Source organism: Cupressus sempervirens, chromosome 7 (assembly GCF_028749045.1).
Source record: "Cupressus sempervirens isolate cs-2001-9-10 chromosome 7, ASM2874904v1, whole genome shotgun sequence".
NCBI classification, from domain to species: Eukaryota; Viridiplantae; Streptophyta; class Pinopsida; order Cupressales; family Cupressaceae; genus Cupressus; species Cupressus sempervirens.
The window spans coordinates 17352501-17487500 of NC_143124.1; the positions used below are offsets into that span (position 1 = coordinate 17352501).

Sequence of the window (135000 nt, forward strand, 5' to 3'; positions counted from 1 at the left end):
TTGGGTGTGTATGAACAGAACTTTTGGATGCATTTCCAAGCAAGAGAATGCGTGAAGACGAGGTAGAATCTAACAATAGCGGTGAATCAATTGATGATGAACATGAACTTGAGGTAACTCGGTTCATATATTATACCTAAAAGTTTATGAAGTTATTTTTATATATTTGATGTTATTCCAATGTGGATAGACATGCAATGCATTTCCCATATAATAATTAATAACTAAGGATGTAAAATCAACTTAGTTGCATTGTTTTATGTGAAAGAATGTGTTTCTTAGTTAAGAATTGGTACTTGAGTGTTTCTTTTATTGATGATTGGAAGCACAAGCTTATATTTCTACATGGTTGAAGGATGTTGTAGTTAAACATAATAATATTTTATTGTAACTATAGTAACATTCCATTTTCATGGTAGTGAAACAGTGTAGGAAAAGTGCAAGTGGAATTCAAATATTCACATCCAATTAAAACACAAGGCAAAAACTTGGGGGTTAACTAAACAAAACACTAGCTCTTATAAAAAAGCTACACTATTTTTTGAGAGCTTGAGAGCGCTGATTTGACTGCAGTGTTTGTATCCCTTGCCTAGTTTCCTTGTTTAAATTACAATCTAGATTACTATGAGATTTTCATATGTTTCCTTTATTGTGAAGACCTTGCTCTTGGATGGTTTAGCCTTTTCGAAGATGACACCAAAATAGTTTGGTTCAATAGTTGATGCTGAAACAATTAAACTTAGAGCTCTATACAATGACATTGCCACAAAAATCCAAGGAAGTTTGTTTCAAATGTCCTTTGTAAGCTAAAAGTTCTAAGCTTCCCTTGGATGTTAACCTTACTCTTGATTTTGATTATGTGAATTCAAGAAAAAGAGATGGCTGAATTGTCGAGAATAGGATTGGCTAGATTGGTTGTGATGGGGTAGAATCTAGCTCTCAACATTGCAGAAAAAGGCTTCCCCATCTCAGTCTACAATTGGAGCCTAGAAAAGGTAGATGAGATGGTATATAGAGCCAAGATGGAAGGTAATATTCCAGTAAAAGGCTTCCATGATGCCAAGGAATTTTTTCTCTCAATCCAGAAGCCTAGAGTCATAATCCTTCTAATCAAAGCAGGCCCCCCCATGGACAAATCAATTGAGACTCTAGCTGCCCACATGGAAGAGGGGGACTATATTGTGGACAATGGGAATGAATGGTATGACAACATAGAGAGAAGGTAGGAGGAGGCAAAGAAGAGGGGGCTTCTGTATTTGGGCATGGGGGTTTCAAGGGGTGAAGAGGGTGTCAGGAATAGCCCTTCTCTTATGCCTAGAGGGTCATATGAGGCTTATAAGTATATTGCGGATAAAATTGTTAAGATCACTATGCAGGTGGACAGTGGCCCTTTTGTTACCTATATTGGAAAGGGTGGATCTGGCAATTTCATCAAGATGGTGCACAATGGGATTGAGTATGGTGAGATGCAGCTTATTGCAGAGGCTTACAATGTGCTAAAGTCTATAGGTAAGGAAATTCAAGATTCAATTATTTCTCACTTTCTATGAGTGCTTTTTTTTGGTGGGTGATATGATCTGCTGAAGTCTGTAGGTAAAGAAAATTAAGAGTCAATTTGGTTTCAATTTCACAATCCTCTCATTTGTGGTCATTATTTCTAACAATTTGGAGTTGCAACTTTCCAACCCATCATCCTGGGTAGAAGATAATTAGGATCATCCTTCATATTTAGATAAATTTATAAAATGTAAATCCTAATTATCAAGGAAATCCTATGTAAACTTTTGTCGAAATGAATTGATGCATGCAATTCCTCACAAATAATAAAAAATAGTTACAAAAGCACCCAAGAATATGAGTAGATGTGGATCAAACTCTGATATAGTTAAATTCAATATTCTGCCTTAACATTCGCCACTTTCTTTCGTTATTATAAGATCCAAAAAGGCATCCTTTGTGTGGTTGCAGATTTTTTGCATACAAGACAAGTGGAACCTACTTTATGATAGTAGCTATACAATTTCCATGAAATAAAAACTATATTGCAATCTTATCAAAATAAAAACGTTATTCCAATCTCAATTATCTAGAAGCAGTTTTTAGAACTTGAACCCAATTTCTAACTAAATCCATCTTTAGAAACACCATATTATGATCTTCAAAACTTTGCATTGGATAATTGTTGCCAACCTTAATTGTGATTGAAAGGAGATCGATGCTTCTATATCGAATCCTCAAAATCTTGAAGTATTGAACTACTTGGTTTAAGATAAAATTATTTTTTGTTTAAGATGTGCCAACTTGATTGCTTACTGTTTCTTGAATCCATGCCAATATAGCCAAACTTAAACTCTTTTATATTCGAGTATTTGTTCACTTTCTTTATTTTGAAATCTTTTGGACATTTGGGTGGTCCAACTCGAAGGTGGATTAGCTGCCTTGCTGCATGATTGTATCATGCTTTTTTCCTCTTTCTATTCATACATATCAATAGTTTCAAGATGTAGAAGATCTTTTGGCAAATCTAGAGGAAATAAGCATCACTGATTGATTTTCATGGAATATTGTATTGACAAGCATTCTTCATTGTAATTTGTTACATTGGCCTTTTTCAAACCAATCCTTTTGCACATACACTATAGTAAATCACCAACTAAGTTTTGCCTTTTTTAGCATCCTCCTATGAGCCTTCTCTTCACAGGTTTCAGTAATTTGTCACTTCTAAATATCCTTTTTCATGGTTTCAAAGAAATTCTTCATCCCTTAAAAAATAGTTTTGTTGTGTGAACTCTTTACAAGAGTGGGTGTACACCATTTTCAAAGGGACATACTTAGTGAAGTAATTAATTGAATTGTTAAAGCAAATTATGCATACAACCATTGCCACCATCTTCATTTGTATCTGAGGAAACAATGCAACAACTTTCCTAGCATTCAATGAATTAGTTTTCATTGCTCTTAAGCTTGCAAATAACATCCACAATTGCACTGTGGTCATGCTCATGGCTTCTTCCATAAATTATACCAAGCATGACTCACTATTTCATTTCTCCTTATAAGATGCATCTTTGTCGTATTCACAAGCTATAGTGTGAGAAATCTTGGAAAATTGATCTGTGGCAATGACGAAAATATACCATCAAAACCTCTCTATATGACTCAATATAAAATCCATGCTAATACATTGCTTATGTTTTTAATTTTTCCAAGATACTAAGTATCAATATTTTGCCTAGTTTTAGTTGCCTAAGCTTGGCAAGTTTTCAAATGTAACATCTATTCACTTAGATTGCAATATCTCAAGTCTTAGAAGACAAATATTTACACTCTTCTAGTTGTTGCAGGATTTTATTTCTCCCACATTATTCCGATAGCTAACTAGCTTGTGCTTCACATAAAATGGTCTTCCTCATGGTAGCTTGAGGATACTACAATTTCTTTTCTTTGGAATAAAATTGATCATGCATCATGAAGTCTAAATGGGAACTCATAATGCCTATATTTGATTCTTTACAAGGATTATTACTGGCTCGAAGGGCTGGATTTTAGTGTAATACATCCTTGAGATGCTTCAAACTTGCCACCTCATTAGTCATAGTTGTACATGAAATCCTTTGAGAACCAGAGCACTGGTAACCACATTTATCTTCCCTACCTTGTACTTGATTATAAATGTGAAAGTCCACAAATAACTAGACCATTTAATATGGGGAACATGTAGTTGTTCTTGAGTTTGCAAGCATTGTAAAGCTTGATTATCTATATTTAATGTGAGTATAAATGTATATTGATGCATGAAAGTTAGATTTGTTAGCCTCGCCTACAAATGATTGATATAGCTTATGTTTAATGGGTTCTTTGTTAGGAGGACATCACTTGGAAATGTTCAATATTTGGATCTATATTGTATGGTCCTCTCATGGGATTTAAGTTGAAATGTGTTTTTTAGAACTTAATAAAAGCTTTAGCTTAATCACTTTATAATAGTCAATCATAGATGTTCTTAGTTATGGCCCTTATTATGTCCACAATTTTTTTATTGATTGGACAAGGGATTTTTTGGTCTCTGATTTGTAGGCATGAAATTCTAATTTTGACTTGAATTTTTACACTAGCCACTAGTATATAGGCCATTCCTATCTACAATGCCACCTCTTTTGGTTATGTGGTGTAGGTTGAAGTGGATAACTTTTAATTAACTTGTTCTTATTGCCAAGTTTGCACGGAGCTTTATATTTCATAGGATCTCAAAGACTTTAGTAATATGTAAATTGATGGTAGATACCATAGTAGAGGGCTTTGGATATCCATATTATGTGGCAATGAACTCAAAGCTTAATTGTATATTTGCTCAACTTAAAGCAGTCTCCTTCCACAAGGTTTCACAACTCTCAATGCAAGTTGTTGATCCTTATGTTGCTAAAGGGCTCAAGTTAAAGCCAAACATAATCGGTTGAAGATGGTGTATAACCTCTGATGAAGTTTTTGAAGCCATTCAAACTTGATGTTTTGTGCAACATCAAGGCAATTTAGGAGTCAAATTTTGACCATATAGAACTTCTTAGTGTTATGCGTGCTTTTGTGCAACAACATGAAAAAAATGTTTTCAAAATTTAGGGAACCCTCTTAGGCTTAGATGTTTCAACGTAAACTAGTATAAGTAATGCATGTCTTAAATTTTCTAAATTTCCAATTCTTAGGTTCCAACATCTCCACGTATTTCTGTTCATCTTATTTCACTCATTATTAAATAGATAAAACATGAATTTTTTAGCATCTATACATGAAAGATTTTGTCATTTGTTGAAAGTCCAATAGTTTGATGGTCCAATGTGCTAGAAAAACAAAATATTATGAATTTCTATTTTAGGATTCATTGGTTTGTAAATGATAAATTCATAGATTAGCAAAGATTGCTTTGGGGCAAGTGTAAATATAGCCTCAAAATGTTTTCGCCAATTTTAGTCAACCAACGCAATTTTACATGCACCTAGTGATTGTAACTGAAGTCTTTTGAACATTGCAATATCAAAATTTTATTGCATATAGAAATAAAATATTGAGGCTATAATATATGTTTGAAAAAATGCTTGTTAGTTGGATAGATAGTGGCCCTGTAACCCTTTGTGAAGGCTGTAAATAGAAGGAACCTCTGTGGATTGTTTTTGAAGTGTCAGGAATGACTAATCTTTTGTCTTATTTGAGAGTTTCCTCATAGAAGACAATTGATGGATGTCAACATCGAATAAAGCTAGTAGGCAAGGGCTTATAGTTAAAAGAGTGTGAACATATCATTATAAACAATTTAGAATTTGAAGGTGGCTGATGGCCTAATGTTGATGGAATTCAAATAAAGCCAAATTCATGGCATATATGGATAGATCGCTGCAGCCTTAGTGATTATGATGATGGACTTATAGATATCACACGCCAAAGTATAGATATAACTATCTCAAGGTAAAGTAACATTTTTTTAGTTTAGTCTAATTCAAGTAGTGATTTAAAGAGCTATCAACTACCATAGGACCTTGAAAATAACATATATATTAATAGTCTTAATTATGTAACAAGCATATATAACTACATTTCTACTATGCCTCTAGTTAATTCATAGATGCTTGTCTTGGATTGGACAAACCTATAACTAGATCTTTGTTTGAGAAAATATTTTCTCTTATCATGATCTAGCTTGCTTCCAAAATACCCTAGGATATAATTATTATTCAGTCTTCTTACAATCATAATTGATTCCTACTTTCAGTAGCCTATACGCTATATGTTGATATGATGAGTATAGAGAAAAAAAAAAGGCCTTATCCTCTAGCTTGGGTCTTGTTTGAATTTTTCTATTTAAAGCTGAGTTTCCACATTTTACATTTGTTAGTCAATACATATTAATGGTGTAATACATTGATTATTGTGTAAAAATAAACTATTTACAAGGAAAAAAGAAAAATCTCACTGGATTTTTTTTTTTCTTGATTGGCACACATCTTACTAGAATTTGGTTCTTTAACAACCATAAGAAATTTTATCTTGTTCTGTGCCTTCGCATATATTTCAAAAACTATGTTGAGAAATTTTGTTTGAAATAACAAACAGGGATTGGCCTGCAGTAACACCTTTCAAAATTAAACTAGAAGATGTGAAATTGGTGGCATGAAATTACTTGTGTTATTACTTAGAATGATTTGCATTTTTTTTCAAAGTACACCTTGACTTATAACATTAAATTAGAGCAGGTGATGGATTTTTTATTTTGATTGATAGTTGGGTTATCAAAGATTGATCTATTAACTTTTTTAGGGAAAAGTGGCAATTCTTGCTTTTTGAGATAACTAGTTTAGCTATTTGGGGTGGGAGCGAGTGGGGGGGGAGAGGGGGGGTGGGTTTAATAGACTTCAACAATGAATTGTTTGAAATCAAGAAGAAAACTTCACACTAATTTGTGCATTTGGCATATTGTTCTATTTTCTAAAAAACTATATACCTTTAGGACCACACCTATTCTTTGAGCTAGAACTATTTTGTAAATAGTCAGTTCATCCCCTACTATTAATTTATTTTGCATATGGTTCTTTCTCTTGTGGCAGCTAACTCATCATTCCCACATTTACTAAGTAAAAGATGTGATAGATTCCAAAATATGTTCTTATTATAGTTCTCATTAATATCTTAGATAACTGGTGAGTTTCAACTTTCACATGACTAATACGTAGCATTGGCAGTGTCTTCTCAAGAACATTTTCACAGACATGTCATTGAGTCTCAGTGACGATTTGTGGATTTGAGTCCGGGTTAGGCTCAATGAGTCAGCAGCCTTGACTTGCAGAGTTTGCAGATTTTGACTGTAGACATTAGTGAGTCTTGGTAGTCAGATGTAGTCAAAATTGTGAAAAATGAGAAATCCATCTTGAAGTAAGAACAAAAAAACAATATTTTTCAATTGCCCAGTTTGTGCCTAGTTTTGGTGTCGAAATTGAGTCTGAAGTAGCAATGGCTTGCCAAGTCTGTGTTGAGTCCAAGACCCGACACTATGATTCAAATAGTTTTATTTTTGTGATATTTCAATTGCATGTAATAGTTATTGTTTGTGTCATCTTTTAGTAACCTATTTCCCATGAGAATTGATTCGTTTAAATAAGGCATAATGTGTCAGGTTATTAGGTTTCTCAGCGAGAGTTAGTTCGTACAATATACCCAATACAAGCCGCACAATGTTACAACATTATGTACTACCAATGGCATATTCCCTAGAAGTGGAGAGCATGCTGGAGTAGTCTCCTATAGGTGTTAAACATGCTGGTTGGTTGCTATCTCGAGAGCTTGGTGGTATGAACCACGGTAGCTGCCTCCATAATTGCATAATAACAGTAAAATTAATAAGATTACTTTCCCACAATGAATGGGTTTATACCTGTGTGAATTTTTAAAAAGTGGTCTTTTCTTTTTTAGTAGATTGTCCTTTATCTTTAAGAAAATGATATACCTGGATAAGTAGGCATATTGATATATCTTCATGATATTCAGGCTTTTGAGTGTTATGTGTTTGTAGAATATTTTGTTGACATATTGAATGGTAAGTGCAGAAGATATTTTTTAGAGAAAGCTAGATGAAAAATGAAATCCTCAAGGTAGTTACATCATTAAAAGAACTTACTACATGAATGTTATAAACTACAATACAAATTGGCTGAACCTGTTTAGTTATCCTGTTCTGAATATGAGTTTTTTGGTTGCATTCTAATCCATTGAAGCTATGTAAAAGTAAACATTTTCTACTGATAAAATGTTCAACTGAGCATCTAATACCATCTTCATCTATTATAGCATAACATTTATAATTTTGGGGGTGTGCCAATCAAAGATAAATATCATATTGGATGATACAATTGGCTGGTAATATCTTTTAAAGGCTTTAGATATTTATCACTGTTCTAGAATTTATATTGTGAATATATTCCCCTTATTCGTCCAGGTTATCTCTAATGCTTCAGCTAGTTGTAATTTGCCACTATTTATCTATACTGATAAAATGTATTCATCTGTAGACAAATCAAGTGTGATAACAAATCAAAATCCTCCCATTGTATTTATTGAATGTTAGAGTTCATAAATAGATGAATGAAATGAATGAAGTATGTAATTATATGTTAATGGGGAATTTAGATTGATGTTAGGGGGAGGGGGGTGAGGCTAAATGAGTTTCCACCTTCATGTGGTTGGCCTTGTTAAGTAGAGAATATTATAGCATTCTCGAAACCAAGTGAAACTCAAACTAACATACCAAGGAATCGCAAATCCCAAATCCCAAATCCATCTACCTCTCATCTTCTCATCCCAATAAGTCATCTTTTCTGTCAATAGCTTTATTTTTTTGCAAAATATTTGAAGGTTTTGAGAATTTCGAACCTTAAAAATTTCTTCTAGATGTTAATTTTGTTGAGATGTGAAGAATCACTTTGTTCTATGTGGGGATGTTCTAGAATCTTGATATTGGTTTGAATATGAGTTGACTATAGGTTCTTTATTGAAGAAATTTCTACAAAGATCTTCCCATTCTAGACCATTTTGATGCAAAGTTGTAGATTTGATAGGATTCTGCTGGTTGGAGAGGGAGACTTCCACCATTAACCTCTATGGTTTGTTTGATGTCCATACTGTGTTCCCAAGATGCGATTTTACCACAACTTAGAAGCAGGCTAAAGAAGTATTGAAATGTTTCCTTATAGCTACCATTACCAATTCCATTTTTTTTACAAATTTGAACAACAGGTATTTAGTATATCCATTTACTGCATATCCCACATTCATGGATTTCCATGAGATGACATCACTTTAAAGCAAGAACAATGTGCCTTGTTTATTGTTCTATATTTTACATATGTATCTAACAACTACCATTACCAATTCTATTATTTTTCAAGTTTGAACAACGTATATTTAATCTATCCATTTACTGCATATCCCACAATCATGGATTTCCACAAGATAACATCACTTTGAAGATTAATATGCCTTGTCTATTCTTCTATATTTTGCGTATGTATCTATCATTACATTTCCAACAATAAAAATTATTTTATGATAATAGTATTTTCATCATACTTTGATGGATGTCCATGACCTACTCTAAAGCTCCCATTTTGGAATAGGTGTGGGGGGGGGGGGGGGGGGGGGGGGGGGTGGGGGGGGAAGATGCCAACAAAGGTTGCACTCGCCTTTATTTTTGCATGTGAGTTTTTGGTCTGTTCGTTCAACATAAGGATTCATTTTCTCTGCAATTCCTTTCAGCAAAAGCAAATTTACAGATTGAGTTTCTTTAGGAATTCTCTTTCAGTTGAGCTCGCAAGGGAGATCAGCTAGCGAAGATGCTCTGTTAGCTTTTAATACGCTTCATAGATGAGATTGCATTATATGGTTTGAACAAGATGTGGAAAAAAATCAAGTATGTGATATTTCAGAAGATTGAAGATGAGCCCATTCCCAAGTGTAATAATGAATCTCAAAGCTCCTTTAGCCTGAGCATATCATGTCCTTCGGACAATCTTTTTGAAGCTACATCAACATTGTATCTTTTAGGTGTTTGATTCTTCATCTTTCTTCTTGCCATTTCTTCTGTATGTGTGAGCTCCAGTCAACATGTTGCTTAAGGATGTGTAAATGGGGCTTTGAGTAAGGTGGTGAGTTGTGGTTGGTAATTTCATCTCTATTTATTAAGGTTGACTTATTTCTTAATTGTTGTAGGCCAATAAATTTTTATTGAAATTTAGACCATTAGAAGATCGGATGTGCATGTTGAGTCATCGGTTCTCAACATCCACTTTGGTATTTTAATTTCCTTGCAATCAAATTCTCTATAATTTTCATATTTTTGGAATGCAATGTATCTAATTGCAGTGTTGACTTTTCATGAATTAAAATGTCATTATTGTCTCTTGATATAGAGATAATTTTACCAAATAGTGTTATACTGCACCGATTAGATTTCTATTTTGCAATAACAATTGGTTTTTTGCTATGTTCATCCTTGACTCTATTCAAGTAGTAGCTTATTCTTCCATTTGATGTACCCCAAACTTTTTAATTGTCTACAATTTTCCAAAGGATCTATGGTCAAAAATTATGTGCAACAATATTTCATTATTGTGCTTTTTGCACCAACACTTTTAAACCAAATTTATGTTTTGAACATATGCTCTTTTAGGTTGTCTTGCAGAGACATAATTCTTGGAGCCTCAAGTTACCCCACAAAGTAAACATGCCACTGTGTGTAGTCCCTAATGTTCACAATATTGTCACTTGTCAATTAGGATAGCCAAAAGATAAAAAAGTACTTTCCATCAAAGCTTGTGCAATATTATTGACCAGGTAATCCATAATCATATGAGGTTTTGCTGCCATTTAATTACTTTGATACTTATTGTATTAATTTTATTTTTCCTGTGGCAAACTGAAAATAGCTTATGTAACAACAAAACAATTGAAATTTGAAACCGCTAACTAGCTTTTGAGATTGACTGTTTTTGAACATTGCTTTTGAGACTGATTATTTTTTGGCCTTTCTTTTGACCTTAATATTTTGGTGTGGAATAAGTGCATTGCTGGTGTAACTATGCCACATTACAAATTTTGTTGATAGTACTGCTGAGTACAGCAATACGATTGGTTTTTATGACTATCTTTGTTTCACTCTATTCAGTGCTTATTAATTCAGAAATATATGATTTAAAATGCTACAGAAAAGAGAAAAGTGTTTAGATAACACTTTATTTGTAGTTGTATTTAATAGCATAGTGTTTTTAGAAGGGTATACTATACATTTTTGTTACTATATTAAAAAACCCTACCAAAAGAAAAACATACTTGACAAGTTTCTTAGTGGTGCAGGGATTACAATTATATGTAGGAGAATGCACTTATACTCCAATGTGCTCCTACTGTTGGGCTCATGGTTTTTTTTGTATGGGGACTTGGGCCATTTCTACAGTTATTTCGTGTATGTTCTCGAAACCAAAACTTGAAATTAACACTGATGTTTTTTTAATGTAACTTCATTTTCCATATAATCTTCTTGTAAGATTCACAAAGTGATTTTATAGATAAATTTGATATTTGAGCTGAACAATAATGCTCTTTTCATTAACAATTTCTTTTATAGAACTAGTGCCTATGACTAAAATCATGATCTTTTGTAGCATAATTCTAGGAATTGGCAGAAGAGCAGTACTTATTATTTTATGAAGTCTTATTTGTGGCCGATCATCCTATGGATTGGTGCGATGTTGATTTGTAGGTAATACCATTATAGATCTTGCATTGTTACTATGCTTATTGGGGCTTACATTATATTATCAACTGTTTTATCTAATGCTTAGTGTATTTTGAATTTGATTGCTTGGATTTGGAATAAATTGGTAGTAGATATTATTTTTGTTAAGGGAAGTGTTAGGTATATTACAGTAATGGGTTTCTTTCCAGGGCATTTGATCCTTTTCTAACTGCCTTTGAAACAAGTCAAGCTATCAAGTAGTGCCTCTTAAACTTTGTGAGATCGATCTTGACTGCCATGGCATTTGCATATTTTGCATCCTGGTAAATAATAAATCATTGTCAACTGTCTCATCATTTGTATATTGTATGACTAGGTAAGATATTGAATCATACGATTGCATAATGCATGTAGATTGTATTAAATAATCAAATATTCCATCTAATTCTATGCAGCATGATTTGACAAGTATAGAAATCTGCCATTGAGCACCAGAACAGCCTAAAAATGAGAAATGTATGCTATCGTCATTTGTTTTATTATTCTACAGAACAATTCTTATGGTTTAAGTTTTTCAGCATCAATTTGTAATTTCAGTCAGAAATCTCTATATATATTTTCTTGCCAAACAGGGTTGCTTAGTTTTTATGTAAATGTCTTTTCTTTTGCAGCTTGGACTTGAATTCACCACCAATGCTCTTTATACTACAGTGGGGGTGGCCATATTGGCCTTGTTTGTTCAGCTTCTGGGCTGAAGGGGATCTTTGCTGGAGGTTTTGGAATAGTATTGTTGACTCTAGTTGGTCGTGAGGTAATTAATATTACTTTATTATGCCATCAGAAGGGGCTCCACCTCAGCTATGGTGTAAATTGTTAATATTTTGTTCAAGTGTTTGATGTTATAATGTGTGCTTTGAGTTTTAGACTATAGTTTATACCTACCAACAATAGCACTACTTCGCTTCATTAGAATAGTGAATAAGGAATGCAGAGATAAGATTTTCTTGGTTTTTGTTGAGAAAATGTTAATATTAAAGCAGTGGGGCTGCTTGGCATTTTATGCAAATTTTTTTGGTGTAATTTAAGATTTGAAGAAAACTATTGAAATTTTTCATGTCCTTCCTATCTATCTTTTCCACTTTCCCAGTGTTGATATTATTTTGCATCAAGCTGTCGTGGAAACTTTCATGTCCATGTTATCTTTTATATTTTGGACATATCACATGCACTTTCTTCATTAGATTTTTTATTGATTATATCTTAAGTTTTAATATTTACCAAGCTCTTTTGAGATACATATCATCATTCGAGCTCAAATGGTTGTGAGGGATTATATGCATAGTGTATAAAGGAGGGAATTGAACCCTCCCTAAGGCTCACACTTGTTGAGGTCCACTTTAGCAATGGCCCTTCCTATGAAATTTCTATCTAAAAACTTTCTAATGAGATAATGTGTTATGAGCTCTTCATCAGTGGGATGGAACGTGAATCTAGGAGGCAGTTGTGCATCACCCATATCATGACTCTAACTAAAGTTAAGAGCCTCTATTATTGAATTCTCTTCCCTATCACCCATATTCATTTCCTTTTCTATTCATGCTTCACATGGGAGTCTTTTTATATGATTATTTATTGTCAATCATGTCCATTTGCTACCAAACAATTCATATTTTACAAATTTGAGACGCTGGAACTTTTGTGCATGTGCAGGCCATCAGAACATACTGCAGGGAGGATGAAAAACTTATTCTCAACTGTCAAACTCAGGCAAGTGATATAGATTGTAGAATCTTAACATATGGTTGTTCAAATTCTATATCTCCTAAATGATTTCCTTTTAGGATATAACTTGTTGTGCATAGTTTCCAAGTTTTCTTATTGTATCGGGCATATTAATGAAGAAGCATATTAGTTACTATCAATGTTTTTAAAGCATTCTATAAAACAATTCACATGCCTTGTGTATGATATGAAATTTTGCATGCATCCCGCACTCTCTCATCCTGCTGATGATGGATTACGGAGAGTGATCTGAAATGATGATGCTAAAAAACACACACAATCAAATCCAAAATGAACTTGCATTACAAATGGATTGTGGAAATTTGATATTGTTAATTTTGCATGCATGTCTACTAGGACAATCACAACTTAAACATCAAAATGAACTTGCATTACAAATGGATTGTGAAAATATGATATTGTTAATTTTGCATGCATGTCTACCAAGACAATCACAACATAAACATATAAATGTTTATGTTGTGATTTTCCTGGTAGACATGCATGCAAAATTAACAATATCAGATTTCCACAATCCATTTGTAATGCAAGTTCGTTTTGGATTTGACTGTGTGTGTTTTTTAGCATCATCATTTCAGATCACTCTCCATAATCCATCATCAGTCGGATGAGAGAGTGCAAGATGCATGCAAAATGGCATATCATACACAAGGCATGGAAATTGTTTTATAGAATGCCTGAAAAAAAATTTACACCCAGGTGTTGGTAGAAATTTCTACCTTCATTGGTCAAAATTTCTACCAACGGCTAGATGTTTTCCACCTTTAGTGGTCAAAATTTCTACCTTCATTGGTTGAAATTTCTACCTTCATTGGTCAAAATTTCCACCTTCATTGGTCAAAATTTCCACCTTCATTGGTCAAAATTTGCTCCTTCGTTGGTAGAAATTTCTACCTTCATTGGTCAAAATTTTGACCAATTCCTTGTAGAACTTGCACCATGGCTCTAGAAATCAGAAAAATTTTGACCAATGGGTTGGTCGAATTTGGTCAAAATTTGGGTCTAAATTTTGACCAATAATGGTCAAAAAATGGCCTCAAATGTACTAGTGTGGGCTCTAAAAAATGGCACACTAATTCTTTATTTTGTAGGCTCCTAGTCTCTCAAATCTCATCTCACGATGAATTCTTAGTCAAAAGATATTGACCTCCAAAGTTGCTTACTTAAAATCACTTGCAAACAAACATGTCATAAATCTAGAAAATACGTTTGGTTTTGGCTTTGAAAACTAGGCAAACAGGCACTTGGAAAAATGAAAAATTGGGACATTGGTTCACTATCACAGGGAGAGTATAAATCTCAGATTTGGACTCATGACAAGTAAATAGACGCATTTGGAAAACGGTTAAAATGGGCTACTCAAATTTGCAAAGCTGGGAGCAATGGCAGAAAAGTATTTTTTACAAATGGAATTGACCTAGGAATGTGTGCAAATGGATTCGGCAAGAGTTGAAAGCTGGCATACTTGAAGTATTTTTAGAGTACAACATAGTACTAAAATCCGTTGGATCTCACTTACCACAAATTTTGAAATCTGACATCACGAACAGGGGTTCTGACAAATCTACACTTCTTAACACTAGTAAAAAGTTACAAGTTGCATTCAAAATTAAGATCGAAAACACATCAAACGAATTTTTCATAAGCTCAAAACTGAAACATAACATGTCTCTGACCTCTAGAATGCAACACAATAGGAATTTTAGCATTTTGGTCAATTGGGTCAAAATTATGACTTGTCAAACAAGGCCTTCCAAAAATTTGCACAATTTGCAAATACATGAAAACAATGAACTACCGAATTTGAGAGATTCAAAACCTAGTCAAACAGACTCGAAACAACTCAAAATTTAAAACATAGGTTCTCTGTTATGGACACTAGATATTTCCAAAGTGGTGAGTCATGAAACATTACTAGATGCAAAATATTCACATACAAACACAACCTCCTATCGCTATTTAACACTTTGGTGAAAATGCAGATTTGACAATTGCTCAAAATAGGACTTCACAAAATGACTTGAAATGGAAATTTAACTACATGGGACACTTAGACACACTAAATGAAAGGTGCTAGAAGCATTAAACACCTCTTATGTCTCAAACATATAGCCAAGTACACATGCATTTTAAGGGCTTAATCACTTAATGGTACTCAAAATCGAGGCTACAATTTTGAGCACCAACATGTATATTATTTTTTATCATGCATGGAAATTGGAAACTTATAATTTTTTATGGATTTATGATATTTTCAAGTGATGGATACTAACTCCTTATTATGCATGATGTTATATGAAATGATGATGACATGATTTCTATTTACAACTATATACATAATTTTTTTCCCTTATGATGTGATGCAATTGGATTTTCAAATGTGTATGGTGTTTTATTTTTATGAGATGAAAATGTGGGAAATGAAATATGCGTGATGCGATGCTTTAAAATGGTTAGTGATAGATACTATGTGATTTATGAATGCATTTTATATTATCATGTATGGATGTCTAAATTAAAATGGTAATGAAAATGAATAATAACAAATTATAATGATGACTTAACCTAGAATTGATAAATGAATCCACATTAAATGAATTTCCTAATGATGGAGTCTATATGAAATGTAAGTATTTTGATCAATGTACCAATAGATTCAATTCTGGATAATAACAAAGTATCACCCTAAAAGAACTAATAAAAGAATAGAAGACACCAGGATGAAAAAGACTTAGAAATCTATAAACGGAGCCTCATATACTCACAATGAAATGCATGTGGATGAATAGGGAAAATGAATATGGATATGAAAATGCAAGCCACAAATGCAATACTAAAGTACCAAAGCATTCCTTACATGGATTTTAATATTGCAAACTTGACAAACATCTAGGTATACTTGAACCAATATGACCTAAGTTTAGTTTGCATGATCAACATACAAGGAATACTTTCCCATTTCATCATATGAACAAGTATCTAAGATAAATATATATTTGACTCTTAATGATTGATACAATTGATCCATGAAGACCCTTAGGCATAGATACCCTAAAATAAATGTTCAATGAATAAATTAGGAAAACGCACCACAAATAATAAACAAAGAAAAAATAATGTTCCATCTAGACTATTCTAGTCATAGTAGTAAATAGGAGTGATTAACTCGTACTAGTGAGACATCCTAGAATATCATAAGAGCTAATCAATGAAATCGAATTGATGAATGCATTTATTCTCAAAATCAATCAAAATTGTCACTAGATGTACAAATATCTTGCTAAAGATCTTGTTATTATAATTCATTTTTATTTTAGATGAATCAAAGATTTTGATGTAATAAATAGTTTAATTGAGCATTACAAGTTTTTGGGTCAACAATTTGAATCCATTGACAGGAACCATGGGATTGTTGTTTGTTTGTCTAAAGATTGTTTAAATAGAATCCTTTTTTAATCCTCTTTACAAACATAGTTTTTCAAGGATCCACTTCCAAAACTAGGTCAAGGACATGGCCCTAGTTAGGTAGTTGAATGACTTATTGATGGAGAAAGACACAAAAGGTGGGATGGGTGAAGATGCAATCCAATCCAAGCTATGATGGGAATTAATTATGGATATGTACATGGTTGACAATTTATTATGGTTATGTACAAGACAAATGATGAGGGCTGACAAAAGGGATGAGGGACATAAACTAGGCAATGGAGAATTTAGAGGAATCCTAATAGATAGAGAACTTAGTTTTTGTCACAAATGATGCTTATTTTCAGGCTTTCACCTTTTTAAAAAACTTTTTTGCATCGATATTACTTTTTTTGAATTTTTTGTCCCTTGCACTAGGATTTAAGGCATATAATTTCTTAAGGTGTATGTTGTTGATAGGTTCATACAAAAACTCCCTGTCAAAAGTTGATAATTGATATGTGTATATGTGAAATTGGGGGCCTCTGATCCTCACATGTACTTCAACATGGTCATTACCTATGAGATCATCCCGAAATAAACATTGTATTGTTTATTTGAAAAGTCTAACAGAGCGACCTGTTGCCTTCTAACTAGAAGGATTATGCCTTTTCTCTCAGAACGAGAAGTAGGCAACTAGACCACTAGAATGAAGGATTTATGCAACTAAATGAAAGTGAAATTAATCTAGATGAGAGATGCAATTATTAATCTAAGAAATGAAGAAACATAGTATGCTAAATGGATGCATATTTAAAATCTAAATGATATTACAATGAAAGAAATAAAGCTATGCAAATATGAGAAAAGTGAGTAAGAATTTAAGCATAAATTACTCCAGAGAAAACTGTTAGTCGAACAAACATCTTGATAAACTGGAATTTTGAAAAACTGTATTTTGCATTTCTATTGCAAAATTCCCTACGAAATCATGCACAGACCCACACAAAAAAATGATGTGCAATGCATGAGAATCTAGGCAATTTTGGACTTTTTTGCTCAAGAAAGCGTATAAAAAGACGTGAAATCTTAAGGTCTTCACGCAAAAAAATAGATTTCTCACGCAAAAATCTGGAAACCTGTATGGACATAACAATAAAAATGTAGAAAATATAGAAAATGAGGCTAGAAAAATTGATTTTTCGAGCCCCATGGTGGGTGCCAAAAATGTATATGTGAAATTGGGGGCCTTTGATCCTCACATACACTTCAACATGGTCATTACCTGTGAGATCATCTCGAAATAAACATTGTATTCTTTATTCAAAAATTCTAACAGAGTGACCTGTTGCCTTCTAACTAGAAGGATTATGCCTTTGCTCTCAGAACGAGAAGTAGGCAACTAGATTTATGTAGCTAAATGAAAGTGCAATTAATCTAGATGAGAGATGCAATTATTAATCTAAGACATGAAGAAACATAGTATGCTAAATGGATGCATATTTAAAATCTAAATGATATTACAATGAAAGAAATAAAGCTATGCAAATATGAGCAAAGTGAGTAAGAATTTAAGCATAAATTTGATGCAAATTCCAAAATTCATCCTCTATAATGAGGAATGGAGAGCTTCTTTTATAGAATCCAAGAGGTGATCGACGGTCAAGATTAATCAAAATGGACAGTCAAGATTGAAGAGGAGAGCCAGTCATAAAGGTAACTTCCTCATGAAAAGGGAGTTAACTGGTTGCCTTTGAGTGATAAAAGGAGTTAACTGAGTCCTTTTTGAGTGATAAAAGGAGCTGACTAACTGCCTTTTGAGTGATAAAAGGAGTTGACTGGCTCTTTTTTTGAGTGAATATTTAATTTAATAAAATAGATTATGACCTTATAAATGGATAACTTTAACTAATTGAATAATTAAATTCACTAATTAAAAAGAGGAGATATCTTATTAAATTAAATGTATTTAATTCCTTTGTATATTAGCTAAAGAGGTAATTTTAATTTAATTAAAGTAGAACACATATAATTAAATTAATTTAAATCGATAGGTTTGTGTAGCTAATTTGAGTCAATATTTAGGAATTAAATAAATAATATGATTAATGCAAATTATGGTTTTCTTCATTTGACACCTAGGTCAAGTAGTGATTATTAGAATTAGAATTGCCTAGTAAAATAGGACTTAGGAATAGTTGAATAAACCAAAGTTGGTTAATATGGCAATATGCCAATTTTGTGATATTACAATATGCACCAGTTCCAAATACTTTTGTAATCACTAAAGGACCTAGCCAATTTTCTTCAAATTTGCCTTTCTTTTCTTTGTCAGCTTGATTCTTTGGATTTTCTCTTAGGACTAGGTCACCCACTTGAAATTCTCTAGGTTTCACCTTGTTATTATACTAATGGAACATCCTTTTTTGATACACTTTCAAATGGTCAAACACTATTTGTGTCTTTTCATCTAGCAATTCCAATTCTTGTTCTTAATCTTAGATTGGTTTTGACAAGGCAGTTGTTAGAGTAATAAGATATTGCTTTATTAATTAAATCATTTTGATTTAACTATTAAGTTACTTATTATCTCTAGTTTACTTAAGCTAATCTTTAAGCATATAATACTTAATTTTTTTATTAATTATTATCACGCAACCTAGTTTTTACCTATTAGGGTTTTGATCTCCTTTTATAAGGATTGATCTCTTTGTAATTTTATTCATTCACTTTTCATAATAGAAATTTCTCTTTTTGCTCATCAAGAATTTTTCATCTATGGATTTGGGAATTCTAGCCTCCATAGCTCTTTCCTTCTCTCTTTTATGATAGGTGTTTGAAGGTGATTCTTGGGAGCTGTGGGGTTGATCATTTATCAACTTCAACATGGTATCGAAGCTCTAGATCTTCATGCCCCTATTTTGTTTAGGAGAAGTTTGTCTTGGCTTTCATATCTATGCCTTTTGTTCAAAGGGTTTCATTTTTCAGAGTTTTTTTGGTGTTGAATTTGGGGGGTCACCATTTGTTGGTACACTTTGAGCCTAAATAGACATCACTGTTGAGCTCAAAGCACCCCAAAACCCTTCTTTTCATATAAAATTTGACCAATTTGGACATAGTTGGTATTTGAGGCTAAAAATATTGCTACTATATTGGGCACATTTTCTTAGGTGATGATTCTTTAATTTTTGGGGCACATTTCTCGAGGTGGAAAATTCCTAATTTTTTGTAAATAAATTAAGAATTGAGGTCAAAATTTGAGATTTTCGACATGTTTCCTAAGGCAACGATTTTCATAAAATTGTCATGAAAATCAAGAATTTTTGAAAATCAAGATTTTGCATGTTTTTTGAGGCAAAAATTTTGTGAGTTTCAACACAAAAATAAAAAAAATTGGGCACACAAATCAAGATTTTTGTCATGTAAATCAATATATGTTTGGTATGGAACTAACACGTGTCCTGATGCATTTTTTTGTATTGTTGGACATGATTTTTCAGATATTTTGACATGGATCTCAATGTGGTAATTTTAAAATCTTTTTCTAGTGATTTGTTGACTTGCATGTGGTTTTTTGGCCATAACTTGCTCATCTGAACTCTATTTTTCTATTTGAAAGAAGGACTAGAAAGTTGATTCTAAGCCCGTTGTGATGGTGTAGTTTTTTTTTTTTTTTTTTTGTGATGTTATTTGTTGGCCTATTATGGCTGTCAAAGTCAAAAAAATTATGAATTTTGAGACATTCTATTTTCTAGATTTTGCTCTAGGCACATCCCATTCAATTTTTTGTTTTTCTGCATTCTAATGGATACTTTGGTTATTTCAGGTCTAGTGATCAATTTTGTTGTTTCAGATAAGTTTTCATGTGCTATACTATTTATTGTATGAGCTTTATATCTTTTTTGATCTTTGTTGACATCCTTTTGTAGTATTTTTGCAAGCACACTGAGATAGAGTGTCAATCTATTGCATTTCGGGCTCTTGGACATCTTTGTGTTTCATTGAACTCACACTACATTATAGTGTGCCTTGGGGGGTTTTATGTTGGCTATATTTGCCATCTTCTTTTGTCAAGTGAGTGTTCCTTCCACAACATTAGCCTCATGATGTGTCAATGACACATGCTAGTTTAGGTGTTGGTACTTCTTTTGCACTCTCGATGTTCCTAGTTCTTCTTTCTACATGAGATATTGCATTCAATTTTAGTGTTCATGTCTTACCTCTTATTATTAGAGGGGTTTATGTTGGTTCTATTTCTTTCTTGGTTTGATGAAGTGAGCTGTGTATTTTGTATTTGATCCTATGTACTAGGCAATTGTAGTGGATAGATACCTATGCATTTCGGTGAGATGGATCATTTACCATATAGACATTCTTTCATTCCTATTTTTGGAGGACATAAAGATACCTTCCATCCTTGAATGATTAGATCTTCAGACTTAGTCTTCTCTACTTGGTCATGTTCTATATAGTGGAGGTTCTTTAGATTAGCAGTTTCATGGTTTAGTGGTCTTCATGATCATCCTTTTGTTCCTATCTTCTAGAATATTCTTTCCATATCTTTTTGGAGTATGGATTTTCCCATGTTATTTCTCTATTTCTCCTCTTTACAAGGATTTAGTTGTTCTTGGGTACCTCATCAAGCCTTCTTATCAGGACCCAAATTTTCTTTTAGCAGTAGTTTCTAGGTTTTAGCTACCCCCTAAGTTTATCTTTAGGGGGCTTTTAGAGTAATAAGATATTTCTAGTTTACTTAAGCTAAACATTAGGCATATAATAATTAATTATTTTATTAATTATTATCATACAACATAGGTTTTACCTATTAGGGTTTTGATCTCCTTTTATAAGGATTGATCTCTTTGTAATTTTATTTATTTATTTTTGATAATAGAATTTTCTCTTTTTGATCATCAAGAATGTCTTGCTATGGATATCAAAATTCTAGCCTCCATAGCTTTTTGCTTCTCTCTTTTGTGATAGGAGTTTGCATGGAGGTGATTCTTTGGAGCCATGGGATTGATTTTTCATCAACTTCAACAATAGTTACAAAATACTTAATCATAATCTAGTAGAATTAGAGTGCATCCTGAGTACATAGTGTATGTTGAGTGATCAGTGCAAACCAAGCAATCAATTTGAGCTAAGTAACCAAAGCATGTCGAGCATAAGCTGCCAGCCAATACATGCCAAACAATATGGATAGTTAGTGTTGAGTCACTCAAGTACCAAGTAGGCTATACACATCGAGTGATTCAAGCACTGAGTAAATAGAGAGTGTTGAGCTAATCAAAAGTTGAGTTACAACATTAAAAGCATAGTGAAGGACAAGCATCAGAGTCTTTAGATGCTGAGTGAATAGTTTTTGGCATAGTTGTTTATAATGGCACAAACTTCTATGTAAACTATTTTTGAATTGACATACTCATATTTTACAACTGTGAAAGATAAGTATGGAGGTATATTATGAATCCCTATGTAGTACATACAACCAATCAAAGAAAGGGAAGCTTAAGGTGGCAAAATGGATCAACCATAGCCATTGATTCTTACCTAATCCATCCCCACCAATGCTTATTTAACAAGGAAACCCCTAGAAAGTTTATGTGTGCGAGGAGATGATCACTAAGAGTTGAGAGAGAATTCATGGTGGCTAAGATGGCTATGATAGAGCTATGAATTGCAGAATCAGTTTGAGAAGAACATAGTAAAGAAGTGAAAGGAGAGAGGAGACATATATGATTAGGAGGATCAAGATTTAATCAGTAAGGAGAAAACCTAACATCAAGCAAAAAGGTGCTAAATGAAGGATCACAATGCTGAATCATTCTAATAGGTGATATAGAGAAAATCTATTAACCAAGTAGTCCTAATTGGGTATTGTAAATCTCTTAACCAAGTGCTTTCTTTATTGTAAGTTTAGATCCTCTAACAAGGTGATACCTAAAAGTCCTTGTAATCCCTTAACAAGGAAGACCTTTCATAGGGTAGATCATAGATTATGATCAAACTCATTGTAGCCATAATAAGCCACACTTTACAACTATAGTAGTGAAGATTTATGGGTGTCATCCCCACCCTAGTTTTACCTTCTCATTGGAGGGTTTCTAGGTAACCAATTTACTATTTTATGTGTTATTTACTTTATGCTATGGATGTGATGCATTTTATGTTATTTCAATTTACATGTTAAGTTGTGAGATGGATGTTGGTGATATATTTTAAGAGGCAAAATTTTGAATTGTTGATTCATCACCCCCCCACCCCAACTCTCATAACTCACTTTCCCATTTTTATTTCCAACAATTGGTATCAAAGCTTTATTCTCTAGAAAGGAAACTTTGACAACTTTGGAGGTAAGATCTTGAAAATGGAAGTTTGCAAGTAGGGAAAGACTATTGAGAGCTAGAAGATTAAAATACAACTTTCCCTACATCAACGATGCAACAGTTCTAGAGCTAATGGAAAAGAACAATGCTCTAACTGAAGAGGTCAGAAATGTCAAAATAGAACAAGAAGTCCAATTAGTATTGCTATGTGAGGTGACTGAAAAGAAAAAAGAAAACTAAGGAAGACAAAGTCATGATTGAAGAGGAAAAAATAATACTGACTAACAAGCTCAAAGATAAGACATCAGATGTGCAAAAGCTTGCTAACATGCAATTGGATACAATGAATTAATTGATGCTTGCAAACCATGAATTGAATGGAAAGGACATTGAGATCACAATCCTAAAGTCACAGAATGATCTACTACAGAATGAACAAAGAGAAGAAAATAAATTCATTGAAACATTCAACAAACCAAGTGAGGCCATCAAACTCTTTGATAAATTAATGAAATATCTAGGACCTAACAATGATACTACTAGATTGGGATACACTAATATTGAGGAAGGAGAATCATCTAAAAGTTGTGAGCAAAGGAATAACAAAGGTAAGAACTACAAACCCACTTGTCATAATTGTGAAAAACTAGGTCATACATCAAATGTTTGTAGGAGCAAAATTGTCAACCAGAACCCCAAGTAGAAATACAAAGTATACTACTAAAACTAGAAAAAACAAGGACATTAGGAAAATGAATACAAGATCAAGACCATGAGCACTTAGAGATTTGAAGGATATTGCTACAATTATCAGAAGTATGGACATAAAGCATATGAATGCAAATCTAAGACCAAGTGGACATCAAATAAGAAGACAAAGGTACACCAAAATATAAATTACTCTAGTTGGGATTAAAAAACAAGGTATAATTGTCACTATTGTCAAAGTTATGGACATGTTCCTATAATTTGCATAAGGACACATTTTAGAGGCAACTACAACAGATGGTTGAGTGAGACTACATCCTTTAGTTGTCTCACGACTGATCATGTCAGAAGAAACTGTCCAACTAGGTCATCAACACTGAGCAATGAATCTAGTAAATGAAAATAAAAGGTCAATGTTGAGAAGGTAAAGGCATAGATGAACAAGACATGGAAAATGAAGGAAGAATGTAATACTTCAATCCCAAATGAGGTCACTTCATTCAATGGATCAAGTGATCACATCACCCTCAACTAGGTAATAAAAGGTATGTGTGGGACTGATATTTGAAAGTTTTATTATGCAAGCTCTAGGAATCTAAGATCTGAAAAGATCATATATGCATGAATTGAGATGTAATGTAGTGATTAGAACTTAGAGAAAATCTATAGTTTTTTAGTTTTCTATGTTGGCCGAGCATAGAAGATTTTATTGTTTTTGTCAAGCAAGGAGAGGAATTGTAGTTATAACTAAGTTAAGGATACATGGTAGTAAGTTCCAAACTCGCTATGTTATGGTAGTTAAGGAGACCATTCCTATGACCATGCCCAATTACAACTATAATATCTATTAGAAAAATTGGAGGCCATCAAGAAAGATAAAAATGCATCATGCAAGTTTGGTTCTTTACTTGTTTGCATATTCTTTTATGTGCAAAACACATTCCCCACCTTTGAAAAGCTGCTTGGAAACTAGTAGGTCAATTGCACAATAGATTTCAAAATTTATTGTGCAACTTGGAGATAATTTTGAGTTAGTGCTGACTAGTTATTTTGAGGATTTTATGAAATCCATGAAATAGAGATTGAGGATTCCTATATCATTAGTGGAACAACATTATAATGATGTATGTTTCCTAGTGGATGCAAAACACATATATGTGCAATAAGCAATACCCAAGGCCAGGGGGCTGAAACCCTTGCCATATGAGATCAATGTGGATGCACCCTCTACAACAATAACAACTTTATTAGCATAAGACATTGGCAAGAGTGAAACCTCATTTGAAAACTATGAGGAAACCAAGTCTAGGATAATAATTGATTTGAAGACAACTATAATTGTTAGGAAGATGAAAAAACTAGTTAAGGAAATAAAACAAAGATTTGGTGAAGGTGGAGAAGGTGGAAAAGGTGAAGAAGAAAATGATGATTAAGAGGAAGAACAAAGCCAAGCCTCATTAGAATTAACACAAGGCCTAGGTGAAGATTAAGGTGAAGATGTTGAAGGTGCCAAGAGAGAAGAAGTCGATGAAGCACCTAAGAAAAAGACCAAGAAGAGGAAAGAAAGGGAGTAGACAATGGAGAAAACTAATAAGCCTTTAAATTAGAAGCCACATAAGAAGCCACCTGTACCTATAACTAGGTCAAGCATAAGGGTAGCCATTATTTAGGCTATAGAAGTAACAAACTTAAAGGAAAAAGAGCAGTTGACACAATAGAGTCGAGTGAACTACTAAGAAGACATACAAAAGACTAAGGAAGAAGTACACAGCTTAGAAGGATACAAATGAGGAGAAGATAGAGTTAGATGACTTGAGTCAATACAAGGTGGTAAGCCACAATCCCTCTTTTGACATTGATAATTTGTGTGAAAACCTTACTAAAAATTTAGATTTATTTGGTTTCACATATGTAGATTTTGATAAGCTAGGAAAAGTTGATAAAAACAAAGTCGAGGAGGTCATCTATGATATGGTTGATTCATTCAAGACAACTCCTGTAGAAATTTCCAGCTCTCTATCTAAAAGTCTTTGTAACAAAGTTGAGTAGAAATGACAATACAACTTACAAACTGAGAGACAAATTAGGGAAATAACACTAGCCCAAGTTATGCCTGAATTAGATAAAAATATAAGTGCTAAATCTATGTAAAAATCATAAAAGTAAAATTTCCCCCAGATATAGAGCTTTCCATATTTTGAAGAAGAATATAGAAAAAGTGGTCAACAAAAGTACATGAATTTGGAAATCAATATGGGTTATCCACTACATCCATTACTAAAAAATGTGAAAAAGAAAGGCAATAGTTAGAGATGAATGAGGAAGAGGAATACAAGGAAGAAAACCTAGTCAAAGAAGCTGATGTGGAAGGTATTGAAGGAACAATAGAGGAGGCCACAACTAGAGATAAGCAACAATATGTACATGATTAAGTCTCGAGTGCTAGTCCTCCACATACAAGCAAAGAGAGTCAATAAGACCTAGTTGTTATTATCAAGGATGTTTCTGATAATTCAACATAGAATGTGAATCCTTTGACTGAGGATGACTTGAAGAAAATCCTATAGGGCTCTATGAATGCAACAATGCTATGCACAAATCCTATATTGGTTAGAGTTGATGAATTTCACAAGTCAGAACTTGTATCTATAGGGGAGAAACCAAAAGACACATCAAATGTGCCCCTACCATCTACCCCCTACCATCTACAGAGGTGAAAGAAAAGGAATCCTATGATCTTTTAATAGATTAATGTGTAAACCAAGATAAATAAGAGGCTACACAACTAACAACATCTGCAATGCTCAAAGTTGTATTTTAGATGAAAGAGGTAGAAGCACAACCTACAGACACATTAGTGCCAAGCCTAAACAATTCAGGTTTATCAATAGTATTAACTATTGAGAAGGATAGAATTAAAGCATACACAGGTTCAGAAGAAAGTATTGTACTTAATCCACCATATCAAGGTGTAGTACAAAAGGAAGATAACATGTTTGAAGAGTTGGAATTAAATACTAAGCTTGAGCAACAGATTTCTATATAGACACTGGTCACATTACTAGTTTTTACATCTCCTCTTAGCAGTCAAACTCTTTAGAGGCTGAGTACCCAAGATACACCACTGTAAATATCAAGGTCAAGTTCTAGCACACCCAAGAGTGCTGAAGTTACATCATTTGAGGATGTAAATTTAGATGAAGTGATTGAGCTCCCAAAATTTGGTTTAAACACAATCACCATTGACGAAATGAGTATTCTACAGGAAGCTCTACAAAGGAAAAATAGGCAAGAAATATTGAGGAGGGAATATAAGAAAAAGAATGTCTTACATGACATCAAATACATATTCATTGATGCTTTTAGCCTCCCACAAACTAATGAAAATGAGCCTATAATAGAGAAACTTATCACTATTATGGACAAGATACAAGATACAAACTTGGACTCCAATGTAAAATTATTAGAATAGTTAAAAAGAAAGTTTCATACCAAGGTACTAGAAAATATATCTAGTGTTATTGCACTTGGATAGGTTGATCTAACAACCAAGATGGAAAGTGTGAAGACAATGTTAGAGAACATCTCTCTATACACTAATTTACGCAATGTTGAATTATTCACACAAGAGACTGAAAGGGTGATTGACCAGTTGTAGGGAGATCTATGGCTCATAGGTAATACTTTCAAACTATCTCCTGGTCAAATTCAGATACGCTTTCAGAAGTTACTAATGACTTAGAGTAGGCCTGCCAAGTTGCAAGCAATAGATGCTAATATCATATCTACTTCGATCGGTATCAAGTCAATGCTAACATGAAATTATTGGATGATCTAATCAATGCATGCACTATATATTTGGTGAGAACTAAAAAGTTTTATTTATACATTTGGACCTTGGATAATGGATTCATCCCCATTTTAGTTATTCTAAATATTCCAACATCTTTGGCAATTCTTTTAGAGCTATAACTCTAGGAGGCACGAACACCTTAGTTTAGAAGTACCAATTCCAAGGAACACCAGTCCCTTAGACCTGAAGCACCAACTTCCAAAATGAATAAATGAGATACAAAATCAGAGGATTATCTCTTTTACAATACAAAGAATGAATCACTAGTCTCAACTTATTGTTGAAAACATAATGTAGGATATACTTCTATTCTTCTCTCTTATTGATTCTTTTACATAAAAAGTACAAGCCTCTTTCAATGAATTTATTAGATGATGACATGCGTAATTAGATCTAAAACAAGATATATGATTGCAATAAGATGACTTGAATTAAAGTCTTTCAAACTATCAACTTGCTTGAAGTGATAAACCCTTGTTTCTTCTCAAAACCTCAAGTATCAAAATATGTTTTCTTTTTCCATTAAGAGATCTAATCAAATATTGATATGAATGAATAAAGAAGCAATATATAACCCTTCTTCAACCTTTGATAAACTTCTACAATGAAAATCAAATCATAAACAGGAAAATAGAAACATAAAGCATTACCCTCTTCTTTGTTGTTTAAAATCTACCTACAAACTATTGGGTCTACAAAGAATTCCACACAAATCTTGCAAATTCTATCAAAACCACCCATTGAACATTTTAGAGGAATCTATTCTCTACTTATAAACCAAAAATGTCAACATTTTGGATTCAAGTTTTATATACCCCAAACTTCAACTAGACCAAAACTATACAAAACTACAAAAAATGTCATAACAATTTGGTAACTAATTCTGATAAACAAAGTTTTTCTCTTTTTGTACATGTGTTATACAAAATCTAAGAGTGACCTACTTTTATCTAATTCAAGGACCTTTCTAAAAAGGGTACTATAGTTGGGGTTTAACTAATAATTAAGCCAATCGACTTTCCAGTAGACCAAAACTATTTTTTGATAACTGTTTTGTTAACCAATGTGAACATTAAGTGTTAATTGTATAAAACTTAAATGTTTATTTTGAATATGTTTAGAACAATATTCAAGGACATCAAATAAGACAATCACAGGATGTTAACCATACCATATGTTCATTATAATTGCACAGACAAATTATTGAGATCAATGACAACAATCCAAAACCAAATACCAAGGGTTCAACATTGTGTATGTTCCTCAACAAGTTTGAAGCTTATATTTGTACCGCTCTCATGGGTTATAAGCTTGGGTTTTGGATACTAGCTCCCCATGCTACAAGGGGTGTATCTATATTAGCAAGATGACTTCCTTTGTAAGTAGAAATATATTCAATCTGATTATATTTGTGTTCTCTGCTCTTACACAGGAAATTGTTTATCATTCTCATTCCTATATGAAGAACCCACAATACACCCCTCAAAAGCTGTTGCATTCCACCTATCTATTCAGAGCAACTCTACCACTACTTAGAACAACTCCACCACTTTTGCTACTCACAACTATCCCCTGCACATCCACATCTTCTCATTCCTATATGAACAACCAAAAATACACCCTTCAGAAGCTGCTATGTTCCTCCTATCTATCAACTCCACCACTTCTGCTACTCACATCTATTCCTTGCACATCCACATCTATATCACTAAGCTTTATGTAATTTTATAATGAACCCACTAAACATTACTTTCGCGTACACATCACAGCTTCTGGTGTGATTACTAGATAATATCGATGGACTATTTTCAAATTATATATTCCCAAATTTCTGTATGTACATTTCAACCAATTTCTTCCCAGATAAAATACATATTAATATAACAGCAAACAAATAACAAGATTATACTCTCTCCAAAAGAAGCCTGCACTTCATTAATGAGAAGTAATCAAAGCAAAGAAAAGAATCAATAAACTGCAGAACAAATCATCCCACAAATTCCATTCCACTAGACAAATGTGAATGCCAAGGCCACCATAAACTGACTCTATTTCTGGTAGAGTTTATCAACAATTATGCGTAGCCCATTCAAAATTTTATATTCTTCACCTTTCATCACGGGAATTGTTGCCCTTTTCACTGTTACGTCTTGGGGAAAACAGAGGTAATCAAAGGGGAAACAGTAACCCTTGTTAAGAATGTAGCTGCTTATTTCATCTTCCTTTGTAATTACCGAGGTCATTATCCACTCGCCCTGGCGTATCTCAAATTTCAACCACGGACTAATATCATATTCACAGATGAGCTCATTCATTACGTTTGCCGCCGTGTAAGACTTGACCACGATAACAGCGCAGAAGATGATTGCGCTCACCATATGTCTTCCCAGATAATCACAACTGTTATCCCTGCCGCTTTCGACGACAAAATTGGCGTTGATCAAGTCGCAGAAAATATTTGTGTTGACCGTTGACTCGGCTTCCTTCGCTGCTCTACCAATTAATTTAATAAATTCTGATGGCAACTTCTGCGTGAAACAAACAAAATCTGAGTAGAATCTCTTTGTCTGAAATTGGATGAAGCAAAGTTGTAATTAGAAAATCTAGCTAGTCTATCTTCTGAGAACCAAAGACGAACTATTGTGAGACCTATCCTTCAGAAAGAAATTTAAGGAACGTGGATCTCAATACCTTCATATTGAAAACACAATTTCGAATTGTTTCATTGCTGCAATATAAGAGCTGCAAGCTTTCGAATGAACACAATATTTTAGTATCTGGCATTTTCTCCAGCTTCGGACAGTCGCAAATGTTCAATTTTACAAGTTTCCAAAATACTCCATCTACAGTTACACTGGTCAAGTTTTGGCAACCCTTTACGTCAATCCTCTTAAGCATGTGAAGATTGGAAATTAAACAAATTTTTAGACAGCTGAGTCGGACAAGGCTCAAGTCCTCAATGTTTTCACAGCTACTGATACGCAATTCTTCCAGCTTCAGAAGATCAGATGTTCCTATTACTCTTTTCAGGTGGCCGCAACTAAAAATTTCAATTCTTTCTATGCAGCTCAGTTGAGCAAAATTGATCTCCTCAATTTTACATACATGACCAATGTTCAATTCTACTAGCTTTGTAAGATTAAACATTCCTCCTAAACTTATCAGACGTGGACATTTATAAATTCTAATTCTTTCTAGGCAGATATTAGGTCGACCAAAAGCTAAATGCTCTAGTTCGTAACATTCACTAATGTTCAATTCTACTAGGTTCCCAAGATCAGATATTCCAATAATACTCTTCAGATTCCTGCAACTATGAATTGCAATTTCCTCCAGGCAACTCAGAAATCCCAAATGTAACTGCTTTAGCTCCCATTGTTTGCTGATCCGCAGCTCTTTTAGATGGAAGGGGACCTGCAAATCAAATATATGTATATATATTTATATAATTTTAAATTCCGATTGTAAATGAAAGTCACTCAAACACGACATTATAATACCAAGAGTTGGCCTTTCGGACATACCTGCACATTATTCTGCCACAAACTTTTGAGACGTCCACCTAGCATTCTTAAAGTTTGCAGATTTTGAAAAGGAATCCATGGAGGAATGCTTGTTTGTATATGCTCGTACAAATTAAACTCGAGCCATAGCAAAGCTGTTGGTATTTCAGCTATATTGTCCGATCTCCCAAGAAAGAATTTAGCATGCAAATTCTTTGACGGGTCCATACAATTGTGCAAACATCGACCTTTGGTTTGGGTGAAGATGTTTTTGAATCCCTTCGATGTCTGCATTCAAGAAGCAGTTCAGATTTGTATTGCTGTAAATTGTTTATAAAGATTTCAAATATCACATTAGGAAGAAGAAGTGTAGTGGAAGAGAAAGCATACCAATGATTTAGAAGATCGGAAACGCCACAGGCGACAAGGATGTTTGAGTTCATCTGCCATTTCTCGTCCCAAGTCCCGCAAGTGGTCATGCATTCTCAATATAAATATTTCTTTTCTCGCATTTTCTATCCAATCATTGAATTGTTTCTTGAATTTATAGTCTTTTATTTCTTCAACCAGACATTTGTCTTTGAGTCTTTGTAATGAATGTTGAGCGCTCCATCCCGATGACTCCCACACTCTCATGGCATCTTTCGTCGATTCTCCTATGAAAAAGCATGCAACATCCATGAATATTTGCTTTTCATCATTGTCCAACGTGTCGATGCTGATTCTTAGTCTCTTCTCTATGTCTTGGGGCAGCGTCTTTTTAACTTTTTCCAATTCTAACTCCCAAAATTTGTGATCTTGGCCATGAACATGCCTGCCCAGAACTTGAAGCGAAAGTGGGAGGCCGCCACACAGATCTACGAAGAGGTCAACCAGCTTCTCATATCCACTAAATGGATAACATTGGCTGAAGGCGTGCCACCAAAATAGCTCTTTTGCGTCATCTCCATCCATTCCTTTCAGGTTATAACCAACTGTAATTCCGGCATTTATGAGCATCCCCACATCACGAGTTGTAACAATTACCAGACTATTGCCAGATTTGTGGAGCTCGTGACTAATCAAGAGAGCATCTAACTGTTCGTGATGATTAATATCATCTAGAACAATTAGGTAGCTCAGATTGCCGCTCCTTGAGAAACGATTGCTGAGACAACTTGTGCCATCCTCTACGCTTGGAAAGCTTGGGATGTCTTTTTCGTCAAAGAGTTCTCTTAGGAGCTTCATTTGCAAGGCAGGAAGCTCTTTTTTCACAGAGGCTTCCCGAACATCAAACAAAAAACAGGAGCGACTGTAATCTGAACGCTTTCTGTTGAACAATTCTTTGGACAGAGTTGTTTTCCCAACCCCACCCATGCCAAAAATGCCAACAATCTTAGACTTCCCTTCTCCTTGCCTGTTCATCTCCCACTGACTTTCAAAATCCTGTACAAGCTTATTAATGCAATGCTTTTGAAAATCTTCTACAAGCTTAGAAAGTCCTACTGGATATTTGGCAACATGTAGACATCTTTTCCTCTGGACTTCCTTTCGCACAGCTAACACTATCTTCTCCCAGTCACTGAAACTTATTTAATACAAGGAGAATTTGATGAGGGAAAAAAACTGTGTCGCTCTATTAAAGAAATTAAACAACAACCTTATTATTATTATTATTACTCTGTTATAGCTGGGATATCAAATACACTGAAGTCATTCGAAGGAATATTACCTGGTGAACTCTTCGCCGGCAATAAAGGAAATAGACTGGAGGGCTTTCTTCCATTCTTCAAGCTTTTCAATGTACCTCTTCTTATTTTTATACTCACGAAATGCACTGCCATACACTCCCTTTTCTATGTGGCGCAGCGAAGAAGGCTTGACATCAAAGAAAACCGGAATGATCTTAGCACTGCTTTGCAACATGAGAACCAGCTCCGCCAAACACCATGGAGACTCTGCATATCCTTTGGAGAAGATAGCGATGTGAACCGCAGCAGAGCGGATGGCTGTCTCAATGGTGGATGTAAAAGAAACTCCAAGTTCTTTCTCTTCCGAATCAAGAAACGCCCTTATATTCGCCTCCTCTAGAGATTTGTAAAGCTGAAGAGCAAGCGTGTTCTTCACATCGGGGCCTCTGTGGTTTATGAACACGTCATACAATCTGGAAGATTCTGAAACCTTTCTCCTCTTGAGTTCTGGTTCGATCCCAGAGAAAGCTGGAGGATTCTCAGGTTGTTTGAGGGAAGAGGAAGAAGAATCCATAGACTCAAAATTAGGAATGAAAGAGTTAAGCAGAGAGTCCACAGTAATAGATGACGTTGATGAAGCTTCATAGAAACAACCTGGGAAAACAAGGAAAAATGGTTAGAGAAATTCAAGTATCTGACTGCATGAGAGGAAATAATGGATTAGTCAGTCAAGGAGGAGGTAGTTAGAACAGAGGAAAGCGATTCAAAACCAACTCATGAGGACTAGAAATAGTCAAGGTCACGACAAAGCCGCGTGACGACTTGCATAAAGTATATGGAATCCATGAAGGAGACGAAGGCACTAAGTCAAAAATTGAAATAAATGTTTGAGGGAAAAGTAAGAAGGAAAATGAACTACGTAAGGAAAAACATAAGAAGGAAAATGTAATTAAAAGTTAAAATAGGAAATTTGTTATAGGTTGTTGTTTAATAGGTTTTGTGCAATTAGTGAAGATAATGGTATGAGATAATTAGGTGATATATTAAGATTCAATTCTCGTGATTGTATTGAAGATAGGTTCAACTCTTCAATAAATTTGAGAAACTAGATTCATTATAGTTTATATATATACTTGCTTTAATTGTTTATATTCATTATGTAAAACTAGCAATTGCACCTTTTTGTACAATAAGTACTCCAAAGAGATATACAAGATCAAATTAATAAGGAAGTTCATTTTTTAACAGAAAATATTTGTTGTTTGATAAAAATGTATAGTCCATTTGATCAATTAATAGACATACAAATAATGTTGATTCTAGAGCAAATGTCTTAGTGGAATAAGAAAAGCGGATGTTTCATAACCACGTGGATGCACCAAGGAGCAATTTTATTAGACATGAAGCGAATTTCAAGATTGAAATATTCCAACTTCCAAGTGAACAAGAAAATTCTATTAATGCTAGTAGTTTTCCACAATCCATGAATATTAGTATTTGTTAATTTCATATTTGATTGTGTGTGAGTTTTTGCATCAAAATTTTAGATGATGCTTTCCAAAGATAAATGAGATAGGAAGACATAAATTGAATGAGAAAGCATGAATGGTAGATATAAGATCTTTAAAATTATGATGAGGTAATTATTTTGTTTATTATTGATACAAATACCATCAAATTAAATGCTTGTAGTTTTACTAAGGGGGGTTTTTGCATCTATTTTACATCCATATAATTATTACTTATGTGATATAAATATTAAATATATTTATTATATAAATTTATTTATGTACAAAGTTATATTATTATTAGTATTTAAATTTAATCATTAGATTAATATTGTAGACATCCAACTACAAGTAAATCTATATGTATTAAAGTAATCACTATCTAAAGAAAAATTATAGGAGTTCTTCTGTTGGCAAAGAGGGTATATTTACTTCGCTAAACTATACGCATTTATCTTGTTACTATTTCATACTCTCTTTAATACTTATTGATTTAATGGATTGCTTTTGTTGGTGTTCCTACCCAAACATCATTAAGACAATTCAAAGTTCTAAGGAGAAAGTAACTCTTTTGTCAAACACATTTAAAGAAATTACCAATTAAAAAGCATTAAAGAAACCTTGATCTGAAGAAAAATTAAGGGTTTTAGAGATTGAAGCAACCTTTTTCTTCAAGCAAAATACAGCTACAGAGGTTTTATATTACATATTTGGATCTAATTACAAAGATTTTCTAAACAAGTTATGATGGATAATAAAACCAAAATCTTGAGACAAGAAAGAGTTAGAGAGACTAAAGAATCATTTTGTAATTATTGCTCAAAGCTACAAAGTTCATCAATGATGTTAAATTCTTTCCATTGTTGAGTCCATGTGATGAATATGTGGCAAAGTTTGACCAACATAGCCCAAAAGTCATTTTCATCCATAACTCTATCACCATTATAATTAGTTATTGCTATCATTTCTTACATTCGATCTTGACCTACTTATCCCCCAAAACATCTATATTTCTCTATAAACTCTCCAAAGTTATGACTCCCTACCAAAAGATGGAAGCCATAGTTCAAAGCATTCCCATGAGCTCCTCTATTAAAAAATAGAACTAAGAAAACATGGTGACAAAAGATTACAAAAGTATTTTATTAATCTGACTACACACAAAAGAAATATTATATGGTCTCTATAAATGTAATACTTCCATCAATAAAAGAAGAAGCTAGATCAAGTATGTTGATGGTGTAGTGTGACAAAACTCAACTAAACTTTCAGTGTGTTTAATGGCTTAGTCTATCATGGATGCACCTGTAGGAACATGGTAGAGTTAATAGAAGTTTCAGTTCAATTACAATGGTAGAATCGGTCTTATTCAAACACCCTGCCTTATTTCTACCACTAAAGACTTATGTGGGAGGAATTACAATAAGAAAATCAAATAGAATAGGTCCTAGAATTGAGCCTTGTTAGGTACCCATTTACAACATAAAAGATTCGGTTCCCCTTCTCACTATTGGTTTGTTCCTTGTGTCATTAAGATGTGGAATTTTAACCAGTTGACCCATTACTATTTAGAATTTTCCCCAACTAATACAATTGATTTCCCTTAGAATCCCATGCCCACCTCTATAATAATGATAATCCCTTTAAATGCTATATCATTGGGTATTTACTATATTTAGTGAACAATTCAAGCATTCCCTTTGAAATGATAGATGCAATCCTATTAAAGTGTAATTGATTTGTGTCTAATCTAAAATTTATTAGGTTTTCTGCACTACCTCTTACCGTCTTCTCAACTTCCTCAACTTTTGAAAGAATAATAAATTTTCAGTTACTAGAAATGGGGTTGTGACACTAATTCTTATGGTGCAATGAAAACTCACCATATTTCAAGTGTTCTTATCCTGCCAAGCACCCTTTGCATTGAGTTCTATCATTGTAAAGAATCGCTCTTTCCTTTCTATATTAATTTCGTACTATGTTTGGTTCCCTCCTCTCACGGTGAGTTGGATCGCCCAAGATCTGTATCCCAATTGTTACTTTAACACCTAAACACACTAGAACTGTGCTTTTTCACTCCCAAGGTAAGTCCCATGACTTTATTATCCCCAAATAATTTTTTATTATTCCACATCACTTATACCCCTACATGCACCCACCTACAGCCAAGCCACTTCCATGCCGCATCAAATAGATCACCTTAGTTTTCATTGGGATTTGCTTGCTCGTTGATACTATAAGCTCAACTTTCTATGCAAGTTCTCATGATGATTGGGAGTAAATGCCACATTGAAATTGGATGCACGTATATTCTTTTGTTTTAACCTAAAATGATCTTTAACTGTTGGGAAACTCTCTCTGGGATTTATGAGAAGCTTGTAATGGGACAGTGTCTAGCCCAATCAAATAGTGACATTAGGGAAATGACACATCAATATTAAACATATAAGAAGTGTCAATTTGGCATCTTAGTAAGTATCGAGTTATACATTAATTAATCTTATGTCATGCATTCAATTTTACTTGGTAAATTTGATAAATTTTTACTAATAAGTAGGAAATATTTTCCACAACAAGTCAAATTGTGATATTGCTATTAGGATTTAATTGTGTATTTTTTTCAGTCAAACTAATTGACCCACCTTTCATGAGTAGAGGTTCACATAAACCTATCTCTAATGAGAATGAATGGAACTCTTAGTTCTCCTTTGAAATCCCAATGGTTCACCTTTCTAAACATCACTGTGATCCAATGATTGCTAGGTGTTCCATTTATTCACATGAGAGATTGGTTTGTGCAGACCTCTACTTATGAAACGTGGTTCAATTAGTTTGATTTATCAAATTACAAAGTTAAATCTTGATACTAATATATCACAAGTTGTTTGTCCCACAAAATTGGGAGTTTACATTTTTTCTATAATAGTTGCCTAATTGTCAAATTTAACCTAATTGCTAACAACATCTAATTTGGGTTTTAATTCCCCCTCCCCACTATTTGTATTTTTTTTTTCCTTTTCATGTTTATAGGGCCATATATGTGTAATATGTAGACCACTTTTTTAGTGGTTTTCTTTTTGATAGAATCTCATTAATTTTTTTAATGGGTGGTGATAGTTTCTAGTTTCGATAGTTGATTATTTTTAGATATCAGCTTTTTGTGATTAAACCTATCTAGCTCTTGATTTTGAAATTGTAGAGTGGTTTTTGAGTTTTACATATATAGTTTGATGTGTTATTTTTTGAATTGTATGATTATTTGTCCACTTTTCATAATTGAGATTAATTTGTAGCTTTTGAGAGTAGACATATCATTGTTAACATTTGGTCTATTATGTCTCATTTTTGGTACTTGCAACAAATTGATACATTAGGTGATCTTGTCTATTATTTGGTTGAGTTTTTTATATCTACACATTTGATGTTGTTATCATCAAATAAAAAGTCTATTATAGGTACACATTGATGTTGTTGTGGCCTTTGGATCATACTTTCTTGTAGATTAATGTGTCATAAAAATACAACGCTTAACACTATGTACTAAGGTTATGTCATCAACCATTTAGTTGATAAATGGTTTTTATTTTTCATCCATTTTTATCAATGAATATATTATCTAAAAGACATTAATTTGTATGCCTTATGTTCATAAGTTACATTAGAATATTGTAAATAGAAAATTATTTTGGTTTAAATTGAAACCCCATGTTGATGGAGATGGGACTTAACTGAAATGATGCTAAGAATCATACTTTGTAGTGAAACGTTGACTGAGAACTATGTTAGTTACATTGACCAATTATTAATAAAATATGAAGGATATTTGAGCATTCATTTTGAATTGATAGATGTGTGTTGGTGTAATTAAATATTATTAATTAAAAATCCCCTAGGTTTATTTGGGATAATATATTTTAATATTACTTTTCATGTAAATGCATAGGAGTTTGCACTTTATTTGAGAACATGTTGTATCACATCTCTCTTTGTGTGATACACCTTTGTGCTCTTATCCTCTCATTGTTGCACATAATTTAACATACAATGGAGGATAATCCACCTTTAGTGGACATGTGCAAGATACATGAGCATTTCATGGTATCTTTCTAAGTTCTTCTATGTTTTTCCAACATATTTGTAAATATACTTAACCACTCCACATCTTGGTAGAAATAGTTTCCAATCTATATCATCTCTCCAAAATTAATGGTTGTTTTAGTTGTGCAACTAAAGAACATAAGAGTTCAAAGTTTCAAAGACCTCTATAAGGAGGATGAAGATTTTATAGGTGCTTATAAGGTATGTAAGTAGTTCAAAACTAATTTCCATTGTCAATATCCATATTTACCTTACAAAATGAATTTTTTTATAAAGGTTGACAATTGTGTGTGCAGAGAGGGACAATGAGAGAAAATCAAATCCAAGAAAAGCATAAGGGAAGTCTTAGTTGACTCTTTGGTCTCAATAGGACTCTTTAATTAGTTCATGGATTTTACTACTAGCCTAAAAAGCACAGGGATGTTAGCAAATATGTTGAGAAGTACATTGTATGTTAGAAGGCTAAAGAAATTTCATCAAATGTTGGTCTTTATCAACCATTCTAATTCCCTATATGCCATAAGAATGTGTAAGCATGGAATTTATTATTTGGTTTCCATTAACCAAAACTAGTTTTGATTGTATATATGTAGTTTTTAACAAGTTTAGCAACATGAATCACTTCATTCCATGTAAAGTGACACGTGATGCAAGTGAAATTTCTCATCTATTTTTGAAGGAGTGATTAGGACTTATAGTATGCCTCTAAGTATTGTAACTAACAAAGATCTAAAAAGTTCATAGGAAAATTTTGAAAACACTTATAGAAGAGGTTGGGGACAAAAACCTCTTTTGGATCTTCTTATCATCTACAAAAAAATGGGAAGAAAAAGATAGTTGATAATAAACTTGGACACCTCTTAAGGTGTTTGACTAAGGAGTATGGGAAACTATGGTACCAAGTACTTCATTAAGAATAGTTTTCTTATAATGATAATGTAAACAAGATAATAGGGAAAAGCTCATTTGAAGTTGTATATGAGATCCACTCTAGAGGTGTGTGCTAGTTAATGGATCTTGGAAACATGGAAGGCATAAGTGGGCATGCTTAATATTTTGCATAGGAGAAGGAAGTGCATACCTAGTAAGAAGGACTTTGATAGAGAATACTCAAAGGACCAAAGATAAAAATCTATATCAAGAGAAATGATGTTTAGTTTTAAGTTGGAGACATTTTGATGGGATATTTGAACAAGAGTAGGCCTCATAAGAAAATTCCTAGTAATCTACAAATAAGAAGGATTGGCCCTTGCAAAGCATTGACCAAGTATGACATGAATTCCCATAAGATAGACTTACTAGAAGAATTGACACCTTCCCCTATTTTCAATGTCAGATATTTGTTCAAGTATAGATGCCCCCTTATAGGGGAAGAAAAATTTTTTTCTAAATTTTTAGAGGCAGTTATTGACTTACCCTTACCATTGAAGACCAAGCCAGAAGCTAAAAAAGTCATAGATTCAAAGGTGAAGAAAAAGACTAGCCATATAAAATATATAGAGCATTTTGTTAAGTGGAAGAGTGTAAGTAACTCATAGGATACTTAGGTTGCTAAGAGTGTGTTTGTGTTTTAAAACTATGGGTTCCAAAAAAACCCAATACCAGGATACATAAGATAAATAAATGCCTAAGGATTAGTTGGTTTCCATATTCAACAAGATTTATCTTAGATTTGGACCAACATGACAGAGCACAAGGGACTCTCTACACTTTAGGCTTTGCATGGCCAAGATGCATGTACCTAGGGATTAAGATATCTTATTCTTTGATTCTCTTTTCAATACTTATTCACTAGCATTATTCTTCTTAGATCTATCCCTTACAGGAGAAAATGGTCAATAATCTTCTTAAAATTATAATGAACTCCTTGGCTTATAGTAGCTAACTATAATTCAAAGGAAAGTTATTAAAATAAAGTGAATGATCAGTAATATAGCTCTTTATTATAGAAATTAAATAGTTGATTTGATTTAAATTTGTATTATGCAACCCAATAGAAGTATCAATTTGCATCTGAATTAATGACCAATTTCTTATCCATTTCTTGCATGGAGTCAAATTAGTAACCCTTGACCTATTTTAATTGACTTGCAATTAAATTTATCAATTGTTAACCCTAAATCCCATTCTTATGACATCCCTCTCATATGCTAAGGAACCCTATCAATTTATGGAAGCACTTACTTAATTCGTTGAATTAAAAAGAAACAATAAAATGACATCCAACCTATCTCAATTGTATTAAACTATATTAACTTCTCTCATTCAATCTTAAATAACAAACACATGAAAATGGAGACAAAAATCAGAGACACATATATTTGAAATTTCCTCTTTGTATTAGTTTCCTTGAAAATAACACAATACTAATATGAAACTCAAGATATAACTTAGGATATGACAAAACCTATCATTCATTATTCATTGTATTCTTAGAGTAGAAAATTTGAGACAACTTCTAAGATAGCATAATACTAGATTGACTGCAATAGCAAAAACAATAAAATTCTATAGACTTTGGATCCTCACTCCACATCTTGGAAATCCTTTTATAGACAAGGATTGCAACAAGCTTTAGATGAGAGGACACATGTAAAAATAATTATTTGGAAATAAATAAAAATGTATTTTTACATGTGACTTTACAAAACATTCTTTGTATCCAGGTAAAAATGGGGAAACAATTGCAAAACTGGCTAGTGGCACTTTCTCCAAGTATCTCTAGCATGAATCTTTTTGAACTTTAACAACTTGTCACTTTCATTGCCTTTTCTTCACTTTGTCTCTTCTACCTTTAACTATGACTTTAACTACCTTGTCACTATCCTCGGATCGTAGGGCCTTTATTTCTAAAATAACTTCCAAATAGCTATATCAATGTCCACATCTAGCTAGGTGGCATCTCTGATCCCATTTAATTCTTCAAGGCACTTGTTCCATTTAGCATCCATTATAGCTTTGACCTCTGCAATTATCCTTCCCATTTTTCATTCTAATTTATATAGCAAATCAATTAAATCAAAGACTACTACTATATCTACTTCACCATTGTAGTATGCCATAAACCTAGAACGATTCAAAGTGCCATCAAAAGAGGATGACCATTCTAGCCATTCCTTGACTCCTCCATCATTATCCAAAATGCTGAGTACAAAATTAGGTGTTTAAGTGTGGCAATTTTTTTCATTTTATTTTGAATTAACTAGAGCTAGCCCACAAAGAAACCATTCAACTCTTTTACCTTGTGAATTATCTTTCTAATAGAAACTATTTGTCCCTTTAGTAAGTCCTTTTTTTGGGGAAGCATGGGCACAAGGTTCTCAAAGAATTGGGTGTAGGGGCCCCATGTAGTGAATAAGGGGGATAACAAGGCAATTTCCTCAGAACATTTATATTCTACCCCTTGTAAAAACAAATAGTTGTGTACATTCTGAGAGACCAATTTCAAGGAGTTTAGCTTGTGAATCAACAAGTTCTTAATTGTTTTGATTTCTATCTCCTTGTTGGACTCGAACTCCTCTTCATCCATTGCCATGGCTTGACCTATCACATCCTTTGTCTTAGGTGTGTGACCTTTTGTTTGTAACCTCTGTCTTCAACCTCTGTAGAAGAGCTGACAATATTTTTCAATTCTACTATCTCATTCTCTAATTGAATTTTTTTTGCTCTGACACATAATTTTTCTTCATTTCCCCCTCATAATGCCTCTTGGTTTTAATGTACATCTCATAGGATCCTTCCAATTGCTCTTCGAAGATATCAATTATGTTCTTTCCTACTAGTGATACTGAAGTTTGCAACACATAAATTTGGTTTCCTGACATGGAATGGACATTCCATAATATCGCATTTTCCCTAGGGGAATCCTTATTCTCCATTAGGGTTGGTTTCTATAACTTTCTGGAGCCGAATTCCATATTTCCATAGTTTGGGCATCAATATTGTACCCAAACCCTCTTAACTAGCCCTGTTGGTTCTCATCTTTGAGTGATATAGTTATTTCCTACCTCCTCATTCTATACAATAAGAATGAATAACTAATATTCCATACTAGGAATAAAATCATTCCACTCCTCTGTATCAACTCTCTAGTCTCTTCTACAGTGATGGTTTCATTAGCAGGATTATACTCTCATAGTTTTTGTACCATCTCAACAACTACCTCATCAAAGTCCCTTGATTTCATCTACAGTGATAGTTCATTTTTCTTTAATTTGAACAAAAAACTCTTGAATTCCTCTATTTTGATGAAATTTTCATCACTCATGAATTCAATAGCCTCAATGATTCTATCATCAATTATTTGAGCTTGAAGCTCAAACTTCTTGGCCCTCTGTTCATCCTCAATGTTTTGAGCTATCAAGTATATTCTCCTTGCATTGTCAAAGTATTGACTATTCCTTGGCATAATCTGCAAGGCTTTTCCCTTAGCCTTTTATGGAATCTCTACCATCTTTTTTTTTTTTCTTTTGATGAGCTCACTTCTAAGCTCTCTGGCTAGTCTTCATCATCACTGACCTCCACAACAATGTCCTACTTAACATGGCCAGGGTCTACTTTGTTTCTGATTGCTTCAGGAACTTGGGCCACTATCTCATCAAATTGAAAATATATTATCAAATCTAGACCAATAGTCCTCTTCATGGTAGAATTCTTTAAAAGATGGATCAACCTTTTTCATCTTTATTCCAAAATTTACTACATCCTTGAGCTTTTAAATTCTCTCTCTATAAACATTCTCATCAAACTAGTCAACAATCACATCTTCCTCCCATAAACCCTTGGTTGGGGCCAAATTATATTCTATCATCCATTTTAAACCATTCCTAACCACACTATATTAGTCATAAGTTATTGCAAGACTAGTTGGCAACTTAGAATTTCTCAGTAAAGCATCAGTTTCCTCTATTGCATTCTTCTCAATCTCAAAATATCCCAATTTGGTACATCTACATAAAAATGTGCCCCTCTTGACATTCCAGCCTAAGTGTTCTCTATTCAATGAAATAAATTGTCAAAAGACTTCTACAATTCCTAGTCTTTCTAGAACATAATTTTGGAGAAAATGGGGTGGCTGAGGGCACCCTTAAACCCTAATGACTGTATAGTCCTCAAAGAGAAAAACACTTCCCTAGCTATGCCCTATCTATTTTTCCTCATCATAGCACATTTTGGGCTTAATTATCTTTTTGATACTTCTATGTATTCTATGTATTATAGCCCCTAACAAGTTCATAATAGGGTACAAAAAATCATTATAGAAATAAATAGTATCAGTGTAAGGGTGAAATATTTTCCATACCCTTGTCCAACGTTGCACTGGTAATCTTTCTCCTCATTCATCTGTTCTTTCAAAGAAACTTTAATCAATGAATTGAACATTCTTGTGCAAGATCAGATGCTTGCGTAGTGAGTAATGATGAAATTTGAAGTTCTTCAACCTTCCCTCTTATGTTGCAACAATATCATCATGGATTCTAGTAGTTATGTATATAACAAAATCATACCCAACATTTGTGTGTGGGCCATGAATATTCAATGCCATGATATAATGGGCACTAGTAGCATTCATGGTTCCATATGAACCTAACACTTTGTTCAAACCAAAGATAGTGTTCTACATATATCTTTGAAAGAATTCAAAGGGCATGAATCCTTCCACCTCCTTTTTCTTTGGTATTTCCCCTTTCTCTTTCCTTGACATTAGGATATGTCCGGTCATAACTCTTTGCATGTAGAAGCTCTTCTGATTTTTAAAATTTTCATTAAGGCCATCTATGTCAATTGGTAACAACATTGGACCTCCTAAGTCAAAAGCTTCAATGAAAGTTTCTTTATCCAGTGCTGAGACTATGCTTCTATCTTTTCTATGAAAGGCCTTGCTAATTGGATTGTCCAATTTTACTAGTGCTTTGGCTAGATCGATATCCACAAAGTCCTCAGACATGATTAATTTTCCAAAGTTCCTAGTTCAATGGTTGCATATTGGAACCTTCTCTATCCCATTCTTGTAAAAATACCAAAACAATTCACTTCCATTCCTATCAGGTACTTCTGCATCCCTCCAAAAACTCTAGGGGTCCCTGAATGCATGGTCATTGGTTGATAATGCATTAGAGGACCTTGGTAGAATTTGTAACCATTCATCTAGGAAAGAGCTAGGGCCTTTTTTTTTTGACATAGACTCTTTATACAAATTGTGCTATCAAATCTCCTTCCTTCTATGCCATGATTCCAAAATATCACAATAATTCTGAATGCTATAAATTGAAATTTGCTCAAATTCACTCTACAACTCAAACTTTGCTCTAAAATTTCAAATACTTATATGCAATTGGTAATGAAAATCTTCATTCTTCTTAGAATTTATTTGTTTTTACAAAAGGGAGCATGGCATTAATGGCATTAAAAATGGCATTCTTGAAATCCTATTAGTCCTTGAAAAGTTGGGGATATCTTCACTTTTTTACTGTTCATGCTTCAAGCTCACATTTCTTTTTGTAGCTCAAACTAGCCATTTTAATTTGTTTTATGCTTTAAAAACTAAAGGTTGTGAAGTAGCGATTCCTTTTTGTCTTTTCTTCACAATGATTTTTTATCTATCTTTATTCTTGGTTGTGACCATGCAAAGATGGTTAGCTTTATTCTTTTACAACTTCATGATCTAAAAGTTTAACTACCATGGTAAGCTTGTGATGCTGCACTTTACTCTATTTTCTACTTCGCAACTCTATTTCTTTATTGACCATGTTGCCCCACAAGACTACGAATGCTTAATTCAAGTCTTAATCACTTTATCATAGTTGTTTGTTATTACATTTTATTGACTACAATGAAGTAGAAAAATATATAAAACTTGTCTCTCTCACAACTTCACAACTTATTAACTATTTACTTCATTAACTACATCGATCTAGTGAAGTAACTACAAGAAAACTCATCACAACATCATTGCTTGAGAACTTGAATGCATCTTAATACTTGTGAAGGCATGAAACATCTCATTGCAATATCATTGCTCATACTTTTCATGATCTCTTTAACTTGTGAAGTGGTGAAACCTTTTAAACTAACCTTTTCACAACTTTTCCATGTTTTAGGGCTTAACATTTCTATCACTTGCGATGTTGTGATGACTCAAATCTTGAACTTGTCTCCGCTTTACAACCACCAGATATATGGTTCCTTTAATCTGTGCAAGGTTGTGATGACTCTCATAATTGGCTTTTATTTTTCCTCGAGGATTCACAACCAAAGAACTTAACTGCAAGTCAAGCTTGTGATGGTGAGATAGTTTTTTAATTAACTATTTAATTAGCTTTGTGCCTTCGCAACTTGAAACTCTAACTCGTGACTAAACCCTATGAAGCTATGATAATGAGAAATTGCCTCTTTGTAACTATAACCTCAAGTTACTCTTAACTGAGCACTAGTGATGTTGTTATAGCCTAGACCTTGACTATTGTGGTTACCCTTTTGGATCATTGCAACTTGAAATGTCTTAAGCTAATACTAGCCATGAGCTTGTGATGTCATATAATTTGCCTTTTCACAGACCAAACTTGAAGGATAACAATTACACCTACGATGTTGTGATGATTTTTTTGAAGACTATTTTGTGACTTTGCGACTGCTAAAATAGATAGAGATCATAATGGAGTGATGTTGCAACCAAAGAAAATTGCAACATTGCAACTCAAACAACTTTAGAGACATGACTCATAATATATAAAAAGGATCAATACACTTAGGGATATAAAGAATTAACATATAACCAAAGCTTTTATGTATCCCTATTTCATATTTGATGTCAATTTATGAATAATCCATCTAAACATAAGGTATGACTATTTCCCTAGGGTTTTTCTATGAGGATGACAACATTTTTAGAAACCCTAAGTAACACAAACATTCTTTCTTCCCAATTTTCACAAGGTATCACATTTTTATTGGCTGGGTGAAAAATTAGGCCATTAAAGAGGTTTTAAGAACTTTAGGATATATGTTCTATTATTATCACTTGATGTGACTTACTCTCTTTTTTAGTAGGGGGAGAATGGTGGAGGAGCAGCCAAAGTTTGAGAAATCACCCTTGAAGTATTGTCATGTAATGACCTTATTGTTAGCATGAATTTTGATGATACTACATTGGGGGAGTATCATAAACATTGTAGAGTATTGACATGTTGTATTCCTGATTGTATTTTACATTGATGTCAACATAGAAGTAATTTTGTAAAGACTAGAAGAATAACAGCCAGTAATCTTAGTATTGACAAAAGATGAGGAAGTTTTAGATGGTGCAAAGTGAATGACATGTTCCTAAAGTTGTCTTGATGATGTGGTTAAAAGGACTAAGTTTGAGTCAATGTTGTACGAAAGTTACACTTGTTTTACTGGAAGTAGTGCAGAAACAGAGCATTTTAAAACAAAGTTCTAATGATCTATCGCTATCTTTCATCTAAGATGTAATGAATGGATGCACAGCTACATAATGATAAAGGAAAGCCAGGTGATGATGTCAACAAGTGTGCAAGGCCTAGAGTCACACATGTAAAGTTTTGTATAGACTATGAGCCAACAATGTTATTGTAATTGTGAATTAATTAATTATCTTATTTTAATTAATTGGGAAAACCTCAAGGCTGACTCAAGGAATTATTATGAAGATACAGTATAAAGTAAAGTGGTTTTCTTTGCTTAAGTAAGGATCTTTATTAAGAAGATCAAGTAGAATGTGAAGTGTTAGTGCACAGTGTGAGGAGCAGAATGGTTGTTGAATTTGTATAAGTGATCCAAGAGATCATTGGATGCATAGTATGAGATCTAATTACAAGATCTAAAGGAGAAAATATATGGTTGATAGGACAGAGACAGAGGAAGAAGTACATTTTAGTTTTATTATTCTATAAGGAAAAATACAAAGATCATTTGGATAGTGGGTTCTTTGATCTTAACCTTGAAGATGTTTGGGCAGTGGGTCTAGCTATCTTCCACAACTACTAACAGGGTTGGCACAACTCCTAATGGGGTTGGAATCTCCTAATATGGATTCAAAGTCTCCTAATAGGTACTCATATGTACTGAATGTTGTAACAGACTCCTAACAATGTATATCTTCTAACAAGGAATATTTATATTAGTATATGATCTTGTGGTTACCATCCCCACTGGGATTTTCCCTCTGATCAAGGGTTTCCCTAGTTAACATATCTGGTGTGAATTGTGTATGAGTGTCTTGTCGTGGTTTTAGTTAACATTACTCATATGGTTAAGATTGTTTAAAGTTAATGATTTTGATAATAGTTTTATAACTAATTCACCCCCCCAACCCCCTCTCTCAATTATATCAGTGGACTATATATTCTAACAAAGTGTACTAGAGCATCAGTTTCATGAGATAAAGCTTAACAGCTTTGGGAGATCGATGGTGAATATGCTCAGGAATGATAGTCCAAGATTCGATGGGGTCAACAATGATAGTTGGAATGAAAAGATGAATACTTATCTTCTTTGCATGGGTCTAGGATATTGTCTTTTCACAAAAGCTAAAAAGGAAATTGTTGAAGAATCAAAGCTAGATGAATACAGTGAGGGAGAAAGAGATATTTTCATGCGTAACATGAGAGCTAGAAAAGCCCTACTATTAGCTCTTCTAGAGAATGAATACAATCATGTAAAGACATTTTAAACTTCTCATGAAATTTGAAAAGCATTAGAAGTTACTTTTGAAGGTGATGATCATGCAAAAAAAATCAAACTGAAAAATTGGGTTTGTGCATTTCAAGATGCTAAGATGATGGAAGATGAACCCATAGGAAGTTATGTTGGTAGAATATCAAAAATTGTTGTAGGTATTTAATCTCTTCGTGGAACTAAACAAGATGATGAGGTTATATGGAAGATCATGAAAAGTTTATCATTACCATTCAAGCAAACAACTCATATTATTAGGCTAGTAATGCCCTGCACCAAAAAATTCACAAAGGAAACATTGCTTGGAAGATTAGAATCTGTAGAAGCTAAAATGAGGCAGTGTGGAGAATTAACCAGAGTTGATATAGGTCTTAGTGATAGGAACATTCAACCTAATCAGTCAAGAACTGCTAGTGCAAGAGGAGGCTTTGCCAATAGTAGCAGATTTGAAGAAGATGAGAAGATTGAAGAAGGAATAGCCCTTCTGGTAAGAAGAGAGAAATATGGCAAGAAAATCTTTAAGTGATGGACTTGTGATGAATATGGTCATTATGAATCTAAATGTTTACATTTTTGCATAGTTATTTTGACTTAGGACAATGACTTACTAAGTTATGGAATTTTTGGATGATCTAATTAGTGCATGTACTTATATGTTTGGTAAGAACTGGAAATTTTTATTTGTACATTTGGACCTTGGATAACTGATTCACCCCCCAATCAATTATTCTAAATATTCCAATATCTTTGGGAAATCTTTTGGAGCTACAACTCTAGGAAGCATCAACATCTTTTTTTAGAAATAACTATCCCTTACGCCTGAAGCACCAAGTTGATAAATACAAGAAGCATCAACATCCAAAACGAACAAATGAGATACAAAATCAGTGGATCATCTCTGTTACAATATAAATCATGAATCACTAGTCTCAACTTCTTGTTGAAAACATAATGCAAGATATACTTCTATTCTTCTCTCTTACTAATTCTTTTACATCAAAAATTGCACTAAAGTATACAAGTCTCTTTCAATGAATTTATCATATTACGTCATGGATAATTAGATCTAAAACAAAATATGACTTCAATTAAATTCTTTCAAAATATCAACTTTCTTGAAGTGATAAACCCTTGTTTCTTCTCAAAACCTTAAGTATCAAAATATGTTTTCTTTTATCCATTAAAAGATCTAATGAAATACTGAATATGAATGAATAAAGAAGTAATATATAACCTTTCTTCTACCTTTGATAAAATTCTACAACTAAAATCAAATCACAAATAGGAAAATAAAAACATAAAGCAATACCCTCTTCTTTGTTGTTTTAAATCTACCTGCAAACTATTCGGTCTACAAAATAATTCCACACAAATCTTGCAACTTCTATCAAAACCACCCATTGGAAGTTTTAGAGGAATCTATTCTCTAATTCACACCAAAAAAGTCTTAACATTTTGGATTCAGGTATATACCCCAAGCTTCAATTAGACCAAAACTACTCAAAAGTGCAAAAACGATCATAACAATTTGGCAACTACTTTTGATAAACAAAGTTTTTCTCTTTCTATACATGTGTTATACAAAAACTAAGAGAGAACCATTTTTATCTAATTCAAGGGCATTTCCAAAAAAGTACTATAGTTTGGGTCTAACTAATAATTAAACCTATCGACTTTCCAATAGACCAAATCTAGTTTTTTATAACCATTTTCTTACAATGTGAACATTAAGTGTTAAATATATAAAACTTAAGTGTTTTTCTTGAATATGTCTAGAAAAATATTGAAGGACATCAAATAAGATAATTACATGATGTTAACCATACCATATGTTCATTGTAATTGCATAGACAAATTATTGACTTCAATGACAACAATCAAAGACCAAATACCAAGGGTTCAACAATGTGTATGTTCCACAACTAGTCTAAAGCTTATATATGTATTTCTCTCATATTATTCTTCGGTGGAGATTATGAGATCTGACACTTTTGCTAGATCAAAATGTTGGTATGCTCAAGCCACCTCTTTGTTGGGTTCAATTGGGATTGAGATTGATCGTCTTCCTCCCTATCAATTTTCGTTGGATGCCCTGGCTCATCTTCTTCCCTCTTGTCAGGAGTTGAATGAACATGTTAGATAGGATATCTATAGGTAGTATATTACCACTACTTGGTGTCATCCCCTGGGTGGTTTGCGACCTAAGATGGCCTTCTATGTTGAGCATTTTCTTGTTATTCAAGATGGTATTGTTGTTCGCCTTGCCTATCTTTACCGGCGTTGAAATCATGCATTACGATTCTGATAAAAGTACGCTTTGATACCACTTGATGACGGTATGCTCTGATACCACTGACAAAGGGCCACACCACCCTTACCAACTCACAACCAAGGATGCAACAATATGAAGACAAAGAGATAACAAAATACTTCCCAAGCAATTTTATTAAACTTGAAAATCCAATAGCAATTACAATAACATTTATGCAAGATCTCTCAAGATCCAATCCAAGCCTAAGGTAGTCCAGATCCACACTCTAGTAGAAACCTCTTAGATCTCAACTTGTGCTCACAAGCCACCAAGCAACCTCGTTCTTTCTAAACCGTAGTCACTAGCTCTTCTCCAAATTATCCAAGATCCAAGTGTAAACTACCTCACGTTTGGTGCTCTGTCTACACACTCACAATTCCACCACAATCCTGCTTTAAACTGCCTCACATTTGGCGCTCTATCTACAGACTCAGTAAAACTCACTCTTCACTTCCTCTTTCTCTTTTACACCTTCTAACTTTCACCTTCCAAAGCTTCACCTTTCCAAGCTTTCACACCTTCCACAACTTCTCCTTCTCGAGCTTCTCCTTCTCGAACTTCTATTCCTTGAGCTTTCACCTTCTTCTCGAGCTTCTCCAAGCTTGATTAGAAATGCTCATATGCCTTGCTTAAATAGGCACTTACCACCCAATGCATGAATTATCCACAACCTTCTAGAATTCCACCTACACAATATCCACAACCTTCTAAAACTTCCATAACCTTCTACAATATCCACAACTTTCTACAATATTCATAACTTTCTAGAATTCTACCCACACACCTCGATAAATGGAATGACAACCATTTTTATTTTATTTTTCTATTATGCCACCTATGCACCTCGAAAATAGAAATCTCCTTTTCCTTTCTTTTCTCCTTTTTATTTTTTTATTATTTCTCCTCTAATTTTTGTCACTTTCTCTCTCCTCCAATTTTTTATTATTATTATTATTATTATTATTATTTTAAAATTTTAAATTTTACATTCAACATGTCTCCCCTTTATTTTGGATGCAAGATGCTCCTGCATCAGGTTCTCTTTGGGCTCTTTTAGGGTTGGTTCTCATCGTCTCAGGGCTCGGACTGATCACCATATGGATCAGGCTACTCGATTATGCCAGTTATGCACTTTGATGGAGGCTGAGACCGAGACTCACTTCATATTTCATCGTCCTCATTACTATGAGATCAGAGGGAGATTCTATTGCCTTTTCAAAAAATATTCTTCTCTCTCGATGTTCTTTAGTTATATTGATCAGCGGTGTTTAGCACTTTATCTTCAGGAGGCCACCCATCTTCGAGAGAATACCCTACAGTCCTTTTATCAGAGATGAACTTCTAATCAGCTCATTACCACCTTTTTCTCTCCCTTGTCTCCTCTGCAGGGTTTCAAAAGGCCTTCCACTACTTCACATTCCAAATCTATCAGACATTGTACCAGTCTCTACAAGCAGCATCAGTCCTATAGGGGTTCTTCATGGCATTTGAAGACTATGGATTGTCCACAGATGTACCTCTCTATTACAGATTTCTTTGTGACATTGAAGGACCCTTAGTCCGTACCTTGTCATTCTTTCTTCTTGTTGTTTTGTTTCATTTTTTGTCACCATTTGGTGCCTTTGCTTGGCTGGCTCTTCTGTTTGTATGCTCAGTCCCATAAACCATTTTGGTTTTCCATGGACATTAATAATTTTATCTTATCTTATCTTATCTCATAAGTTCTAAGCGTATGTTTTGTATAATAGCTCCTCATGCTACAAGGGGTGTATCTTTATTAGAAAGATGACTTCCTTTGTCTATAGAAATATATCCAATCTGATTATATTTGTTCTCTCTCCTCTTACACAAAAAATTGTTTATTGTTCTCATTCCTATATGAAGAAGCCACAATACACCCCTAAAAAGTTGTTGCATTATGTCTATCTATTTAGAGAAACTCGACCACTACTTAGAACAACTCCACCTTTTCTGCCACTCACATCTATCCCTTGCACATCCACATCTTCTCATTCCTATATGAGTAACCCAAAATACGCCCCTCAAAAGCTGCTACATTCCTCCTATCTATTCAGAGAAACTCCATCACTACTCAGGAAAAATCCACCACTTGTGCTACTCACATCTATCCCTTATGATGGGACTCAAAATTGCATCCCCGATTTGAGTACCATTCTAAGTGTTTGAGTCATTTTGAGCCCATATAAGCACATTTAATGCATGTGTACCTAATTGTTCTTTTGAGGCCTAAGAGGTGTTTAATGTTTCTAACACCTTGCATTCAACATATTCATACATCCTATGTTGATAAATTGCCATTCTGAGTCATCTCATGGCGTTTCGTTTTGAGCAATGTTTAGATCTGAATTTTTGCCCAAGTGTCATAACAATAGGAAGCCTTGTTTGCATTTGAATATCTTGTACCCAGTAATGTTTCATGAATCACCGCTTTCGAAATGTTTAGTATGCATATCAAAAAACTTATGTTTTTGTTTTCAAGTCATTTTGACATGTTTTGACTAGGTTTTGAATCCCTCAAAGTCGGTTGTTTACTGTGGTCATGTTGATGTAAATTGTTCAAAATTCTCAAAGGCCCTATTAGAACAATTGTAACTTTGACCCTGTTAGTCAAAATGAGAAAATTCCTACTACATTGCATTCTAGAGGTCAGGGACTTATTATGTTTCAGATTTGAGCTTATGACGAATCTATTTGATCAGTTTTCAAACACGATTCCAAATGCAATTTATGATGTTTTACTGGTGTCAAAAAGTGCAAATTAAACAGTACCCCTGTTCGAGATGTCATAACTTTAAATCTATGATAGATGAGATCAAATAGATTGTACCACTATGTTCCACTTTGAAAATATTTAAGTGTGCCAATTTACATGTCTTGAGCGATCCACCTATACACTTTCCTGGGTCCATTTTATTAGCAAAAATAACTTATCTGCCACTATTCACAGTTCTGCAAATCCAAGTAGCCCATTTCACACATTTGCCAAATTTGCATAGTTATTTGTCATGAGCCCAAATCAAAAATTTATACTCTCCTCGTGATAGTGAACTAATGCCTCAATTTCCATGCCCCTAAGTGTTAGTTTGACTTGTTTCTGAAGCCAAAACTGAATGCATTTTCTTGTTTTCTGATGTGTTATCTTGCAGGCAATTTCGAGAAGGTAACTTTGACAGTCAATATCTTTTGACCCCGAAGTTTTCATGAGATGAAATCTGATAGGGTAAGAGAATTTGGAATAAAGAATCAACATGTAAGTTTTTAGAGCCTATTTGTTGGATTCAATCAGTTTTTAAGGCCAGTCAAAAGACACTTTAGCACAAAAAATTGACAGTTGAATAAGGGGGTAAAGTGATTTTAAATGATCAATTAATGCTCATTTCTGATATAGATCAAATCTAGTTGGTTTGACAAGTTCAACCAATGGTTTCTAGAGGTCAGGTGTTTTAGTTTAGAATATTTTTAGCCAGACACACTTTGGGGCCTGTTTGATTTCATCAGATTGCAAAGTTGTATTTGTAGAGTAAAAATGTCTTGATAAAATATAATGGCCATGATTTTAAAAACATTCGTTATGCAATGTACCAATAAGTGTTTGGTTTTATATGTTTTCATAATAAATAAACACAAAGTGAGGGAACCATAACGAATAAAAGGATTTGGGTATTTTGGATAGATGATGAGAATCAAAAAGATTACAAAAGGGAAGTTTTGAATAGATAAACTATTACAAAATGTGGTAAGAGACTTGTGAATTGGATGGACATTTGCTTCAGATCTCTAAAGTTGTCAACATAGAATCATAAGTGATTCCCACGAATCTGTCCCATTCGACGTGTCTTCCCCAATGTTCCTAATACACTAGTCGTGTTTTACAATGCTGCTAGGAAAGGTTGATAATTTTTGGTCAACATGGCATTTTTTATTAATTATAAGACAAGGTGGCACTAAAGGTGTATAAACACTAATTGTTGTTTCAAAACCAACCCATTACAAGACTAACACATCTCTACTCGATCTCGTGAATGTCTTCTTCTCCCTTTGATATAAGGATGAATAAAAACACAGTCTCTATTTGCAACCCGTAAGGAATTCAATGAGGGATGATGATTTTGGAAACATTGAACTTTCATGAGCCCACGCTTCAGCCAATGTAGATTGGATTAAAATTATGGATTTTTCTATTACCATTCTGAGATGCATGTGACTGAAGAGGGATAGATTGGGCCAGTTTGGCAATCTAATTTGCATCGCTAGTTTTAGCTTTATAGATCCAACCATTACTACATTTTGAGATTTATTTGGAAATTTTTTGTTATCGACGAATTCCAAACCCGATCTATAGCTGATGTATGAGTGAGGGTTGACGTGATTAGAGGCTTAATAGTAGATTGGAGTTTTAAGCTTGCAAGGATGTTGATGCATGAAAATGACGAAGCTCCAGAGGGGACACTATCTTTATTTCTTCTGTGCAAGCATGAGTCTGCTCATTAGTCAAGCAATTAAAACTTGGTATGAATTATGTTGTGATTTACGCAAGGATGAGCATGTAAAAGTGTTGATCTGCAGCCAGCATACATTATCCTTTGATTATTATTAGTGCATGCTTTGTGATTTTCTTTTTGCGAATGATGGGTTTTTTTCTCTTCTCCACAAGGAATCGTCTAGCTGTATGAGGTTAAATTAGTTTTACTTTGCAAGGTGTGAGTGAGGAAAGATACACAAGAAAGTTAGATACTAGTGATTGTCCATTTTCGTGTATTCCCGAGCTATGATGTGAGCAAAATTAAAACATATCTGTGCCATAAATTCAGATGCCCATTTAGTGTTCTGCCAAATACAATTCATGTTGGACTAACTACTAGCCTTCCCCTTCGGAATTTGTGACATGGCTTAAGTGCCTCTTGTGTTCTATAAGTCTAGTGGTTGTATCAGGCATTAATAGGTTGATCTTTTCATGCAACAAATACTCTTGCTTGTAACAAGTGGTATCAGAGCTTGGTTACAAGTTTGAATCCCCTCGGGTAACGTTGAGGGGGAAATTGTTGGACTAACTTCCAGCCTTTCCCTTCGGGATTTGTGGCATGGCTTAACCGCCTCTTGTATTCTATAAGTCTAGTGGTTGTATTGTTAATAGGTCGATCTTCTGATGCAACGACAACTCTAGCTTGTAACAATTCATGTGAAGGATTGAAAGTTAAAAGTAACTTTTAGTTTTAAATCTAAAATGGGTTATTATGCATGCTAAAGGGAGGAGTACATGTGGAAAGCTTCAATTTTATTTATCCCACATTGTTCATATGAGGAAGCACTTAGTTTTTCAAATACCACACCACTCACATAGTAAGTGTTTAAAAAGATAGGCTTTTTGAAAGCCGCAAGCTCATATTGAGGGCCCCACTATGGATGACCATGCCAGGTGGTGCAAAAAAGAAATTTTTTGACAATGACCATAATTGAAAGAACATAGGAAGATGACGTTAGAAAATGGACATGTGGTGCTCAATTGTGACATCGCAGAGATAACCATGCAATCAAGACAAAACGACGGATGACGCGAAAATACTTGCTAACCACCAGTCGCTGGGTCATTAGTAGTTAATGCTAGGTCCAAAAAGAAGCTACAATCATGTGAAATGTCTTATTTTTCTTGGTTGCACACCTTAACTGTGGTTGAGGGGTTGAAGCTACAAAGTCGCAAATTGAGGTTAATTACTTAGTCGCCAGAGTTAAGGAAGAATCCAAGGTTAAGGATGCAAAGGTGTGTTGAGGCAACACGTAGCAAGGGTATTGATAGGGTAGTGATGATTGTTTCTTTTTACATCTAGAAGTCATTTGATAGGTGTTTTTGGTTCTAGTTTAATATCACATCTAGCTTTCAAATTAGTTACATATCTTATTCATTCTGAAGATATTTTCAAGATTTCTTTAGCAGTAAAGGATCAGATATGATCTTTAGTTATAGAAAGACAGTAGAGAGATATTTTTCAACTTCAAATGGAGTAGTTTCAAATGGACAAATGCCAACATCTAATCTAATCCGAGAATTCTCTTATCTTTATATTCTTTTCTCTCCTCTTTCTTTAGGGTTGGTTCTAGTTTTTGGATAGCTTTTGAACTATTGTGGTACCACAAGGATGGTTCTAGTTAGGTCAAAATTACTATCATGACTGTGATTCAACCATTTCTTCAACATTTCTCTCATTTATTGAACAATAAGTTAAACAAATACAGATAGTTCTAGTCTATTCAATTGTTTGATAAGTTTTTTTCATGCATCTTATTGTATTTGTTTCAAGGGAATGAGTAAAGTGCAATAACAAATTTAATCTTCAATCTGAATCTTGTCCCTTATTCATGCTATTTGTGATCTTTTATGTTTTGTGAACAAAGAGCATAAAATTGAGTTGCAATATGTTCTAGGTTGTATGTGTTGATATTATTTGCTTGTGATTCAAGGAGTCATGTAAAAATGCTTAGTCTATAATCACAAGGTTGCAGATTTTATGAAGGGATAGGTCGAGTATGAGAGTCAGAAATCATGCAGATGTCTAATTCACAAAGTGAATGAATAGATCAAGAAGTCTCGATACATGAAATGTCTCAATGATTTTCAAGGATGTATGTTAGGGGTTTATGAAATTGCCCAATAGATAAGGCACTGATCAGCTACAGTTGCAAAGTGTTGTGTTTTTCATGTCTTTGTTTTGTTGAAATTGATCTTTATAGCCAAAATCCTTCTCCATTTTTGTTGAAGAGCAGAAAAGTGTTATCCTCACTTAGCTTACCTAGTTCATATGTTATGATTCTAGCTATTTCACATTTATGTTGTTTGCATAATTGTTAGAAGATTAAGGGTATTATCTACTTTGTTAGATTCAAGTTTATGCTTTAACACTGCTAACATAAAAATGAATCTGAGGTACACCCGCCTAGGTTTTGCAGAGCCTAAAGTAAAAGAAGGGTATAGCCTTATTGTTGGCCCCGATCTCTGAACGGGTATGTTGTAGATGGGAAGTAGTTGCCCCTATATGTATTTTGTTCTCATTGGGATTTTTGAAACATGATGTTTCAAAACACCAACACCCTGAACATCCACAACTTCTCTTTCCTCTATGAACAACCCAAAGTATACCCCTCAGAAGTTGCTAAGATCCTCCTATCTAATCAGAGCAACTCTGCCTCTACTTAGAATAACTCCACCACTTTGGTTACTCACATCTATCCCCTGCACATCCACATATTCTCATTCCTATATGAACAACCCAAAATAGACCCTTCAGAAGCTACTATGTTCCTCCTATCTATCAACTCCATCATTTCTTAGAGCAACTCTACCACTTCTACTACTCACATCTATCCCTTGCACATCCACACCTATATCATTTGGCTTCATGTTGTTTTATAATGAATCGACTAAACATTACTTTTGTGTACACATCACACCTTCTGGTGCGATTATTGAATAATATCGATGCATTATTTTCAATTCATGTATTCCCACATCTCTTTATTCAACCAATTTCTTACGAGGTGAATTACATATTAAATATATATTAATGAAAAGCAAACAAATAACAACGTTATGTTGGAAATAATCAAGACTAACAAGATTACTGAGAGGGGAGGGGTGAATCAGTAACTCTAAAACTTTAATTCAATACTGCATAATAACATATTTACCATTCATCCAGCTAATCTACTGTATCCATGAAAAGATAAACATTTGTAACACATAAACACACAAATTTGGTGACCCAGAAACCTTCCAATTAGAAAGTAAAACTGGGGTGGGGATGATACCCACAAAACTTCAATATTGCAGTATAAAGTTGGCCGGTTAAGGCTTACAATGATCACTTTTGATGATTTGCCCCATTAGGAGCAAGTAGGATTGCTAGATCCACCTTATTAAAGGATTTGCAAACATACAATGAAGTATGCACTCTATTAGAAGATTTATAAAAGACTGTCAAGTCTAACTTGTTAAAGGATTTAGCAAACTAATTCACCTGTTAGGATGAAGCAGTGGATCTGGTTACAACTGATTGCTAATAAGATCCTTTGTGCACTGATCACCTGATGTGATGGATTTAGCTTTTCTGTACCAATGTTGACCTTGTTGTATTCCTCTATTCTGCTAGTGACTCGCTTTTTCTCTTCTCAAAATATTGCAACACAACACAACCAACGATATTCAACATCTCATTATTTCAATGATATATACCATTCCAATATTTACATTGGCAAGGTCAGCCAAACATAAGTGAACAAACATTATTGAGTCGGCTAGATGGTAGAAAGCTCAGGTTCCACAAACTAACTTGGTAACCTTCTGATACTCGGCATCCACTATAATACTCTACATCGTCATGCACTCGGTAAGAGTAGAGGCATGGTCCATACTAATCATTCTGAGTAGTTTGGAACTCGGTAACCATTGGTGACTCGGTGAATATTGTGTCACTCTGTAGAAACTAAATCCATTGATAACCTTCTTTACTTGGTAAACATTGATTCCTTCATTTACCTTGTTTACTCGGTAAACATTGATTCCTTCATTTACCTTGTTTACTCAGTAAACACTAATTCCTTTGTTTACCTTGTTTACTCGGTAAACACTGAGTTCTTTGATATCTCGGTGAGCACTGACTGCATGGTAAACAATGCGAAGCTCGGTAACCACTAACTGCTTGGAGAACACTATTCTGCTCGGTAACCACTGTTCTGCTTGGTAACCATTATGAACTTGGTAAATACTACTGTACTGCCCATATGCTTGGTTTCCAAAGGAATACTCGGTATCAACTATTTATCTGTGAAATTTATAAGGTAATCGTTGAATGCTCGGTGTGAACTGTAGATTAGGTGAGGAGCTCGGTAAACATTCAAAATCGAATAAGTGTTGTGACTAATGACAAATATATCATAATTCCAACAATCTCCCCCTTTGGCATTAGTGACAAAAACACTTATGAGCCAAAACTTATATACAATATCTGACATACTGACAACTGATTCTGTTGAATATACATGGATTCCTTACATATGACTCCCCCATACAATATACACAAGGTACTTACATGAGTTATATGAATTTTATTTATAGTATCTCTTTGTCCCTTTTTGTACATTTATCTCACCAATAACTCTTTTTGAGTATCTCTTTCTCCCCCTTTTTGACAATAATGCCAAAGAAAAAAAAAATGTATTTATATAGAAACACCAAAATGTGAGATAAACTTTGAATGTACCTGAAGATTAAGTTGTAGAGTCTTATCCCAATTCTCTTGGAGGATTTTACATGTGGATATGGCTATTTGAACTTCTGCAAATAGTTCAATCACATGGTCTACAACGGAGAAATTGTTGTCATGGATCAATGTTTTTGAATGGGTAATGTGCTTCTGCATTGTGTCCATGATGGGAAGGATTATATTTTGAATGTCTAACAATGTAGATCGGATCCTTGACTCTTCTATCAACAATTCTGCTTGTTTTTCTGACAAAATTTTTATCCTAAGGTGATGAGATGAGGCTGAACTGGGGTCAAGCTTCAGGTTTTGTGCACTTGCCTTCAAATCCTCATCTATTTTATTCAATTTCTCTTTTATCTCCTTAGTATACTCAGTAACATCACAGAGCTTAACAAAAAGAGATGCTACATTATTGAAAGAATTTTCAATATTGGCCAAAACTGTGGTTAATTCAACCTATTTTGTTGCTATGTGCTGAGCAATGTGCTCAAGCACCTTATTATCAAATATCTTTTCTACCTTCTCCATCAACTTTTCTTAACTGGAGGTATCCTCATTGAATTTATTTACAGTCTCTTCTAACTGTAGCAAAATGTGTTGAGAAGTATCAACATCAACACCTATAGCCTCTGTAATTATATTCCAAGCATTCTCATTTATTTTATATTCCTTATCCCTTTCAGACCTTAGCTGCTTCTGCGTAGCCTTCATCTCAATTAGTTGACTAGCATACCTCATTTCTTCAATGGTAGCATTTTCATAGTTAATTTTTGGAATTACTATCTCAGTGTCTAGGTCAATGTCTTCAATAATTTCCTTTCCAGTGATCATAAGTCTTAATGGTTGCTTTTTTTTGACTTCTGTGATGACTGGTTTGACCTTGGGAATAGACACAATAGTAGAGATGGAAGGACTAGCAGCGAAAACTGGGATACTTGAGGGTGGAGTGCCAATAGGAGTATATACCGGGTCAAAAATTGAAGTACTTACTGCAAATGGTGATACACTCGGTAATGCAGTATTTGAACTAATTGGGTTTGAAGTAGATGCAAATAATGCTGACAAAATTGTAAAACAAATTAGAATTGACAAAATTGCGGAACTTACTGCTATTCCGATTAGTGATGATGGAGCTAAGAAGGCTTGCTCGGTAGCTAAAGAAGAGGAATGTAGCTCGGTAGAGGAAGTGGTAGACACTTCCATTGATGATATCTGGAGCTGAGATGTGGCAGGTGCAGATGATATATCTGATGTAGATGAGACCAGACCTGCTGAAGCTGATTCCAGCCTTGATGATGCCACAGTTTTAGGTGGAGAGTGAGGAAGGGATGCCATAACTGCTGCTGCAATTTTCACCGGATCATCTTCCTCCTTGTCTGCCTCTTCAGCTTCTTCCTCCTTGTCTTCTTCCTCTTTATCTTCTATCAGTGTGTGCAGCTCTCCTGGTGAGACTGTGATAGATGGAGTACTATCAAGCTCATCATCATTGATGTTGTCATCATATTTGATTTCTACTGGGTCTTCATTGGGCTTATGTAGATGATAGATATTTTTCCACATGTTTGTAGCATCATTTACAACATGCTCAATTTCTTTGATCAAAATCAAACAAGTGTAGAAGGGTATGTGCAGGATCATGGTGTGCCAAAAAGTGGCAATGTGAAAAAAATAGAGTTTGAACACGTCTAAAAGCGCTTCAAAAGTCGCTCTGACTTTTATTCACCTATCCAGGTACCAAACTTGGAAAGTAAGGCCCAAGCCTTATTGGATATCCAATTTGAGATCAGATATCCGGTACGAGATCGGATATCGGATCTCATATCGAATATCAGATATCCGATATGAGATCCGATATCCGATATCAACGACATAAAAATTGGAGGGAAAAGGCACAAAAATTAGAGGGAAAAAAAAATTTGTAAGTGATATAACTAATTTGAGTAATGAAATATGTAAAGATATAATATATAATCTATAAATATATAATATAATAACATAACTATTATATATAAAATAATATATAATCTATATATTATATAATAATATAATATAATATTTTATATATAAAAATATATAACGTAACGTAAAGATATAATATATAATCTATTAATATATAATAATATATTATGTTATTATTATTATTATTATCATATATAAATTATAATCTATAACATATTATTATTATTATCATATGTAAATTATAATATATAATATATTATGTTATTATTATTATAATCTATAAATTATATATATATGATTGTTATACTTAATTATTATTAATTTTACTATATTATTTCTAGTGGAGTCATTTATATGGGTCAAAAGAGCTCACACGATGACCTATGACCCCTTTTGACACATTCCATGACGGCATATGTCCCTAAGGGATCCTAGGACCCCTAGGGACAAATTAAAATAATTTATATGGGTCGAAGGGGGTCACAAAATGACCTATGAACCCTTTCGACATATTACAAGACGACATTTGTCCCTAGAGGTCCTAGGACCCTTAGGGACATATTAGAATCATTCATATGGGTCGAAGCAGGTCATAGGGTGACTAATGACCACCTTTGACACATTCCACAATGACATATGTCCTTAGGGGTCCTAAGACCCCTAGGGACATATTAGAATCATTCATATGGGTCAAAGGGGATCATAGAGTGACATATGAACCCCTTCGACACATTCCACGATGACATATGTCCCTAAGGGTCCTAAGACCTCTAGGGACATATTAGAATCTTTCATATGGTTTTAAGAGCATCATAGGGTGAATTATGACCCCCTTCAACACATTACATGATGACATATATGTCCCTAGGGGTTCTAGGACACCTAGGGACATATTAGAATGCTTCATATGGGTCAAAGGGGGTCATAGGTTGACCTATGACCCCCTTTAACACATTAAATGATGACATATGTCTCTAGGGGTCCTAGGACCCCTAGAGACATATTAGAATCATTCTTATGGGTCAAAGGGGCTCATGGGGTGACCTATGACCCCTTCGACCCATTAGATGATGACATATGTCCCTAGGGGTCCTACGACCCCTAGGGACATATTAGAATCATTCTTATAGGTCAAAGGGGGTCATAGGTTGACTTATGACCCTCTTCAACACATTACATGATGACATAACATATTAGAATGCTTCATATGGGTCAAACAGTGTCATAGGTTGACCTATGACCCCCTTCGACCCATTAAATGATGACATATGTCCCTAGGGGTCCTAGGACACTTAAGGACATATTAGAATGCTTCATATGGGTCAAACAGTTTCATAGGTTGACCTATGACCCCCTACAACCCATTACATGATGACATATGTCCCTAGGGGTCCTAGGATCCCTTGGGACATATTAGAATCATTCATATGGGTCAAAGGGGGTAGTAGGTTTACCAATGACCCCCTTTGACCCATTAAATGATGACATATGTCCCTACCGGTCCTAGGACCCCTAAGGACATATTAGAATTGTTCTTATGGATCAACAGGGGTCATAGGTTGACCTATGACCCCCTTCAACCCATTAAATGATGACATTTCTCTCTAGGGGTGCTAGGACCCCTAAGAACATATTAGAATCATTCTTATGGGTCAAAGGGGGTCATAGGTTGACTTATAACCCCCTTCGACCCATTACATGATGACATATGTCCCTAGGGGTCATAAGACCCCTAAAGACATATTAGAATCCTTCTAATCAGTCAAAAGGGGTCATAGGGTGACCTATGAGCCCCTTCGACCCATTACTTGACAACATATGTCCATAGGGGTCATAGGTTGACATATGACCCCCTTCAACCCATCAAATGACGAAATATCTCCCTAGGGACATATTAGAATCATTTTTATGGCTCAAAGGGGGTCACAGGTTAACCTCTGACCCCCTTCGACATATTACATGACAACATATGTCCCTAGGGGTCCTAGGACCCCTAGGAACATATTAGATTCATTCATATGGGTCAAAGGTTCGACCCATTAAATGACAACATATGTCCCTAGGGGTCCTAGGAGCCTTAGGGACATATTAGAATCATTCTTATGGGTCAAAGGGGGTCATAGGTTGACCTATGACCCCCTTTGACCAATTACATGATGACATATTTCCCTAGGGGTCCTAGAACCCCTAGGAACGTCTTAGAATTGTTCATGACCCATTACATGATGACATATGTCCCTAAAGGTCTTAGGACCCCTAAGGACATATTAGAATCTTTCATATGGTTTGAAGGGGGTGATAGGGTGAACTATGACCCCTTTTGACACATTACATGATGACATATGTCCCTAGGGGTCCTAGGACACCTACGGACATATTAAAATGCTTCATATGGGTCAAAGGGGGTCATAGGGTCACCTATGACCCCCTTTAACTCATTAAATGATGACATATGTCTCTAGGGGTCCTAGGACCCCTAGAGACATATTAGAATCATTCTTATGGGTCAAAGGGGCTCATGGGGTGACCTATGACCCCCTTTGACCCATTAGATGATGAAATATGTCCTTAGGGGTCCTAAGACCCCTAGGGACATATTAGAATCATTCTTATGGGTCAAAGGGGGTCATAGGTTGACTTATGACCCTCTTCGACACATTACATGACGACATATGTCACTAGGGGTCCAAGGACACCGAGGGACATAACAGAATGCTTCATATGGGTCAAATGGTGTCATAGGTTGATCTATGACCCCATTCGGCCCATTAAATGATAACATATATAGGTAGGGGTCCTAGGACCCCTAGGGACATATTACAATTGTTCTTATGGGTCAAAAGGGGTCATAGGTTGACCTATAACCCCCTCTGACCCATTACATGATGACATATGTCCCTAGGGGTCCTAGGACCCCTAGGAACATATTAGAATGTTTCGCGTATGGGTCCCTTCAACCCATTAAATGACAACATATATCCCTAGGGGTCCTAGGACCCCTAGAGACATATTAAAATCTTCGCCCCATTACATGATGACATATGTCCCCAGGGGTCCTAGGATCCCTAGGAACATATTAGAATCATTCATATGGGTTAAAGGGGGTCATAGATTGACCTATGACTCTGTTCAACCCATTACATGATGACATATGTCCCTAGGGGTCCTAGGATCCTTCGAGACATATTAGAATCGTTCATATGGGTCAAAGGGGCTCATAGGTTTACCAATGACCCCCTTTCAACCATTAAATGAGGACATATGTCCCTACCGGTCCTAGGACCCGTAGGGACATATTATAATTGTTCTTATGGATCAACGGGGGTCATAGGTTGACCTATGACCCCTTTCAACCCATTAAATGATGACATTTGTCCCTAGGGGTGCTAGGACCCCTAAGGATATATTAGAATCATTCTTATGGGTCAAAGGAGGTCATAGGTTGACTTATAACCCCCTTCGACCCATTACATGATGACATATGTCCCTAGGGGTCCTAAGACCCCTAGGGACATATTAGAATCCTTCTAATCAGTCAAAGGGGGTCATAGGTCACCGACCAATTACCTGACTACATATGTCCATAGGGGTCCTAGGACCCGTAGGGATATATTAGAATGCTTCATATGGGTCAAAGTGGGTCATAGGTTGACATATGACCCCCTTCAACCCATCAAATGACGAAATATCTCCCTAGGGGTCCTACGACCCCTAGGGACATATTAGAATCATTTTTATGGCTTAAAGGGGGTCACAGGTTAACCTCTGACCCCCTTCGACATATTACATGATGACATATGTCCCTAGGGGTCCTAGGACCCCTAGGAACATATTAGATTCGTTCATATGGGTCAAAGGGGGTCATAGGTTGACCTATGACCCCCTTTGACAAACTAAATGACAACATATGTCCCTAGGGGTTCTAGGAGCCCTAGGGACATATTAGAATAATTCTTATGGCTCAAAGGGGGTCATAGGTTGACCTATGACCCCCTTTGACCAATTACATGATGACATATCTCCCTAGGGGTCCTAGAACCCCTAGGAACGTCTTAGAATTGTTCATGACCCATTACATGATGACATATGTCCCTAGGGGTCCTAGGACCCCTAGGGACATATTAGAATCTTTCATATGATTTGAAGGGGGTCATAGGGTGAACTATGACCGCCTTTGACACATTACATGATGACATATGTCCCTTGGGGTCCTAGGACCTCTACGAACATATTAGAATCGTTCTTATGGGTCAAAGGAGGTCATAGGTTGACCTATGACCCACTTAGACCTATAAGAATGATTCTAATATGTCCCTAGGGTTTCGAGGACCCTTAGGGACATATGTCATCATGTAATGGGTCGAAGGGAGTCATAGGTCAACCTATGACCACCTTTGACCCATAAGAATGATTTTAAAATTTTTCTAGGGGTTCCAGAATCCCTAGGGATATATGTCATCATGTAACGCGTCGAAGGGGGTCATAGGTCAACCTATGACCCCCTTTGTCCCAGAAGAACGATTCTCATATGTCCCTAGGGGTTGTAGGAACCTTAGGGACAAATTTTGTCATTTAATGGGTCAAAGGGGATCATAGGTCAACCTATGACCCCCTTCGACCCATATGAATGATTCTAATATGTTCCTAAGGATCCTGGGACCCATAGGGACATATGTCGTCATGTAATGTGTCGAAGGGAGTCGTAGATCAACCTAGGACACCCTTTGACCCATAAGAACGATTCTCATATGTCCCTAAGGGTCCTAAAGACATATGTCATCATGTAATGGGTCAAAGGGGGTCATAGGTAAACCTATGACCTCCTTTGACCCATATGAACAATTCTAATATGTCCCTAGGGGTCCTAGGACGCCTAGGGACATATGTCATCATTTGATGGGTCGAAGCGGGTCATAGGTCAACCTATGACCTCCTTTGACCCAAATGAACAATTATAATATGTCTTTAGAGGTCCTAGGAGCCTTAGTGACATATGTCATCATTTAATGGGTCGAATGGGGTCATAGGTCAACCTATGACCCCCTTTTACCTATATGAACAATTTTAATATGTCCCTAGGTGTCCTATGACTCGTAGGGACATATGTCATCATGTAATGGGTCAAAGGAGGTCGTAAGTTGACCTATGACCACATTTGACCCATAGGAATGATTCTAATATGTCCTTAGGGGTCCTTGGACCCCTAGGGACATATGTCGTCATGTAATAGTTTGAAGGGTGTAATAGGTCACCCTATGACCCCCTTTGATCCATAAGAATGATTATAATATGTCCCTAGGGGTCCTAGGACACTTAGGGACATATGTCATGATGTAAAGGGTCAAAGGGGGTCATAGGTCAACCTATGACTCTCTTTGACTCATAAGAACGACTCTAATATGTCTTTAGGGTTCCTAGGACCCCTTTGGACATATGTCGTTATGTAATATGTCGAAGGGGGTCATAGGTCAACCTATGACCCCCTTTGACCCATAAGAAGCATTCTAATATGTCCCTAGGGGTCCTAGGACCCCTAGAGACATATGTCATCATGTAATGGGTCAAAGGGGGTCATAGGTCAACCTATGACCCCCTTTGACCCATATGAATAATTCTAATATGTCCCTAGGTGTCCTATGACCCGTAGGGACATATGTCATCATGTAATGGGTCAAAGGGGGTCATAGGTTGACCTATGACCCCGTTTGACCCATAAGAATGATTCTAATATGTCCCTAAGGGTCCTAGGACCCCTAGGAACATATGTCGTCATCTAATGGGTTGAAGGCTGTCTTAGTCACCCTATGACCACCTTTGACCCATAAGAACGATTCTAATATTTTTCTAGGGGTCCTAGGACCCTTAGCGACATATGTCATCATGTAATGCGTTGAAGGGGGTCATAGGTCAACCTATGATTCCCTTTGACCCATAAGAATGATTCTCATATGTCCCTAAGTGTCGTAGGGACATATGTCATCATGTAATGGGTCAAATGGGGTCAAAACCTATCACCCCCTTTGACCCATATGAACAATTCTAATATGTCCCTAATGTTCCTAGGACCCCTAGGGACATATGTCATCATTTAATGGGTCAAAGGGGATCCTAGGTCAACCTATGACCCCCTTTGACCCATATGAACAATTCTAATATGTCCTTAGGGGACCTAGAACCCTTAGGGACATATGTCGTCATGTAATGTGTCGAAGAGGGTCATAGGTCAACCTATCACCCCCTTTGACCCATAAGAATGATTCTCCTATGTCCCTAGGGGTCCTCAGGACATATGTCGTCATGTAATGGGTCAAAGGGGGTCATAGGTCAACCTATTACCCCTTTTGACCCATATGAACAATTCTAATATGTCCCTAAAAGTCCTAGGACCCCTAGGGACATATGTTGTCATTTAATGGGTCGAAGGGGGTCATAGATCAACCTATGACCCTCTTTGATCCATATGAACAATTCTAATATGTCCCTAGGCGTCCTAGGACCCCTAGGGACATATGTCATCATTTAATGGGTCAAAGGGGTTCATAGGTCAACCTATGATCTCTTTTGATCCATATAAACAATTCTAATATATCCCTACGGGTCCTAGGACCCTTAAGGACATATGTCATCGTTTAATGGGTCGAAGGGGGTCTTAGGTCACCCTATGACACCCTTTGACCCATATGAATGATTGTAATATGTCCTTAGGGGTCCTAGGACTCCTAGGGACAAATGTCTTCATGTAATGGGTTGAAGGGTGTCATAGGTCAACCTATGACCCCCTTTGACCCATATTAACGATTCTAATATGTCCCTAGGGATCCCAAGACCCCTAGCGACATATGTCGTCATGTAATGTGTCGAAGAGGGTCATAGGTCAACCGATGACCCCCTTCGACCCATAAGAATGATTCTAATATGTCTCTAGGGGTCCTAGGACCTCTAGGGACATATGTCATTATGTAATGGGTCGAAGGGGATCATAAGTCAACCTATGAGCCCCTTCAACCCATATGAATGATTCTAATATGTTCCTAGGGGTGCTATGACCCCTAAGGACATATATCATCATGTAATGGGTCAAAAGGGGTCATAGGTCAACCTATGACACCCTTTGACCCATATGGATGATTCTGATATGTCCCTAGGACCCCTAGGGACATATGTCATCATTTAATGGGTTGAAGGGGGTCATAGGTCAACCTATGACTCCCTTTGACCCATAAGAACAATTCTAATATGTTCCTATGGGTCCTAGACCCCTAGGAACATATGTCATCATTTAATGGGTTGAATGGGGTCATAGGTCAACCTATGACCCCTTTTGACCCATAAGAACGATTTTAATATGTCCTTAGGGGTCGTAGGACCCCTAGGGACATGTGGTCATGTAATGCATCAAAGGGGGTCATAAGTCAACCTATGACCTCCTTCGACCCATAAGAACGATTCTAATATGTCACTAGGGGTCCTAGGACCCCTAGGGACATATGTTGTTATGTAATGGGTCGAAGGGGGTCATAGGTCAACCTATGACCCCCTTTGACTCATATATATTAATAATATACATTTATATTAATATAATAATATATATTAATAACATATATATATATATATATATATATATTACGTTATTATATTTAGTAAAAATAATAATAATATAAATTATATTTATAGATTATAATGAGAATAACATAATATATGATTATATATTAATATATTATATGTTATATCTTTACATTACGTTGTTATTATATATATAATATATTATAATACATATTTACTTACTAATATAACAAAAATAATTTATAAATCATAAGCTATAAAATATTACATTATAATATATATTACGTTATTATATATATTAATAACATATATATATATATATATATATATATATATATATATATATATATATATATATATATATATATATATATATATATATATATATATATATATATATATATATATATATATATATATATAAGGTTATTATATTTAATAAAAATATTATGTTATAGTGTGTGTGTGTGTGTGTGTGTATATATATATATATTACTTTATTATATTTAATAAAAATATTACATTATTATATATATATTAATAACATACTTTTATATATATATATTACGTTATTATATTTAGTAAAAATAATAATATAAATTATATTTATAGATTACAATGAGAATAACATAATATATTATATGTTATATCTTTACATTATGTTATTATATATATAATATATTATAATACATATTTACATAGTAATATAACAAAAATAATTTATAAATCATAAGGTATAAGTCTTAAATCCGGTTTTCCCTCCAAAATGGGTTGGGATTTCAAAATTTTCACCAAAATTCACCTAGCCATATCGGATATCCGATTTCAAATCCGATATCCAATTTGAAATCTGATATCCGATTAGGCTTGGTATATACCAAGCCTACCCGGTCAACCCAAAAGACGTGCTTGAAGAGAGTTTTAGTGATACTCAGAATTCAGGTAGTCGTTTGACAATGTTATTTTGATTGAAATTGAATGAAACGAAAAGGGTTTTTTAATATCATTCTCGAGATTCCATCAATATAATTTCTATCAAATTCTGAGATCGATAAGTATTTATTAGTTAATTATCAATGAAGATTATTGTAAAGTGCTGATTGACATATTGATTGAAAAACAGCTATAATTTTCAAACGGTATAACATTTTTTAAATCTAAAAGTTGCGTCACATTCTATGCTTCGCCTAGTATAAGAAAAAAATTTTAAAAATTAAATTTGGTAAAATTTTCTATTAGTTAAGGTGGTCAGACATGAGACTTTTTTTTTTCGAAAAAGTTTTGGTAAAAAATTTATATTTAATTATTTATTTGGAATAAAAATACCGAAAAATATGTGTCACATCCGGGCATGAGTCTACTTTTCATATCTATAATTATATTAAAAAAATATTATCATTTGATTTTGATTAAGGTGGTCAGACATACACCTACTTTTTATTTTTGACCTAAAATTTTTATAGTACTGCATTAAAATTCAAACTTTTGTCCAATCAATTATTTTTTTCTCCTAATAAGGCCTAGTAGTTTAGAAACTACATTCAATTTCCTACAGATTATTTTCTTACAACTTTTTGATATAAATTCCATAACCACTTTAAAATTATGTGTCAAGTTGATATAACCCTGATTTTCTGATTTTTCACTGCCACTTAAGGCCATAGTTTGGTACACCATGATCCTGCACATACCCGGAATCTAATCATCATTTTACCTTCATGGCTTTTCATTTCAGTTTTTATTTCTGCTCCAGTGAGAGATTTTTCAGAGATTGCTCATAAATATCTTTTACCATTTAGGTGGCTGATTCCCATCTCAGTTGCAATCTCTCCAGCAGTTCTTTTGAGATTTGAGGGGCAATCTGGTCTGAGGAGTATTTCCATTTACCCATTTTGATGAGTACCAGTTCCTCAATCTGCATTTTCTCAGCATCAGTTCTAGTTTCAAATTTCAAAGCTTTGAAATTTGTGATGCCAACTCCTTCCTCCAATTGTTTGATCCTTTGCTTGAATGTGGGTGCAGGCCTAACTAGTATAGCTTCCTACTTATCTTTCCTGGTTCTTCTGGTGAATACTGCAGTAGGCTTCTTTTTAGGTTTGGTAATGATTACCTTACCTTTCTTCTTTGTTGTTCTTCTGCAGTTTCTTTTTCTCCTTCTTCTTCTCCTTCTTCATCTTTACCTTTTCCCTCGATGAGCATAAGAGGACTGGTAGAAGTTTTCAACTTAGCTATTTTCCTCTTGCCCTTGCTTATGGCCTATGGTAGCTTGATTTCAAGCTCAATTCTGGCCTTAGCTTCTTCATAGGTTCCAAAAATTTGTTGCCTTGGGTCTACTGGCTCATTTACCAGTGCCTCTATGATATCTCTAGCTTCATCAATATTTACCTCATAAGAAAAAGGTTTTACCCATGCAACTCGGGGTCTGACTACCTGAATGTATACCTTGTCACAGTCAACCATGAAGCACACATCATCTTTGTAGTCCTCAACAAGTTTAGGAGGAATTTTGAATCTGTTATTCATTCTTTCTTTGAAGTCTTCAAAATAATTATCCATAATACTATCAAAATTTTCGCCCATTTCTGCTACAAATTCATTTATTTGATACAAAATTGGAATGTCTTTCCTCCATACAACTGTACCTTTTGAAGGGAAAAACTTTTGTACATAGAAAAATAAACAAACTAACAAAGAACCAAATTTACAATAGTTGGGTTTTGAGGTCCTTATACTGTCCATGTTTTTATTAAGCTGTTTCAGCAGCACATCTGCTAGGTCAAACTCCATGTTTTTCTTCACAACCTTATAGGCTAAATCTATGGCCTCACAGGGCACGCTATTCAATCTGCTGGAACTATACATCTTATATGAAATTAAATAAATTCTGAATCTTAACTCTACATTAGATACATTGTTAGGTTTCAATCCTCTGCCATCCCATTCGGCTAGGGTTAACTTTTGAAGTTCATCCCGACTTAGGGTTTTAGTGGTTTTTGATTTGCTTAATATTGGCAAACCCGTGATCTTATGAATCATCTTCTTCATTATCAAGACGGATTGCTCTAACCACAACTGACCATTATGCACATGGCTTAAAATGTATCTTATCCATTTCATTTGAAAGTTCTTTGGCAGATGTGGGATATGGGTCAAACCTTTGGTTTCCAGATGCTTGTGCTCGGGTTTGAGGGTTCCATCCACACACAACTCGGCTAGGGCATTATCCATATCTATTGTCCCTATTTCTTGAACAGTGCATTTGAAATGAGTACAAATGTCGTTTATAAGTAATACCTTTGGTGGAATCTTCGATTGGGCTCCATGTGGGTCAAGTGATTCAGCTATGGCGAGAACGAGCTTGAAGCTGGGTGCTTTCCATTCTGCTCCCTTCACAAGCATTTCAAAGCCTCTCTTTGCCTTGCTGCTGCTGGTGCTTGCGGATACCATTGCTGCTCGATGAGTGAATAATTTCGTTAAACAAATTCTTCTTTGGAAAATTTCTTTAAATTGCTTGAAATCACTTTCGCACTCTTGGAAACTTCTTCACTCTGTTTATTCTAAATTCACGGTGAAAAATGAGATCAAATTTTTGCCTTTTTGATGAAAAATCTACCATTAATGCTCGGGTATGAAGGTAGCTGAGATGACCTAGGGTTTGTCAGATAGTCATCGACTTACTCGATAAACCTTGCAACTCGGTGAACAAACAAAACCTTTCTCATTACCGACCTAGCTCGGTTAAGTCTGAAACCAACCTTGCTCGGTAAATGTACCACAGTGAACTATGTCTTATATCTGAAATACTGATTTGTCTTTTGCAATCCTTCATTCTGAAACTGCTTAGGATATTGCTTGAAGATGCAGTCTCTGGTCTTCCTTGATGAATCTTAATTAGAAATGGTGGAGTCACCCATTTCTTGAGTGATATTACCATCATTTGAACATTCTGGCTCGGTAGACTTAGGAATCCACTATTGTCTCATCTGTTTTTGAATGTTGTCAGCTCTGGCTTTCTTTTCATCTTCAACTCTTCCTATGTTCATGCAATTCTTGGATATATGACCAAGTTCGGTACATGTATAACATCTTATAGTAGTATCTTTCTTCCTTAGGTGATGCCTTGCACAGTTTATTCCAATGTGTCCATATTCTCCACAATAGTGACATCTGCACCAAGTATTGTAGTCCCAACCAAATAATGCATTGACAATTTGTTCTACTGGATTGAATGATTTAGATCTACATTCAGATGCCTTGTGACTTTGTTTCTTGCATTTGTGACATTTTCCTTCAAACTTTGGTTTCTCTTTGCATTTATTTGCTTTGTGACCATGCTGATTGCAATTGTAACATTTGCCATTGAATTTTCTTTTACCATTGCTCCAACATCTGTTAGTTGTATGACCTAACTTACCACAGTGATTGCAAGTAAGTTTTTGATTCTTTTGGGTACCCTGTTTGGAAGATTCACCTTCTTCATTGTATCCAAGGCCTGCTTTACCTTTTTGTCTATGAAGATTCTGCTCATTTTGTTAATTCAATTGATCCATATCTGCTTGAGATTTTATCATCCTTTTATTGACTTGTTTTTCAACATTTAAGTTATTTTTCAAACTTTCATTGATTTGTCTTTCAGATCTTAGATCACTTTGTAAGCTTGCATTGATTTGTCTTTCAGTGATTAAATCATTTCTCAAACTTTCATTCTCAGATCTTAGATTCATAATCTCTTCATTTGCATCAGATAATTGTCCTACAAGATCTTCATGCTGAAGAGATAGATTATTTCTTACCTCTAAGTCTTCATTTGCCTTGTTTCTCTATTCCAAAACTTCACATAGCCTGATGGATTGGATTTCTTGTTCTCTTTTGAGCTTTCTTACTTCTTCCTGCAGAGAATTATTCTTTGCTAAGAGTTCCTTGATTGCTTCATTAGCTTCATTTGAACTGCTTGATGGTAAACGGTCTTCAATCCTTTCTTCAATATACTGATGATCATTCATTTGTCTTGCAAATTCCTTCCTTCTTTTCAAAGATTGAGAAAGATGCTCCTTTGCTTCTTTGAGTTGAGTCATGGCCATTTCCAAATCTAGCTTTTCATTCTCAATAGATTTGTCAAGTCTGAATATCTCCATTGTCCTTGATCTTTGCTCAAGCTGTCAAACTTTATCCTGAAAACCACAAAGCTCTGATACCAATTGTTGAAAATAATCAAGACTAACAAGGTTACTGAGAGGGGAGGGGTGAATCAGTAACTCTAAAACTTTAATTCAATACTACATAATAACATATTTACCATTCATCCAGCTAATCTACTGTATGCATGAAAAGATAAACATTTGTAACACAAACACACAGATTTGGTGACCCAGAAACCTCCAATTAGAAAGTAAAACTGGGGTGGGGATGATACCCACAAAACTTCAATACTGCAGTATAAAGTTGGCTGGTTAAGGCTTACAATGATCACTTCTGATGATCTGCCCTGTTAGGAGCAAGTAGGATTGCTAGATCCACCTTGTTAAAGGATTTGCAAACATACAATGAAGTATGCACTCTGTTAGGAGATTTACAAAAGACTGTCAAATCTACCTTGTTAAAGGATTTAGCAAACTGATTCACCTGTTAGGATGAAGTAGTGGATCTGGTTACAACTGATTGCTGATAAGATCCTTTGTGCACTGATCACCTGATGTGATGGATTTAGCTTTTCTGTACCAATGTTGACCTTGCTGTATTCCTCTGTTCTGCTAGTGACTCGCTTTTTCTCTTCTCAAAATATTGCAACACAACACAACCAACGATATTCAGCATCTCATTATTTCAATGATATATACCATTCCAATATTTACACTGGTAAGGTCGGCCAAACATAAGTGAACAAACATTATTGAGTTAGCCAGATGGTAGAAAGCTCGGGTTCCACAAACTGACTCGGTGACCTTCTGATACTCGACATCCACTATAATACTCTGCATCGTCATGCACTCGGTAAGAGTAGAGGCACGGTCCATACTAATCATTTTGAGTAGTTTGGAACTTGGTAACCATTAGTGACTTGGTGAATATTGTGTCACTCGGTAGAAACTGAATCCATTGATAACCTTCTTTACTTGGTAAACACTGATTCCTTCATTTACCTTGTTTACTCGGTAAACACTGATTCCTTCATTTACCTTGTTTACTCGGTAAACACTGATTCCTTTGTTTACCTTGTTTACTAGGTAAACACTGAGTTTTTTGATGTCTCGGTGAGCACTGACTACTTGGTAAACACTACGAAGCTTGATAACCACTAACTGCTTGGAGAACACTGTTCTGCTCGGTAACCACTGTTCTGCTCAGTAACCATTATGAACTTGGTAAATACTGCTGAACTGCCCATATGCTCGATTTCCAAAAGATTGCTCGGCATCAACTGTTTATCTACGGAATTTATAAGGTAATTGTTGAATGCTCGGTGTGAACTGTAGATTAGGTGAGGAGCTCGGTAAACATTCAGAATCAAATAAGTGTTGTGACTAATGACAAATATATCATAATTCCAACAGGTTATACTCTCTCCAAAAGAAGCCTACACTTCATTAATGAGAAGTAATCAATGCAAAGAAAATAATCAATAAATTGCAGAACAAATCATCCCACAAATTCCATTCCACTGGACAAATGTGAATGCCAAGGCCACTATAAACTGACTCTATTTCTGGTAGAGCTTATCAACAATTATGCGTAGCACATTCAAAATCTTATGTTCTTCACCTTTCATCACGAGAATTGTTGCTCTTTTCACCGTTACCTCTTGGGGAAAACATAGGTAATCAAAGGGGAAACAGTAACCCTTGTTAAGAATGTAGTTGCTTATTTCATCTTCCTTTGTAATTACTGAGGTAGTTATCCACTCGCCCTAGCATATCTCAAATTTCAACCACGGATTAATATCATATTCACAGATGAGCTCATTCATTACGTTTGTCGTCGTGTAAGACTTGACCACAACAAGAGCGCAGAAGATGATTGCGCTTATCATATGTCTTCCCAGAGAATCACAAGTGTTATCCATGCTGATTTTGAAGACAAAATTGGCGTTGATCAAGTCGCAGAGAATATGTGTTGACCGTTGACTCAGCTTCCTTCGCTGCTCTACCAATTAATTTAATAAACTCTGATGGCAACTTCTGTGTGTAACAAACAAAATCTGAGTAGATTCTCTTCGTCTAAAAATGCATGAAGCAATGTTGTAATTAGAAAATCTAGTCTATCTTCTGATAATAAAGGGAGAACCAAAGACGAACTATTGTGAGACCTATCCTTCAGAAAGAAATTTACGAAACGTGGATCTCAATACCTCCATGTTGAAAACACAATTTCGAATTGTTTCATTGGTGCAATATAAGAGCTGCAATCTTTCCAATGAACACAATATTTTAGTATCTAGTCTTTTCTCCAGCTTCGGATAGTCGCAAATGTTCAATTTTACAAGTTTCCAAAATACTCCATCTACACTTACACTAGTCAAGTTTTGGCAACCCTTTACATCAATCCTCTTCAGCAGCTGAGTCGGACAAGGCTTAAGTCCTAAATAAATGAATTGTCTTGACTTGAGACGAAAATAAGGTTGTATATTATCTTAATCTTAAATTATTGTCTTAAACTATCGTCTTTATATAAACAAAAATGTCTTTAATCTCACTTGTTATCTTTCTTAAGATGATTAGAGAGATGGTATAAAATAAAAAATTTAAAAATATTATTAAATATAAACTAGAATATAATTAATTAAATAATGTTAAAGCATAGTGGATTCGAACCACCATCCTCCTACTTGTAATGCAATGCAATGCAGGTGCTCTTCCATTGAGCTAGTACCTTTTAAAATAAGGAAAACTAAAATTCTGAAGTTTCACAAATATGAGCTACAAGAAGGGGCAAGACAAATTAAGGTTTCTTACCCGAGTTTCTTGAAACAAACATCCAAAAAATTCAGCACACTCTTGGGTTGAACTATTAAAATGGCAAAGGCAAAACCGAGAACAAGTGTTTATGATGAATGGACACGCGCTAGTCCAAGAAAAAAGCCAGTACGAGCCCTGCAAATTTTCAATAACTGAAAGTCAAAAATAGTGGTTTTGCTTGTGATGTTATCATTCAAAAGCTCGAAAGTGCAAAAATGTTTGAAGAATTAGAAAACGTTTTAGATCAAATGCGAAAAGAAGATGATCTCAAATGCAAAGAAGGCCTTCTATGCAGTGTTATCAAACTTTATGGAAGAGCCAAAAAAACCCGAAGCAAGCATGGGACTGTTTAACAAAATGCCCCAATTCAGATATTCAAAACCCTTAATCAAGTCTTTCAATACACTTTTCAATGCTCTTCTTAATTCCAAGCGTTTTGATTTGCTCCAACCCTTGTACAAAACAATGCCCATTTCACGAGACACATGCACATATAACATTCTCATGAAAGCACACTGCAATGCCAATCATTTAGAGGATGCATACGAACTAAAGTTTAGTTACTTATGGTACACTTATAAATGCTTTGTGCGAAAACATGGATGTAAACCATGCTTTTCAATTGTTCAATGATACGACCAAGAAAAAAGGGATTGTGTCCCAATGTTCATATTTAGACGGCCTTGATGGGGGCACTCCATAATTCGGGGAAGGTAGATAAGGTCTTGAGGCTGAAGACTGAGATGGAGCACAAGGGGATGATATCAGATATTGTAACTAACTTACACTACTCTTATCAATGGTCTATTCAAGTTAGGTTGTTCTGAAGACGTGGGGAAGATGTTGAAAGAGATGAATGACAATGGGTGTGTACTACATGTTGCTACCTATAATACTTTTATTACCTATTTATGCAAAGATGGTAATTTTGAAGGTGGTTTTGGGTTTTTGGATACTATGAAGTGTATCTTTGGCAAGCAAGATATTGTTAGCTATAATATAATTGTAAGCGGTCTTTGTAGAGAAGGGAAAACCAAAGAAGCCTATGATTTTTTGAAAACATGCCAAGCAGAGGTTGTGAGCCTACTGTGATCACAAATAGAATAATGCTTAATGGATTCTTTGGGGATAGGAAGTTTAAGGAGGCTGCCATATTTTTGGAATCGATGGTACTGAAGGGATTTATCCCAGCAAGAATCAGCATTTCTGAAGTGATTTCTGGTCTCTGCAAGGAGGGAAAGATTGACTGGGCTTTGTCACTCTTGAGGAATATGGCAAAGGAGTGCCTTGTTGATTTTTCAGCTTGGGATGCATTGGTACCTTATGTTTGTACTAAAACAGAGCAGCAAAAGGGCTCAAAACTCTTGAATCATATAGTCTACATTTCCTAAAATGAATTCATGACATGCCATAATCCTTGTTTGTCTTTACAATAAGCGCTTTTGTTTTAGGGATGATCGCAACCACAATAGAGATCCTTTATTCTAGTGCCTAATATAAAAGATCCTTGAACTAAGGGCAAAAGGCAAAGGTGACAATCTAGGCATGGGAACCATATTTGTTTCGAAATTCAGCATTGTAGCTAGTATGTACTTCATGAGTAGTTGGCCAAATAATTAAATTACTCGTGAATAAGATGATTTTATACTCATCCGGTATCATCCTTACTATTATAATTATCATTCATTTTCTAATATCAACACATGGATTTTAACTCTTGGAAGAAAGTCAACATTAGTAGGAAATCAATGCTAAAGGCCAATGCAATAAAGAAATCTCTACACAAAAATTAGCCTAACCCCCATACTCAAGAATTTGTCAAAAAACATAGCACATTTGGGTTGTATATTCAACAGCTATGGATCATCATGACAGTATCAAGGACCATACAGAGTTTAAGCATAATGGAGCATACACCATTTTAAAAGGAAACATTCACTCAAGTTATAGTAGTGTTTTTTTTTTTACTGTCTTAAATGCTCATTCTTTGTTTCCATAAATAAAATCGATTGTTCTATGATCAGTCTCGTGGTTTTGTTAGTTACAGTAGAACAAAGACCATACCAGTGGTAAGAACTGTTGATTGAAGATCTTACACCTAGCAAGCAACGTTTGAGAAAAAGCAACACCATCATAAGAGCAGCAGAGGATCAAGTACTGCTATGGAAGAGCAGTTAGACACTGTCATGAAAAAACATTCACAACTAACATCAAGAATAAGGGGCAGATATACAATGGTCACTGTGATAAAGGGAGTAAAGAAAAAGATCTACAATCAAAGTAAATTCAAGGAGTTGACAATCAAAATCACAGTCTAAAGAAGCCATAAATACAAAATCCTAAGGAGATGTTAGATCTAGCCTCGTTTGCTCCATTACTCTTAATGTGACATACATTTATGAGAATGACTAATTGAGAGCTAATCATTCATTGGTTAACATGTTGAGAGGGTGTCTACTTATAAGAAAATAGATATAGTGATGAAAGTCCATTTGAGCGGGGAATATTTTTGAGGAATTTTTTTTTGTTATTGATATAAATAAAAACTCATTGCAATTAACGTTTCAAAAAATTGTCCCAATATTATGAGTCAACTAGACATGGGACATTACATTTGCACTATGGTGGAATGTATGCTTTGGCTCTGACATATAGAGGCACAACAAATAACAAAGCCATATGTTGTCTGTTGCACTTTTCTATCTCTGATGTCATTGACAATGTGAGAAGAACTGCAATGATGGCACATGGACTTTTTTAATACTCTGAACATGAGAAGACTCCATGAATAGTATGGAAAATCTTTAAGTGAGGCTATTTCTCTATTGTAGCCTTTAACATCAAATTTTGTAGATTTTGTTCATCAAGGAGCTCTTAGAGACATGTCTATGGCTCTTATGCAAATAAATGAGGGATGTGAAACTATTGAGACATGGTACACATATTCTAATTGCACCCAGATTGATGTCCATGGACAAATCTGAGAATTGTAGCTGGGTATATACCATAGTAACATGATAAGAAGCTACTATATTCTAATTGCTGCAGTTCACAAATTTTGAGATTGTAGGAAAATGCTTACCCAGTCTACTCATAGATGGATGAAATACTCAGATTTATAGACAAATCAAGTCATTGTGAAAAAAGATGAAGGTTCTTTTGAAAGTTATTATTAAAACCTATGTATGTACTTGACATTTATAAGATGCCACATGTTGGTAGAAATATTGGCATTTATCTCTATATTTAAGTCCTTTGTCCATGTTGGGGAGTTACCCACAAATTGGAGATGGCATTTTTAAAAATGTTATTACCATTCTACCTGTTGTGCATGAATTTAATAAACATTCATATGTAATAAGGATCCAAATTTTGCCAAAACTTATGGAATAATAATTGGGATTGATGTTTATAGATAAACGCCATCTAATCCAGTCTAGTCAGTACAGACATTGAGATTGATGACTATTCACAAATCTCATTGTTTAGCAAATATAAATAGTGATAAGTAAGCAAACATTGAAAGCAAACTTAAACTGAAGTATAACATAAGCTGCTTTATCTTACTTAGGTGACAAAAATTGAATTATAGTGGTGCCATAACCCCAAACACTAGATCAAAGATGTGCACAGCCAAAGGGCTTGCGTTATTTAAATAGGAAGTTATCATGGTGTTGAACAGTAAACCAAAAATGTGCAAAAGCCAGAGACTGAAAACTTACAGGTGTAAGAAATGCTCAAATATCCATGCACAAAGTACAGACACCGAAGGCTCTAGAAGTCGTTGTGGCTGCCAAGCATGTTGTTCAAGCATTCCCAAATGTTGTACTGCTCGCTGTTGTTTAAGACTTTGATCAAGAAATCTTAATCTTGGAGTCTCTCCTCTACTTGTACCAAGTCCAGTGCAGTCCTCACCTAAAGTTTTTTGGTTGCTCTAAGCTGGCTATTGATTGCATCTCTTAAACATCTGAAGTGTCTTGACATGGCCTTCAAAGTTAATTTAGTGTATGGAGTAGCTGACCCCATACCTGCAATAGATTCAAATGATGTCTTCACCACTAGGGTCAACAATAGATACAATGACAGTCATAGTGCAAAAATAAATATTCAACACAACTTCATTTTAGCAGCATGAAGGTTATTGCAGTGACATGGGGATGTGAATGGAACAGAGGATGAGAGGGAGTTCACACATGAAGAAGGAGATGTGTAATAACTCCAATAGGTTATAATTTCTTCAAACACCAAAAATCTTTATATTTTCAATTGTTTGACATTTCGTCAAACACTTTGCAAGCAAGCTCTGATACGACTGTAATACCCCTCCTCAAATCTGCTCTCAAAGATGCTGATTGAAGGCTCAAAAAATTTTGTCAAACAATTCACATGCAAGAGACATATGACTGATATAGTATTTCAGCTTGCTTTAAATGACTTTTTTTCACTTTGCATCAATGAGAAACTTGTGCTAGAAGACTCAAAATGGACTACACAATGACCTAACATGAGTGTGCTCCTAATTTTGACAATATTCAGTGCATATATTATGATCTAAGCATGAGAAAAGAACACCTACAACCAACTGACATTTTTGCAAATAGTTGGTATGCAAACTATCTAGCTGATAAATAATGAGATTGAATTGCTTAAATGACACTAGCAACTATTATCTTTTTGATTGCAATCAAATTTCTAATACAATGCTCATGAAATATGGCTAAGACTTTGGCATTTACATGGATTACAAAATGACAATGCTGGTATAATGCACAGTTACAGCTGAAACTTATAATACCCTAAAAAAAACAATACTAACAAAGGAATCTGGTTGTAGATGGCTGTAATAATTTTCCTTCAATGCTGCCCCTTCTGCTTTACTTTTTCGAACTGTTTTTTTGGCCTGCTTTTACGGTTTCGCTTTTTCAGCTTGCTTTTTCGATTCTGCTTTTTCCGCTTGCTTTTTCGATTTCTCTTTTTTCGCCTGCTTTTTCGGTTCCACTTTTTCCGCTTGCTTTTTCGATTCTGCTTTTTCTGCTTGCTTTTTCGATTTCGCTTTTTCCGCCTGCTTTTTCGGTTCTGCTTTTTCGGACTGCTTTTTCGTTCCTGCTTTTTCGGATTGCTACTCTATTGAATCTCAAGACCATATCTTTCAATGGCATCAAGATTTTCAGCTTGAAGGGATTTCGTCTTTTAAACTATTGAGACATAACCTTCAGAAAATTCTCCAATTTCTTTGATATTTCCAACCATGCTTAAAAGAAGCTCTTCCATTTCTTTTATAGTGTTCTCACAAGAGCTCCATCCTTCGTTTTCTCAATGTGGGATAAAACATAACTCCCTTTATGTAACTTATGTCTCCAAATGTGTTATAAAATAAAGGGGACTCTTTTAATTTAAATATTTTCCACAAACTATAGTCTATGCATTAATAAAATTAAATATTTAAATTTAACTTTATAAAATAGCTTTATCAATGCAAAACAAATCTTATCAATGATAAACAAGTCTTCTTGCCGATTTTAAATAATTACCATCGACATACCGCTGCCACTGGATGTCCACCCATGCCCAAGATGACTTACTATAAATAGTAAGTATGCCCAAAGTTGCCTCAAAACCCCTCAGAAAGACCTGCAACTAAAATTATTTAGGCCAAATGGCCTCTAAGCCCCTTTAATGTCCTAGTTAGCCTACGGGACTGTGGGGAAATAGGCTAACGACAACATCATGCTATGAATGCTAAAAAGGGGACATCACAAGATGAAATAGAGCTAGACCACTGGAAAGATCTTCATTAAGAATGGAGTGCCTAGAAATGGAAAACACATTACTCTCTAAAAAAACCCACTCCACCATCCACACTCAGCAGACAGTGCGTCATACACCAAATGTACAACTATAATCAGAATGTAGATGCATAAACGAATGCCATCTGTTTCGCGCCCAGGTCCTACATTTTTCATCTCCATTTAATGAATGCCCTTTCCTTGAGATCAAGATAAATGGCACAGATCCTTTCAATCGTCTTGAACATTGTTTTAAGGTTTATTGAACGTTGATTTTGTAATGAAGTTTTTAAATTTAATAAAGGGATGCCTTCAGTGGAATTAAAAGGATTGGACAAGACAATGTCATTTTTTCATGGAGCTCTCAACATCTATATCAACTTTGAGACATCTCGAAAAGTGACATGTTAAGCAGGTTTTTTAGGGAAGTTTGTTTGTGCAAAAGGGAAAACTTCTATGATTTGATCTCAAGAGATGTTTACAACACTTTGGTGCCCTGTTTCTAAGAAGGATCATGTGTTGCTAAGAATGAAGTTTGAACACAAATAAACAACTTATGAATGCATGATGTTTGAACCTTACATCTACGAGAGCTTAGAAGTCTCTGGGTGTGTGTGTATAAAAGTGTGTAACAACTAAGGACAATGACCTTACTGGTTTACAAAAAGGCTAATGTTTTCAATGCTTAGGTTGGCTGATAGATGGGCATAGCTTGTAGATGAATGGTAGTAACGTCAGCACCCAAGGGTTTCAAATGCCCCAAGGGATAATGAAGCAAGAAAATAAGGATTTAGAATCTAAAAATAAGGTAGCATGGTAATGAAGCAAGAAATAGGGATTTAGAATCTGAAAGTCAAGACAGTGAAGGAAGTGGTGCAACTATGGGTGAATGTCTTCGTAGTCTGGAAGCTGGAACTTGAAGTGCAGATCGCCATGAGGAAACTGAAAGACAGGAGCAACCAGACACTGGCAGTTCCTGCTGCTGACAATTCAAATGCTAGGGGAAACAACATGGATGCAGAGAACATTAATAGTGAATTAAGAGGTGAAGTTTTAGTTGGTCAGGAACAGGATGCAGGTGCAGACTAGAAGCATGCAATGCTGAAACTTAAATCCATTTGGAGGCTCAAGATCAAGCTACTCAAGGTGAAAATAATGAATCAGTTGACAGGAGCAGTGAGGAAACTAGGACAAACACTATTGACCCCACATTTTTGGAAGCACTTCCAGAGGATCTTCAGGCTGAAGTACTAGCCTCTCAGCAAGTTCAGTCTGTGAGAACTGCAAATTAGAAACCTCCTCCAACAGAATATATTGATACAAAAAATTTAGCTGCACTTCCTCCAGATATTCATACTGACGTCTTGGCACAACAGCGTGCACAAAGAGTTGTGCAAGCCAGCAAGCTGAAGGGCAGCCTATAGATATAAACAGTGCTTCCGTAATTGCAACATTCCATGCCAAGCTACGTAAAGAGGTTGCTGTGAACATCCATTTTTGTCTAGAATGTCTAATGATCTTTATTATCCGTGGATGAATTAGAATCACTAATTCAAGCTATTGATATTCTTTTTCACACTCCATTGTTAATCTTCAATCTTTGTGATTCTTTTTTGTTAGTGCTTATCTTCGTATTGTTTTCAGGTTCTGTTAACTTCCTCATATGGCCAAATAGTAGCATTAAGAATCTGAGAGGACCCTAACCGCTTGGTAATTTAATGAGTCAAGCCCCCTATTCTATGTCGAGGAGGCTGACAAAAACTATCCAAACATGAAGAAAAATAGCAGCTACAAATTTATTAGTAGGAAAATAAAAAAGCTTGCTTAATTTCTGTAAAAATGTATTAGCTAACATTCCTGCAACTTTTACCAAATCAAGCAGGGCAGGTAGGTAAAATAATCAATGTCTTCTGATTGAAGTTGATACCAGAGCATAGTGCGTGCACCATAAATATGCAATGGAAGAAATGCCCTTTTGGTGTTGCAATCCTTTATTATTGGTGAGAAAATGTGTGTCAATCTTGACTATTCTTGCAAAAATTGTGCTAATTACAAGTGGAGTCTAAAAAAAACAAATGCCCAAGAGAAGATAGTAAAGACTGGCATGTTTCACATTGTTTTAATTCAGAAGGAAAAATTAATACCTACGTAGATAACAGTGGGACAACATTTGTCTAAGATCTATCCCTTTATGAGTTTGTCAAGGGGATGCACAGTACGTTGAAGTTGAAAACCATCAAGGTCTTGTAAACCATGATGGTAAAACCATGACTAGTGACCTATTAAGCACTTGCATATTTCCCACTTCCATATCACAAATAATGATATTTTATGGTTTCAGGGCATGAGACTGGTTTAGGGGCGTGAACAGATTTTCATGTGTATGGACATGAGCAAGCTTACAAGAAAAGCCTATGCTCTAAATATGCGACAATAGAACAAGTCTAGAAAATTAGTAATCTTTTTGAGATATTAGGAATAATGAGTGTACATAGATAGGATTGACTGGACCTAGCACCGAATAAAATAAGATTTGAAACCATATGACAAATTATTGCTTTAAAACACAAAGATATGGTAAGCTTTCAACAATAATATGACTCGCTAACAATTGTCCCACAATATAACTTCTCTTTGTTTTCTTCTTTGCTTCTTATATAAGCTGCTTTTTGAGTGAAGCGAGTTCTTCCATTCTTTCAAAAACATTTATATAAAAATTTCCATACAATGGAATCCAAAAACAGCAAAACTAAATCCTTTTACTAATAGAGTAGACAGCAATATAATTTCTCTTTGTTTTCTTCTTTGCTTCTTATGTTGTAAATTATGTCATTCCCTCATTAAAAAAGGGCAAATGGGGTGGATGAAGATTTTAAACATTTGTCAACAGACATACCATGCATAGTTTCTAATTGTTGTGAATTGCATTTCTTTATATCTAGCTTGCAGTTGTGCCATGTTCCATGAGGATCTGCTACACCTGGTGCCAGAATGTTCTTAATCTGAAAGACAAGCCACAAAAATGAAAACAATTAAACATCAGTTGTGCAGGAAAAGAACCAACTTCTAGGCCGGAGGAAAAGCATGAGCTACCTGCCATGAATCATACGCTGCATTTTATATAAAAAGAGGTGTTTTTATGTATGGTGTCAGATACTGTGGAAAGAAGCACTGCAATTTCATTCATTCCTTGGTCAGTAACAACGGACATTTTCAAAGGAAACTAACAATTTGCATAAAACTATGACTCTTTTAACATATTTTTGGGTACCTAAGCACCAAATTTTGAGGTACATGCAACTGGTAAACTCTTGAGTGATTGCTGCATTATAAAGGGAAATCAATTAAGAATTGAAGATGAGAGCATTTCCAAAAAATCCTTTGTTGGATTGTTCCCCAGACTAAAAATCATTAATTTAATAATTAGAGAAGTCTTGGCTTTCTTTTCATGCTCCTAAACTCTCATAGGTTTTGATAAAAAAAAACAAAGTAAAACTCACAACAAAGAAACCTGATTTGAGGAAAAATGTAGACTTATAGAGAAAACAATTTCAAAAGCGTATTAAACAGATACCTGTAATGTCACCACGCCATTAAAGAAAGACCTTATATCAGTAATATCAGAAATGTTTTAGTAAGACCTTGAAAGAATTATCTAAAAAATAAGAAAAAGTATTATCAGAAATGTTTTAGTATCGATTGTGTAACATTTTTTAATCAATGTTTTGGATCTATCATCAGAATAAAGAAATTTCAAGATTCTGACGATAGATCACAAAGTGTGATCTGAAATGCTGATTAAAAAATGTTACACAATCAACACCAAAAATATTACTAATAACTATTGTGAATAGTGGAAAACCCTTATTTTTAAGGAAAAATATTTTTAAAATTTTAAGTACATGATGAAAAGCTAAAAGTAGGAGAATTTTTCAGCTGTGGTGTTAAAAGATGTTCATTAAAAGAAATCTTAATCTTTCCGTTCACTCGTTTGATAATGGAGAGCAGGGATATTAGCCATGTTTTCCCCCATTTTGCATATAAAGTTACAGGACTGTGGTTTTTATGTGCAGTACTATATACAAATGACTCTAATCCACGATACATTGTTTGAAAGGAACAAAACTGTAAAACAAATTGATGTTGCACTAAAGTAGATTCATTCTGCACAAAGGATAGACCAAGCTATATCAGGGGCAGTTAATTGCATTTTAAAACGAGATTGAATATGTTAAGCAAGCAATCATAGTAAAAAGTCAAATACAATAAGTAAGCAATCGTAATATTCAAATACAATAAGTAAGCAATCGTAATATAATTAAGAAATACGAAAGAGTACTTCAACTGAGGGCACTGGATCCTTCGGAGCCAATTTAGAGGAACACATCAGGATGCTTTCAATTTTTTTACTAATATGGAAACATAAATATTATCAGATTTCTACAATTCATTTGACATGAAATTTTTTAATGCTAAATTCGACTGTGTGTTTCTCTTTAAGCATCAATGTTTTGAAATACATTCTGTGAGCTATCATCAGAATGAGAAAAACATTTTATAAACAAACAAACATTCCCCATTCTATGATATATCATCAGAATAAGAAAAAGATTATACAAACAAAAATCCATTCCCCTGAAAACAGGGAAACTTGCCCTCTAAATCCCAAAACCATTATACATTTTGTAAAGAAGAATCTGAAACAGAATGACATATATAGAGAAGAATAAGGACAAAACATGTGAGATTCTAATAGGCTTAATTAATGTGTGTATCTCAGATTAAGGCCGTTAACTGTATTATGTTAAAATTGGTTTGAAGAGTTAACCTTCTTCAATCACATTAATTGCCTGCTATAACTGTCTAACCAAATTGAATTGTGGTAATCATGAACTGATATCACAGAACAAAGCATATGGTTGTTCTGGGTTTGAGCTAGAGGACTTTTTAGGTGACCCCAAATTGCTAATTCTTAAGTCTGTTGGGGGCAAAATGAAAGCATTTCAGAGCCATCTTCTCACTCAAAACACATTGCTCCACTTCAATTCTCTTCTCATTGGTATTTGGACTAATCCCCATAAAATCAATTGTTGAGAGAGCAAAGACAACAAAAGCAATTGATCAGATAAGAGCCTACAATAAAATGGTAAATTATGAACCTCTTATTTAGAAGGTCTTAAGTTCAAATCTATTCAAACTTAACAAATAATAATAATTAACGTTGACTTTGACCTATTTAATCAAAAACAATAAATCCACACTTTACTCACCAGCTCCTTTGTCCACTGCACTCTCCATCAGAGTCAGACCCACATCAAAAGCATTCACTGTGACAACCACCATGATGAGTACCATCACAATTACAGCTACACTTTTCATCACTCCCGCCATGCTTTTCTTCAACATTGTTCTCAATCGGACCCCAATCTAAAGATCTAGCTCCAGCCCTGAACAGACTCAATTGGCACAAGAGTCAGTGGGCACCTTTAAACCAACCTTAAATGATAGTAAGTTTTCACGATTTATAAAAAAATTTCAGTTCATATTTCTGAAATCGATTGTGTAAAGATTTTTCATCAACATTTCAGATCACACTCTGTAATCCATCAAAAAAAAAAAAACAAAAGGAAAAAGTCTTTGATGAAAATCTTTACACAATCCCTTCCAAAAACACAAACTGAACAATATCAAATGGCCAAATAACCAAAGAAACAGCAATAACAATCCAAAATACTGAATGAAGAATATCAGAAGCAAAAATTGTTCGCAATGGATTTGAAAACATGAATCCAAGGGAGCTTTGTCGTGGAATAAATCTTACTTGAATAAAGGATGGAATGACAAGTGGTAGCTCAGTTGTTCATCCAGCAGCAAATGAGAGGTCCTCAGTTTGAGTCCCAACTGATCCAAATAATCAGCAGCTCAACTAATCATACCCAACAAGGCACAAATCTGTGAAGATGAGAGTGGGAATTTATTGAAAAGGGAAGAAGTAATATAAATGTATCTTCACGTCCGATTCATGGCCTGAATCCAACACAATACAATTAATGAGCATCCAACTGTCTTATTCGTTCCCTTGGATTTCAGTAAGGAATCCACTATCCACTGTTTCTTTTTACTTTTGATGTGTCATACAACTACACAAATCTACTTAGAGCACTTTCACAGTCAATTCAAGTTTCACCTCAGCCTTGCTGACCAAGATGGCTGTCGGTGAGGAACATATGTTGTTTGTCATTTGTCTGGAAGTCCCATCTCATCCACTTCTTTATGATGAGGATGTCTTTTAAATGCGTAAGCGATCACGTGAACTAATAGAGTACTGTAGTCAGACCTTTTCCTGATGAATTTGAAATGAACCAATCATTCACAGAACAAGAATTCAAGAGATTTGTGAAGGTTTTGACAAAAATGGGTAGTACCTAAGTGATTTTAAAGTTGTTTTTGGATTATATTTCATAATCTTTTGGTAAGACCATTAAGGTTAAACATAGTTTTAGAAAACTTTGCTAAATCTTTTTGGGACTCATAAAGGTTGTCGAGTGCGTGCAAACTTCTATTGAGCTAATGATTTTGTAGGCCTTTGTGTCATTGGATCATTGAGCTTGCAAGTTTGAATGAGCGAAGTTCGAGGAATTATGGTTCTAACAAAATATTATCTGTAAGTAGTCTCTCTTCATTGTTACAGATCTAAAAGAGACACAAAAATTTGTTATTTACTTCAGCTCTTTCCTTTCTCAATCTAAGTTGAATTATATTTATTTAGTTAAAATTATAAGTACGTTCTTCAATTTCTAACAAAATACTAATTATTCCCAAATTCATTTATGTTTTTAACATAGATATAATGGATGAATGATATAGTTAACAAGAAGAAAATATACATATGTTTGACTCTTTAAGATTGTCCTATAAATATAATATCTAATGGTCTCATTTAATCTCATTCAAATATTTTTATGAAGAAAAAATTACAAATTGATTGGAGTTGAATAAAATGTTTATGTTCAAATAAATATGGACTCATTCCACCTGCACTGACAAAATTACATCTAGAATTCAATCAAAGCCTACGAAAGAATACAAATTTTATTAATTCCAAACACAACTTCATGAAGGAAATTCTTCACAAACTGCCTTGTCACTGCCCCTTGTATAGACCAGTAAACAGTAATGCATAACTTTTGAAAGAAATATATCTTAAAAATCCCTCCGGTGAGAATGTGCGTATTTAGGTTCTCTCTAACATATCTCAAAATCCGAATGATCCAACAGTTGAGTTGGGAGATATTGCCCTCGCACTGGACTGCAATTTTCTAAGACAATCATCTTTAACCTTCTTCCATAAACTACTCTCTATCACCACATCCTTGCATTCATATGAAACCAAACACATATGGATACATATCATACATGTTTTTTGTTAATTATTGTTAGTCAGACAGCTGTTATTTCTGATCCGAAAATAGCAGTAGTATTTATGGGTAGCTTGGACAACTATTCGTCCTTATCTATGAATAGTAGTTGTATTTATGGGTGGTTTGGACAGTTGTTTGTCCACTTGCCAAAAATTAGTAAATGGTTATTATTTACTAATTTTAGTGATTCCCTTTTGGACACTTTGCAACCAATTCTATTATTGGCTATCGAGTTGTCTTAATCTCGGTCGTTGGTTTGATTTAATCTCGGTCATTGGTTTACCAATAGGAGTAGTATAAAAAGGGGTCATTGGGTCATTTGGATGAAGAAGTTTGGGAGAAACGTTTGTAGTGTTAGCAAACAGTCTTGCAGTGTTAGCAAGGGTGCAGTGTTAGCGCGGGAATAGCAGTTGGGAATATTAGCGAGACAAATTAGGAGGTTGTCGGAGTTCTGCCAGTGAGAGGCAAGGAATTTTGTATCTCTTGATTTGCTGAAGTTTAATATAATTTCTCATTTGTAGAACTGGTTTTCCCTTAGGGGTTTTTCCAGGGACAATTTGTCTAAAAATATTGTGTTCATTGTGTTGCGCATTTCTTTCCGTATTTTAAGTGAAGTTGCTGTTGTGTTGTTTTTCAATATTAGCTGGGAATTTGTTTTCAGCAGTTTAATAATCGTTTACGATAGGAGATTAATAATCAATGACTGCAATAGTTTGATTTTTCACATGGTATCAGAGCATTGTTAAGGGTAGAAGAGTTTTTCCCTAGGAAAGAAATTTTGATCTCTTTAGATTTATTATTGCTTTAAACCCTTGAGATGGCTTCAGTTGGTTTGAGAGATCAGGATAGATTGGATGGTGCCTCAAATTTTGGTGTCTGGAAGGCTAGAATTTCTTTATTGTTGGAAGAGAATGGTATCAAGGATTATGCTACCAGTGGTGTACCTGTACCAACGGATGCAACACAGCTTGCAGCATATAGGAAGGACGATGCCAAAGTGAGGAGGATTATCCTTGATGGTGTCAAGGATCATATTGTTCCACATATCTCGGAGCTAGATACAACAAAGAAGATGTGGGACGCCATTCTAAATCTATACCAGAACACTACCACCAACAGGAAGTTGATTCTCAGAGAGAAGCTAAAGAATACCCGGATGAATCAGGGAGAAGACGTCACAAGTTACCTCACTAGGCTCAGACTTTTCAAGGATGAGTTAGCAGCTGTTGGAGATAGCCCTAGTGATGATGAGCTAGTGAGAATAGCCCTAAATGGGTTTACTAAACAATGGAGTGTCTTTGTTCAAGTTGTTAGTGGACGAGATACTTTACCGAGTTGGGATCAACTATGGACTGATTTCACTCAGGAGGAGTTTAGACTAAGTCTTGTCAATGGGGCCAACAAGAGTCAGAAAAATGAGGTGGAACAAGAGAACGTTGCCCTAGCGGGTAAAGGGAAAGCAAAGAAGGGATCTAGCAAAGGATCAAATTCACAAAGTGAAAAGAAGAAGAAGGACCTTTCTAAGGTCAAGTGCTTTGGATGTCACAAGTTTGGCCACTATGTCAGTGATTTCCCAGAGAGGAAAAAGGGTAAGAAGCAGGTGGCAGCTTCAGCAAGTGCAGAAGAACTCTCCAGCAGAATGGAAGATGAGTTTGCACTCATAGCTTGTATGTTTAGCTCAACCTCACAGTGTGTTTGGTATATAGATAGTGGGGTGTCATTTCATATGATAGGAGTTAGAGAGTATTTCTCCAGTTACAAGGAGGAGGACACCAACATCCAGACTTTTATGGAAAACTTGTCCAAACTCAACCTTGTTGGGAAAGGGACTATTCAGTTTCAGAGGGAGAATGAAAAGATAATTCCTCTTCATGATGTGTTATATGTGCCAGGCTTAGGTATGAATTTGATTTCTATATCTGTTCTTCAGGATAGGGGGTATAATGTATTCTTTAGAGGGACACATGTGTTGATTGAGCACAAGGATTGGAAATCACCCATAACTATTGGAGTTAGGAGTGGTCACCTTTATACATTGCAGTTTGATACTCCTAAGGCACTTATGAGCAATAGTAATCCTAGAGATCTTGGAGAGCTATGGCATAGGAGGATGGGCCATATTCATCATGGAGCACTTAGATTAATTCGTGAGACCGTGACAGGTGTTTCAGAGGTGAGCACAGAGCATGACGATGTATGTAAGGGATGTGTGTTGGGGAAGTTTGCGAAAGCATCTTTTCCAAGGAGTGACGCCAGATCTAAGGGTGTTCTTGATCTAGTACATTCAGATGTTTGTGGAACAATGTCGATGAAATCTCTCAAAGGATATGAGTACTATGTTACTTTTATTGATGATTTCTCTAGAAAGACCTGGATATACTTCTTGAAGACTAAGGATGAGGTTTTCAGTCGATTCCAAGAGTTCAAGGCTCTTGTGGAGAACTCGACAGGAAAGAAGATAAAGGTTCTTCGGTCAAACAAAGGAGGCGAGTACAAAGGAAATGTCTTCCAGGAGTTCTACACCAGAGAAGGAATCAAGAGAGAATGGACTGTTCCTTACAATCCACAGCAGAATGGAGTTGCTGAGAGGAAGAACCATTCTATATCAGAGGCAGCAAGAGCTATGCTACATGACCAGGACATGCCCTGTTACTTATGGGCAGAGGCGTGTAATACAACAGTCTACATTCAGAATAGAGTTCCACACAAGGTGCTAGGGAAGATGACACCAGAGGAGGCTTTCACAGGGAAGAAGCCAGATGTTAGTCACTTCAGGATATTCGAGAGTTTGGCATATTATCATATTCCTGGAGATACACGTACAAAGTTAGATAAGACTGCAGAGAGGGGGTACTTTGATGGGTACAGTGAGACCTCAAAGGCATATAGGATTTTCATTCCGAGGACTAAAAGAATTATTGTCAAATGGGATGTCAAGTTCATGGAGGACAAGGCATTCAGGAGATCCAGAGATTTGCCAGCAGATGATCAGAGTGAGCAGCCAACAGAAGCTCCAAGACCAAGTCAAGGGCAAAAAAGCTCAAGTACAGTTACCAGTATGAGTGTAGACTCAGTTAGTGAAGATTCACAGAGTATGGAGCAACGGGTGCAACATGAAATGCATCTAGAAGACTTAGAGGTTGACATTTCACCCTCTACAGTTGGCAGCAGGAACCATGTGGTTCCAAATACACAAAGGGATACTCAGGAGTTTGTGGGAGCTCCTAGGAAGAGTACTAGACAACGAAGACAACCAGCCAAGTTCAATGACTATGTGGCATTAGTTAGTCAGTTGGTAGATAGTGAGCCTTCTAGCTATCAGGAAGCTATAGAGCATTAGGTATGGTGAGATGCTATGGTTGAGGAATATTCTTCAATAATGCAGAATGATGTGTGGGAGGTAGTACCTAGACCAACAGATAGGGCTGTTGTTGGATCACGCTGGATCTATAAGATAAAGCATGGTGCAGATGGTAGCATCGAGAAATACAAGGCTAGGTTTGTGGCAAAGGGGTTCTTTTAGAAGGAGGGAATATACTATGAGGAGACATTTCCTCCAGTTGCCAGGTATACTTCTATACAAGCTGTAATTTCACTTGCAGCACAGATGGGATGGCAAATTCATCAAATGGATGTCAAGACAGCATTCCTCAATGGTGAGTTGAAGGAGGAGGTATACATAGAACAACCAGAAGGCTTTGTAGCACACAACAAAGAGACCCACGTGTGTAGATTGAAGAAAGCATTGTACGGACTCAAGCAGGCTCCTAGAGCTTGGTATGAGCGCATTGATACCTACTTGCAGAAAATGGGCTTTGTGAAGAGTGAAGCAGATGCTAACCTCTACTACTTGATGGTTAGGGGTGAGATTCTCATTTTTGTTCTTTATGTGGATGACCTATTTCTTACAGGTTCACTAGGGCTCATAATGGATTGCAAGAGGAACTTTGCAGAAGAGTTCAAGATGACGGATTTAAGACTTATGCACTACTTTCTAAGCATGGAAGTGTGGCAGACAGATGGGGAGATTTTCCTTGGTCAAGGGAAATATTGCATTTAAATCTTGAAGAAATTCGGGATGGAGGATTGCAAAGCCATGTCTACACCCATGATCACGAATTGGAGGAAGGTAGATACAACTAAGGAGAAGGATGTAGATCCCACTTTATATAGACAGTTGATTGGTTCGCTTATGTATTTGGTCAACACTAGACCAGATATAGCATTTGCAGTAAACTCTCTTAGTTAGTTCATGGTTGAACTAAAGAGAATGCATTGGATAGCGGCTAAGCATGTACTACATTACTTGTGTGGTACAGTCGAGTATGGGATCAGATATGTTCGAGGTGAAGGTATCAGGTTGATAGGCTATACTGACGCAGATTGGGCAGGAAGTACAACAGACAAAAGGAGCACTTCAGGGTGTTGTTTTAGCTTGGGATCAGGAGTTGTATCTTGGTTCAACAGGAAGCAGAAGTCTGTGGCTCTAAGTTTAGTAGAAGCAGAATACATAGCAGCTAGCATGGTGACATGTGAAGCTATATGGCTTCGAAAGTTGTTAGTAGCCTTGTTTGGTCAAAAGGTTGAGACTACTGTGATACATTGTGACAATCAGAGTTGCATCAAGTTGTCTGAGAATTCAGTGTTTCATGATAGGTCTAAACATATAGATATTAGATATCACTTCATCAGAGATTGTGTATAAAGGGGAGTTGTTCGACTACAATACATACCTACAAATGAGCAGGTAGCAGACATTCTGATGAAGGCTTTGGGAAAGGCCAAATTTATCTTCTTCAAAGATAAGATGGGTGTCATGCAGAACAACTTCCTCGCTAAGAGGGAGTGTTAATTATTGTTAGTCGGACAGCTGTTATTTATGACACAGAAATAGCAGTAGTATTTATGGGTAGCTTGGACAGCTGTTCGTCCTTATCTATGAATAGCAGTTGTATTTATGGGTGGTTTGGACAACTGTTTGTCCACTTGCCAAAAATTAGTAAATGGTTATTATTTCCTAATTTTAGTGATTCCCTTTTGGACACTTTGCAACCAATTCTATTATTGGCTATCGAGTTGTCTTAATCTTGATCGTTGGTTTGATTTAATCTCGGTCGTTGGTTTACCAACAGGAGTAGTATAAAAAGGGGTCATTGGGTCATTTGGATGAAGAAGTTTGGGAGAAACGTTTGCAGTGTTAGCAAGGGCACAGTGTGAGCGCAGGAATAGTAGTTGGGTATATCAGCGGGATAAATTAGGAGGTTGTCGGAGTTCTGCCAGTGAGAGGCAAGGAATTTTGTATCTCTTGATTTGCTGAAGTTTAATATAATTTATCATCTATAGAACTAGTTTTCCCTTAGGGGTTTTTCCAGGGACAATTTTTCCAAAAATATTGTGTTCATTGTGTTGCACATTTCTTTCCGTATTTTAAGTGAAGTTGCAGTTGTGTTATTTTTCAATATTAGCTGGGAATTTGTTTTCAACAGTTTAATAATCGTTTACAATAGGAGATTAATAATCAGTGACTGCAATAGTTTGATTTTTCACATTTTTTGGACTCTATACAAAAGTCACATTAAGCACAGTAAGTGGGGAAGTCTTTCACATTCGTGGTGTCTTCAAAAAAAATGACTAGTTTCACAAACACTCTGCTAGGACAGTCAGCAATAAACTTGTCTTTCTTTGCTTCAAACATTAACAAAAAAAAGTAACAATTGTATGGAATGAATAAAAACTTATAATATCATCAATATAATACATTTCTAGTCAATATTGCATTGAAATAGAGAGTTTAACAATACAAACACCATATTGTATCCTCACAGGCAGAGAAGTGAGTGTTTGCAAGAAATTTGTTATTTATTGTTCCAAAATTTTAATACATCTATTCCTTTGATCACCAACTCCTTCCAAAACTCCAAAGACTCCTCTCTCCCTCTAATGACACCCACCTCCCTTATAAAGCAAAACAATACTAGAACAACCGTTGTCTAACTGTAACAGTCAGTTATCTGACTATTACCAGTTAGTTATAAACTGAAATTTGTTGTCCAAGTTGACACAAAGTGTCAACTTCAAAAAATTACAACCATTTATGATTCTATTTTATTTCCCTAACCTTTTTAAAGGTTTAGAACTTCTTTAAGACTTCTAAATACACCTAAATCCCTTAAAACCCTTAGACTCCCCTACAAGCCTTACTAGGCCTAAATTGCCAATATGGGCAAACTACAACTGTTGAGCACTCTTGGTGCGTTTACAACTTTTAATTTGTCTTTGAGACCATATTACATTTTTTTTGGACCTTATAGGCCTTTAGAGCCCCAAACTAAACTAGGATTAACAAATTGACCCCTTATGAGCCTCCTAGGTACAATTTGACCTTATTGTGCCCTAACCTCTATTACATTGCCTTTATAATTTAGGCTTGTTACATCAAATATGTTTAAACATAAAATGGACCATAGGTACCATTACATTCACGTCTTGGATCATTAAACCATCCATGAGTCTAAATGACTTTTTGTTTAGACTTTTGGCCAGGTGCCCCACACCATGCTCCAAAGGATTAAATCAATCCAAGTCTCTTTGGATTGGGGAGTTTTCTTCCTCTTCCTCCACTCTTTATATACCTCTTGTTGTGGATCTACAACAAAATGATATCCTTTATTCAAATGCTCTATGCCCCTGCAATCAAACAATATGTACCAAGTACAAATTCTGGTATATTTCCTCTTATGGATGTCTGTAACATCCTCCTTCCTATTAGCATCAAGAAAACATCCCGACAACCCTGTCATAACAATGTTAGACACAAAACCAAATAAATCTTTCATATGCACCCAATCAAAATCTTGGTGCTCCACTCCTTCATCCACTTCTTTCAACACTTCCCCTGTTTGATCCCACATCTCTTGTGAGTTCTTTGTCCTTGTAGACAACCCTGACTCTAAGGTCTCTTCATGACCATGTACTTTTCCCTCTTCATGCCCCTATTCTAGGCATTCTCTCATCACTCCACCCTTCTCTTGCCATTCCTCAACTATGGAATTCATCTCATCCCATAAATCTGTCTCTTTATCAAGTCCTGGTAGACTCGCTGCTCCACCATCTTCAACACAATGTTTTACCTCACAATTATCCTCTAGAACCTTTATCTTAGTAGGTTCCCCCAGTAACTTCCTCTTCTCAGTCAGCCTCTTAATGGGCCAAACAATCTTTCTTGTCATCTTCATGTGCCAACTTGTGGTATTCTTCACCATCTCTGTTTCCAAGAGTCTGAATTCTTCATCCCTTAAGGTACCTGTCATCCTTGAGACCTCCTACAACTCATCCCCACAATGCCATCTTCCTTGGTGTTGGCGCTCAAAATTGTAGCCCTGATTTTGAGCACCCTTGAGAAATTTAAGCCCTATAAACGCTTTTTGATGCTTGTGTACCCAGTTGTCCATTTGATGCCTAAAAAGTGTTCAATGTTTCTAACACCTTTCTTTTAGTGTGTCTATGTGTTTCATGAAGCTAAATTGACATTCTGAGCCATTTCGTGAAGTCCCATTTTGAGTAATTGTCAAATCTGATTTTCACCTGTGTCAAACAGTGACAAGAGGCCATGTTTGCATCTGAATATCTCGCACCCAGAAATGTTTCATGATTCGCCACTTTGGGAGTGTCTAGTATCCATACCTGAGAACCTATGTTTCAATTTTTGAGTCATTTTGAGTCCGTTTGACTAGGTTTTGGATCCCTCAAAGTTGGTCATTTACTGTTTTCATGCTGATGCACTTTGCACATAATTCTGGGAAGCCATGTTTGACATGTTATAATTTTGACCCAGTTGACCAAAATGTGAAAATTCCTTTTGCATTGTATTGTAAATGTCAAAGACTTGTTATGTTTCAAGTTTCAGCTCATTATGAATCCGTTTGATCAGTTTTCAAATGCAATTCCAAATGGAATTTCTATCTTTTTACTGGTATCAACATTTGCAGATTTGTCAGGACCCCTGTTCGGGATGCTATATCTTGAAATCTGTGATAGGTGACGGTGAATGGATTATACCATTGTGTTGTCCCCTAAAAATACTTTAAGTGTGCCATTTTCTACATCTTGACGAATCCATTTGCATATTTTTCTAGGTCAATTCCATTTGCAAAAATCACTTTCTGTCAGTGTTTCCAATTTGCAAATTTTGAGTAGCCTATTTTGACTACTTTCCAGTTGCGTCCTATTATTCATCATGAGCCCAAATCATAGATCTGTATTCTTCTCATGACAGAGAACCAATATCCTAGTTTTCATTTCCCCATGTGCTCATTTGCCCAGTTTTCAAAGTCAAATTTGAACCCAATTTAGTGTTTTCTGACAAGTTTTCTTGCAGGCAATTCTGAGAAGGCAACTTCGACGGTGAATATTTTTTGACTAAAAATTCATCATGAGATGAGATTTGACAGGGTGAAAGTATGCGGAACAGAGAATCAATTTGTTTGATTTCAGAGCCTGGCCAGAGGTTTGGATTAGTTTTTAAGGCCAGTCAACAAACCTTTTGGTACCAATTTGACAGTTTGCAAGAAAGTGATAAAATGAGTTTTAAATGTTGTTTCAGTGATGGATTTTGTTTTCAATGAGTTCGAGATGCCAAATGGATTAATCTGAAGGATTAGTTGTCTAGAAACGAATTTTTTTTTTAGCCAGACCCACTTTGGGGCCCGACTAATAGTACCAGATTGATAAGGTTTAAATAAGGATTGTCATAGAGGGTATTTCCGTTGCAAAGAATGCATCTCATAAACATTTGAATAAGTCATGTGAAGCAAATATTGGGACTGTTGATCATTCAACTTATAGAGGGGAATCACAGTAGGCAAGGAAGCCCTTGTCTTTTAATGCCCACGGTTTCTCCATAGGGTAGACCATGTGAAAAAGGGAATCTCTAGCATACATGCATGTTTAGAGAGAAGCCCCATGTTTTTTATTGAACAAGACATAGTCTTATTTAAAGCCACGCAAAGGGGCAAAGCTGCCATGCCAAAGAAGGAATCCATACATGTTAAAAATTAAAAAAAACCAAGCTTGCGTAATGAAGTAATTTGCCAAAAAACATGGAGGGATTCCATGTATCAGAGACATCAAGCATTACATTTGATGCCATGTAAAAAGAAACCCCACACATTTTCAAAAGGAAAACCATGGCATATTGAAGGGGGCAGATCCACGCTTGTCCATGGAATGGGCATATAGTAAAAGCCGTCCTATCTTGACTGCAGAGGCAACGCCTTAAAAGGAAAATCATGCTAGCAATTACAAGCCCAATAGGGGAGCCTACATTAATAAGAAAGAACATTCAATGGCATGTCAAAGATGCCCACAACATAGCAATGAAGAACAGAAAAGCTGCTAGTCAAGAAACTCACACATTCTTAAACAACCCATTTCCCCTTAAGTCACTATTTAATACATACGTAGTTAACATTTTGATCAAGGAAAAATGCAGTCCAAAGCCGTGACCCTCAACACTAAAATAGGGAGCTGGCATAATAAAATCTGTTACAAAATGAAGGTAACCCACGACGTATGCAAGAAACAGGACCTCCACGCTTTAAAGGAAGCAACATACAAGAAGCCTCCCACATGGCTTAAGAGAAGTCTATGCAGCATATAAAAGACCCACACACTCTATATGAGAAGAGGTTTGTGCAATCAAGAGAAGAAGCTGCCTGTCTCGAGGAGCCGCCAGATGAAAGCCATGAAGTAGACGCCAAGAGATAACATAACCCATGCAGGGCAAAAGGAATGGGTTTTCCTTTATTCCACATTTATCAATTGGCTAAACATAAAGTTGTTTAAGTACTATTCTTTAACAAATGCATAATACCAACAAAAAAAGGCTTTTGAAGCCTTGCGTAGGCATGGGGATTACCGTTCCGGCCGCCCAGTTGGTGATAGATGTAATAAATTTTGACAAAATGTGCCGATAAAGGGGATGACATTAGCATAGAAGATAAGTTGCTGAAAAAGTCCACAATCTGGCGACTCGCTATCTCGCCATTGGAAAGTGGTGAGAAATTCTGGCTAGCGAGGTAGCGACTAGCCGAAAAACTTCCAAAATTCGACGAGAGTGAAAAATGGTCATGGGTCCCACTTCCAATGGATCAAGCAACGCCAAGCGACAGTAGATAGAATAATCGAGCAATGACGTGGTAGGCAAAGCTCAGAGATCAACAGATCGTGCCATGTGGTAAATCCAACGGCTGCCATTAACTCGCTATAGGAAAGATGTAGGGAAGTTAGTATAGCGACATAGCGAGTGCCTAGGTGGCGGGACTAGCTGGCAGTGAGTAGTTGAGGGAATATGAAGAGATTTTTTTAAAATAAAATATCTCTGTGCTGTGCACATTCATTCAAATTTTAAAAATTTAATGTTAGAAAATTTGATATTCTATAGTTTGAACTATAGAATTAGTTCAAATTTTTCATTTTTTTGATTTTAATGCAAACTTGCCATAGAGCTATGAACAGGACTAAAAACTTCAGAGGGCCATAACCTGGGATTTTTTTATCGAAAATGGGCACTCCAATATACCACTGAAACTGGGAAGATCTAAATTTTTTGAATTTGAGGTCGGTTTAGCACAGGTGTTCACCAGTTCTTATTATAGGTCAATTTGTGTTTCCCAGGGTATTGGCAACATAATAGGCAAATTTGATCATTAATCATTAGAGTTTGTTAAAGGGCGGATTTGATGACTTTTTGGAGCCTAAATGTGGTAAAAATAAGTTGGAAAAGATTATATTGCATTTTGAAGGCCATATTCAACTGATTTTCCACTTTTACCATGAGTTCAACTTTAGCATCAGAAATTAGTTATGATGGTGAATCAAATATCTAAGATATTTCTGCCTTGTAAAGGCCAAATAATGGGATTTGATATCCAGTTGAAGAGAGAGGGTAGAAAGAGGTTTTTTCATCTTCTTGGGAAAGAATTCTGAGTGGACAGATGTCAGTTGTATAACAGATTCGGGAATTCACTTCTTGCTATATCTTTCTTTCTTTCTTTCATTGTAGGGGTTGGAATTTTGAAAAGTTTTCTCTGGAATGAAAACACTTAGTAGAATTGGCCTGGAATTAATGAACTTTGAATGGAAGATCTGGGATGTGTTGGTTCCAAACCATGAAGCTTTGCTTTGGCTGTGATACCCCCTTCCCATCCCATCAACTTCTCATTCCCGCCATTTTCTCTCTTGTATGACAACATTTGTTCATTGAATAGTCTGGCTTATTAGGTTCTTTGTGAGTTAATTTCATGCATTTTTATGTATTATTTCAAAAAAATTAATACAAAGAACAACAAGTGTTTAGTTTCAGTTTAAATCTTGTCTCCTTCCTCAGTTGAGTTGTGATGTTTTATGGTCTTTGAACAAAGAGCTTAGATCATAGTTGCAGTCCCTTAAGGCTGTATCTTGCTTCATTGTTGCTTGTAATTCAAGAAATTATGTAAATGCTTCAGAGATTCAATAGGGTTGTAGGTTGATTGAGGGGGATATCAGGTAAGAATGAGATTTAAGTTGAACATTGATGTCTATTTACAAGGTGAATGAATAGATCATATATCTGAATATATAAATAAGTATAAGATATCCAAAATGCATGAGGGAGATTTATGAATTTGTCCAATGGATCAGGCACTGATCAACTATAGGATCATAAGTTTGTTGTTCACACCTGGTTTTCATCCACTTTCCCCACCCACATAAAATCAAATCAAATTCAAATCATCTTGACATTTTATGTTGAAGAGCTAGAACAGTTTAACCCTCACTTAGCTTATGAGATTCATGGTTTTGCATTTAGCTACTGTAGATCTGTGTTATTGCATGAGTTATTGGGAGATACAAGGGTTTACATCTATAGTAAATAGATTCAGGGATATGTTTTGCACTGGTAGAATATCAATTGAATTTGAGATCGACCCACCTAGGTCTTGTAGAGTCTGAAGTAGAAGAAGGAGTTATGCCTTATAGTTGGCCCAAGACTGTAGTCAAGTGTATTAGTCATAGGAAGTTGCTAGCCTTAGATGCATTTGTCTAGTTTCTTGGTTATTTACAAAATTGTTAAATTAGGAGCTAACACTTGGCACTCAATCATGTCATCAATTACTTGTTTAACAACCCCATCCTCTCTGTTTTTAATACCAGCATATAAGGAACACGACTGTCCCAACTTGGATATCTCCATCCATGTACTCTTCCATTACCTCAACAATCTCTGAGATATTCTCCTCTATTAAAAATTCAATCACCATTCTAGTCATTTGATTTTACATTTTAGGTGTTTAGTGTTACATTTTACATGGGCAGGAAAACAATGCCAAAATGATACCAATTACTCACACTCAGAAACCTTGCCTTGAATAGAACCCAAAACACTGAAAATCCAGAAGCTTACAGAGAGCTATTGTTTTGCAAGAAGAGATTAAAATAAGCATAAGGGGGGAAGATACATAGAAAAACCAATGACATCTTAACCCAAGGGATCAATGCCTTGAATATGACTTGTTTGATTAAATATAGCTCCCTAATAAAAAAGGAACATTGGTCATAATGTACCCATCCACACAAAAATAGAAAAAAGATATAAGTGTCTCTATAAACCACATTAAAAGATATGACAGAATTCCATGCCAGATCTGATTCTTTAAAAACTCAAAAAGTAGAAAACAAAACACTTGAATGAGTAAAACACAGTAAAAGAAAAGTATGTATATCATAAATGCTCACCAGAAATAGTAGGAAAGTTTTTGGACAGAAATATAGCAGCACAGTTATCGCAGTAGACCTTGCCTATAGCAGTACAAACCATAGCCAATAAAACCAATAGGTAGATAATTTTTGTTGTGCCCATGTTTTCTATTTGCAAACTTACTTGATACCTCTTTATCTCTCCGCCTTTAGAAATATTGTGAACATTTAGAAACTGAATGAAAAAGAAATGCCAATGGGATACATTAACTATCATATTTATTGGGCTAAGTGGGATGTCGATAGAATTTTAGGTCATGACACTCAATTATGCAATTATGAAGTATGGCACCATTTATCACACTCACCATTTACTCAGACAATGGCCTTTGTATGATCTACTTTCAACAATTTGAAGTCACTCACAGTGGTTTCTGCATTAAATCAAACATCTAAGCTTCATAGCCTTTATCTTTATGTGCTTTGAACATAAATTATTAAACATTTTCATGGTAAAATCCCCATTACAAAAATGGCCCTGCTATTTTCGCTGAATTTTTAAACCTTTAAGGAAAATGACTAGAGATACTCAACTCAATATTCTGTTATACTCTCTCATGTTTAATATTCTCATCTCAGTAAATCATTATTTTGTTAGTGGCATCGTCACCCTAATTCCTAGATTAGGAATCTTTAGAAGCATCTTTGTGCTTTGATCTCCTGGTGTGATTTCCAGATACGTGACATTTAGATAAAATAAAAAAGGGACACTTCAAAGTGGAAAATGCTACACATATAACTTGTCATATATGAAAGTTGAGGTTGTCTCTTTTTATGCTAGCAATTTTTTCAATATTCTTATTTTCTCTATGGCAGCAACAACAAAAACAAGCCTTGCTGCCCTAACTAGGCTCAAGGTGTGCTAGTGGTTGACATAAAACTAAGACTGTAGATCTTCCTTTCTATTATCCTTCTAGCATTATTTTATGGAAATAACATTTAGAAGAGATGGTATATCATTTTATGTTGTGTAAGCCCAACTTCCACAAGCCTCCATTGATCTCATTGAAAGCTTCAGCATGTCGAATGTATGGTAGGCAGGGGATTAAATTGGTTTTTCTAGGATGGAAGGTATTTTGTTTATTGAACAACTTAAATAGAATATAAGTTTCTCGAAATTTGATCACACTTAAGACATTTTCTTGGGAAAATCCTATTCAATGGATTGAGATTGCATTCTTTTGTACTTGTACAATAAGACTACATTTTTATATTTCATTTTTTTTTGGCATGGCTTTGTGAATAATCTTGATTGATCAAATAAAAATACAACCCTTCTAGATTATTTACTACCACTCTCAGGGTTTGTGTTGATGAAATGTGTCTAATTTAAAATCTAACTTTGGGATTTCTATGGCCCTTGGAGGATTAAAATTAGAGTTAGTATAATTATGATCCCTTTTGTGTATGTCTAAAAAATATTGTTTCATATTTTTACACTCAAGCCCTAGGCGAGCACAATGGTAGCCTAACTAGAAATGTTAAGGTCATAGTTTGATTATACTTGTAGGACTGAATTTGAAAATGCAATCTAAGAGCATAGAAGAGTTTTATGGAGTCTAGAGAGACCCTAGGTGTGAAATCAAAATTAGTTGAATTCATTTGGGAAGATTTTTCATTGAAAGACTAAGTCTACCTTATTTCTACTATAATTTGGCCTTAACTTGGTACGTTATTGTACATACAATGTGGGGACTTGAAACCCTACAAATATTTAAGCTCTCCAAAAAGGGTATTGGAAATGATAATTATTTCATTGCCTCATTTGGGAAGTTTTTGAGTTATTAGGAAAAAACTCAAATAGGAGGCCTAATTAGGACTAAAAGTCCTAAAAACTAGGGAACTTTAAAATTGGTATGAAAAGTAAGCCTAGATCATTCAAAGTGGGGTCAAATGTTATTGGGGATAGTAGGAATAGAAGTCAATTACTCTTGCAAGATGATGGTGAGTGGTCAAGATAGTTGTGTAGTGAACTTACTTCAATGAGTTCAAGGAAGAAAATATTGTTTGAATTGATAGAGAGACTCTAGTATGTATGGAAAAGAGGATTGGATTTCCCAATAGGATTGGGTTGAAGAAAGAGAAAACTCTAGAGGTTCCAGAAGTTTCCTTGATGAGGAGTTTAGAAGAGCTCATTGTGGAAGCTTTCCTATCCATGAACCAACTCATTCTGTACAAAATTATGAGGTTACCAAAAAGCATAAAAGTAAGTTATTTATTAACATAGGTATTTGGGTAGTTTTTTGATGAAGCTTATAAATACAAGGCTATTTGTAGTGTAAGGGTGTAAGAGGGTGGGGGGCGTGAGCAATTTTGCAAAGGGAAAACTCTACAAAAATATTTAGAGAAACTTTCAATAAAGTGTGATTTCATATCATGTGTAAAAGTTTGTAGGTTGGTAAATTCATAGCTCCAAATTTCCCTTTGAGCTATGATTGGTAATTTATGATATGTTAAATTAGTATCTCCTTTATGTATTTGTATGAATTATGTTATTTATCTAAAGAAAATATTCATCTCTTGGCATCTTGATGTGAATAAGCTAGGATAGTTTACATTTTCATATGTTAGGGTTGGCTATGCATTTTTTGTCATTGTTGTATTTTGTGCTCAAAATCCCTTACAAATTGTCATCTTTTACGAATCTCATTTGGTGTTCATATTTATATCTTTTGGGTTTTGTTGTTCATCTTATTTATTTTCATGTTTTATCATTTCATAGTTTTAGGAAAAAAGTAGACAAAAACATAAATACACCAATCATACATGGTAGTTACCCCTCTTAAATGTAGAGGGAGATAAAAATCTAATAGTGATCAATTATAGTCTATCCAACTAGTCACACAGTTCTCACTAATAAGAAAAATTGAGTTAGTTTATGAGATAATTTATAGTGACAAATCTATTTTATAACAAAAAAAATAAAGAAAAGTGTTAAATTTTATTTTAGAAACGAATAATCTTCCTTTTTCTAGTGCCCAAGATTGAGTAAAACAATGTAAATATTATAAAAAGATTTGATTTTGTATTTGAAAGGGGGGAAAATGGTGAATAGATAAACACAAATCCATAGGAAAAGTAGTGTGAAGTTGTCAAAAATGGAATAGTGGGGCATACATGCAAGTTTGAGAGTTAGACATTACAAATAGAGAAAAAAAGAAATAGTAGTGATATTATAAGAAATGAAAACAAAAGACATAAAATCATATGTAGAAGGTTTTTATGGGGCACTCAAACATGACAAGGAAAATCTCAAACATGGTAAGAAAATTTTATTAGGATGTGATGTCCAAAAGATTCATTGAAAAGAGGATCATATTGACTTGTGGTATAAAAGATGTTTCAAGCATTTGAAAGCATATAGAGATGGATGGAAAAGGTTATAAGGAGTTCCATAAAGATGCCGTTTGAAATATAAATCAAATTGTAAATGATTTTGGTTCTAATTTGAAAAATAATGTTTATTATTTATTAAGTCAAGAAACTTCCTACATAGTATCAATCTTCAATATAAACAATTTTTATTGTTTAATAATTCTCCATGCAACTTCAGTTATAGAAGAGATTAAACAAGAAGAAGTTAAAGAATAAATTAAATATCTCTCAAATATAGCAAGAAAATGTTCCTCCACTTAGAGGGAGCTTATAATAGGTGGACATGATGGAAAATCATGTGAGTGCAATTTCAATAATCTCAAAAGCTTTTAATAAAATACATTTTAGTGAAAAAGAGAATTTTCATCCAATAAAACCATAATGAAAAAATGAAAAGCCCTCTCCTACTAAATAGTCACCACAAACCAAAAAATAAATAAATAATAAAGACCTTGTTGAGATGCATTCTAATATAACAAGTGCCACATAGTGGCGAATAGTTTTAATTAAAAATTGTATTAGAAACTGCAAAGTATATTGTGACATATATTTAATTTCATTTTAGAATATTAATTTATATTATTCAATTATATATAGAATGTAATTTATATATTTAAACATGTAATAGTTATAGTATGTATATTATTGAAGTTTGATTAATAAAATATTTAAAAATATTTAGTGGTAATATATTATAATATTACTTTAAATATAAAATGATATGTAAAATAATAATAATAATTTTTTTCCATATATAAATTATAATAGAGTTATTTTTATTATAGTTTTAATCATATATATAATTTAATTGTAAAAAAATGGATTGCGAAAATTTAGCCCAAAAAAAATGGAGGAGCTTCGATAAAAGGGCTCCTATAACACAAAATCAAATGAGCTAGTAATATTTGAGATAAATAAATATAAAACTTTAGAAATATTAAATTCATGAAAAAATATTTATTTGTGATTGGTGGAAAAACATATAATTAATATAGAAATTGTGAAAATTGAATGCAATAACATATTGCCTACGACAAATACAACAAGTGACCAATAAGACTTCCCTTTTGATAAGTGGCAGACTATTGATGCCCTACCATATTCTACTTGCACCACTTCCATTGATATTATGTGAGTTTTGGTGTTTCTGGTCTATTACAAATCAAAGGTTTTAAATAATTTGATTTAAGTTGGATGTTCCTTATTTTTTTCTTTTGGTTTGGGAGTTTTAACTCATAAAATGCAGCAAATATGTAGAGATATGTCCAATTTCATCAATTATCAATTGGTGTTACACCATGTTTAGAGTATGTGAGATTGATTTAATAATTTAATAATGCATATTTCTAAATGCCTGTAATCGTAATCCAGGGGGATTATCAAAGCAGTGGATAGAATTGAAAGTTTATTTTAAATTAAATTGAGCTACTCTCTTCCTAATCAGTACCAATTTTGTAATGATTAGTATGTCAATTATTATTAGTACTATTATATTTTATATAAGAAAGTTGTTTATTATTTTTTAATTTAAGAATATTAAGATTTTTAGATATACTAAATTGTTTCTATTAAAACAAGAGCTCTGTGCACAAAGTTTGAGTCCTTGCCTTGTGCTATTGGTCTAAACTTGGTGGGAATATTGGACTCCAAGAAAGAAGAATATGATGCAAAAATGTAGGCCACATTTGACAATTCCACTTCTACTATCATTTTCCAGCCACAAACACCCATGTCCAATCCACAATTGTGCTAATTTATGTTGCATCCACCACAATTCTACACCTTTAGCACTCACATTGTAGAAAAAATCCATGATACTAGACATATGCAAAATGCAATCAAAAAATATGTTTGAAGGTGATGTTCTAGTCACATAAGGACCAGCATGCAAGAACAATTCAATACCTGACCAAACAAACATCAAGATAAATTAATAGTTGAGATCCTCCCACTAAGTCTACTTATTGTAACCTTTATGTCCCCTCCTTTCGAATCGGTTGAAAGGGTGTTTATGACCTTATAACATTTTGGCAGCTTGGTAACAATGTTGTACAAGATGCCTAGGTGGTTTGTTGACTTATTTTCTTGTCTATGCAATTCTGATTCATCTTGGAGCTCTTGTTTAAATTATAATATTTAGAGAATCTATTTAAAAATAAATAAAAATAAAAAACTTAAGTAAAAAATTAAATAAATGGAGATAAAGGAAATATAAATAATTTTAGATGTAGGAAACTAAATTATAATTATTATGTAGTGGATATCTATTGACATTTCTTTAGATAGACAAAAGGTTAAATTTGACAACTATTTATAGGTCAATTTTTTAAATTTAATTATAAACATAATATATATATTTAAAAATAATTCAATAAACACCACATTAAATATTTGGATCTCAGGAGATATAAATCGTCAATTTTTTTAAATTAAAATAAAAAATTTAGGTTAGTGCAAAAAGGTAAATGAAGATAAAAAAAATATAAATAATTTTAGGTGTAATAAAGTAAATTTTAATAATTTTTTAGTGTATATCTATCAGCATTGCTTTAGTTAGATTTATTTAAGATATGTATACTAGTTTATTAATTATGAAATAAATCGATAAGTAGGTCAGTACTCATGAAACATTGAGTCAATGAGTTTGACTCACGGTTAAATTTTGATAGCCATATCACAATGATTTTTTTAAACAAGTTTTGATATATTTAACTCTTATTTTAATTTTTTAAATCATTTAATTTTTTAAATTAATAAAAATCTTCAAAGTTATATAAATGTAATGGTTTTTTTGAGCAATATATGTATATTAGATGGATATTAATTTAATTTTAAAAAATATTCATTACCATTTAATAAAAATATTTTCTTATTGTTGATTTTAAATATTTTTTTTACCAAATGAAACTAATTAAAACAAATTTGTTTAAACATAATACATAAGAATAATTTAAATCTTGGAAAAACTTAAAAGTTACAATGAAAATGAGTGGCTCCTCTCCACGAAATTACTATTTGCAATATTTCCCTTATACATTTTTGTTTCTGATAAATGGTTCAGAGTCTTAAACAATGGGAATACAAAGGTCCCATACTTCAACAAACTAATCAGGATTGAATACGTTTGTCACGTATACGACCCAGGTTCAATGTGAGTTATAAGAATGCGGTGACTCATAATTCTAGTTGAGGAAGATATTCTAAAAATAGGAGTGGAAGAACAGGTAGTCGACACCATATCCTCTGACGTGTCCTTTCCATTACGATTTTAAATTTAGATTATACAATGTATTCTTGAACTGTCTTGTTCGGAATAGTCACAAACATGTAATATAAAGCTTTTAGAAAAAATAAAATATATTAATAGAATCATTGCTTAAATCTGATTGAAAATTTTAAAAAATTAATCTAATTCCATAGAGTGCATTTAACTACAAATATTTTTGCATTTTTATCAGTGTTGCACCAATCTACTTAACGCACATCATACTTATTATTATTATTAAGCTTAATGCAGTCTTTCGATTATCAAATAGGAGAACAATCGAACTCATGAATAAGCAGGTAAACAATCTCTCTCTCTACCTTAGAACAAAATGGTTAAAACCAGCCATCAAGAGTCTTATTTTCCTTACAATGATTTTTGAATACTATTGAATTTCAACCGTTGTCACGCTCAGTACAGGAGAGTTGCCCAACTCTTCCGGCGTTTGGATAGGAGTCCACCTCTCAGAAACTGGTGCGTCAGCTTGCAACATATAAAATCTATGACCTTCATGATTGTTATCGAAACGGTCACCCTCGTCCACAAAAATTCTATTGCACCCCATTGTACCACAAAGATCCGTAAGACAATCACCAGAATACCTCGACCTGGCAAACACACTACGGGAAATATCTTGATCGTGTATCCATTTCTTTTTGTTCGGGTCGAAGATTTTCGGCAGAGGACAGAATTTTTGAAAGAGATACGCCATTTCTGCAATCGAAACAGCTGAAGGCAAGCCACATTCTGTTGGTGTCACCGGAAGAAATTCCCACCTGTCTTCATCTATCGTGTACACTAAACTTGGAAGAGGATGCAGATGCCTGTCTTCATCTGTATTGAAGAAAGAAGTTGGGGGAATATAAACTCTTCCCTCTGCAGATACGGTGAATTCAGGTGTCAAATGACGTAGGATCCTTGGCATTCCATTCCCTACACGCCACCGAGCAGAGCAAAAATCATAGACCAATACAGAATTACTTATCACCACAAGTTTTCTTCTCCAATAAACCAAACGAGAACATGCCGGTGTAAGTTTAAATTCAGCGGGCATGGGAGGAAGCCTTTGCCAAGAGCTCCTGTCCGAACAGGATCGTACATTGTTATCCCATTGTGGTGAAGTAAACATATTAACTTTTCAGATTTCTCACCGTTAATTCTATCTTTGCAGAAGCTGTCATTTTCTATCACTTCCCTCAATTCCTGGCTTAGAGTTTTAGGGATCTCCATTAGGGTTTCATTAAGTGCATCCTGGGGAGATTCTTCAAGGAAACTCATTGATAGAAGAAGCCTAGAGAGCAACTTCCCCGCTCTAGTAAAAGAAAATTCCCAGAAATGCGTACTGTCCAGGCTACCTTGGATGGGGCAGATATTAATAAATAAAGAAGAAATTAAGATAATAAAGGAAGAGGAAGTTGAATGGGCGTAATCATTGGGCTTCAGCTTCCAGCCGCATGTATTCTTTGGCAACTGTTGAATTTGAAGTGCCATTTACAGTTACGTTTTTTGTATACTTCTTCAGAGTATTCCTTTTATTAAGTCTTGATTGCATTGAAATATAAATATGTTTGGAGACCTTTATAGTTATGGTTGTTAAAAGAATTGTGGGGGAGGGAAAAATAGTTGTTTTTCAAAAATTGTTAATTTTTTTATTCAAATAAAAATTGTGTCAATAATTAGAAAATAATTAGACTATATATATATATATATACACATATATGCACATATATATGTGTATATATGTGTATATATATGTATATATATATATGCATATACATACATACATACATACATATATAGGGTTAATTCTAAGAGTTGTACTAATAATATAAATTTTGTATGCATTATTTCTATATAATGGTTAAATGCTGCAAGTTTTGACTGATAATTTTCATAATTATAGATGTGTAAAAACAAGAGTTGTGATAAAATAGGAGTCCCACCTAATGTAAATGTAGATTAAGATTGAAATGAAAAATGTTCTCATAACTTGAATAAAATATTTGGTGTATATATTTTTAAAAAAATTTATCAATAAATTTTACATAATAATTGTGCATAAATTTAAATTTTAGATATATTTTTATTGAATATTTTATAAGGAAATAAAATGTGAATATAGTTGTATGTTAAATTGTATAAATATTAAAGTCAATTTTTGTTAAAATTAGGCAAGAGCCTACAACGGTAACTTGTGAGTTGAGCCGAAGCAAATAAGAAACAAACAATTTCTTTACAAAGTAAAAATAAATTACAAAACATTACAAATATAACTTAATATTTTTATAATGCACTCAATAGAAAATGAGGTAAAACATAAGCCTTCGCCTAACTAACAAAGTTGTACATGAACATATACTAGCTTATATATACCTCTATATATATTACGCCGAGAGTAATATATATAGAGGTATATATAAGCTAGTGGCAATTGCGGCGCAATAGGAAAAATATTTACTTTTTATTTTTTATTTTGATAAGGTTACTATAAAATTGTTAATTAATTTTTAATTAGAGTTGTATGAAGTTACTATAAAATTATGCTTCAAATTTAAAAAAAAAATTTAATATAAGGAGTTTAATTTAGATTAAAAATATATATTTTATTTTTGGGATATTGTAATGTAAAATGTTATAGTCATACGTAGATATATGGTTAGGGACAAAGATACCATTATAGTTAATGTTAACCTTAGGGATAGAATTAGGGTTAGGGTTAGCATTAGGTTTAGGGTTGGAGTTAGGGGTAGGGTTTGAGCTATGGTTAAGGTTAGGGATAGAGTTATGGTTATGGTTATTGTTAGAGTTATGGTTAAGGTTCAGATTAGAGATATGTTTATGGTTAAGGTTAGGGTTAGAGTTATGGTGATGGTTAAGGTTAGCGTTAAAGTTATGGCTATGGTTATGATTAGGGTTAGTGTTAGGGTTATAGTAAGGCTAAGGTTAGGGTTAGGGTTAAGGTTTGAGTCAAGGTTAAGGTCAGAGTTAGGGTTACGATTTGAGTCAGCATTAAAATTAAGGTTAGGGTTAGGGTTAGGGTTAGAGTTCGATTATGGTAGAGTCAGATCTAGGGTTAGAGTTATGCTCATGGTTAAGGTTAGGGTTACAGTTATGCTTATAGTTAGGGTTAGGGTTAGGGTTAGGGTTAGAGTCCAATCATGGTAGAGTTAGAATTAGGGTTAGAGTTAGGGGTAGAGTTATGTTTATGGTTAAGGTTAGGGTTAGAGTAATGCTCATGGTTAAGGTTAGGGTTACAGTTATCATTATGGTTATGGTTAGGGTTATAGTGGGGATAGGGTTAGGGTTAGGGTTAGGGTTTGAGTCATTTTTTAAAAATTTAATATAAGGAGTTTAATTTAGATTAAAAAATATATATTTTTGGGATATTGTAATGTAAAATGTTATAGTCATATGTAGATATATGGTTAGGAACAAAGTTACCACTACAGTTAATGTTAACCTTAGGGATAGAATTAGGGTGAGGGTTAGCATTAGGGATAGGGTTGGAGTTAGGGTTAGGGTTTGAGCTATTGTTAAGGTCAAGGATAGAGTTATGGTTATGGCTATTGTTAGAGTTATGGTTAAGATTATGATTAGAGTTATGTTTATGGTTAAGGTTAGGGTTAGAGTTATGGTCATGGTTAAGGTTAGGGTTAGAGTTATGGTTATGGTTATGATTAGGGTTAGGGTTATAGTAAGGCTAGGGTTAGGGTTAGGGTTATGGTTTGAATCAAGGTTAAGGTTAGAGTTAGGGTTAGGTTTTGAGTTACGATCAAAATTAAGGTTAGGGTTAGGGTTAAAGTCCAATTATGGTAGAGTCAAATCTAGAGTTAGAGTTATGCTCATGGTTAAGGCTAGGGTTATAGTTATGCTTATAGTTAGGGTTAGGGATATGGTTAGAGTCCAATTATGGTAGAGTTAGAATTAGGGTTAGAGTTAGGGGTAGAGTTATGCTTATAGTTAAGGTTAGGGTTAGAGTAATGCTCATGGTTAAGGTTAGGGTTAGAGTTATCATTATGGTTATGGTTAGGGTTATAGTGGGGATAGGGTTAGGTTTAGGGTTAGGGTTTGAGTCAAATATTTTTTTAAATTTAATATAAGGAGTTTAATTTAGATTAATTTTTTTTTTTTTTTTTTGGGATATTGTAATGTAAAATGTTATAGTCATAGGTAGATATATGGTTAGGGACAAAGTTACCATTACATTTAATGTTAACCTTAGGGATAGAATTAGGGTTAGAATTAGCATTAGGGTTAGGGTTTGAGCTATGGTTAAGGTTAGGGATAGAGTTATGGTTATGGTCATTGTTAAAGTTATGGTTAAGGTTCAAATTAGAGTTATGTGTATGGTTAAGGTTAGGGTTAGAGTTATGGTCATGGTTAATGTTAGGGTTAGAGTTATGGTTATGGTTATGATTAGGGTTAGGGTTATAGTAAGGCTAGGGTTAGGGTTAGGGTTAGGGTTTTAATCAAGGTTAAGGTTAGAGTTAGGGTTAGGGTTTGAGTCAGGATCAAAATTAAGGTTAGGGTTAGGGTTAGAGTCCAATTATGGTAGAGTCGGATCTAGAGTTAGAGTTATGCTCATGGTTAAGGTTAGGGTTAGAGTTATGCTTATAGTTAGGGTTAGAGTCCAATTATGGTAGAGTTAGAATTAGGGTTAGAGTTAGGAGTAGAGTTATGTTTATGGTCAAGGTTAGGGTTAGATTAATGCTCATGGTTAAGGTTAGGGGTAGAGTTATCATTATGGTTATGGTTAGGGTTATAGAGGGGATAGGGTTAGGTTTAGGGTTTGAGTCAAGGTTAAGGTTAGAGTTATGGGTAGGGTTAAGGTTTGAGATAGGATTAAAGTTAGAGTAAAGGTTATGGTTAGAGTCCAATTATGGTAGAGTTAGATTTAGGGTTAGAGTTAGGGGTAGAGTTATGTTTATGTTTAAGGTTAGTATTAGTGTTAGGGTTAGGGTTAGAGTTAGAGTTAAGTTCAGGGTCAAGGTTAGAATTAGGGTTAGGGATAGTGTAAAGGTTAGGGTTAGGGTTAGAGTTAGAGTTAGGATTAAAATTAGGGTGAGGGATAGGGCTTGAATTAGAGTTAGGATTAGATTTAGGGTTATTGTTAGGGTTAAGGTTACAATTAGAGCTATTGTTAGGGTGAGGGCTAGACTTAGGGTTAGGGTTAGAGTTAGAGTTAGGTTTAGAATTAGAGTTAGAATTAGGATTAGGGTTAGGGTTATAATTAGGGCTACAAATATAGTTAGGATTAGAGTTAGAGTTAGGGTTAGGGTAAGGGTAAGAATTAGGGCGAGGATTAGAATTAGGGTTACAAATACAGTTAGGGTTAGGGTTATAAAAACACTTAGGGTTAGAGTTAGAGTTAGAGTTAGGGTTAGGGTTATATTTAGAGTTAGAAATAATGTTAGGGTTAGAATTAGGGTTAGAGTTAGGGTTAGGGTTATGGTTAGCATTAGGGTTAGGGTTACAATTAGAGTTAGAGTTAAAATTAGAGGTAGTGATAGTGTTGGTGTTAGTATAAGAGTTAGAGTTAGAGTTAGATCTAGGGTTAGAATTGGGGACAAGATTAAGGTTAGGGTTAGAATTAGAGTTAGAGTCCCAGTTCAAGTTAGAGTTAAAGTTAGAGATAGAGTTGGAGTTAGGGTTAGGGTTAGAGTTACCTAGTAAGATTTAGGGTTAGGGTTATAGTTAGGGTTGGGATTAGGATTTAATTAGGGTTAGGGTTTGGAGTTAGAGTTATATATATTGTTAAGGTTAGGATTAGGGGTAGGTTTAGAGTTAGAGTCAGGGTTAGGGTTAATGTTAGGGTTAGGGATACAATTAGAGTTAGAGTTAGAGGTATAGTTAGGGTTAGAATTAGGGATAGGGTTAGAATTAGAGATAAAGTTAGAGCTAGAGTTAGGGTAAGAGATAGAGATAGATTTAGGGTTAGAATTAGGGTTAGGATTAGAATGAGCATTAGAGTTAGAGTTAGAGCTAGGGTTAGAATTAGTGTTAGGGTTAGGGTTAGGGTTAGGGTGAGAATTAGAGTTATTGTTAGAGTTAGAGTTAGGATTAGAGTTATAGTTAGGGCTAAAATTAGGTTAGGGTTAGGGTTAGAATTGGGATTAGGGTTAGAATTAGGATTAGAGTTAGGGATATATAGGTTAGGGTTAGGGGTAGAATTAGACCTACAGTTAGAGTTAGAGTTAGGATTAGGGTTAGGGTTAGAATTAGGGTTACAAATATAATTAGGGTTAGAGATTGAGTTAGATTTAGGGTTAGGGTAAGGGTAAGAATTAGTGTTAGGGCTAGAATTAAAGTTACAAATAAAGCTAGGGTTAGAATTAGGGTTAGGGTTAGGGTTAGATTTAGAGTTAGGGTTTGAGCTAGAGTTAGAGTTAGAAGAAGGGTTAGAGATAGAGTTAGGGTCAGAATTAGGGTTAGGGTTAGCACAAGGGTTACAGTTAGAGTTAGGGTTGGCATTAGAGTTAGGACTATAATTAATGTTAGTTTTAGCATTAGTCTTAGTGTTAAAATTAGGGCTAGAATTGAGGCTAGGGTTAGGGTTAGGGTTAGAATTAGAGTTAGAGTTAGGGATCAAGTTAGAGTTACAATTAAAATTGGAGATAGAGTTGGAGTTAGGGTTAGATTTAGGGTTAGAGTTAGGGTTAGATTTAGGGTTAGAATTAGGGTTGGGGTTAAGATTAGAATTAGTGTTAGGGTTAGAGTTAAATATAGTGTTACGGTTAGGATTAGCATTATATATAGTGTTAGGGTTAGGATGAGTGGTAGGGTTAGGGTTGGGGTTAGGGTTAGTGCTAGGGTTAGGGTTAGAATTAGAGTTAGAGTTAGTGTTAGGTTTAGAATTAGGGTTAGGGTTAGGGTTAGAGATAGAGTTGGAATTAGAGTTAGGGTTAGAGTTTGAATATGGGTTAAAATTAGGGTTAGGTTTAGGGTTAGAGTTAGCATTAGAGTTAGAATAACAGTTAGGATTAGGGTTATAGTAAGGCTTAGGGTTCGGGTTACAATTAGGTATAGAGTTAGGGTTATAAAGAGTTAAGGTTAGGGCCAAGGGTAGAATTAGAGTTAGAGTTAGGGTTAGGGTTAGGGTTAAGGTTAGGGTTAGGGTTAGGATTAAGGTTAGATTTAGAGTTAGAGTTAGAGTTAGAGTTAGGATTTGTGTTATTATTGCAGTTAAGGTTATTTCTAGCTTATTAATCATATTATAGTTGATGTTAGTGCTATTATTATAGTTTATCTTAGTGTTAGGGTAATTGTCAGGTTAAATTTTTATGTAGGTTAGTTCTATTATAGTACCCATGATTAGTGCTATTGTGATACAAGTTATTAATCTTTCTAATAATGTAATCCCTCGCCCCCCCCCCACCCCCCCCCCCCCCCTCTCTCTCTCCCTCCCTCCCTCCCTCCCTCTATCTCTCCCTACTCTCTAACTACACCTAGTAATATCTTCCCCTATCTAACTACACCCTTTAATCTCTCTTTGTCTCTAGTCTCTAGATATACCCTGTAATCCCTCTCTGTAATCTCTAGATACACCCCCTTATCTCTCTCATCTTGCTCTCTAGATATACCTCCTAATCTCTCCCTCCCTCTAAGCTCTCCAAATACACCTCCTAATCTCTCTCTCTCTCTCTCACTCTCCCTCTACTCTCTAGATACACCTCCTAATCTCTCCCCCCCTCTCTCTCCCTACTCTCTAGATACACCTCCTAATCTCTCTCTCTCTCTCTCTCTCTCTCTCTCTATATATATATATATATATATTTCCACTTATAAAAAATATAATATTATTTCTATTTTCTAGTACATATAGGGTTAGGTTAAGGTATATAATTTACTTAATGATTAGTATAGTCATATATAGAGTAAGAGTTAGAGTTAGGATCCAAGGTTAACAGTTTCATTTATATGACACTCAATGTTATGGTTAAGGTTAGTAAGTGATTAAATGTTACACTAGAATAAGGGACATGGTTAAGGGAAGTATGAGATTTAGGTGTAGTGTTGGAGTATTTGGAGTACAACTATGGTCAAATTTGGGATATATGTTATACAAATGATTCAAATAGTGCAAACCCTTAAATTCATGAAAGGGAAATTATAAGTCCCAACACAACTATTTAGATGATGTAAAAAGTGTGAAATAATATATAAGAATCAATTTTATGGAAATTATTTATGCATGATTATGTGAGAACATTATATATTGTTTAATTTTTAATAATGCTAATGCAATTTTTATTGCAATGATTAAGAATAATAATCAATAAATATAATTATCATTAAGGACATCTATTTAGACTTATGATTTTCTTTCTTAATTAACGTATTTAGTAGCCACATCCATTAAAGAAATATTTTGTACAATAATAAATTTATTTTTTCTTGTTCTCTTCTTTGTGAAAGTTACATAGAACAATGCGGAAACAAAACTGCCAATACAACTAATTAGAAGTAAAATTCTAAAATTGGAGACAAGAATGAACCATATACAAAAAACAAAAATCTTTGTAATGGCGTAAATACATGTCACATTCTTCAATGATTAGGATTCTTTTGTTTGAACAATGATCATGAAAGACTTCTTTCATCATTGAGGGAAACCCATCCACTTTTGTAGATGTATCACATATGAATTTTTATGCATCTTTCATATGCATTACTTCTATTTCCCCAACATAGTCAATTGGAAATATTGCATTCTCCATAACTTTAATTATAGTTGTGCACATCTCTTTAATTATTTGTAGGCATTTGTCAAACTGGGTCTCAAAGAAATCATTTGAGTTTATTGAAGTAGTCAGGGTAGTATCAAATAATGTTTGATTCTTTGTTCGAGGCATCCATAACTCAAATAGTAACCTGTAAACTTATAAACAAACAACAACATATAGAAATTATCAGAATAAAAAAGTATTCATAATTAAACAAATTCTTTCAAATGAATAATTTTAAAAATAACATAAATAAATCAAAACTATTTCAAATGAAATAGTTTGATAGTAATGCTTGAAATATGGTGGCATTATCTTCTACTTTTCAAACATTACAAACATAAATATTAATAAAAAATTAGATATACTGTGAAAAATATTTAAATAAAACACATATTTAATCTAATTAAATAATGATAAAATATAAACTAAGTATATGATTTGTTTATTTTAAATTAATCATTAAATTTAATAAAATACAAATTTTATTGATAAGGTGACCTTGCCATCCACATTAATGATAAAATTTAATTATGAAACATGAAAAACATAAATATTTTAAAACATGCAAATATAAAACTATTATGAAACATACAAATCCAAAACATAAAAACCAAAACCATTTTGAAATATGAAAATCTAAAACTAATATGAAACATGCACTTAAAAAATGTGCAAATGAAATGTATTATCAAATATCTAAATCAAATAGATTTTGATTCAATTTGAATTCTAAATTTAAATCAACCATGCAAGGCTAAACTATAACTAGTTTTGAAATTAAATCTACATTTAAATCTAAATACGTAACTAAATCTAAATCTAAATGCAAAACTAAATTAAAAATAGAAATCTCACATGCAAAAAATTACTCCAAAACTTTAATCTACTCCTCTTCAAAAACTCTAATCCACTCCAATAATCTCCACCTCTTCCTCCTTATAAAAACACAAAATGAAAATGAAATGTGGAGTATTTGTTTTATAACCCATGAGAGACTCCTCATATCCCCCAATAGATGTCTTTTGACATTCCATGAATTTGTTTCAAATTCCCCCACTCCCCACGAAAAATAAGCATGAATGTGCATGCAAAAATAAATTTAACAAAAAGAAAATATTATATATTTAAAAATTTAATGAAATTATTTCAGTCCTATTTTTTTGGCCTTATTTTTTTGGGTCCTATTTTTGGCGCCTTTTTTTAGGCCCTATTATTTTAGCATCCATTTGGCTTCATATGATTTTGGCCAGCTATTATTTGGAGAATTTTTCTATATTTTACAATCTAATAATGATAAAATATATACTAAATATATGATTCATGTACTTTAAATAAATCATTAACTTTAATAAAATATAAATTGTATTGATATGGTGACATTGTTATCCACATAAATGATAGAATTATACTTTGAAATATGAAAATATAAATACTTTGAAAGATGCAAATGCAAAAACTATTATGAAACATTCAAATCTAAAATATGCAAACTAAAACTATTTTGAAATATGTAAATCTAAAACTAATATGAAACATGCAAATCTTTAATATGAAACATGCACTTTTAAAATATGCAAATGAAAAGTATTATAAAATATATAACTCAAAAGATTTTGAATTCAAATCTAAATCTAAATCTAAGTCAAACATGCAAGATTAAACTATTAAATGTAAGCATAAATTTTTTTGAATATAATTCTAGAAATCTAAATCGAACTAATTGAAATTGAAATCTAAATCAAAGTAGAATATTATAACTAATTTTGAATTTGAATCTATGTCTGCATCTAAATCTAAATAGAAAATAGAAATCTCACCAGCAAAAAAATTACTCCAAAACTTCAATCTATTCCTGTTCAAAAACTCCAATCTAATCCTCCAATAATCTCCACCTCTTCCTTCCTGCAAAAACATAAAATGAAAATGTAATGACGAGCCTTTGTTTTATAGCTTGTGAGAGACTCCTCATCTCCCCCAACAGACATCTCTTCACATTCCACAAATTTATTTCAAATTCACCCACTCCACACAAAGAAAAACATGAAGCTGCATGCAATATTATATTTAACAAAAAAATAAATCATATTGAAATTGGTTTGCCCCTATTTTTTTGGGCCTTATTTTTTAGGGGCATATTTTTTGGGCCTATTTTTCGGGTCCTACTTTTTCGTGCCCTATTTTTTTGGGCATATTATTTCAGCCTCCATTTGGCATCCTATTATTTTGGCCAGCTATTATTTTGGATGTATTTTTTATTTTATGATTTAATAATTTAATATTTAATTTAGAAGTTTGTAACTCCTGCTTTTTCTTTTTTATTGACAAGGAATCTTGGCATATTCTTGTGCTGGGCATTTGTGTTGCCATTGTATAGAATGCCTCTTGGCGTAATGAATATGAGTTGAGGTAATGGGATTTACAAGAGAGAAACTTAATAGAAACTAATAAAATATAACATATTGTACATTATAATTTTATAGTTTCTGCGAGTTTGATTTAGTTAGACAATTTTACCTTTTTAGCTATATGTAGGAAAATCTACCAAATAAAATGAAAATGCTAAATAATTATAATCTAATAGATATATAATGCAAAAAATGATTAAATAGTCCTTAAGATAAATGAATTGGTAGTGAGCACATAATTCATAAGATGAACTTAGAAATTTACTTGACAATCTTACAAATACCTTGTAATAAAAAAATACAAAAAATATCTCCTCACAAATCAAAGTTCATGTCATCATAGTCCAACTTAGCAATCATAATAGGGTAGAGATTAGAAAAAATTAGAAAACTATAAACTAAATTCACTATTATATGATTATTAACTTACCTAATAAAGTTATCTAATTATATTAAATTAAATATTATTTTTTTTGTATATGCTCCAACTAAAGAAAAAAATGAATTTAAATAGTTGAATAGAAATCTATAATATAAATGTAATAAATAGTACATTATAAGAAAATAATATAAAAAATGATCTAAACCCAAACCTTAACAATTTTAGGAATGCTAAACATTAAAACCTATACCCTAATCTAAACAATAATCCTAAATTAGAATTATAATAAAAATTAGGTTCTAACCATAATGCTAAGGTCATAGTTCTTACAAGACTTATGAAAATAAACTATTATGTTAGGCTAACTCTTTAGGGATAAGCTATGGTATTAAACTAACCCTAATCCTAAACCTCACCCCTTACAATTATCAAACCGAACCCACCCTAGCTAGAAAACTAATGACCACCTTTTTTCTCTCAACATATAGAAATTGCTGAATAAAAATGGATTTTAATTTCTATTTCCCATGCATGTGGTTTATTGCTTGTAGTGTCTATTATGAAAGAAGCTCTAGATCATCAAGCTGAGAGCTTTATGATTATGATCCTAAGTGTAAGGACAAATACCTACTAAAGAAATGCCACAATAGCAATTATCATAAATTGTTGAAAAGTATAAAAAAGCAAAGGTCAATATGCACATTGACTAGTTAACAAATGTATTATCCATTTAATTAAAGGAATGTATAAACATGCATGATGTAGGAAGATAAACACATAATTTCCTACTTAAAAATAACATTTTTAGAAAGTTCCAACAACTGGCTAACCAATATACTCAATAGACCACCTCTCAATTACAAGAATACCAAAACTATGTGAGTATGATGACTTTTTTGACATGAGCTCTAGAACTTTCTCAAGAAACTCAAAGGGAGAGAATAATGTAGTAGTGCTTTTGTAACCTACCATGAAGTTGTCCAACTTTCCTAGAATCTTTCCTAACATGAAATATACCCAACCCAAATCAAGGAATTCTAAACAAGAAAAATGAAGAGAAGTAATATAATTGTGTATATTACATACATACCTCAAATGATAACCTATAATGTCATGCATATTATTCATCTGTAATTGCACATTCAAAGATAATGACCTTTCAATATTAGGGTAAAACATCTCAACATATCAGTAATCATATAATAGTACATCTAAATATAAATTTAAAGTAAAACTAAATATTTAAATTTGAACAAAGGGTTGTCTAACTCAAAAGACATACCAATTTTAAGGAAGAAAGGTCATGTAAAAATTCTTCCAACACTAATCTTGAGAGGATGACTATGTAAATTTCAACTTAAGTGTAAAAAAGATCTCAATAAATGCATAAATCCACAATATAAATTACAATTAGCACATGATATGATGATTACCATGGGGAAAGCCATATGGGAGAAAATCCCCAACCTCCAAAACCTACATAATGTATTATCAAATCAAGAGGATTGCAATACACTCATAATGTAAATTCTTATAGGAGCATAACCACAACACAAGCTTAGAGGGACTCTTAGCACCCAGCCTTGCAAATAAAACTCCATTCAATAAAAAATTCCCCAAAGAAAATATTATATAGTGATTTTACAACTTTAAAACCACTTGTTGTTTTACAATACCACAGGCTAAACCACCATGCCAAGTATTGTCCATTTGTGACATTTTTATTTTCAAGATGGGAAGAAGTAAGGTAAAAATAGTATTTATGTCAAAAAGTGTGTTCCCTAGTTTTGATCCTTATAACTAACATGAAATTTGTCATATATGCTCTAAAAAAGACACTCTTATATTATACTATGGATAAGGAACCATTTTGGCATCTTTTACGCCTTTTCTCAAGGTATAAATATGTGGAAGATTACGAACAATATTTATTGGAATTATCTAGATCAGCTTCCAAGATTGAGACACTTGTTTCTCAATATTCAATTTTTGATACCTTGCAAGAGAGAGGAGATTCAAACTATCATGGACTTGATTGCTAGGGGCCAAGAAGCCTATAAACTTTGATCCCCATTTGAACCTCTCTATGGTCATGGCTTAGTTAAAGAATCAACATCATTCATCAAAGTCTTTACCTTCTCCAACTTCACCTTCCATCATCAACTATATCTCCCAAAAAATGATATTATACATCAATATGTTTGGTCCTAGCATTAAAAGACATGTTCTTTGTGAGGAAGATTGTATTTTAACTATTAGTATAAATTTTCACTGCACCTTCCTTGAACTCTATATCTAAACATTATCTCTTGATCCAAATGGCTTCCTTGCAAGCATGAGTGCCTATCATATACTGTACCATTGTAGTGGAAAAAGAAACCACATCTTTTTGCTTTCTCATCCAACTAATTCCACTAGAAAATAATGTAAACACATATGCACCAATGGATCTTCTTCTATCACCATCACCGGCCAAGTCTATTTCCAAATAGGCTTAAATATCATAGGAATATTCATTTCCTATTCCATGAAAACATATAGAGCACTTTAAGATATCCTACAAGTATCTAAACCCTCTTTGTACTACATCCCAATGTGCTCTTCATAGATTAGACATGTAACAAGAAAGTAATCCCACTACTTGGGCAATGCCAAATCTTGTACAAACCATAAATACATCAAGCTTCCTAAATCATTCTGGTATAGTACTTTAATCATAGATTCCATGTATAATAGGGAGGAAGGACACTATGAGCAAGAAATATTTATTCCCATTATAACTTGAACACTTAATTGACTAGAATTCTTCATATTGAATCTTCTTAGAATGGTACTAAAATATTTATTTTTGGCCTAGCTAAAACTTTCTATTTTGTATATCTGTTATAATGTCCTTTCCTAGAGCGTACTTTCCTATACCAATATCTTTCATTCAAACTTTCCTAAGAGCATATAATTTAATTCATAAAGTAAACCTTTTTCTTTTCCAATAAACAACATGTCATACAATATAAGACAATAACGAGGAAATGACAACCATATGATTTAAAATATATGCAACAATCATATTTAGAGGGCATAAACCCCAAACTCAACACATATGTATCAAAATTATGGTATCAAATCCTAGGACTTTTTTTTAAAACCATAGAAGGAGGTTTTTTAACTTACAATCCAAATTACTTTTATCTTTGGAAACATAGTTTTTTTGTTGTGTTATAGATATATTTTCCACTAAATACCCATGAACAAAAGTTGTTTTCACATACATATTCTCAATTTCTAGATCATAAGAAGATGCAATAGAAAGAAACAACTAAATGGATGTCATTTTTGGTACATGATAAAATTCTTGAATCATATTTCCTATTACTGTCAAACTGTATATATCAACCTAGTCATTATGTTAGCCAAGTAATGAATGAGGAAATGGAAGATAATTAAATTTTTATCCAAGTGGTACTCTATTTATTGAATTTCAATCAAGGTACTTGTCATGCTGAGCAATTCTATTTACACCGAGCAAAGATCAATTCAATGCACCTCAATCGTAGAGCTTACCAATGATGTTGAGTGAATATTTATTAAGTACCAGCATGAAAGGATATTGTACTTATTGAGTACCACAAAGACTATATCATAATTTTGAAATGGCACAAATTAAAATTATACTTGAATCTATTGAGAAAGGAAAACAATTTACATAAAATGAGGTAGATTTCCAAAGATTTTCTTGAAGAATGTGTATTGACTAATGATGATTTAAAGGTAGAGAAGACCAATGGAAATGAAGATATAAAGAAAACAATGGGAAGATGATTCTAGAATTGTTAACCATGACCATAAATCAATTTGATAAATTTCTAAAACACTAATTATTTCATATTACAAAATGATAAAAGATTACTATAAAAGGATCAATTGACAATATTTTAAATTTTTTGTTGGTCTGATATTCAATTGAGAAGTATTGGTGAAGAAATTATTGTAGTAAAGAAGGATTCAAGGTAAAAATAAAAGATTAGAGGGAATAAAGATAGGGTTGGAATAAGTTATAGATGTGTCACAAGAACATGATATTTACAAGAAAGAAGAGGATCTAATAAAGAAAAGTAGGTTGCTACTACAAGCCATTTCTTCTATTATTTAACTATTGTGGTAGCTTATTAAATCCTTGAAAAATATGGACTTAAAAACCTTATATGTAAATCTATTAACCGAGTACACACTTAAAGATTGTTGTTAAATATTTATAAAAGGTAGATCCTTACCAATCTTATTGTATAATCCTAATTGTGCAAGTCACCAGAAGTGACAAATATTGTTGCCCTAATAAGGAAACCTCTTATTGTAGTAGTGATGGATTTGTGGATAGCATCCCCACCATAGTTTTCCCTCTAACAAAGGGTTTCTACCTTACCATAATTCATTGTGCTATATGTTCATGTGTGTATGTGTTGAAGTTGATTTACTTTCAATTGCAAGTAAATTGCTACATGTTAATTGATTTAAAGTAAAATCTGAAAAAATGTTAATTGTGTTAAAATAATAGTTGTAGAGGATACTAATTTAACCCCCATCCTAGCATCCCATCTATGTTGCATTTCCAACAATTGGTAATAGAGTTGTGTTCTCTTCTTAAAGGTTTTATTGCTTGAGAGTAAATTTTTGATTCATGGAGAAATATATATTGGATATAACTATTGAGAAAAAAATATTATAACTAAAAATGGCCATGAGTCAAATTAGCAAATTGAGTTCACACAAAATTTTAGTTTTCTTGTGTATGACTCTTTATCTGAGCCTTCCTTCTATTGTTTCCACTTGTCAAACCACATTTACTACATGAGCTTTTAGGCTCAGTTATAATGGCCTTGGCCAGTGGTGACCTAGTTATTGTTACTGGTGTTCACGGTGCTACTTTAGATAGCTATGGCACCTCCATTGAACAAATGCCCTTGCAAATTCATCTAGAAGTTTTTTCATGAGGTAATCCTGATATTATATATCCTTCCTTTGCAAGAATTTGATGTTGCTTGTGATTTGTTAGAACAACATACCTTAATAGGGTATTTTGTGGGTAGGATTTCTTCTGAAGCTATGCTTCGAGAATGGGTTAACAAGAGTTGGACTCCTCATGGAGTTTTCCTTGACACTATGCAAAACCTTACCAAACTTTTAAAAAAAAATTTCTCTTCACCAAATTGTCATAGGTAGATGCATATTTTAGCAATGGTCCTTGGTCTATTCATTCCTCCTTGCTTTTTTTCCAAAGATGGTAGAGAGACTTCAATGTCTCTAATGACAATGAGCTTAAGGTTCTTGTGTGGGTCTAGTTCCTAGGTTCACCCTTACCATATTGGCCTTTTATTAAGTCCATTGCCAATACCCTTGGCAAAGTAATCATGAAGGAACATGAGAAATTTTTCAATGCTCGCCCTTAGAAATAGGTTCGCATTGAGGTCAATCTTCCCAAGGATCTTAAGGTTTTTGTGGGAATATACATTGGGGCTCAAACCTTCTCTCATAAGGTGATTTATTTGAACCTACGTAACACCTGCTATAGGTGCCAGTCAGCAAAACATAAGATTAGGGAATGCCCTTTGGTTGTGCCTAGGGTTAAACCCCTACCCAAAGAGGTTCCTATCAAGCCAAAAGAAGGGAAAAGAGAAGAATGGATCACTATTGGGCACAAGGTCAAGGCTCCCTTGGCTCTAAACAGTCATATGTGGTGGTCATTTTTATTCCTCCTATTTTAATAGTAGCACAAACCCTAGCTAGTTTAGGGATGCAAGCGATTTCTTTGGAACCAAACCTTGGTGTTTCATAGGTTTCAAACCTTGGTGTGTCATAGGGAATTAAAGCAGCCTCTAGCGCTAATGTTTTGGGTGTGACTCATAACCCTCTTGTTTCTTCTTCCATAGTTACTTAGAATGCACAACATTCTCGTAGTCCTCCTAGACATGCTAAGAAACTAGATGTGAAATATCAAGCCATCAGTTCAGAGGATCTTCCTTCTAGCTTTAACCCACTTTCAACCCTCTTTCAGAATAGCTACTCCTCTCTCAAGGATGAGAAAGATATGGAAGAATTTTCATGAATTTTTTTATCATAGAATGTGCAAGGTACATTCATGCACAATGGAGGATAATCCACTCTTGCTGCAAATGTGCTTAGTTGTTATGCTTATCTCTTGTATGACTCCTAGACATATTAGTTGCCTTTGTATACAAGGCATTTGTATGTTGTATTCATCCAATTATTTGATTAATCCAATTATCTAATATCCAATCATCTGATATCCATTTTCATTTGATCATCATTTTTCTCTCTTGTGCTATCCACTAAGCTTCTTGATCTTGGTGTTGAATTATTGCCTTAGGAAAATTCTTACATGGTATCAGAGCCATAGGAGTTTCATTGAATATCAATTTTTTTTTGTAGGTCAAGATTGGAGCTTGCTAGTGCAAATTAGATATTTGTATTGCATTTAAAAGGTCAAAAAACCCCCAAATCAACTTTTGTTTCATCAAAATCAAACATCTAAGGTGAAATCTAGAGTCATTTGATTTTTGCAGGTGCAACGACAGAGATTCAAGAAAAATAATTACAAAGGTGATTTCAAACAATGATATATCTCCCTCATATAGACTCCTTTTTTCGAGAATTTTTTTTTTTGGTTTGGGGTAGAATATCATGATCTACACATTAGTGCAAATTGTTTGTGATCTGTGTTCCTCAGTTTTAAAAAAAATTGTCAATCCCAATTTGTACAACTTTAGAGGCTTTGTTTGGGCTCATATGGACACATATTTAGATGCTATTTTTTTTGAAAGTGCATAATTTTTTGTCTACTTTCTAGATATGGTATCAATTTGGAGTAATTTTGAGTGAACATAGTACTTTCAATATTTGGTCTTTTTGGGCCTATTTTGGCACTTGTAATTAATTAGATCCTTGAGAGGTCTTGTGTCTTAACTTGTTGAGTCATATATAGCTTCAAATTTTTAGATGTAAATATAAAAAATCAAAGTTCCACTTTGGCCCAAAATTGGCAAGTGGCTATTATACCCACACCAAATATAAAGTGCCAAAAGCATCACTTTTGGGGGGTTTCTTTGATTAAGTGAAAAGGGGTGTGTGTCTTGTGTTCTTATGTCTCTCTTTCTTTCTTATGCTCTTTTAGCTTTTTGCATCATGGGTTCACCTAAAACTCCACTTTTAACTTCCCACAATTATACTATATGGAAAAATATTGTATGGAGTAGACTAATGGAAAAAGGTTTAAATTTATATGTTGATGGTACAATTGTAAATACCACTGATGCTAATGCACAAGTTGATTGGAAAATTAAAGATAATCAAGCTTTAGGAATTATTAGGACTTGTGTTTATATAGATTTCTTCTTCCACATTTCTAGCTTTGAGGATGCCAAGGGTGCTTGGGACAGACTTGAAGGGTTGTATGGTAAGGTGGATGAGGAAAAAGGTTTCCAAATTGAGGATGATCTACTTCTCTTGGATCCTAAGAATTTTGACACAATTCAAGACTATGTCAACAAATCCAATGAGTTGAGAGAACTAATTAAGGATTGCAGTAATCCCATGAAGGATGATAAATTGATTCATCACATCTTGAAGAGGCTACCTTTAGAGTTTGCATCTTTTGTTTTGAGTTATAATACTCACAAGTTGACCAAGGGAAGTTCATTCACTAAGCCTTCATTTGATGCATTTACAAAAATGTTGATGTTGGAACAATCAAAGTTGATAGATATGGGAATTATCAAGCCATCAAAATCTAAAGCATTGGTGGCTAACAATGAGAACCAAACAAATCAAGGTGATGAAAGTTTTACCAACAACAAAAAAAAGAAATGAAAGCCAAATTCACAATCAGAGACAATGATATTCATCCTCACAACAAGGCAATTCTTTCAACAAGAAGGGAAACAAGAAGAAGGATAGACTATTTTGTGCATATTGCAAGAACCCAAATCATGATGAGCATCATTGAAAGACTTAGAGAATAGATGAGTTGGAAAACTTACTTAGGAAGAATAAAATCAATGTGCCAAATGCTTCTAGGGATTCAAATCCATCCACTTCAAAGAGATAAGGGAAGCACTTATGGAAAGTTCATGTTCTTCAAGGGAATGGATTCTTGAATCAGGTGCTTCACATCATATGGGTTCTTCAAAAGGACACTTTTCTTCATTGGAACAATCTAAGGTACCTCACATATTTGTAGGGAATGATACACAAGTGGAAGTTGAAGGGAAAGGACAAGTTGAGATGGAAAATGGAGAGTTCAAAGATGTTCTCTATGTTCCTAACCTTAGCACTAATCTCCTTTCAATTTACCAAATCACTCACTATGGAGCTGGAAATAAAGTTGAGTTACTTCCTAATTTAGTGATGGATGCAAAATCTTAAAGATGATTCATTTGTTGAAACTTTCATATTAACAAAGTAAATTATGGCATGAACAGAATGGAGACCTTACCTTCCACTATCTTCATCAACTTAGCTCAAGAAATATGGTCAAAGGTCTACCTATAATCAACTTTTCTAAGGGTGAATGTTCAACTTATTCAATTGATATGCATCTCGAAGAGAAGTTTGACAAAGGGAAGTCTTGGAAAACATCAATAGTTCTTGAGTTGGTTCACACTATTCTAGCAAGTGCTTTTTGAGTTGGTTCACACCGTTCTAGCAAGGGTCACTATATCCTCACTTTCATTGATGATTTTTCACAGTACACATGAGTCTACTTTATTGATCACAAGAATGAAGTGTTTGATAAGGTTCTCACCTTCAAGAATCATGTTGAGAAGAAATCAATATTTAGCCATCAAGTTTCTTCATATGGACAATGAAAGTAGATACATGAACTTAAGAGTTAGAGACTTTTTTGAACTTGAGGGTATCGATCATCAAAATCCTATAGCATTTAGTCCACAAAAGACAAGTGTTGCAGCAATGAGGATTAGAACTCTTAAGTCAATGGAAAGTTGCAAGATTCAAGCTAAGTCTCTTGATCCATCACTTGAGGTAAAAGCTATAAGTAGTGCCAATCACATCCTTAATAGATCTCATCATCATGCCTTGGACAAAATGACTCCTTTTGAGGCATGGTGTGGAAGAAAACCAGTTGTGAAACCCTTTAGAGTTTTTGGTTGTCTGGCTTGGGCACACATATCTTCAAGGGAATGCAAGACACCACCACCAAGGCCTTGTACTTTCATTGGATATGAAGAAAGTGTTAAGGCATATAGACTTATGGATCCTGAGATTGATGAGATATTCATAGAGATGAATTTTCACTTTGAAGAAAGTTCACCTAGCTTATCCTCTAATCCTCTCCATACTTCATATATTGTGGAAATTGATATTGACAATAGTGATAGTGATTCAATAGGTTTAGATGTGGGGGATCCTTTTGATAGATGTAGGATGAGGTCATAACATCAGCAAATTCCACATACATACATTGCTATAGTGATAGGTCCATGTAATTCAGTATAGTTGGGTATACCTTGTCTTTTGATTCTAGCATTAGGGGATGACTACTTGATAGACATTTTAAGTTTGTTTGTGGAGTCCTATGTAGCAGATTTGGGATACATTATTGATGATATACATCCTCTCTTTGATGAAGAAGATCCTTCTTTAGTTATTGCGTGAGAAAACTCTAGCCCTCTTGTCCATTCTCTACATGACCAGTCTTTCAAGGTTGATATGATTGTGGATCCTTATGTACAACAATTGCAGGAGGTCTCTTTATCATTTGAGGAGATAAATGGTTCTTTGGGATATGTTCTACATCCATCCTTGCTAGATCTGAACTTGTTCTTTTTAGTAGTGTTGGAAGGGGTGATCATCAGTATCGATAGAGGGATAGATGAGCAATTTTTAGAGACACCATTCATCTTCAGGATTCTTTCTACACATTGGGGAAGCATCTCATATGTACCTATGACATTGTTTCTTCCTAAGGGGAGAAACATTATTCAACAATCATGGATCAACTTCTACATTCATCTTGGAGCAACTATAACTAATGGAAATTCTATATTGAGGGGGGACTACCTTGTCTCCTTTCTTCTTCTTCTACTTCTTCTCTCTTATGGGGTTCTTCCTTGTTCCTTTTTGAGAGAGTATTAGACACCAAGAATCATAGTAAATCATTGATATGGAACCTATAGATATGTGAGGAGGTTATGTCATCCTCCTAAGTCATTCCTTAATCATTTCCCTCATGGAAAAGCTAGAGACTTATACTATTATGTGCATGACCTTGATTGCAAATTTTGTGAAGGTGGTAAATTTTAATCTAGGTCTAAATCCTCTTCTTCAAACCTCTTTTATTAGGTTCATTAGGTCCTCTTCTTGAAAGCCACAAACCTAATCCTTAATATTTTCCTACACATAAGGGGCTTCCTTAGAGGTGGTGAAGGGGAAGGTGGTGGGGGTGGGGGGCAGAGGGGGTGTTCACATCCTTAGTCAGGGAGTTGGTATTGCATGAAGTGTAGGTGGGTAGAATGTGAGCCATATCTAGTAAGGGAAAGTGGCCATCATGGGAGAAGTATCTTTCAATGCTTAAGCACCCTTCTTAGTGGTTCTTGGTGGTAAGGTCTACCAACTCCATTTTAATATTAGGAGAGGCATGACTGATCTCTTCTCCATGTTCATTGTTTACTTATCCTTCATCGGAGAGGAGTTGAGGGGTGGGAGGGTTTGTACATTCCATCCTCAACTCATCATCTTCATCCTTAATCTAATTTCTCCTTGTAGATTTATATATATTTTGGTTATTCTCTTCACTTTTCATGGGCTCAAAGTGTCAATAAACTCCTTTGGATTGAGTTGCCTATCCACCACTTTTTTCTTTTGAAGGTTAGAATCAATTCTATGAGAGTGTCTATGATCCCCTCTTAACTCTAGCATAGGGTCTCCTGAATCAACAAATAGTTCAATTTTAGGATTCTAAAAAAATGACATTGAAAGGGATTCCTTTATCTTCCTACCAATAAATGATGAAAAATCTTGAGAGACTTAAGGGGAATAGGTAATTAATCTAGCAATATAAAAAGGGTTGGCATTAGGAAAAAGAGAGAAGGATTGGGGGTCAGTGACATGATGATGATGTACATAGGGAAAGCTAAAATTTGAACAAGCAAAAAATTAAGCCCTAGTGAGGGATAGTATCATTTTAACCTTCCTCACAACACATCCTAGCCTCCATTATTGAGTCTTCAATATCATGTAACAAAAATAATATAAATAAAATATCATCATCCTTGGACATGATATGAATTTTCCTTGACACAATTGTTATAGGTTATTAATAAATATTTTGGAAAGGTTATAATTGCTATTAAATCCCTCTGACATAGTCAATGAATTAGTTAATTCATAGTTGAGAAGTTATCACAACAAAAGACACATTACTAACACATATGTTATAGGGAGAGTTGATTAGGATCTAAAATGCTACAACAAAAAGAAATTATATGTCAAATTTCTTGTATATTGATTCAAAATATAAAGTTCCAACAAAATTGTGAAACCCCTTAACCAGAAAGGCTTTATCATGGATATAGAGTTATATTTGGAACTTACTCTAAATACCTTAATTAGGTGAACATAGTACAAGAGGGATAAAATATCCTTATAAAATAGTCTCTAATAGGGCTTCACATACTTGTAATGGGGTATTAGTCACTCCTATCATGGTGAACTCATTTTGATGACATTTATGTAAGCTCTTGATTGTGCACCATCTTATTGTGGTGATCAATTGTGGGTAGCATCCCACTATTGTATTTCATTCTAAGAAAGGGCTTTTACAAAACTAAAAATAAATATGTTTTGTATTTTAATATTTATGTGTTTGAGTTTGTCACTTTACATATTGGCATAACATATTTTAGTTATTAGTAAAGATATGCTAGTTATTGGTAAAGAAATTTTAAAATTTGAAGTTCATTTATAAAAGTGAATTAGCAACAGAGATACGAATTCACACCCTTAAGTACCTAGCCTAAATCATTTAAATAATTTTGAAAGTTCTAATACTATCGATTAGGCATTTTGAAATATGTTATTTTTAAAGATAACATAATGCATTTTTCTTACTCCATGGTCATATAACTTTGATAAAATTTGAAATGAAAATATTTTTACCTGGTATTTCTTGTATATACTTATTATATGGTCCCAAGATATTTTTTATAATAATTATTGATGTCAATATTTTGCAATCCATGAAGCTTATAGCCTCCACTAAGATCTATTATAAAAGAAAGGATCATAATCCCATTGTCTTTGAATTAGAAGAAGGATAGAAAAGTTGTTTATGTGTAAAATTTGTATACTTATAACCTAAAAATTTCACTAGCTCCCATTTTGAATTTGTTCCAAATGTTCTTCAAGTCACCTTGTCACTTCTTTTAATAAAACCTTGAACTACAAATCATCACATCGTCACCCATTCTAAAAAGTGAACAATTAGAGATAATAAGCTCAATTCATTCATGTTCCTTTGGGTGCATGATATTGTCAATCAATAAACCTTTTTCCAATTTTGGAAACCTCCAAATAGACACCCAAAAATTTGGTAAGCAAGAAGTTCTCTGATGATGTCTTTCTCAAAGAATGTCCATTATGATTTCACTTAACATGTAATGAGATAATCCTAGTGTAATATTCTAAAGGGACATATTATTGAATTAAATTTAAAGAACATTGTGTCATGAGGTGGTAAAATACAATACTTAATTTTATTCTATTTATTTCTATTTACTAGTTCTAGGTCTTTTTAAATACTTCATCAATGTTCAACTTCTAATAAAACTAGAGGGAACTATTATCATTTTAATATATTTTCAAGTTTATGTTCTTTATATTCTGGAGCTTGGGATTTTCTCTAGATATTTTATCTTTGATCATTTCCTAGTTTTGCATGTAATTTGGTTACAAATTTGTTGAATAATTCTAGATTCATCTTAGGTTTCTATTGTTCTAGAAAGTTTCACAACTTATTCATAATTTTTAAACTTGTGATCCTACTTCTACTTGTTACATATCTTAATATTATTGGAGCATGTATGGACTTATATCTTTGATCCAATTGGTTTTTACTATTCATGTGATTCATTATATGTGATTTTGGTCATCTTCTATATTTGTGATAGATTTTATTAAATAATTAGATGCTTTGATCCTTTTCTTGGAGAATCTTCAATTCATGAAGTTTAGGGAATTGTAATAGATATCTCTAGGAAATTCTTAGATGTATCAGTGAGTTAGTTTATCTCAAAAGGTTTTCAGAAGGAATTAAGCCTTTTTTCCTATCAAGTATTACTTAAACTTTTTGGACTACTTGTAGTTACTTATCTTCTAGTAAACTTATCTTTTTCATATTTTAAAATTTTATCTATATTTATTATCTCATATTAAACACAAGATCTATGTTTAATCTAATAAATATCCTTGTCAACTAAAAATATAAATTATCAATTCTTGATGTTAATAGTCATTGATCAACAACTATACATTTTAGTACTAGAAAACTATATAAATGAATCTTATCAATTTTTAGGGTTGACAATTAAAAATTATTCAAGATTTCCAATTGCATAATGTATAGTACCTTAGTAGAGTATTTTATATTGTACAATGTTAAGAGTCAAGTTACTTGGTATGGAGTTTTTAGTGGAAAACTATATATGGTGTGGTTTGCATCATGCAACATGAAATTAGAATACATTTGGTGTTATCTTTCTTGTAGAAGGAAAATTGAATACATCCATTATTAAATATTTAGTTTTAAATTATATTGGTGCAATAAAAATATGCATGGTAACACCGACCTTTCTTCCTAGGATAAAGAAAAATGAATGAATAAGACCACTTTGACAAAGTTCATGAAATAA

At 34.2% G+C, this 135000-nt stretch overlaps 1 protein-coding gene and 2 pseudogenes across 6 annotated transcripts; 2 read left to right on the top strand and 1 right to left on the bottom strand.

Moving 5' to 3' along the window:
• LOC149545199 (origin of replication complex subunit 6-like) overlaps positions 1-1215 on the top strand; it is a 4907-nt pseudogene extending 3692 nt beyond the window's left edge.
• A 28066-nt stretch (positions 1216-29281) lies between these two features.
• Positions 29282-89164, bottom strand: LOC149545200 (disease resistance protein Roq1-like). 5 transcript variants are annotated; one of them, XM_089790579.1, is made up of 9 exons: positions 88513-89164; positions 87962-88138; positions 85588-85693; positions 80628-80933; positions 32585-33197; positions 31264-32440; positions 30895-31161; positions 30062-30784; positions 29282-29898 (listed from the first exon to the last, which is right to left on the bottom strand). In XM_089790579.1, exons 5-9 carry the CDS (start codon positions 33115-33117, stop codon positions 29419-29421), a joined length of 3180 nt encoding a protein of 1059 aa, XP_089646705.1. In that variant the 5' UTR covers positions 33118-33197; positions 80628-80933; positions 85588-85693; positions 87962-88138; positions 88513-89164; the 3' UTR covers positions 29282-29418. The 5 variants fall into 5 exon arrangements, with proteins under 5 accessions (XP_089646705.1, XP_089646704.1, XP_089646703.1 ...); XM_089790578.1 differs by lacking the exon at positions 80628-80933 and having other exon boundaries at positions 88513-88928; XM_089790577.1 differs by lacking the exons at positions 80628-80933; positions 85588-85693; positions 87962-88138; positions 88513-89164 and adding an exon at positions 76903-77030 and having other exon boundaries at positions 31264-32434.
• LOC149545201 (small ribosomal subunit protein mL103 (rPPR7)-like) lies at positions 76963-80769 on the top strand (annotated as a pseudogene). The gene has a single exon (XR_016353542.1). The product of XR_016353542.1 is annotated as a small ribosomal subunit protein mL103 (rPPR7)-like (transcript).
• Positions 89165-135000: the final 45836 nt, after the last annotated feature.

Coding starts and splice junctions, on each gene's coding strand:
- LOC149545200 (XM_089790574.1), bottom strand. CDS start 76,924: ATGTTTGTTTCAAGAAACTCGG. Junction 32,441..32,584: donor GCCGGCGAAGAGTTCACCAG/GTAATATTCCTT, acceptor GTATTAAATAAG/TTTCAGTGACTGGGAGAAGA. Junction 31,162..31,263: donor TCCGATCTTCTAAATCATTG/GTATGCTTTCTC, acceptor TCTTGAATGCAG/ACATCGAAGGGATTCAAAAA.